The sequence below is a fragment of the Myotis lucifugus genome, unplaced genomic scaffold (genome assembly GCF_000147115.1).
Source record: "Myotis lucifugus unplaced genomic scaffold, Myoluc2.0 scaffold_36, whole genome shotgun sequence".
NCBI lineage: Eukaryota > Metazoa > Chordata > Mammalia > Chiroptera > Vespertilionidae > Myotis > Myotis lucifugus.
In genome coordinates, this window is record NW_005871084.1 from 6280113 (window position 1) to 6424291 (window position 144179).

Here is a 144179-nt window from a genome sequence, read left to right on the forward strand (position 1 = left end):
CTATACTGCCTATACAAATATTTTGTTAATTAATTTATTTATTTTATTATTATTATTTTTTAATCCTCACCTGAGGATATTTTTTTCCATTGCTTTTTAGAGAGGTTGGAAGGAACAGAGGAGGAAGAGAAAGAGAGAGAGAGAGAGAGAGAGAGAGAGAGAGAGAGAGAGAGAGAGAGAGAAACATTGATGTGAGAGAGACATGTACAACCCCTGGCCGGGGCCGGGGATCTAACCTGGAACCCAGGCACATGCCCTTGACTGGGAATTGAACCTGAGAGTCTTTGGTGCTTGGGTTGATGCTCTAACTGCTTAGCAACACTGGCCAAGGATCGTTCATTTATTTATCTCTAGCTTGTGGGGTTGTAGTTCTTTGTGTTTGCTATATACAAACACTTATGCAGGTATATGCATTGTGAATATTTTCCCCAAATTGCAGCTCACCTAGTTTCTTAATTGTGGCTTTTGATGAGACTTATAGAATTTTTCAAAGCCAAGTTTCTGGTAGTGAATTCCTTTTGACTTACTTGAGGAAATACTCCAAGTGGACAGACTAAAGTATTGAGACCTATACGAGGCTTGAAGTATCCATCTTTCTAATCCTTAGGGTTGCTTATTATGGTTGAAAGGCACTTTCTGTGCCTCCTGGAAAATAAAACAGTAACATAGCTGATTATTTTTCTTTTTTAAAAAAATATATTTTATTGATTTTTTACAAAGAGGAAGGGAGAGGGATAGAGAGTTTAGAAACATCGATGAGAGAGAAGCATCAATCAGGTGCCTCCTGCACACCCTCTACCAGGGATGTGCCCGCAACCAAGGAACATGCCCTTGCCTGGAATCGAACCCGGGACCCATAAGTCCGCAGGCCAACGCCCTATCCACTGAGCCAAACCAGTCAGGGCTGATTATTTTTCTTGAGTCTGTGCTTCACACTCCATTTTGTTACAACTGGGTATTTGTCAGATGCTAACTAAGAACAAAGTTTTCTAAATGTTTTTTTCAAAACTCTTGATTTTCACATGGCATGACTTCTTTTGAAGCAATTGCTATCTGCAATGGAAAATAAGAGTTATAGGGATTCATTGAAAAAAGTCCCACCATTTTGAAAACATCCTATCAAAAAATGGATGTTTTGCAAGCTGGTTGTGGGGAAGCCCAGGAGGTACAAACCATAGCAAAATTACTTGTTGGAATATCATTCTCACTTTATATTACTGATCATGTGTGGATCCTCCTCAACTGCAGTCAGTGAGGAAGCCTTTGGTGTGTTCTTGACCAGGCTACCCTCCAATTTTCCAAATGGCCAATTCCAAACCTTCATCTCTTGCCTTACCCCAACCTGAACTGCATCACTTTTTCTTCCTCTCAATAAAAAGATAGCCAGTTTAGTGTAACACATGGTTATTGAGTGCTTACCACATGTCGGCATTTAGCAAAACATAGTCCCTGTCCATGAGGAATTAACAGTCTAGACAAAATTTTTAACAGCTATATGTGCAAATTTATTTAAATGCGTATTCATCCTTCTCTGCTCTTGTGTTTGGGAAGGGCCATATATCATTGTGTAAAGTTGGTACTTCCTCCCTTACCCCTTACACCTCTTGAATAACTTTCCCCACCGATTGTTCTCTCTCTTTCCTCTAACAACCACCACTTGGTGGTCATTTTAGTTTGCCCTTCATTACAAAAATTTAGTAGCCAGCTTCACATCAAGCTGCTTTGTGAACCTTTCTTAATTCTGTATCTAATTCAAACAAATGTCAGTAAATATATATATTTACCACAGTCTCTCAAGAAAATGCCAAATAGGTGGGGCTGCCCGATAAAACACAGAGCACTATTTACACAATGTCTTAGGACACCATTTATGCAATGTCTGCTAAGATCACTTATACCCTCCTAGTTCTCCAAGTTACCTCCAGGTTTTTCTCTCCCTTAACTTCTGATGAAAGCCAGCAAGTACAGGTGGGGCTAGTGGTGACCTGGGCGAGCTGAGGGAGTAGCTGGGGGCAGAAATCCAGCCTGCACTCCACTCTCCAGCCCACGCTCACTGTCCTAGGCTATGAGACCCAGAAAAGAACACTTCTTACCTCACTCAAATCCTGAAAAATTTTGAGAGAAAGTGAATTCGGGAGGATGGAGAACAAAATATTTATGACAGATAAAAAGACAGGTTGAAACAAGATTAGATATGAGCCTAAAATGGGTTTTCTAATTCTGGTTCTTAGAGTTAGACATACATCCAACCTAGTCACGGAAATTACTGGAATCTCAATGGAGGGTGCTGCCCTGGAAAACCTAGGGCAGAAAGAATAGACCGGAATGGGCACTTTCTTAGGACAGCTAGCACCTACCTCAGGAAACTGGAGGGAAGCTCCTCTCCCAGAACCACCAGCAGGCTATGGCATAGATGAAATGTGTTGGCCACCTCTTCTGAGCCACTTCAAATTCTGCCACCCCACCTCCTAATCTAGCTGCTAGCAAGACTACCGGTTCTGCACAAGATCTAAATAATTTTGTGCATTTCAACTTGACAGCACCTCCCCTCACATCTCATTTCCAGCTCCAGAGCTTTTCTGATGCCTTGGTGTGGGTTGCACATGCTTGGTACCCATACAAGTGCAACCTGAGTTCATAGGTCAATGGGATGAAAGCCAATGGGCTGAAAGCCAAGAGACAAAGGCTTCCCTCATTCTTCTACTGAGAAGGCAGTTTCAAGATACTTTTTATAAGGTTCTTCTGAAGGTCTATGGCAGTGGTCGGCAAACCGTGGCTCGCGAGCCACATGCGCCTCTTTGGCCCCTTGAGTGTGGCTCTTCCACAAAATACCACATGCGGGCGTGCACGTACAGTGCGATTGAAACTTTGTGGCCCATGCGCAGAAGTTGGTTTCGGAAAGGAGATAGATGAAACAAGTATACAAGACGAGTGTGGATGGGAGATTTGGAAGGGGTCGACTTCAGCGAATGTACCTCAATCAGATTGAGGATGTTTTTAGCAAAGGCCAGCTTAGGAGTACCCTAATTAAGTTAATAACAATGTACCTACCTATATAGTTTAAGTTTAAAAAATTTGGCTCTCAAAAAAATTTCAGTTGTTGTACTGTTGATATTTGGCTCTGTTGACTAATGAGTTTGCTGACCACTGCCCTAGCTGGTTAGGCTCAGTGGATAGAACATCTGCCTGCGTACTGAAGGGTCCCATGTTCAATTCTGGCCAAGGGCACATGCCTGGGTTGTGGGCTCAATCTCCAATAGGGGGCGTGCAGGAGGCAGCTGATCAATGATTCTCATCATTGATGTTTCTATTTCTCTCTCTCCCTCTCCCTTCCTCTCTGAAGTCAATAAAAATATATTTTAAAAAAATGAGCCCAAGAGCTTCCCCTCTGATAAGGAAAATAACAAGAGTACAGTAGACCAAGGATGAAAAAGACCTCCTTTGATCAGCCCTTCTTAGTTAGCAAGGAAGCTAAGAAAATCAGTCCTTTTTTAATTAGACCTCAAGGGAGATGAAAACAAGATGAAGAAGTGCAGGATTGGCCTTACGCATTGATATGAGGTTTCCAAGCCATGGAAACCTCTGGCTGGAATTGGCTCACATCAAAAAAACCCTTGCTCTGAGCACAGAAAGACTGGACAGATTCTGGACTCCTTTTAGTTCTATGGTTGGTTGCATACAGGTATTTTTATGTGCAAAGTGGCTATTAGGGCCATCATTTTAAATCTAACTTTTCTAGTTCTCATGTCTAGTAGAGTGGTTTCCTTGTGTCCAGGGATGACACCTTGCATGCTGAGGAAGAAGAGAGACGTCACTGGCCATGAAGGGCTTTTTTTTATAACCTCAGTGCAGTGCACTCAGCCATCAGAGCTTACCTTTGGGCAGTGGAATCAACCCAGGAGGATGGGCTGTGGGTAATGTGGACAAGAATGGTTTGGTAAGCTGGGCTTGTCACATAGTGCTGATTCTGGCTACTGTATACTGCAGACATTTTTTTTTTTGTCTCCAGCTTTCATCCCTACCCCTAATCTATAATCTCTTTTACACAGTCTTGAATCATACTTCTGAACTCACTTTAAGTACGGTTGGCTTGTTGCTTCTACCAAGCTTTTAAACTGAAACCACAGAATAACTCCGGCTGGAGCTCATTCTTCTGTTCTTTTTATGGGACAGGAATTACCTGCCAGCAGATTGCTGAAGCTCCACGTAAAAACCTATGCTCCATGGAGGAGGGCACAAAAGATCTAGGGACGAATGTGTTTGGGCCAGGAAGCGTCCATCACGGCCAGAATCTTTCCCATTGAGTAGCTCTGTGCCTGCAAGTGGACATGGGCAATCCCTGGGATGTGGAATATGGCACTGCCAACTTGAATGTGTACACATTATTCTTTTTAGACAGCTGGCTTATTTTCTTGAATAGAGGTTAGCTTGCCAATGTTTCCCCTTTAGCAGAGCAGAGAATGTTCAAGAACTGGGTGCTTCTCCAGAAAACACTGGCCATCCTGAGAATCTCAGGGACTCAAAGCCGCTCTGATGACATTTAAGGAGCCTTCCTCTGAGGGCTGAACTTACCTCCCAGCAAGTGTAGAGCTGAATCACTAAGGACACAAATGGAAAGGGAGGGGCAAAAAGTGAAGGCTTTATATTTCCTCTTCAGGGACGCAGCTCCAATCTCACCTACCAAACTGTCCACTTCACCACCAGAAAGCAACAAAGGTAAAGAGCTCCAGCTGTGCTTGTTGTCAAAGGGGAACAGATCAGAGTAGCAAAATATGGCATTTGGACAGGGTTGTAGTGAACCAAATGAGGGGCAGCTTATTCTTTAAGCAAGTGTGGCTTTTGCTGACACCTTATCATACCTGTATATCCTAGTGTTAATTTGATTAAAATTTCTTCCTTCCATAGATGTTTAGTGAGTGGCTAGCCAGGACTGGTCTAGATAGTGAAATAAAGCATAAAAAACAAAGTCTTTGTTTTAATGGAGGTTGTACTCTAAAGGAAGGGGGTTTCAGGACAATAAATACATGTATAATATATAACATACTCTATAATATATTCATGTATATATAGTTTATTTATGTTTATATAAATATATATAATATATGGCAAATAAATAAGTACACTATGCATATATAATACATAGGGCAAATAAGTAAAACTGTGCATATATATGTATACACTATTGTAATGGACTGAAAGATAACTGGAGAAATGTGGCCAGTGAAAGCCTTATTGATGGTGTTATCTGAGCAGAGAGAGAAATGAACTGCTGGAGTGAGCCATTTGGATAATTTTGGGAAGAGCATCCCAGCAGAGGAATAGAACATGCAAAAGCCTTGAGGTGGAATCTGCAGGGCATTGATATGACTAGAACAGAGGGAGCTGGTGGGGAAGCTGGTAGCAGATGAGACTGAGAGTTGTAGGGGCCAGATCATGAAGGAGTCTGGCCTCTGCTCTGAAAGAAAGGGAAGCCACTAGGGTTTTTGAGCAAAGGCCATAAGCAGTTCTGCCGTTAGTACATAACCAACTGGTATTTAAAAACATCACTCTATCTTCTCTAGAAAATATAATGGAGGTGGGTCAGGACTAAAGTAGGAAAATGAATTGGGAGAGTACATCATCCATGAGGGGGATGATGATAGCTTTCACCAGGGTGGTAGCTGGAGAGTGTGAAAAATGGGTAGATGGTGAGTATTTCTGAAGACGGAGAAAATGGGATTTTTTGATAGATGGAATGTTATGTGAATGAGAAAGTGTTTAAGGATGATCCCACAGTTTTTAGTCTGAGCAAATGAAGAAATTGAACTGCCATTTACAAAGATCAAGATAGCTGCTAGGGGTGTATGCTGGAGAGAGGTTCAGGAAGTCACGAGTTTGCTGTTGGACATGTTAAATTTGAGATTCATATTAGACACTCAAGTAGAGATGTTGAGTAGGTAGTTAGATATATGAATCTGGAATTCAAGGGCAATATAAGTTTGGTAGCTAAAAGCATATCAGTGACAATTAACGCTGGAAATTGGGTGAGATCACCTGTCTGAGTGTAAACAGAGGAGAGGACTAAGATTTGAGATTCTGCAAATGAGACCAAGAAGGACTGGCCCAGTGAGGCAGGTGGTGAACCAAGAAAAAACAATGACCTAGAGGTTAAAGGAAGAAAGTGTTTGATGCCAATGGAGGTTTTTGGAGAATGACACCTCCCCAAGGGCAAGAACTGTACTCAATAAGTTTTGTATCTACAACCCCTTTTAGTTAGGATTGCTCAATAAGTGTTTATGGGACTGAATAAAATAAACCCTTCCTTCCTGACAAAACATTGTCTTTAGATAACACATATTCCAGAATTATATTTTTCTCTCAGATTTTCTTCTTCCAGTCCTCCAATTTCATTGACATCGTGGCTGCGGCCCACGGCGAGGGCTTTGGGCACCTTCTCATGGCATGACCTATTTGCTAGTATTGCATTACTTTCATGGAGGAAATGAGCAGAGAAGTTTGCCTGAGTTTGTCTTATTGATTCTCACCTTGTTTGTTCATGAATGACCAGGATGCAAGTGTTCTCACCTTGTGACAGTGAACAGTCTAGTGGGAAAGTACCTCATTTAGCTGAGTCTATGTAGCTCAAGAATTTTTCTGTACAAATTCCAGGGTGGGGAGTGTTGTTAAACATGAAAATTCAGAGCACAAAGATCTAATTCCTTCTGCTCTTTTGCTCCAGAACAATCAGATCACTTTTAGATGTGCACAAATGATAGCTTTGAAGTATTGGTTGAAAAGAACAGTAAATCTTCTATTCATTAGAATCTAAAACTACTGTGAATTCCCCTCTCTAGCATTTTCTAATTTCTGAAGCAGTGTGCTCGGGCTCTTTAATTCCTGAAATGTAATAACTAAACTCCACGTATTATCTATATCTGAAAGTAATATTCTGAGCTGTTTTTTTTCTGTTCTCAGGTAGTGCTGGTCATAAAATGGATTCCCTCAGCACAGCAAACATTGAATTTTGCCTTGATGTGTTCAAAGAGCTGAACAATAACCATGTGGAAGATAATATCTTCTTTTCCCCACTGAGTTTGCTTTATGCTCTGAGTATGATCCTCCTTGGTGCCAGAGGAAACAGTGCAGAACAGATGGAAAAGGTATGGAATGCACCAAAGATGTCCCCAGAGTCTGGAAGTTTTACCTGTGCCCCCTATGGGTCAGCCAAATTACTTATATCTTTACACCAAGAAAACTGCCATCTTGTGAAAAAACACACTTGGGCAAATCATATTTCTTAAAAGTGGATAATGAGCCGAAACTGGTTTGGCTCAGTGGATAGAGCATCGGCCTGCAGACTGAAAGGTCCCAGGTTTGATTCTGGTCAAGGGCATGTACCTTGGTTGTGGGCATATCCCCAGCAGGAGATGTGCAGGAGGCAGCTGATCGATGTTTCTCTCTCATCGATGTTTCTAACTCTCTATCTCTCTCCCTTCCTCTCTGTAAAAAATCAATAAAATATATTTTAAAAAAAGGTGGATAATGACTTAAATAATGTAATACATTATCCTATATAATAAAGAGGTAATATGCAAATTAACCCTCATGCCCTCACAAGATGGCTGCCTACGACCAGGCTGGCAGGGGGGACGACCAAAGACTGAACAGCAGGCTGCGTGGGGCGACCAGACCGGCAGCGGTCTATGAGGGACCACCAGGCCATCAGGGGGGGCAGTTAGGGGCGACCAGGCTAGCAGGGGGGGCAGTTAGGAGCAACCAGGCCAGCACACAGAGGCAGTGAGGGGTGATCAGACCAGCAGGGGAGGGGGGGGCAGTTAGGGCAACCAGGCAGGCAGGCAGGTGAGTGATTAGGAGTCAGCAGTCCAGGATTGTGAGAGGGATGTCTGACTGTCGGTTTAGGCCTGATCCCCAAGATCAGGCCTAAACTGGCAGTTGGACATCTCCCGAGGGGTCCTGGATTGGAGAGGGTACAGGCTGGGCTGAGGAGACCATCCTTTCCCATGCACAAATTTCGTGCACCGGGCCTCTAGTAATATAATAATGCCATACATGTAATACAGTCTCTTCCTCACCATGGGTGGTTTCACACATACATTCCCACAATTACTTTTAGAGTTCATCCTTTCAATGATTTAAACATAACAGAAAGCACATATACAATACTATTCTTGCCCTCTAGAAGTTTAATTTATAATACAATTTAATGTCACTTTAAGAATTATTGAGTTTTTAAAAAATTCTTTAATGTATTTGAATGTCATAATAACCCTGTGTGGCAAGTAGCTATTGTTATCCCTATTTCATAGTTGGGGAAACTGAGGCTAAGAGACAAAGGGTGACTTTTCAGGTTACCTAGGCTGAGGGTGACTTTTCAGGTTACCTAGGCTGAGGGTGACTTTTCAGGTTACCTAGGCTGAGGGTGACTTTTCAGGCTAAGAGAGAAAGGGTGACTTTTCAGGTTACCTAGGCTGAGGGTGACTTTTCAGGTTACACAGGCTGATATACAGTGGTTTTTCATTACGTATGTAGTTTATTGATGTGAAAATCCTAGAAGAATGTCATTCAACAACTTCCAGGATACTTGCACATTCCATTATTATTTGTCTTTTATTTCTTTATTCCATATTTTGATGCGCTTTCATGATTTATTTTTGCATTTAAAATAGGTATTGTGCTGGAAAACCATGTAATGTTTTACGTGGCCCTGGATGGGTTCTGTCACAGTGAATAGTGTGAGAAAGGAAGGAGAGGGGAGAAGGGTCTAGTGAATGATAACTCAATCCCTGGACTCTCACAGACAATGGTCCCAGGCATGTCACTTAATCTTTCTTTGGCTCAATTTCTCTCACAAAAAATGGGGATAATAGCATCTACTCATAAAGTTGCTGGGAGAGTTAAGTAAGATATGTAAAAGCTTATAAATATAACATTTTTAAATGTTATATTTAGGACTTGGAATATAACATCTTTAAATGTTAGCTATTGCATTGGTCTTTATCTGAAATGGAAAAACAGGTACTTGTAACTGTTAATCTTTATAGACTATATGCTGCTTTTGATGCCAATTGATTCTTCTTTCATTTTCTAGGTGCTTCACTTTAATCATATTGCAGAATCATTAAAGCCAGAGTTTAAGGACTCAGCTAAGGTATGACTGCTGAGCTGTCAAGCACTCTTTGTGAGAGCACCAAGAGATAATGGTGCAGGGGTTGAGTAGCAGAGCCCCTTTTTTTTCCTTAAGGAGGCTTACAATGTCCTCCTTGGTGACCTCCTTCAATCTTCCTTATACTTGCTAGCCTACAGAGTTAACATAATGATGACGACAATAATAAAATCCCCAGATTTTATCATGTGACTTACTGTCATCAAACTTTTCTGTTCTTTTACAAACTGTGTGCATGTTGAGCCTGCCATGTGCAGTGTTACATTTTTCAGACTAGTGAGGGGATTGAGGCTTTGTCACATAATTATACACCAGGAAAACAGGGCCCGATGCTGCCCAGCCCACCTGTTCTTAATTCCTTTCAGTAAGAAAATTTCTTTAGAAATGAAATGTATACAAAACTCCCACATGACAATAGTTGTGTGTTGATTGTGACCGACAGAAAGCATATAAATGGGTATAGATTCACAGAATACTTGTCTCACAGAGCCTAATTTATTGTTAGGCAAACTTTACTTTAGGGAATATAGGCATAACCCTTCTACTGTCCATGAATTCCAATGCATCAAAGCTGCATGCTTAACCAGATTCCTCCTATGAGGGACAGATGGGCATGGAAGGTCAGTTCAGGGAGGAGCTGAAGAGATCTATTAAGTGGTCACAGAAACGGAGATATTGAAAGGAGTGTGAGAGAAAACAGAAATGATTCTATAGGTACAAAGGCAGAAAAAATGCACAGAAAACTTGGATTATTGCCCTGAATATCCAATTAGGATCTCTTTATATATGATAACTTCAAGTTTTGAATTAAAACGTTGGGGCTGGAAGTACATGTGCTTTTGCAATAGCTTTCAGTTCTGCACACAATCTGTAACCAGAGTCACAGAGAGCTGAGATTATTGTGCCAGAGGAAATTAGAGAAGAAAAATGCTTTCAAGTCTCTTTGTTGTTTTCATGTTATTTATAACTCTTCTATAAATCAAGTAATTTAATCTAGCAACTTAATACTATATTCTTTGTTTACTGTGCTTTAGTGCAGCCAAACTGGAAGGATTCACTCAGAGTTTGGAGCCCTATTCTCTCAAATCAACCAGCCAGACTCTAACTATACCCTCAGAATCGCTAACAGACTCTACGGGACACAGACAATGGCATTCTATCAGGTAAGTCAACAACTTTCTTTGGCATCCTCTGAATTTCACACCATAAGATAAATCACAAATGAAAAGAGTCACATTTATCTTTAAGAGATTAAATGTGAACCCTGTTAGAGTTTCAATGAAATGGTTTCACCAATCCCCCATTTAAGGTTATGAAATATAACATAAAAACATTACTTATGCAATATCACCAAAGTTGTCCAAGAACCAATGTTAGGGATGAAGCACAAAATAAAGCAGGTAAGAATTAACCCTTATGGACCAGAAAAAAACACCAAAAATCCATTTCTCATCTCTTCTTCAAAGGTCCTAAAAGGCAGAGTATCAAGAATTAGTGGAAAGTACACTGGACTGGGAGCCAAGAGATCTGAGTTCTGTTCTCCTTTAGACATATGACTTTGAGCAAGTCACTTCTACCTTTAAAATGAGAGGATTAGATCAAGCATTTTTTTTTCTTTTGCTACAAAATTCTAACACTATTTATGCCATTTCCCAATAGCATTGGAATATGGAGTTTTATTGAGTATTTACTATGTGTCAATCACTCTACTACATACATTATAGACATTATCCTATCTAATAAGACTATCTAATAAAAGGGTAATATGCAAATTAACCATCACTCTGTTACAAAGATGGCAGTGCCCATAGCCACAAGATGGTGGCGCCCAGTCCTCTCAGCTCTGCCGGAGTCCCCCAATACCAGGGGGGTGGCTGCTAAGAGTGGGCAGTGTGAGCGGCCTGGCGGAATGCTTGCTTTGTCACCCTGGCCATGGAGGGCCTCTGGGCAGTGGGCATGGAGCGGTGGGGAGGTGGGGAGAAACACTTGCATTGTCGCCTCGGTGACAAGGCAAGCGTTCCGTGCCTGGCTGTGGATGGGCCTCTGGGCTGCAGAGAGCCTCTGGGCAGCCAGTGCAGAGCGGCCAGGCCCCACAGAGAGCTACTGGCACACGGAATTGTGTGCAGGGCTACTAGTCTTATATAATTCTTACATAGTCCTAAGATGCAGGTACAAAATTGTCATTAATACCACAATTGTGAAGCAAATAATAAAAAGTCAAGTTGAGAAAGGTCAAAGAGATAATTAAGTGGCAAAGCTGGAATTTGATCCCTGTCCAAATCCATATTCCTGTTTTTCATTGCTACGTCATCCTGCTGTGATTGAGCTGATCTGCTGGCTTCAGTGTCTTAGCTTTTGTTTGACCAGTGTGATTTTATATAAAGTTGAAAAAAATGTCAATGTCTACATCAGAGAATATTATTATTAATTTTACTTGTGGTGGCTCATGAGGAGGTTGAAATATACCATATAGAGACCTAACCTTTTGTTAGACCTTAAACAAGGAAACCATTTAACCATTCCAGTTCTCAGTTTTCCTATGTGGAACATTAGAACAGTCACTCCCATTTGTTTGTGTCCTTTGAAGAGGAAATTGGAGGGATAGAGTGAAAAGGTAGGCACTCTACCACAATTTGTCATTTTGCTTTGAACATTTTAAAGCTAAGAATGCCCATGAGATGACAGAGGTAGCAACCAAAACTTCCTGAACATTTCTTTGGGAAAGTTCTTTGATTTGACTAAATGTCTCTGTATGGATTCTGCTTCCTTTCCAACATATATGCACGAACTGCTTTTGTCTGTTATAATTTTACAATACATCGAACTGGAAGTATTTGTTTTCCTTACATTATTTTTGTGTTCTTATGCAGTTATCCTTTCTTTTACAGCAATATTTAAGTTGTTCTGAGAAACTGTATCAAGCCAGGCTTCAAGCTGTTGATTTTCAAAAGTCTACGGAAGAAACCAGGAAAACTATTAATGCTTGGGTTGCAAGCAAAACTAATGGTAAGGATAAGTCACATTTATGTCTACAAACTTAATTTGTGCTGGTAAACTCCCTGAGGCAGTGTTAATGAGGAAGCAGGGTGAGGTCCAGAAACAGACACAACAAATTAACTGTGGAGGAAGTAGGGGAATATTTTGGAAAATCTCTTTTAGCCATTGTCCTCAATGATCTAGCTAAGTGACTCTGAGAATGAAAAGAACACTGTTTCTACATTAGAGAGATGTTGTCATACATTCTGCCAGTAAGTTTAATTAAATTTAAATCTACCTTTCCCAATTTTAAAACAAACCCTATATGTATTGTTAAATATTTCTTTTTTAAAAACGGAACATTAAATGTTCATGTCAGAGATGTGTTCATTTCTTTTAAAAAATCTATTTAAGGAAAAATTTAAAGAAAAAAGAGGAACTAGAAGGAATCCTTATTCATCCATCACTCAGCTGCAATACTTATTACTTAAGCCAATATTATTTAAGATAGCCATGCCCTTTACCCACCACCTCTTTCAGATTGTTTGGGAGCTAATCCCAATATCTTTTTTCTCTCTATATGTTTCAGTTTGTGCCTGTCAAAAATATAAGCTTTTAAAAAATATGAACACTATACCATTATTACACCTAGAAAATTAAAAAAATCATTTAAAATTAACAAATATTTAGTGAGCTTTTGTATTCCCCCAGTTGCCTCTTTTTTTTTGTTTGAATCAGAACCCAAATAATGTTTGCACATTGCAATTGGTTAATATGTTCCTTAGAGCTTGAGTTTTTAAATAAACTTTTTGATTGAAATATATGTATATTTAGAAAAGTATATACATGATGTGTTTGCTGCTCAGTGAATTATCACTATGATGAATACTCTGGTGTACCACCATCCAGGTCAGGAAAACAAAATATTAGTTACTGGGAAGGGCACTCCAGGGTCACCCTCGTGTCTTCTCCCAGAAACTAACCCACCCCGTTCCCAGACCTTAAGACTTCTCTGACTTTTATTGCTAATATATTTGTATCTATTATATCATTTAACAGCAGTGACCTCTCAAAAGTATCTTGTCAATTGATGGATGTCATTCAAATTCAGTAATAGGTAACCAGATTAAAATATGTATCAATTCAGGTCTTTGTACTATTAGAAAATGCATGGAAAATTCTACACATTTTTTTAGACATGTTAATTTACTTAGAACAGTAGAGGAAAATATGTTTTATCTCACATGCCAACTCTGATCTACTGCTAGTGGCTGCCTGGGAACTCTGTGGTGAGAAAGAGTCTGAGACTTAAACTAAGGTTACCTGAAAAAGCCCGCAATGGAGTCACTAGGATGTTAAGAATGGTAGGGATTTTTGTTTGTTTAGTTTAGTGTTCTAGCCTCAGTTTATTGCTCTCGTGCCTAGAACAGTGCCTGGCACATAGAAGTCTCTTAAAATATTTTTAGCATAAATGAACAGATTGATTATTGTCATCTGCCATGGGTGTGCATTAGGGATCCACATGCTGGGTATTTATTTATACACATATCACTTAATGGTAGCTATTGTGACTATTTAACTATTATCGATAAGTTTAAATCCAAATCCATTATCTATTCTTTTTCTTATTACAAGGAAAAATTACAAACCTCTTCGGAAAGGGCACAATCGACCCTTCTTCTGTGATGGTCCTGGTGAATGCCATATATTTCAAAGGACAATGGCAAAATAAATTTCAGGAAAGAGAGACGATTAAAACCCCTTTTCAGCTAAGTGAGGTACGTGTTTCATTTTCAGACCGATGATAAATTTTGGAGACTACAATAATTTTTATAGGCAGCTTAGGAAGTTTTAGTGGAAATACTCTTCTAGATCTCTGTAGGTACCTTTAACTGTGTAGTCTATGAATTTTATTTTCATTTTTCCCTATGAAGTGACCATAACCTTTCTCACAGGCACCTGAATGGAGCCTTCAGACACTGAGGTGTCCTGGAAGAGGAGAAAGCCTGTTCTCTTCCGGCTGTTCTCCAGATATGCTGTGGCTATTTGCTCTAGTGGCACAACACAACTATTATTTTTCTCCTAAAAATATCCAATTGAATTAAAAAGGAAATGATCCTATGATACCATTTTCCTATATAACTCATTTTATCGGGAAACCCTGGCTTTTTTTGGGGGGGGGAAACATCTATATTATTGTTTTTATTACTATATTCATTATTCAAACAATTTGGCTCTCACTAGGACTTATTTTGGGATACAGAATCATAACCTTTTTATAAGAAAGTAATAAGTGTGTATTTTGTAGTTGATATTTTACCCACGCATTTAGTGTGTTAGTGCAGATATTTGTCGTGCAAGAAAAATCAGTGCACATGCATGTGCACACACGTTTAGCTATTGTCTAATTGCAATCTTTCAAAAACATAGGGTAAGAGCGTAATTGTGGAAATGATGTATCAAGTGGGAAGGTTTAAATTGGCCGTCATAAAGGAGCCGCAGATGCAAGTGCTTGAGCTGCCCTACGTGCAGGACAAACTAAGCATGATCATCCTGCTTCCCATGGGCACGGTGACTCTAGAACAGGTATGTTATAGGAATGCTGACAGCAGAAAAAGCACATGTGCACTTGCACCACACACACACAGACACACACACTCCCCCCACATGGTGTGTATCCCACAATATCAGTGCAGCCAGCACTAATTGGATCACGAGCTGGTTTAGCAGCATTGCCCCAGGGACTGTGAGAGGAAAGGGGGGATTCCTGGCCCCTGCCTTCAGGATAATGGACTTAGGGAAAACAACCTAGTGTTATATTTAAAAAAACATCTGGTATCAGAAGGGCCATGCTATACACACAGACACACATGTATTGATCAGTTGACACTGGGGAAACACCTTCATAATGAAATGATAATGCAGGTTGGGCTCCCAGTCCGTGGACATCTAATGAAGTCATCTTCCTCTCAGGAGCAGTACTGCTGATCCAAAAGTCACATGCTATTGTGGGCCAACCACCATGTTTAGCGTCTTGGTTTTGTGGAGGAATGAGAGCCACAGCCACTGAGAAGAGGTCAGGGTGGTGGAGCGAGTTTGAATCTGTCCCCCTCTCCCTGGCTGCCGTCAGAGCTGCCTGGCACAGAGCAGGCAAGACACTGCTATAGAGAGACCACAGCTCCTCCCAGCCTTGCTGGGACCGTCCAGTGCTCTGCCAGCATGTTTGTTGCTTAGGAGACCAGTTGAGCTTCTGGGCTCTTGCAGTAGCTCACATACACACATGGGGCTGTTCTAACCAGAGCAAAGAGCACCTACAAAGGCCTTAGAGGTATGAGACAGCGAGATGACTTTGTGTCATCAAGTTGTGGTAACTTGGATCAGGGCACAAAAAGACAGAACGAAAAGATAGAAAGCGAAACCACTGACCTGATATTGTCAGGATGGTGAGGTGACCCAAAAGTCTTCAACTCTTGCAGAAGAATGATGGGGTTTGATATGCTAGTGTGGAGCTGTGGGGAGGCCTGTAGAGAGTTTCAAATGTCCAAGGACAGAAGTGTGAAGAGTTTACAAAAACATCTGGAACTGGATGGAGAATAAGTCAGGGTTGTGAGGCTTCTTTGGGAAATCTGAGCAGGGATTTGGGAGTTGACTTGCTAAGTGTAGGCACCCAGAGGTCAGCTTCAAGAGTGGGGCAGGAGGAGATTAAAGTGGAGTGGAACAAGAGGTCCCCATTTCACAGAAGCCAAATAACAAACAACTTCATAATGGAGATTGCTATGAAATGTTTCAGATATGAGAACCAAGAAGAAGTACTTGAGTTCTTCCAGGAAATGAGAACACAATTGCTGAGGCATTAGAGAGAGTTTAGGTAAAGCGGACACACTGAGGGAATGAATTAACGCACATTGGATAAGTTTAATTATAAAATATCTATGAGAAGTAGACAATAGAAAATGGAAGATGTGGATGAATGCAGGATTCTTTTCTCTTTCAGATAAAACTTGAGCACAGTTTAAAGGTAGAAAAGAAGTCAGTGGAATTGAGTAGTTCACTCTGAGAATTACAAAACAAGCAGCAATGAATGCAGAGGTGTGTGCTTGGCTTGTGTGGGTCCATCTGTGTTTTGTCTCTTAGATAGAGAAGCGGCTGAACGCGAAGATGTTTCACAAGTGGACCAGCTCCTCCAACATGATAGAAAGGAACGTCGAAGTCCATTTGCCCCGATTCAAACTGGAGATCAAGTATGAGCTGAATTCCCTGCTAAAATCCCTCGGGATGACAGATATCTTCCACCAGAGTAAAGCTGATCTGTCTGGAATGTCACCAGCTAAGGGCCTGTATGTATCAAAGGTCATCCACAAGTCATATGTGGATGTCAACGAAGAGGGCACGGAGGCAGCAGTGGCCACTGGGGACAACTTCGTCATGAAAAGACTCCCCATCCGAGCTCAGTTCATGGCGAACCATCCTTTCCTGTTCTTCATAAGGCATACTGGCACCAACACCATTCTCTTCTGTGGCAAGCTTGCCTCTCCCTAAGCAAATGGGGTTGAGCAAGGCTCAGAGTCACAGAGGAGGTGCAGGGATAAGCCCATGACTCAGAGCAGTTCCCACCTATCACACCTTTGTGCCTCAGTTTGCTTGTCTGAAAATGGGTTGAGGATCTCTCCCAACTTATTCCATGAGTTTCTGAACCCTAAGATTATGATAACCATGGAAGAAGGTATATTTACAGAAAATGCTTTTCTGGCTCTCTTATCTTTGGGGCCTCATTTTAGTACTGTCTGGTGACATAATCAAGTCATTGAGGGAAATTTTAAAGAATTACATTTTCTTGACTTGTGTATATCAGTGAGTTCTTGAATAAGTGACCACTCCACCTCTAGAAAACCAATCAAAGGGTTCCCACTTTGGTTGGATTTTAAAATATTGACATTTTCCTTGCATGTGTTAATGTAACATCCTGAATTTTAGTTCAAACTTCTGTATTGACTATAATAAATACATGAAATGTCTTTGAAGCCATTTTAGTGGAATTTTTGGCCAAATTTTTGTCAGACCCTAAATGGAGTAATAGACTCTTTTGATCTCTCTCCACTAGTGGCACGTGTTTCCTTTGTGTCAATAGAGAAAGCAGAGCTCAGTGAGGCATTCAGCTCAGCATGGCCAGACCCCCAAAGACACATATATCTCCAGCCAAACACCAGATTTACTACCCCAAACTAATAACTTTAAAAGATTCTTGTCCTTTCATTATTCATTTCCTGAAGAAATATTTTAAGTACCTACTAAGTTCCAGCACCATGTTAAGCCAGTCTTTGTCTTCATAAGCTAATATGAAGAGAAGGCAGAGAAGGCAGACTGTAGAATAGTAATGACAATGGGTGATGGCTGCTGTGAGAAGACTTTTCTCAATAAAAACAAGCCATGAAGATGGAGTGATGTGGTGGGAGGGGGGATTCCTTTAAGTGATGACCCCTGAGAGGCATTTCAGGGAGTGAGGGCTCTTTTCTGAGGAAAGCGACTTGATCAGATTCACATTCTAGAAAGATCACTTGGGTTTCCAAATGGCCATCTTCATGATGGGAAAGAGGCATTATAAACTACATGGATTAAATCACAGAAGAACATTTTCCATGTCAATAATCACTGTTGTAGGACTGGGCCATTTTGCAACCGGCTCATGGTTTATGTTGGTTACACGTAGATAGATAGCATCGTTGACAATTTAGGTGTGACAGTGAAAGGCGCCACTGGAATGCTTAATTGGGTGATGGAATTGTCCAGTAATATGGACATGAGTCAGAGTCAGCCACAACAGCTCTGACATTTATGCCAAGAATTCCCCAGTCTAGTCCCCAATCACCTTCAGCACATGTTGAAAAGATCCTTTGTTAAGACGTAATAAAGCTGTTGGCTGACATTTACCAGACTGGGATTTGGCAGGGTTTCCGAATTCCATATGCAATCTACAGATTTATTTTTTTAAATACTGCTTTCTGTTAATTAAATCTTTATATGACTCTGTATACCCTGTGTCTCTCAGACTACATGAAACTTTGTATTGGATCTCACTCAATATTGTGGGTCCTTCAGAGTCTCATGCCTCACTTCCCTAGCTCCCCAAATCCTGTCTGGGATTCCACACTTTTCCCAATTCATGGTTGCCTTAGTGTGGAATCTACTCCCTCCCCTCTAGTGCTACAGAGCAGTGGGGAAGCCTATGACTTCACCAACAGGTCCACAGAGATGCCACCACCTGTTGGTGCTACGTCCAGAACTGCATTAGGCCAAGACTCCCTGAGTTCCTGGAGCTGCTGTTCCTGCCCAAAGGGTCCCATGGATTTGAGTGGGGAGGCGTTTCAGTGCTCGAAGTGGAAGCTGGGATAGGAAAACTCTCCCATCCATGGAGATTGGCTATCCCATCCCATAGTTTCCAAGCAGGTCTCCGGCCTTGTTCAAGGAGAGGCTACTCGAACTGTCCCATGGAGGCTTTTCTCCCTGGGATTTAGGCTCAAGCACACAGGTGGGTGGGCTGCTTGCACAGTTGCCCTTTGCCTCCAAATGTGAACCACCGTCCTTGGGTCATGGACACCCTGAATTTCCTCCTGAGCACAAACTCTTTCTAGGATGCAAATAGGTTCCTGTGAGCTTCCTCAACACCTCCTCATGCATGTCATACCACCTGAATTTCTGCATTACTCTTCCCTGTTTTACTTTTCTCATTAGCACTTATTGCTCTCATTACATATTTTATTTATTTATTTTGTGTATGGAGAATCTCTTCCCATTATTATGTGAACTTGTTGAGGTCAGGATTAAAAAAAAAACTTGTTGTGTGTTGTTGTCCTAGTGCAGTGGTCGGCAAAGTCATTAGTCAACAGAGCCAAATATCAACAGTACAATGATTGAAATTTCTTTTGAGAGCCAAATTTTTTAAACTTAAACTATATAGGTAGGTACATTGTTATTAACTTAATTGGGGTACTCCTAAGGCTTAGGAAGAGCCACACTCAAAGGGCCAAAGAGCCGCGTGTGGCTCGAGAGCCGCAGTTTGCCAACCACGGTCCTCGTGCAAACAATGCCTGGAGCATAGTAGTCAATAAATATGGGTTGAATGAATTAAGGAATTCATCCCTTTAATGCTTCAATGTTTTGAGTGCCTACTATGTTCTAGAGTTGGAAAGTGAAGATCATTGGTTTAAATAAGATAGGCTTGCCTGGCCGGCATGGCTCAGTGGTTGAGCGTTGACTTATGAACCAGGAGTTCTCGGTTTGATTCCTGGTCAGGGCACATGCCCGGTTGTGGGCTCCATCCCCAGTGTGGGGAGTGTAGGAGGCAACTGGACAGTGATTCTCTCTCATCACGGATGCTTCTATCTCTCTCTCCCTCTCCATTCCTCTCTGAAATCAATAAAAATATATTTAAAAAATAATTAAATCAGATAGGCTTAAGATAACGCCATGAACTTGACCAACGGTAGAGTTCAGCAGACAATTCTAATAGGATGGTCTATAAAAAATGGTCCCAGGCTGCACTGTGGACAAATGTTTTGTTTCTGCATGGTCTTTTCTGATAAAGGAGATGAAAGAGTCTGTATACTCTCACATACCTCAGATGGCTTAAGGTACACCTTGTGTTGAGCTGGGTTCCCCAGAACATCGAAGTTACAGTTTAGGAGAGTCAATGACCACTGTGATCAGCTGACTCACTGCAACAATTGTCACAAGTGCCAGGGGAATTTCAGCCTGTCTAACTGAGTGAAAGGTGTTGCTAACAGGGAGCTGAGCTGTTTAGTGGTTGCTGATTTGTTAGGACACCATTCCAGTCAAGTAAAATTGCTAGGGATGGTCAAAAGTTAAACCTCATTGCATTAAATAATGTAACCGATTTGGCCAGTTATTCAGCTAAATTTTATGCAGCTTTTACACTCAAGGTAACCCTGTGTGTCAATTGGTGTGTCGTGAGCTTCTCCTAGTGGGTGAGACAATAACATGAGATGTATATAAGATGTATCTGTGCTGTGGGAAGACATCCATGAAAACTACCATTTCATGAGGATAACATCAATAAAAACTACCATTTATTGAAGTATTATTACATGCCAGGAACCATTTTAAGTATTTTATCAATTTTATCCCCATAACTGTATGTGATGTCACCTGGTCACTCCGACTTAGAGTGTCAGTAACATGTCTAATGTCACACTGTTAGTTGCAGAGCCAAGATTTGAGTCCATGCTTTACCCTCTGCGCTATTGCTACATGCTACTCAATACCTTTGTGGACTTTGGAGGAGAGGTTAGAGTGTCAATTTAGAGACTGCTTCTGCCACAGCTCCTCTTAAAATCCTGTAATCCCTAGTTTTTAGCTGACTCATTAATTTAGAGCAGCGGTTCTCAATCTGTGGGTCGAGACCCCTTTGGGGGTCAAACGACCTTTCACAGGGGTCACCTAAGACCATCGGAAAACACATATATAATTACATATTGTTTTTGTGATTAATCACTATGCTTTAATTATGTTCAATTTGTAACAATGAAAATAGATCCTGCATATCAGATATTTACATTACAATTCATAACAGTAGCAAAATCACAGTTATGAAGTAGCAACGAAAATAATTTTATGGTTGGGGGTCACCACAACATGAGGAACTGTATTGAAGGGTCGTGGCATTAGGAAGGTTGAGAACCACTGATTTAGAGGTTGTAGATATATTGTTGTAGTTCCCCATCCCATCACTAGATGGCAGGCTTGCTGGCAGAGGGAACAAAGGGTGGGGTAGATATCTGGTATGTAATTTGTAAATCTCATCAGGAATCTTGGTAAAATAGTTCATAGGCTATTTCAATCAGACATTATAATATTTATTAAATTTATACTTATTAAATTTATTTCACTTTGTATTTAACAGCTCAATTTTTCCTTTTTATTTGTTCAATATTTGCAAAGGAAGTATAAATCAGATAGTGGGGAATTTGGCTCATTCATGACTATGTCTAGAACAGTTTCTAGCCTATACTAGGGACTCAAAAAATATTTGATAATTCCTTTTCTTTCTTTCATGTTTTAAGCACCTAATTCCAAAAATTTCTTTTATTTTGAACAAATTTTGGTCTTACAGAAAAGTTGCAAACATAGTAAAAACTCATTTTATATCTCTCAACCCATTTCTGGTAATGTTAACATCTTACATAACCATAGTACAGCTATCAGGAATAAAAAATATAACATTGACATAGTCTTATTAATTAAACTACAAACTTTTTTTGAATTTTATCCATTCCCTGCCCCCCCCCCCCCCAAGTCCTCTTTCTGTTCTGGGATCAGACCCAGGGATTCATGTTGCATTTAGTTATTATTTATACTTAGTCTATCAAAGTCCCTTGGTCTTCCCTAGTGTTCGTGACCTTGAAAGTTTTGAAGAGTATCTATCTATTATTTTATAGGATGTCCATTGATCTGGATTTGTGTGATGCATTCCAGTTGGAGGGAGATGGTGCACTTTGGGAAGAAAACCAGAAGAATAATGCTGTGTCCTTCTCAGTTCACCATATTAGTGACGTTTACCTTGATCACTTGGATAATTTAGTGATTGCTAGGTTTCCCCACTGTCAGGTTACCTTTTTATCCCTTTTTAGTTAATAAATACCTTGAGGAGATTTTTTAAGATTATGCAAATCCTGTATCTCCTCCAACTTTCGTCCACAAACTTTAGCATATATTGTACATCCATCACCTGTTGACCATTTTCAGATAAATTCTTTTTACAGGTGTGTAATTATATCCCTCAGCTGGGCATCTCTTCAAATATTTTTAAAGTGAGAAGCTATGTTCTATAAAAATATTGGAAGAAAATATCAACAATTGATATTGGATCTAGCCTCTTAAATCCATTGAAAATATAAAAAGACTTTGCTGTTTATAAAAATTTACCCAGGGGTATAATCATTAGAAATTGGTGATCATAAAGGAAAAAACTCATTACTAATTCTTCTCTAAACTCTAATCTTGTTAAAATTATGCCAATATCTTTCCAGAAATTTTTCTATGTATGTGTGTGTGTGTGTGTGTGTGTGTGTGTGTGTATTAGAGGCCCAGTGCACAAATTTGTGCACAGGTGGGGTCCCTCAGCCTGGCTGGCAATCGGGGCCGATTGGGGCATCTCGCCCAGTTCAGATCGGGGCCGGCTGGCTGGGAGTGGGGCGGTGTAGGGGCCACGGGAGGTTCCTATCAGGGTAATTGGGGCTGGCTGGCCTGTGGGGGGGGGGGGTTGCCATGGGAGGTTGGCCAGCTGGAGGGGAAGGGCCGTGGGATGTTGGCTATGGGAGCGCACTGAGCACCAGGGGGCACTCCTGCATTGAGCATCTGTCCCCTGGTGGTCAGTGCACATCATAGCAACTGGTCGACTGGTTGTTTGGGTCGTTCCGGTCATTTGGTCGTGTGTGTGTGTGTGTGTGTGTGTGTGTGTATTTTTTTTTTTTGAAAAAGATCATATTGCATATACCATGTTACACTTCATTTTTTTGTACTTAATATATTTTGGAAATATTTCTGTCTATTAACATTCTCTACAAAATCATTCTTTTTTAAAAAAACATTTTTTAAAACGTATTTTTATTGATTTCAAAGAGGAAGGGAGAGGGAGAGAGAGAGAGAGAAACATCAATGATGAGAGAGAATCATTGATTGGCTGCCTCCTGCATGCCCCCTTCTGGGGATCGAGCCCACAACCCAGGCATGTGCCCTTGACCTGAATCGAACCTGGGACCCTTCAGTCCATAGGCCGACACTCTCTCCACTGAGCCAAACCAGCTAGGGCTACAAAATCATTCTTAAGAGCAGCACAATATTCATTTACAGGATGCAGAAGGATTTATATAAATAATTTATTATAATATATTTTTTCCAGTTTGTTTACTTTAAAAATTTAAATGTATCAGATGATCATTTAAGATAATAGTTGAGGGGTTACTTTCCCCCTTGATTCCTCACATCCACCTTCCAGACTTTCTATGCACCCACCTTCATGAGAAAAGACTATATATGTAGGACAAAGACATTGCTCAGATTTCTCAATAGATTTTCTAGACAATAGCCATGAATGTCAAACTTTCACTTGCATATACCTGAATTTGAAAGAGGCTAGGCACTTTGAATTTGCAGAATGTGGCACTAAATATGCAGTGGGAACCATGAGAGGAGCAGAATCTGTGGTTAATTTGGTACACATTTTGATGGAGTATGTGTTTAGAGGACTAAAACAGCTTCACCATAGACTTAAGATCAGCTTTAGTAGACACTGCCAAAGACTATTATCCCAAAGTGGGTTTTCCAATGTAAACTTCCACCAGCAATGCATGAGAATTTCCTGTTCAAATCTTTTGCACACATTTCTATTGGGTTGTCTTTCCTTTTATTACTGATTTGTAAGACTACTTCATTCATTCAGGACGACAGATCTTTGTCACAAATATTTATTGCAAATATTTTCTACCATTTGGTGGCTTGCCTTTTCTCTCGCTTGAAAGTGTCTCTTTGATGACCAGAAGTTCTTAATTTTAATGAAGTCAATTTACTGATCTTTTTAACCCATGCTTTCTGTGACCTGTTCAAGAAAATTTTGTCTACACCAAGTTAACAAAGATATTCTATCTTCTAGAAATTTTGGTGCTAGTTTTCCATAAGACCTGCAATTCACCTAGAATTTGTTTTTGCACATGCTGTGAAGTATGGTTTAAACTTCATTTTTAAAGAAAAGTATGGATATTCAGTTGGTCCAGAGGCATTTGTTGAAAGACACCTTTCTCCTCCTCCTCTTCTACTTAATGGTATTTTTGTTTTAAGTGAAGATCAAATTGGTTTATCTGTTTGTCTATCCTTGCACTCCTATCATTCTCTTAATTACTATAGCTTTAGAATTTGTCACCTGCTAATGTGAGGTTGCAATTTTGTTTTTATACTTCAAGATTGTCCTCTTTATTTTAATGTAAATCTTAGAATCAGCCTGTCATTTTACAAATACATACAAATAAAAGAACTTTGTTTAGAATAACAAAAACAAATCTATGGAAAAATTTGAGGGACTTGACATATTTACAATATTTAGTTTTTCAACGCATAGACATGATATATCCTGCTATTTAAGTTTTATTTTACTTCTCTCAATTATATTCTTCAATCTTCTATTAAGAGATCTTGCACATGCTTTGGTTTTTTGATCCCTTTATAGATACTGTCGATATTTCTATTAGCTAAGTTAGCAGTGCAAATGTCAGGGCAGAAGATGAGATTCAGAGTCATGGACAGGTCTGGTGGGGAGAACTCATTTCTGTGCAGTCATGTCTGTTTTGATGTTTGTTTGAGTTTGTCTTGATGTGTTGGTTGTTTTCCAAAGCCTTGAGGTTGGTTCAGGATGGATGCTCTGTGGCCAGGCATCCAATACATTTTTGACGAAGCCACTTTGGGAATTCACTCTTCTAAAACGTTGCCAATGATGTATATCTTGGTATAACTTCTAGTACCTTTTGTTTTCAACACCATTTGTTGTCAGGCAACTACTGACTCTAAAGAGATGGATTGCCATCTCAGGAAATCCCCCCTTTAGGGGCTTCCTGCTCTTATATTTAAATGAATTTCTAGGTCACATGCTGTCACCAATCTGCAGCGACAGAGAATAATAGAAAGCCACTCTGGGCTGGTCTTGCTGCCTCATCATTTTCCCTCTACTTTTGTCCTCTTTTTTCATGTCTAGGTGTAGAGTGTAGGACAGTGATGGTGAACCTTTTGAGCTCGGCGTGTCAGCATTTTGAAAAACCCTAACTTATCTCTGGTGCCGTGTCACATATAGAAATTTTTTGATATTTGCAACCATAGTAAAACAAAGATTTATATTTTTGATATTTATTTTACATATTTAAATGCCATTTAACAAAGAAAACTCAACCAAAAAAATGAGTTCGCGTATCACCTCTGACACGCATGTCATAGGTTCACCATCACTGGTGTAGGAACTCCATCACTTACTGCCTCAAGGTCACTGCTCATGTGATTGATGGATATTTGCAAGTGAATTATTAGTAGTTAAGTTTTCAGGGAGGCAAAAGTTACATGTGGATATTTGAGTACATTGCTTCAGTTCCCCTAATCCCTTCAATGTTCAAGGGTCAACTATATACACTAAGTGCTTTATACATGTTACCTATGACCCTTTCAATCATAACTTCACTAAAATTCTCTGCATTTTTTTAAATCAGGAAAGCAAGGCATAGAGAGGCTGAACAGCTTGCCGAAGGTCACCCAGGTACAAGATGAGAAGCTGGAGTTTTCCCACTACACCACACCTTCTGAGTTCTGCCAGCAAAAGTGCACTTTCTGGAAGACCCATCCTGATGTTTGGTTCGGAGTAGATGGTCTCTGCTGCGTATGTGTGGGCTGTCAGCCTTTCCCCAGAGTTGCGCATTGCCATGTGTTATTGACAAAACCATCCCTATGTTGCAAGCTTATCATGAGATCTGGACTTGAGTCACTTCATCTTTCAGGGACACCATTTGAACCCTAGATAATGACTGTCCTGGGAGTGGATAAAACCCAGGCATTGGACCTCTGTCCTGGGTGGAGGACAGGATTGGCTAAGTTCTTTACCTGTTTCTTGGCTCATCTTGACTCTGGCTCACTCTCATGTTTACCTTTTCCCTATGTTCTATGCTGCTAGCTCTGATTCCTGACTCTTAACCTATAATTTTCCCTACGTCCAGGTACATACAGTGTAGATAAGAATGTGAAAGGAGAGTCTGTTGAATTTTGGGTTTGCTTCTTCATGAATGAGTAGTTGGATGAATAACATGCACCATGGCCCTGCTCTCTGTTTCCAGCTGAGTAGGGAGATGCCATGAGCCTTCCTGAGCTTGACAAGGAAGCCCATCTGACATTTCTTCTCTGATTTTCCTCTGAGAACAGTCTGGGAGAGGGGAGGGACTTCTCACAAATTATTGTCACTGCTGCAGCTACTGTTGCTGTTACCAACCTCTCCCTTGGGGTTGAGCCAATGGGACATCTGGGACATTTTCCATGAACCTTGGCAGAGGTGAGATGGGAGGGGTGAGGAGTCTCAGGAGAGAGGAGGCAGGAGGAACTGGAGCCAGCAGTGAAGGCCTCCGAAGTGCAGTGGGAGGAGGTAAGTGGCATTCTTACACATGCTGGGTAATTCTTATGCATTCTAGGCTTCTAAGTTTATCAGGCTCCTTAAAATTAATGGACAGTCCCTGGAGCTCTCTGTGGGAGCATTCATCTGCCTCCAATTACAGCTTTTCCTCTAACTGCATGGCTACAACCCCCACCTTTCCTTCAGCCTCTGCACCTCTTTCTAGCTCTTGGGTGAGGAAAGGCAGGATCTTGACAGTAAGACATCCCCTTGCTTGGTAAAACCATAGCTTTCTGCACTTCCTTGAAGGTATCATAAGCTCCCCTATCCAATATCTGTTCTCTACACAGTTGTTGTAGAGTGATCTTTGAGATCACAGGAGGGCAGCATTTATAATGTTTGCCAATATGTTGGATATAGGGAAACCAGCATTATTTTTACCTTATGTGAAATATGCCTACTGACTGCTGAACAAATCCTGCTTCTTATAAAAGATAACTTGCACTGAATATATTTAATGCTTATGTCTGGGATTTCTATCCCAGGGAGTCACAGCAGTGCTGAATAAACATATGTGAATGAATGAAATGAATGAATATTTACAAGCTAATATTTTCTATTTTTTACAGCAAATGATCTAGAACCCTAGTGACAAGTTACATGTCAATTCCTAAGCCAAGAACAAAAGCTAGAGACAACAATGTAATGATTATAATAGTTCCCCCAAAAGTCTGCTGGCAGGAGATACTCCCTATTGACTATATTTCCATTATTATCAATGATATTTGGCAACTTTAGTAGCAATGGTGAGAGGCCTGAGTTTGTTGTCATTGTTTTTAGTAATATTAGGCAATTTTGAGTACTTAGTAAGCGTATTCAGAATCGAAGGTTCTCTAAAAAATGCAAAGCAGTGTATAGCTGAGCTTTGGGAAATCTCCGTGCTGTAACTGTATTTTTCTACACTGATTTATAGCCTGGATATCTCTGCTTGTGTTTTTGTACTAATAACAGTGAACTAGAGAGTGGGCTTCTAATGAGACCCTCTCATAAGGTGTGACAGAGGAGAGGGAGGAGAACTATTTCTATTTGTGGGGCCCTAATATCTGTGGTGATTAGGAGAAAAATGGTAACAACAGGAGACCTTGTGTTTAATCACAGTTTTATCTGGAAGATTTTGATCCAGGCTGTTCAATGCTAACACATGAGTAGAGAAGGTTCTATTTATTCCGATAAGAAAAATCACATTGATTCGTCTGAAGGGATTATGTAAAACGATTCTGAAAGGTTTTCTTAGAAAAAGGTGTAAAGTCTCCCATTTGTCTGAAATGTGCGTTAGAGATGTGCGTAGGGTGGAATGAAAAACGAAGTTTCACCGCAGGGAAGTGTGCTGTTTTATTCATGATTAATGAGTGAAGACCGAGTGTCTGGGTTTGCTGCCTAGCAAACAAGGATTTGCTCACTTATTCTGTGAGAACTGATCAGATTGTGTTCCTGTCTGAACTTGGTTGTGTTGCCACAGGTGATGCTGACGAGAAAACCAGTAAAGAGATAACAGCTTCACAAATGACATATTGCAGGCACCAGCCCTGTGGTCTTAGATGATTCTCCGAGGAGAAAAGACAGTTGTCAGGGTTAATGCTGGCCGTTGGGCAGTAAGAGAGAAACCAGTGCCCTAGCTGGTTGGTGCACAGAATGTCAGCCTGCGGACTGAAGGGTGTCGGGTTCAGTTCCAGTCAAGGGCACATGCCTGGGTTGCGGGCTCCATCCCCAGTAGGGGGCATGCAGGAGGCTGCCGATCAATAATTGTCTCTCATCATAGATGTTTCTATTTCTCTTTCCCTCTCCCTTCCTGTCTGAAATCAATAAAAAAATATTTTTTAAGAGAGAGACCGAGCGAGGACAATGGCAGTCCTGTGAATCTCTACTCCTGAGCCCTCCCTCCAGCCCAGTCCACCTCCCTGAATTGTGCCCTTCTTTCTGCCAGAGAAGTTTGAGCATCATCTCTACTCAAAAGCTTTCTGTAACCCCTCCACTTTCCTAAAGTACTTTCTGAGCATCTTCAGCCATCACAGTCATCACATTGTAGTGACAGTAGTCCAATGTTCTAATGTAACTTTTAGGTCATGGATTCCTGGGGATGGTGTGTGGAAAATGTCTTAATTTCTGAGTGCCCTTGGTGTTTAAACTAAGGTGTTGGATTGAAGGTGCTGTTTCAGGCCATAGTTAGAAGCTTTCAGTTTTTTCCCTACTTCTTCTGAAATAATGAACGCCCCCCCCCTTTTTTTACTGCCTCTTTCCTTCTCATTTTTTTCACTTGTTTTCAAATTTTCCTTTCCTATGAGAAGTGATGAGAAATTTTTGGATTGTAGGATTCATGGATAGGGATGAAAATTAAGGATAAAATGAGAATGATCCTAGATTCTTTCTACTGGTCCCTTTGGTATATAATTAGCCTGTTTTAATGGCCAACACTGGAGTTTGCAGGTGAGCTAAGAAAAACTCACTTGCAATAACAGCACTTTGAAAGGTGAGTAAGAGAGGCAAACAATGCTCAATAGATCTGCATTTTGAAAAACTTTTACAATCCTTATTCGATTATTGGAAAGAATTGCATCACTTCACAAATAAAAAAGCATCAGTTTCTCTCTATAAGGTCATTATAATGGCTTACCAATATGTTATTACCTATTACCCAAGGTGGACACAAATAGTAACAGTATTTAGTGAGATAAATGTTATCAATTTACACATGAACCTTTGAAGTTGAAAAGCAAAGGGATGCTTTTTTTTTTAAACATCAGTACCTAGGGATGTTATGTAATGGGAGTGCACCATAAGGGATGTAAAGTACAGACAGACATATTTTCTCATGCATGTTGGTACCTGCTTCAGTCTCAAGTATGAACTCCACTGTGTAGTAGGTCCCATAAAACCATTATGCTGTGGGTGTGTGGGATGTTTCAGCAAGCTGGTTAGGAATGCATATTTGTTTAAATTAATTTTTAGAGAGAAAGGAAGGAGAGAGAGAGAGAGAGAGAGAGAGAGAGAGAGAGAGAGAGAAACATTGATTGGTTGTCTGCCTCCCATAGGTGACATGACTGGGGATCGAACCCACAACGTTTTGGTGCACAGGAGGATGCTCCAACTAACTGAGCCACCCAGCCAGGGCAGGAATCCATTGTGTGTGTGTGTGTGTGTGTGTGTGTGTGTGTGTGTGTGTGTGTAGCATATCGTGAGTAGTTTGTCCCAAGATTCACCTGCAGAACCCACGGAGGAATCCAGTGACATCACTGAGATATAACTAAGCTCATCTGCTGGTCTGTTAAGGGTATTCTGAGCCACACAGCCATTCATTCTTCCATGATGTAGTGGGGCCTGGCTTCCTCTCTGTCCCATTTGGAGTCAGGGTGGAGGATAATGAAAGGTTCCTGCCTCCACCTGGACATTTCTTGAGGAGCTGGGAAGGACATTCTGTGAAATTAGAATGCATTGATTATTTAGGCCAGTTAGGCCTGGCACTGTATTTTCCTCCCAGAGTCCTGTCCTATATTCTAGATTTCGCTGGCAGAGTCCAAGGGGAACGTGTGTGTGTGTGTGTGTGTGTGTGTGTGTGTGTGTGTATGAAAGAGAGATTGAGAGAGAGAGAGAGAGAGAGAGAGAGAGAGAAGAAAAACTTACAAGGACCCTTATTTCTTTGTAGCTGTGCCTAGTGAATTACAAGCCTTCTTTTTCTCAAATTCTCTACCTCTTCCCACATTAGTATGCATCACCATTTTGAAAGTTTCTACCCAACAATGTCATCCCAGTAAATTTAATAAAAAAGTAAAATAAATAAAATTCAAGATGTACTAAATTATATTAAAGAAGAGTTAGTGATCTTGCTTATCTAGGAAATACAGTTAGTCACCTGCAACATGAAAATTTAGATTCTGATTCTAATAAAATGAGAGTGATTTGGCTCTCTGGGAATACTCATTTTTTTTCTTCCACAATTGATTATTTTCAAATCCTGATTTCCTTCTTATTTCATTACCTAGCTTTTCTCTTTTCTTATTTTTTTCCCCTTCTGACTTTTTGATTTCTCTTTTCCTTGCCTTTGACCACCAGCTCTGTTGGTCACTTGAAGGACCACCATGTCCAATACCAACTTATCTGATTCGCTGGCCAATACCAACTTAGCTGATGGTTCTAAATTTCTCTGCTCCCTCTGTTCAGTGATCAATGAACTCTATTTCTTGGTTGTTCAGACATCACATCACCCCTGTGGCACATTTCATGCTGCCTTGTAATTGCTTATAAACTGTCCCCTAGCTCAAACTAAGGGCCCATTGAATGAAGAAACTGCATCTTCCTTAATGTAGTATCCCTCCAGTATGGCACAGGACCCAGCACTTCGTCAACCTTGGTAAGAGTCTGTTGAATCAGTGAATGGATGAATGTTGAATTGATGAGTGGAGAAAAGATGGATCTGAATGGACAACTTTCTTAAAATAAGTTTTATTATAGTCAACACTCTTCTTTGGCTTTGTTCACAATGCCAAAATGTCCATGGAATTTCCCTCTGAAATAAGACTGTGATGTTTTCCTCTTCTCTCTTGTGACATAGTTTTTGTATCCTAATTCAGATGTCATCTGCCCAAGATATGCCTCTATTATTGATTCTGACTTCTAGAATGTTATGTACATCAGTGTGTATATATCAGGTCTAGAAGACATGGCGGCTTCCTCCTTAAGAAGAAATCATATATGCTAAGGATCTCAGCTTCAGGCCATTCATGTGCCAAGGATCTGATTTGCATGGTTTTCCTTGGCATGGCTTTGAACTGCGTATTGTGGCTGTCTCAGCCAGTGCACCTGGCAGTAAGCACATGCAAGCAAAAATCCACCTTGTTCTACAGTAGATCAAATATCAAAGAGGAGGTTTTTTTTCTTATAATGACATTTTAATTTCAAATGTCATATTGATTTAATTGGATTAATATATATCTATGGAATATAATTTATTGTATCAACATTTTATAAATTTAACTTTAACACAAAGTTGATGGAATTCAGCTAACTCAACATGGGACATGTCATTTCTCAGAATACTCACCAACAAAAGGAGGTCCTTTTGTCCCCTTTAATCTCTGCAATTTCATTTATTGAAGAACTATTTTCAATACTAGAACTACTAGATAGAGGCTACCTTAGTGGCATAAAAAGATACAGACATTGTCTTCATGAAGCCTAGAGTGTAAAGAACAGACAACCATTCAATAGGTAAGTATATACAAGTAAGGTCATATTCATGTGTACTAGGGAGTAAGGGTTAAATACATATTTTTGGGGAATATAATTCAACACATTATAGGAGTTAGGAGGGAGGAAACCGTTGCAACAGTTGAAAGTTGATAAATGGACAGTTCTGTGATGTGGTTTGGAGGAGGAATCAGTAGCATTTGGCAATGGATTGCATAAATATGGGGGAAATGGAGAAGTCAAAGACCACTCTCAAATTTCATATTTGAACAGCCTGGGCAGTGTGGTTCAGTGGATGACCCATGAACTAGAAGGTCACGGTTCAATTCCTGGTCAAGGCACATGCCTGGAGTTGCGGGCTCGATCCCCAGTGTGTGTGTGTGTGTGTGTGTGTGTGTGTGTGCAGGAGGCCAATCAATAATTCTCTCTCATCATTGATGTTTCTATCTCTCTCTCCTTCTCCCTTCCTCTCTCTGAAATCAATACAAAAACATATTTTTAAAAATGTATACTTGGACAATTGGGCTGATGGAAGTTCCATTTAGTGATATGGGGAAGTCTGGAGAGAAAGAGCAGGTTTAGGGAAAGATCATGAGGGCAAATGTGAAGGCGAGAAGTTGAAGATGTTCTTGAAATATCAAGTAGGTGTTGGAATATAGAATTAAAGGAGATATTAGATTTGGAGATACAAATTTGGGAGTCCTTAGGGGTGGGTGGTCTTGGAAGTGATGGGAAGAGTGAGAACTCATAGAGTAAGAGTGAGGAGAGTAAAGGGACCAATATTTAGAGCATAAAGGGAACAGGAAAAGCCAGCAAGGAGACTACGAGGACATGGTATAAGCTCTGTCTGACTTTTATCCACCTCAGAGGAAAATATCTGTGGACATTGGCAAGTGCAGGAAACTAAGTGTCAGAATGCCAGAGTTTTGTTGATACACCTAACCTGGTCTGTGGTTTTGAGCATTTTTTCCTCTTTACAACTAAGTGCTATGATCACTGAGACTTTTCAAATAGGCATGTCAAATACGGGTTTTATTAATCTTTGCCTTTTCATATACAAAAAAGAGTTATTTCATGTGATGACATATTTCACTACATTCAGCATAACACATTCTAGATTGATATTTATTTCTCAGTTATCATGTATTTGGTCAAAACAAGAGTTATATAAATACAACAAGAGGGTATTTTTAATTAAACATTGAATTACACTTTTACCTATAACAAGCAAATTCACATCTTGTGAATGAACAGGTTGATGAGATTTGTTGGAGGTTAGGTCATATCCTTATTTTTAAATAGCATCAGAAAAACAATGGAGCGGGAGGATCCAGCAATTGTGGTCTAGTGTTAAAATTATTACATCACCTTGGGGTTTGGGTGAATTGTGGTTAGTCACAGACTCACTTTATAATTGTTTGCGAAAAGGAGTGAAATTATGGATCAAAATCCTGCTTTAGAAAGAGACTGAGCAACCTAACCAATAATGCATAAACTTCTACTTTTCATTCTCAAAGTGTCAACATAATTTTTTTCTGAGATTCTTCACAGAGTTGTTGAAAATTTGTCACCTTCATTCAGCTTTGTGCTTCAAAATTTCCTGCTACTAATTCATTTTTAAACAAATGTAAATAGCATTCTAACAAGTAGAATAAATTGAGACATCTCTCAGAAAGAAATTTCCTCACTAGAATAAACTGTTCTATAGGGTTTCTGTTGTTACTACTTAAAAATTTAAACATTTTTCAACCTAAAATGATGCTATGGTTGCGCTGGTCTAACTTTTAATATTTAAAAAATTGGAAAAGAATCCATTTTAAATTTGTGAAGGTGTCTAAAATAAGCTTTTATTATCCTACTGGAGGCCCAGTGCATGAAAATTCATGCACTGGAGGGGGGGTCCCTCAGCTCGGCCTGCCCCCTCTCACAGTCTGGGAGCCCTCAGGGGCAGGAGGCGACCTGGCAATCAGGGGAAGGCAACGCCTCATCACACCTCTGCTGCTACCACTGCCAGTAGCGCAAGCCTCAGCCAGCCCTGGTTACCTAAGCCTCGGGTGGCCCTGGGCTGCTGGGCAACCACCATCTGAGGCTTGCCTGCACCTCGGGCCGGCCCTGGGTGGCTGGGGGTCTGAGGAGACTGGGGGACTCTGGAGGCAGGCGCCCTGGTGGGGCTGAGGGAACTGGGTGCTGCCATCTTGTGGCTGTGGGCTCTGCCATCTTTGAGGGTGTGCCAGTCAATTAGCATATTCCCTTCTTATTGGCTCTGGGCACCGCCATCTTTGGGATGGTGTGAGGGTCAATTAGCATATTCCTTCTTTATTAGATAGGATATAATAAAAGCCTAATATGCAAATTGTCCCCACGGGTGGGAGTTCGACCTACTGGGAGTTAGATGTGCGCTGACCACCAAGGGGCAGCATGGAATATGGCAGGCGGGTGCAAAGGGAGGCCCGGCTGGCAGCTGGCAGCCGGCAGCCAGCAGCTGGCAGCCGCTGAGGACCCTACCCAGCATGAATTTCGTGCACTGGGCCTCTAGTTTTAAAATAATCCTGGTGCAGTCATAGTCAGAAGCTAAATTCATCCAATGCTTGACCTAAAGAATGATTCCTAGTCAAAATATAAGTACCTGATGTTAAGGTGTTTTGGGAATATAAAGCATTTATGAAGAATATTTTAAAAAACAGAAAGTCAGGGAAGAAGACTAAGGGCTAACAAACCATAACCTAGGTGAGTTGCGAGTTTGGTTGAGTGGGGTAGAGATTACTGACTGTAGGCAAAAATTACTGTAGCTATTTTTCTTTGTTAAAGATTATAACCTTTGAATATATACTCACTAACATACTAAATTAAAGACTAATTTTTGATGGCTTAAATCCTAACGTCTCACCATGCCATGCTTTGGAAATTCCATGACTTGGGAGCATATTCCAGGCCATGGAAGCCAGAAAAGAACAAGTTTGACCTGTGTTTCTAAATGGGTCACTGTAGAGAATTGCATTACAATACAATTACAATTGAGTAGTACTTCCTAAGTTATGAAAACAGAAACTCTGCATGCCATTTATATGCTCAGAGCCAAACTGAAGGCAGGGCCCAGAGTGAAACTTATGCAGCTCTCAGTGTAAAAGAGGGTTTCCCCCAAGACTCAAACTCTGTGAGGCCTGGCTGACTGGATAGGCTTAGGTGAATTTTTCTCAATTACTTACAGCCTTGGTTACCTAATCTGAGAAGCAGCTACGTCTCTATTCTTTTCTAGCTTGTATGTTGCAAGTCTTGTATCTTTGAGGTTTGAAAGCCAAATTTGTCTTCTCTCTGATTCATATTCAAGTAAATATTGAGTGATTGAATGGTTTGGCCCTTTCTTGAAGTCAGGTCTGTGCTTATTTGAGTCTGGCTGTCCCTGTTCAGTGTCTACATCTCCTGTACACAGTTTCCTGCTCCTCCCAGGCCACTGATTGCGTTGTCCTGAGGAACCAGATCCTAGTATTACTTCCAAGAGGTGCTGTACTAGAGCACCAAGGCTATTCTCCTTAAAGTGACATGTGACCCAGTATGCTTTTAAAATCACAGCAATTAATGTCACTCTGTACTGGGATCTTTTTCTTGAAGAATAAGTCTAAAATTCCTGTGGAAAATTAAATAAATCAAAATAATCAAGAATGTTTTGAAAACAAGAAGCAATTAAAAAAATCTTTATTGTTGAAAGCATTACATCGGTCCTCCTTTTCCCTCCATTAACCTCTTCCACTCCTGTCCCCACACCCTGGCCCTAAGATTGTCTGTGTCCACGGGTTATGCATAGATGCATAGAAGTTCATTGGTTAATCTCTTCCCACTCACCTTCCCCTGCCTTCCCTCTGAGGTTCAACAGTCTGCTCAAGAAGAAGCAAGTTTGAGGGCCTTGTTCTATCAAATGCTGAAATATAGTATTATTAAACAGTTTTAATTAATAAAAAAGTGGACAGATTGATGGAACAGAATATAGCTCAGAAATTTACATGGTTAAAATTGAACTTGTGATGAATGGGAATCGTACACATTTGGGGGAAAGAGTTTAAAGAAATAATAGTAGAATAATTAATTATTGTTATAATTAGATATATAGATTTTCACTTCATAGCAAAAAATTATACAAGGAAACAAAACTGAAACCAACCAAACTAGTAGAAGACATGGGTAATCAGGTACTGAATCTCAGAGAAGTTCTAAACATAAGAGCAGAAGAAATAATATATTTTTAAGTACAAAGAAATATAAAATAGGAGTGAGGAGGGAGAAGAGTGACTAGGTGGAGCACAGAGGACATTCAGGTCAGTGAAACCATTCTGTATGATACTATATTGGTGGATACATGTCACCTGTTTGTCCAAACCCCTAGAATGTACAACACCAAGAGTGAATCCTAATGGAAACTCTGGACTGTGGGTGATAATGATGTGTCAGTGGAGGTTCATTAGTTGTAACAAATGTATCACTCTGGTGGGTGACATTGATTATGTGAAGGCTAATGCATGTAAGGAGCAGGGAGTATTGGGGAAATCTCCTTACTTCCTGCTCAATTTTGCTGTGAACCTAAAACTGCTCTAAGAAATAAAGTTTATTTAAAACTAAACAATTATTCTGTGAGCTGCCTGTTCATGTCTTTTTTACATTTTTTTCTATTAACTTTTTGGTATGCTGTGCTCCTCATGCTTAAGAGTTTTTATACATATTAGAGACATAAAACTTCGTGGTATGTGTTATGAATACTAGTATTTTCCCCAGTTTGGCTTGGTTTTGGTATTTTCTGACATATAAGTTTTAATTTTTATTTTGTAGTCAAATTTATCAGTCTTGTCTTTTCTTTTTCTGGATTTTAAGTCATAGTTAGAAAGCCTTTTCCACAACAGTTAAAGAGGAATTGACTTATATATATTTATTCTAGTACATCTATGGTTTTATTTGATCCCTAATTCATTTGGAGTTTATTACTAGGTATGGGATGAGATGTAGATACCATTTTATCTTTTTCAGAGTTGTTTATTTAAATATCCTTTTTTATCCTATTGATTTGAGATGTTGCCTTTATCACATTCTAACTTTCCATAGGTATTTGACTATAACTCTGGACTTTCTACTGATTTTTGTAGATTAACTTTATACCTGTTACTTCACTAGATTCTTTTATCATTTGACTTGCTTTTTAAAGATATATTTTTTTATTGATTTCAGAGAAGAAGGGAGAGGGAGAGAGATATAGAAACATCAATGATGAGAGAGAATCATTGATGGGTTGCCTCCTGCATGCCCCACACTGGGAATGAAGCCCGCGACCCAGACATGTGCCCTGAACGGAAATTGAACCTTGACCTCCTGGTTCATAGGTCAAAATGTTCAAACGCTAAGCCATTCTTATCATTAATTATGTATGGTTTCCCACGTATACTCTTACAACATCTATAAATAATTTGACTTATTTTTTGGCCCACTCTTATTCTTTGGTTGACTTGCTAATTTAGTCAGTGTGATGCTCAGTAGTAGCAGAGATAGTAGGCATCTTTTTTTTTTCTTAAATGTTTTTAAAATGTTCTTATTATGAATGGGTATAGGATTGTGTCAATGGCTTTTTCATCCTATGTTGAGATAATCATATAAAGCAGTTCCTACTTCCTATGTGAAAAAGCACAAGCTTTCTGAGTCCTATTTTTTTCGTATTGTAAAATGGGACATTTAGACTTAAATGAGCTCTAAATTTCCTTTCGCTGATTATATGCCTATCTATTCATAAAGAAAGAGTGGATTTATGTTTATCTCCCAAGTCACTGAATTTCTAGAATTAATTAACAATTATGTTGAGATTTAAAAATAACACTGCAAGTAGAAGAATATAGATAGAATGTAGTTTTAAAGCAGTCATTGAGAACCAGAACAATGATTTTAAAGGATAAGAAAGTAAAAGCTTATGGGAAAAAATAAATACATTGTTTACATTTAACTTTGCCACTGGAACTGTTCAAGGGTAAAACTCAATAAATCTGGAGATTCAAAATATTTGCTTTTCAAGATGAGGTAAAAAAAAATAGTTCAGGAAGTCAAATGGGACCAATTATGGCATTTATTTGGGAAGTAGAAATTCTGTGTTGGAAAAGGAACTCTAATTTGCTTAAGAAATTAGAATTGGATTTCTTTTAGAAAACCTCCTGCCTGTGTGTTCATAAATATCATAAAACTGAAAGAGTTCAAATAAAAAAAGGTCACGAATAGGCAATAGTGATGACTAAATCTTTTGGGAATTTGCCATTCATTATTCTGTTGTGATCATGATATTGTGATAAAATGACATGGCACAAATAAGTGAAACCACTCAGACCTCCAGTATTTCAAATTCTGATGGGAAGAGATCTTAGAAAGTTCCAAAGATTGTGTTCATTTAAATGTCCAAGGGAAATACTGTATAATAGTATCTATAGCCAACTGAAAGCTAAGTTTATTCATTTCAAACATAAAAGAGAAGAAGAAAGTGGAGAAGGTAGAAAGAGAAGAGAGGGTAAATATTTACATGTAAATAACAGATGTAGACTAATTGAATTCTTTTGTGCTCTGCTCATAGTGAAACAACAAAGAATACCTCAAGAAGTAAAAATAGACCTAACATTCAAAGCATTTACAATGAATTAACCATGACACAACATGCAATTAAGTCATGGAACTCGCTACTACAGGATTTTATTCAAATAGATAACTTAGATTAGAATGATTAGATATGGTAAATACAGTTTATAACAAAATATCAGTTTCTGCAGTTCAGAACAAATAAAACACCAAACACACAAATAAAACACAGTGACTTTAGCTTTCAGGGAATATTTGAATATATTTTAGGATGTGAAGGAAATTTCTCTTGACTAATGTCTTATTGCTATTTTATTGATGGATTTTAATAATTATCCCCCGCCCCAATAGTGCTCCTGAATGAAAGGCAGAAGTGATATAGTATGAAATTCATTGCTTTTCAAAGAGGAAGGTCAAGAAGTAGCCATAAATGTATTATAACAATTAATTCCCCATCTCAATTGTGCAAAGAGAAACTTCAGGGGAGAAAGGTGAAAAAAATTTTATGTCAATGAATACAAGACAGTCTGGTGTAGTGAGAAGAATAAGAATTTTAGAGGCCTGAAGATCTTCATTCCAACTTCCCTAAACTTCTCTCACCTTTGCTTCTGCCTCTTCACACCCTTGTTATGTCTTTAAATGTAGTAATTTCCCAAGGAGTCTTCCCAATGAGTTCTTCTTACTCTGGACTCTGTGACTGAGAATCTCATTCATGGTTTTAATTATAACCTGTGTGTAAAAGGCACCCAAATTAGTATCTCTATCACCAACCACTTTTATATATGGACCTGAATTTCCAGCTACTTTTCCAACTGGATATCATATGGGCATCTCAAACTCAATATATCCAAAGCAGAGCTTATTATTTCTTCTCCCACTGTCATTCATAGTCCTACTCCAGAATTTTCTGTCTCTGTTAATGACATCCTCATTCATCCAGGCAACAGAACCTGAAGTGCCACCACCCTTTGCCATTGCCTTACTAAGTATTTGCTAGCTATTTCCAGAACACATCATGTACATAAATTCCCACAAGTTTTTACTCATGCTATTCTCCCTGGCATGCTTCTCATCTTTATTTTCCAAGTTCCAGATAAAATGCTTGCTCATTGGTGAGACCCACTTCCAATGAATTATGCCTTCATCCATGCTTTCATTGGTTTCCCTTCCTGTCATAACAGTTATTCTACTCTAGGTCATTTTATTCATTCAATAACATTTATTAAGGCTGATATTATCATAAACATGAGGGAAGAAAGAGAAATAAGTCTTGGTTTCTTGCCTGAAGGAGTCTTCTGGTATCTAGAATATAGACAACATATAGATTTACAATGGTGGGCATCCCCATGTTAAACTTGATTAAATATTTTTGAACCTTCAAAAAATGAAAAAAATGTTGTTCAGGTAGCTGGAGAACCACCACAAATAAAAACTTTCTGAGATGGGCAGTCATGACATCAAAGCTATGTGGCAAAACTCCCCTTTCCTGTGGAGTTAGTATGAGAATGATTGTGAGAAAGCAGCGTTTGCATCACAGACACTGGGGTTTCCCCTAATTACTTACTAAATTACTCCCTACATAGGTAGGACATACACAGTTTGAAGCAGAAAATTCTTTGGGTCCAAATAGAACATTTTTGTTTTATTTCCCGGCCTTCTGTTGGGAAAAGTGAATATTTTTATTCACTTTATACCATACCTTTAAAGAGAAAATATGGCTAGTGGTTTCAGATGAAACCTTCATATAAACTGTTAAAGATGGAAAATTCATTAATAGGAAAGAAAATAGGTTGTATGTTGGTTCAGTAGCTCCTCAAAGTGCCTATTTGTAATTGTTCACTTAATTGAGGCAAGGACCTATAAGAACAATGCTTATGCATGGGCATCTGTGGGTATAGTGGGTGAATGAAGAAACACAGAAGAATCTCTGTTATTCACCTGGTCCAAGGATAAGCCTCAGCCAAGGAAACTGTGGGGATGATAAGCTCTGGAAGATGTAGGTGCAGTAAGCATCTCTGCTAGATCCTGCCAATAAGGTGTAAGAGTGAGGAAGCAACCTCCTTCTGATCTCTTAATGCAACCAAATGAAGGTGCTGACCCCTACCTGGGTGTCTGTAAGGGCACCAGGAAGTAGTATTCTTAGCAGGGACACTGGTGCTCTCTCAATGAGTACCAGAAACAGTGACAAAGGTGAGGAATCCTAAAAAATCCCGGAGATTGAGGATGTTGATGAGAATACCTGAACAGAGGAGAAATAAGGAAGACCTATGTGATGGCTATAGGTGATGAGCAAACTTCATAGCAAGCTTCAATTCTGGGTAAATAAGTGAGGACAAGAGACAGCCAAATTTAGGTTATTAAAATTCATGTGACCTTATCTGTACTCTGGAACTGGTAAGGCCCATGGAAATTTGGGTTATCACTGTACGGCAAGGGAGAAGAATGTATATGACATGCTAGTTCCCATGGCTGAGTTTCCTTCTCAGACTTATGTCACTTTGGGATTGGTTAGTTGGGAGTAAACACAGTAGTAGGAGGGTTGTCTGGATTAAAGTGGGGGAGAAAACAATGGCGAGAAGAGCTTTAATTATGGCTGACTGGTAATTCCAGGACGATTAGCCATTTTGTATGTCACTCAGGTATCTTGCCTTTTACCTACTAGCCATTTCACCACTTGGAAGTCCTTTATCCCTACAATAGGTAGATAATAGAAAGGATGTGGCTTTAAAATATTTTCATTCATTCTAGTCAATGATCACTATAATCAGAATACAGAGAACAGAAAAATTGATTTGTAAGCATATATTTTTCATATTAACACCAATCTTCTCCATCAGAAAATTTACTGCAATCACTAAATCAGATTAATTTTTAGGCATTATTTGTGACTTCATTTTCCTCTGTTATATTACTCATAAACCATCATGAAAGTAAGCAATAGCTGCTCTATTTGATTTTGGAGAAGCTCCAGGATACCCTTCATCCTGGAAAAGAGGCAAAACTAGATGAAATTGAGAAGCAACTCTAAGATGATGGTCCCTGCAGATTCCAATAGGTTTTCAAAATAGAGGACCCAGTCATCTGGGTAAGCACTGGCTATGATTTAGAAAACATTCATCCAGAAGAACCGGGCTTGCTGTTCCTCCTGTGCATAGCAGATGCAGGTGGGTGCAACTTCTAGCTCAACGATGTGATCCTGGTGCCAAGACTGGCATGCATTCCTCTCTGTGGCATGTTCTAATGGCAAAGGTCCTAACCTACCTCTGCCTAGACCTGACCACTTTTCAAAGGGAAAACCCACTTCAGTAAACCCTGGCTTATACTATAGCAGGGAGGGTCTGAGTGTTGCACATGTGACTTTCCATTGCTAGGTCAGAAGGGTGGAGAAGAGGCTGGCAGGGTAACAAGAATGAACTAACACCCCAAGTTTCAGCTCCTATCTGAAGCTGCTCACTGCAGGTAAGCGTCCAGGTGAGATTACTAACCTGACAAATAGGTCTCTGGAAAATTCCAAGCTAGAGAAAACTGGGAAGAAGAGAGAATCGGGGAAGGATGGAGAATAATACAAAGAGAAGCCACAGCCGAAATAGTTTGGGGTCCAGATGAACATCTGAGTTTGAGGAATGATGAAAATATTGTATTAAATCCAATTTTAGGTCTCTATGCCAAAAGTCTTTACACAGGATAGGGTTGGAAGAAGTCAGACGACAAGAGCTCAATGACACATTGCGATAACATTGCACACTAAACTCCCAGAGTCACTGCTATCTTGCTTTAGTCAAGTGATGCTTCCTCTCACAAGCAGAGGTATGTGCTGGCACAGGCTGATAAACACTGTGGACCCTGACATTCATTGGTTTGCCTACATTAAAGCCATCGACATTGGAAGAACAGAGACGGGCAAGTTATCTCTTAACTCTGATTCGAACGCAAACTGAATGAACCTCATAGTGACCTCCTTAGATATTAGTTTGAAACCTGGTGCAAAGGCTAAATGTTGATAAGCTTCTTTAGGGACAGCACTTATTCTGACACAGGGAAACCATCCAAGAAGCTAGGCCTACACATCAACAAACAGGGGCTTGGGCAGGGTGTAGATTGTACCTAAGGACAGCCTTTAAAACCCAATTCTAAGGATTTTAGAAAAAGTATCAGTTTCGAGGTGCTTTCTGGGTTTCATGAGATGGTAGTTCATCAGACTACCACCCACTTCTTCATTGTCACCTTCTTAAGTGTATGGGGAAAACGTTTACCTGTGAGCAAGAACGGACCACGTTGGGGAAGGAGATCCGATTTTCATCATTGTTTCTACCAGATGCAGTGTGCACACATTATTGATTTGCATATTCAAATAGGCTGCTCCTATCTCTGCTGCCTTAGGTGAGAGATAAGCTCATTACTGAATCTGGAGAAAAAGAGAAAATGGCCAGTGATCACATTCAAAGCCTGAAATCTCTCCAGGTGGCTCCTCTGGAGGAATTGCTCTTCTGGGGAGGCAGCCTGTGTCACCACCAGGAATTCTTGTTAGGTTTAGAGTTGCCAGAGGGAGTACCGTGAGCGCTGGTTTCTGTCACGTGTCATGTCTGTCAGTCTTCCTGGTTTTATTTGGCACTTTTTTTGGGGGGCATTTTTTCTTTACTTCACTGCTACTCTGCTTATCCTTGGCTCAGGGTCCCAGCCCATCCTCCATCAACACCTGCTCTCAGGAGATCTATTACTAGTTACATACAAGCGCTGTGATCCTGTCTCTGAGGTATCTTATTTCTTTATATTTTTTGATAGACTTTTAGAAATTATAAAATACAACTTGGACACATCAAAGTGCATTCAATAGGGGCCTGCAGCTTAACAAATATAACATTGCCAGCTCTTTCCCCCATCCTTTTAGCAATAAAATTCTCCCTTCCCATTAGAGGCAAGTAGAGGCAATCATGTCCTTAACTAGCCTGCCCATCCATGTAAGCATCTTTAAAAATACAATTTTGCTTGGCTTGATCTTTTCATAGAGGGGACCCTGCTGTGTATTATTTTGTTCCTGACTTGGTTCCTAAGCCTGACTTCTAACTGTAGCGTGGGACCCCACATATCTCCTTTCATAGTGATTTCGAGTATCAGTGAGCAGATCTGGACATATTTTGGGGTGTCAGGAATACATTCAGTGTGTCTCAAGACATGAGAATGGAATGACCGTGTGATGACATGGAGCATAGATTTGGGGTGCCCCAGGTAAGCGATGGTCTGGGGAAAGCCCTGGAAACTGTGGCAGACAGGAGGGAACCATCCCAGTGGGAATTTCACCAAGACTGGAAGGTTTCCAGGATGTGGGACTTTTGGTGCTGAAACCAGGAAAGTCTCAGGCAAATGGGGTCATGTTCGTCACCTTGTCCTTCCCTCCACATATCAACCTCCATGCTGTCAGCCATTGCCTCTCCCTGCTCTTGACTCTGAGCTTTCACTCACAATTGTCCTCTACTCCCAAAAGCTCTCCCAACTCCTGTAATGAAAATCCTTCTGATGAAGTCAGTGTATTATCTGCCTCAGATGGATGGAACTATCACACTGAGGGGTAGTAGCAGTAAAACCCAGATTCTGGGAGGTAAATGCTATAAAAATGACTGAAATGATCCAACTTTGTATGTTGTAGGGTAATAACATGTAATATAATACAAATGCTGGCTAAGTGGGCATGGAGGGCAGGTGGGAAGGATGAAAACCATTGAAGGTCAATCCTGTACCAAACGCCATGCTGGTGATTATGTACTTACATGCACATGCACATGTATGAAATATGTACAAAGATGCATTTAAAATGAAAACATAATATAATTGATATAATTTATTTGAATTCTTATTTTCTGGATGAGAAAATGGGGTCTCTGAGAAATGAAGTTACTTGCTCCAGGTCACACAGCTACTAGAGCTGCTGAGTTGGGATTTGACCTCCACCTAGTATTTTATCCTTCATCTATGCCAAGCTTATATATTATCTAAGGAGTGAGGAGTCCAAATGAGACCGAAAAGCTTATGTAAAACAGCAGCTACCTCCCCTCCCCCTCCCCTTCTGTCTCCTACTTAACAGGAGCAGCAACTTTCAATTGCCTTTTTTTTAAAAAAAAACAACCCAAAACAAAACAAAACAACTTTATTGAAATATGATTGATTCATAGCGATGGTTTCAAGGATGTACGTATACTTATCTCCAATCTCAATTACTTTTAATGCTGCTTCTTGTATCTTCCTCCAGGAACCTAAATAACATGCCAATGCTGGCCTTTTAGGCTTTTCACATTTAGACACTCGCTACAGACCTCTTTTCATGGAAAGACCATTGCCTCTTGGATGCTCTGTTCCCCACACTCCCACCCCACAGTCTTCTACTAATACCCCTACAGAGATATATCAGAAGTTTGCTCAATAAAACATATTTAAATCATTACAATGAAGAGAATATTATCCACAGATGAACTATAAAGGGTGGTATGATATACATTTCACAGTGTAATCTTTGTTTTCTTTGGAGTTATTATCATTTTTCTTGTTTTTTTTTTTTTTGGTTTTGTTTTTTGCTTGTTTGGTGTTCACTAATGTATTCCTTCTGATGGGGGTAGATAGCTCTCCAAACACATGTCCCTCTGATAGAATATTCACCTTAGAGAACTTCAAATGGTAAGGGTATTCTATTTTAGCATTAAAGCATACAGTTAAAGGTAGGGGTGTCCTAGCTGGTTTGGCTCAGTAGATAGAGTGATGGCCTGCGGACTGAAGGGTCCTGGGTTTGATTCTGGTCAATGGCACATGCCTGGGTTGTGGGCTCAATTCCCAGTGTGGGGCATGTAGGAGGCAGCCGAACAATGATTCCCTTTCATCATTGATGTTTCTATCTCTCTCCCTCTCCCTTCCTCTCTGAAATCTATAAAAATATATTGAAAAAATAAAGTTAGGGTGGGCAAATGCGTGTAGAAATAATGTGTAAGATAAAGTCCGAAACACTATGTAAAGTAAAACCTTTCTCTCCTGAAACAGCTCACTTAACTCCCTCAAATCCAGCAATCTCCAATTCCCCAGGCAGAGCTGCGCTTTCCCCCCAACCCCACCTCCTCCAGCACTTTGCTCTCTTCATTCCCCTAGGACTGATGCTTCTCTGTGACAGTTACATTTAGCTATGTTAGCCTAGGAAACCTTGAAGGTGAGGCTCTGCCATATTCCTCATTAGGCACCAGAGTTGGAGGACGAGGAGGAATTGAACAAACAATAACTAAAATCAGCTCTTGAATTTGAAAAGCATACCTTTCCACATATAAAAATACCAGTTGTACCACAATGCATGAATATCTACACATACAGTAGGAAAGTAATATGTGATATTAATATCAAATTAAGTAAAATTTCATGCTGAAATTTGGTTCATTACAAAATATCTATTTTGACTACTTTGAAAGGGATCTGTAGCTAATACTCTACCCACTTCTTTTAATTTGCTCCATAAAGGGCCTGAACACAAGTCCATCTTAATGACATTATTTAAAACTACCATGGTCATCACAAAAGGAAGTAGGGAGTGTCTGAGTCAGAGGCTTTATATTTCACAGTCGTGCACAGAACTCTTTCAGACTCACCCAACCAGCTGCTAACTTCCTCTATGAAGAGAGTAAGGTAAATATTTCTGAAGCCCATAACTTAAAAGTCTTTGCAGACACTGTTGAGTGAGAGAGAGGCGAAAGAGAGCAGTGAATGAATCATGCTCCTTCTCTGTATCTGAGAGTCTAAACTCATCTAATGATATCCAAATTGTTGCCTGGTCATGTTCTCAACTTCTCTATCTCATGGCTTTGTCTATGGCTGACTTTCTGTGGTGTCCTGGGAGCACGGTGTGCAGGGGATCAGGCCAGCTGAACACTTCATGTTCCACTCTTCGAATGATAAATAGCATTTTGGGAATTATGTACAAAGCTAGACTCTATATTTCCAATGTTCTTAGTTAAGGCATTGTAGGTTGAAATATACTGATTTTTGAAATTAGAATTGAACTCTGTTTTAATTGCATAGCAAAGTGCACATCTGATTAGGGATTCGTCAATATTTGAAACCACATTTTTAATATTAATGGAAAGATTAGAAAATATTTGTGTAAAGGAATAACTCTATTTATAGCACTTAACTTATATGGGAATGATAAAAATTAAACATGCTAAATAGTAATTATTCATTTTTTTCTCCAATCTGTGTATTTGGTTTGGTAAATACAGGAGTTTTATTCTCTTAGTAATATTCCATGAAATATGATTACTTTTCCTTTTACAGACAAAATTATTCTAAGATTAGATAATATTTTGATCAAACATTTAAGGCACATAATTGATCAATTAAGTATAGTAAGCTTGGGTACATGAAATATTATCATTGTAAGTTCATGTTTTATTGAATGTGGTTTGTCTCTGTTTTTTTCTTATGCTTTATTTAACAATTACTTCTCTTTCTTTTTATTTGATTTTTAAAAATGCTTTAGTGAGTACATACTTATTCTTTTGTGTTGACAATAGGAAGAAAGGGATAAAGCATTTCTTGGATTGAAACATATCATAAGTAAGCAAATAGGCTTCAGGCTTCTGTGGACTTCTAGGTCCTCAAGTCTGATGTTTGGGATTGAAAACATGAGTTGTATTAGCTTGAAAATTATAAATTAACTACATATCAATATATTAAGCTAAAGTATTTATGTAAGGAACATAAGAATTCGATATACTTGCAGTAAAATATAAAGTTAATAAAAAGCCAAGTTCTTACCATATGAAAATAATTTTCCTTCATTGCTATGTCCTGACAATGGCATATGAGGTAGTATCATACGATATCTTTTCTGTAGCTTAACATTATTTATTTTTCTTTTCACTTTTCTTTAGTTAGTTAACTAGGACCCAAGTCATCAGGTACTTGTTGATGGCTTGTTGAATTTTGCTGTATTTTTTTTCAAAGAGTTGGTGTGAAAAGAAATTATAGGAGAAAGGAAAAATCAGTTTTGGTACCATGTTAACATTTATTATCTGTCCCCTGATGGAAACCTAGGTGTAAAACAATTAAGTCAGCCTTGAACATAGTTCTCTGTTTGCCAACGAGATTCCAACTTTATGTCAGATGAGAAGAAAAGTATCTTGCTTTCATTTCTGGAACCTACAGTGAACCAAATAAAGCTTATCACATCAATTATATGACGTGAACATACGTTTTGGTATTTATTTTCAACATGTATGCACAAGATTGCTTAAAGATGTACTATCTAGTGCCATTTATCATTTTAAAAGCTATTGCTTGAGAATTGATAATGGTCTAAGAATGTCTTGGTTCATATGTCTCTGTAATGATTATTTTTCTAGTATGGTTTCTTTGCCATAAAACTTACCTAAGTGATTTAAAAAAATGTACTTGATACCTGAATCCACATATTTCTGTGTAGTTTCTTCTTTGTTATGTATGTTTTGTGAAAAGTTACCAGAATGACTAAAAGGTTAGAAACTGAAAATTTGTGATTATTGCATAGAAAGTAATTTAAGGAATGATTTGAAAGAGTTTTTTTTTCGCCCCAGAAGGTAAAATAGTAAAACATAAATTTCTGAAGAAACAAGATAAGTTGGAGCCTGAGCAAAGAAAAAAGTACTGGAAAATGTGTTTTTGTGCTTTGGAATATGGTAGTACCAAGTAGCTTCCAGACCCCATTGGACCAAGCAGTCAGGTCCCCTAACAGGGTCATTTAAAAATCTTTCAGGTCTTATTTTAAAGATGCTAGTCCATATTATACCAAATATATTAAAATATACCCACAATTCTCTCTTAAATATAATTTTCACTGTAAATAGTTTAAAAGGATTATTATGACTTTGCATTTAATGTTAGTTTCCTAAGAGTCATTTATTTCATTCTAGAGACCTGGTGCACGAAAATTTGTGCGCTGGCAGGGTCCCTCAGCCCGGCTTGCCCCCTCTCACAGTCCGGGAGCCCTCAGGTGATGTCCTACTGTCCCTGTGGGGAGCAGGCCTAAGCCACAGTCTGGTCTCCCTCTGTGGAGGCAACCAGCCGATCAGGGAAGGCGCTGCCCCCAACACCCCGCTGCTCCTGCCACTGCCAGCCATGGCAGCTTCAAGGCCTGAGCCCTGGGCCTCGCAGCCACCGGGGCTCAAGACTGCCTGAGCCCACGGCTGCCTGAGCCCTGGTCCTCACACCCGCTGTGGCTTTGTCCGGATGGACATCCGAATGGAAGTCCAGAAGACGCCTGCCCTAATTAGCATATTACCCTTTTATTAGTATAGATACTATGATTTTCAGCAAGCAACATGAAGTCTTAGAAATTGTTTCAAGATAATCTAGCTCAGAATTTCTCCCCAAAATTAAAGAAATTTTTATGACTATTAAACTTAATATAAAAATCAACTTATGCTTCAAATTAGTGTATTTACTTATATGCTCATTAATTTTAATTTTACCATTTTTTATATTTTAGAAACAATACTTATATTTCAGATACAAAATATGATTTTGAGTACCTGAAAAGTTTGGGGACTTTAGACACTATCAATATTGCTCACTGGATTCAATGTGAAATTAGTTAAATATTTTTCAGGTAACTATTAAAAGAACATAGGTGTTCTTTCTTAGAGTAAAATTTGTGTGGAGTGTGATTTTCTCACCCTGTATTCCTGTGGTTATAATTATAGAGTTGACAGGTGCTGAATTTGACCTTGAAAGACAGTCTCCTTTATGGCCTTGTGCCTTGGTGATGTCTCAGGGCTTGAAATTCCAACTGGAAGAATATGGGGTTCTCAAACACGCTGGAAATCTCCAATTTGTTGGTTTTCAGGACAGAACAGATTGTTAGCATTTTCTAGAGAATAAGGAATGTAGCAGCTTTGCAGGCATTTTATAGAGAAGTTTCTCAATTTTATTTTTAAACTCAAGCTCCCATTTGGTAAAATAGAAATTGAAAACTTATGTTAATGTCATTTTTAATTTTAAAAGGCATTACATTTTTGTGGCTTCAACAAAGTCAGTCAGATGATAATTTTAGAATATTCTTGTTTCAAACCACTTGTATGTCCCTCCTTCTGACCTTCTTTTGTTTCCACCCCATTCCCTGACTCTTCACTCCAAATGCCCTGATGTTATGGTGTGGTCCTCTTATAGGTGTAAACGTAGAACACATGTTTTCTGTCCTGTCAATTGATCATCTCATTGAATATGATGAAACTAAAAAGCTCAGAGAAGTTAGACTTGACCCAGGTCACATAACTATTAGCAACATTGTTGGAATTAGGACTGAGTCCCTTAAGGGTCCCCGTCTCTTGGGAACTGCCACACCATCAGATGTGATATCACAGAATATACAAGGGGGATAATGAAAGTATTCATGTTAATTCATACAGTCTGGGACAACTTCTGCTGTGGCGGTGGAGAAAGTATGTAAAGAAATACCAAAACAGTTTCCTGAAGAATTCCATTGTGGGGACAGTAACAACATTATCAAGAATTCAGATAATGCCATTTTCATCCTGGATTCTACATTTGCTATTATACCTTAGGTTCTCTAGTAAGAGATAGAACTCCGTGTTGGAAAGTCTTATGAATGTTTGTGATACATAAAATGGTAATTACATTTCCATTCCCCAAATAAGCAGAAAATAATAAATAGACTTATAGGAGCAAGGGATGCATAATATTTGAAATTAGGATGGTCCTAAAGAAAGTTAGGATGTATGATTATTCTAAGAATGTGTATGCAGACCATGATGGAGGCAATGGGTAAGGAAATTCTGTTAAATCTCTAGGACTATAGCCCCTTTAATAGACTGTCTAATGTTGTATTATTTATTTTACTGAAAACAGCTTAGAAATCTGGGGTGATTTTAGAATAGGCCCATGCATGTGTCTGCTTAAGACTTTAAAATGCAGGGGGGGGGTGTTGAGTGGGAATGATGGACGGGGCTATAGGGGGATAAATGGTGATGGATGGAGACTTGACTTGGGGGTGGTGAACACACAATACAGCGTACAGATGATGTGTTGTAAAACTGTGCACCTGAAACTTGTATAATATTGTTAACCAGTGTCACCCCAATAAATTCAATAAAAATGAAAATATCAGAGGCCACTGGATAGAAATGCCACATCAAGGAGAAATAGGAATATGTCCTAGATAAGAATATGAGACTATGGGCAGAAATACAGAAGCATTGCACTAGAGAATATCAATGTGAAAAAAAAGAGTGTATCATAATATGGTTGCCAGAAGAGAGGGTTTTAGAGTGTTGGCAGCAAGAATACCGGACCAAAGGAACTTTTTTGTTGTTGTTCTAAGTTATTTGATGGTTACATCCAAAGCTGAAGAAATGAAGCTTTTAAAAAGTAAAAGGATATACAACCCATTATATTCACAAAAATACACTTGGAACTCATTTTGTTTCCTTATTCTTCTCCAGGCGACACTTCATTTCATGATGGCCTCCCTTGCTGCAGTAAATGCAGAATTTTGTTTCAATCTATTCCGAGAGATGGATAACAACCAAGGAAGTGGAAATGTCTTCTTTTCCTCTCTGAGCATCTTCACTGCCCTGGCCGTGGTCCGCTTGGGTGCACGAGGTGACGGTGCTGCTCAGATGGATAAGGTCAGTCTCAGTTGTGGTTTCTGCAATGAATCTTTAGGGCAACTTGTCCCCCATCCCCCTACCCCCCAAATATTTGATTGCAATGGTCCCAGCTAAGTGAGGACATATCAATGAGCCTCTCTCCAGGTGTGAGGAATGCACACAGCTCGCAGCCCTTGTTTGTCAGCTGGGAGATAGCAAGAATGTTTCCAAAACTGCAGTGTTGGGTTTTTTGTTGTTGTTGTTTTGTTTTTTTCTTAGAACATGTTCTCAAAGTGTGTTTCCCAGCCCAGTGGTGTCACTTAGAGGACTTGTTAGAAATGCAAATGCCACTGAAGTAGAAACCATGGGGATGGATCCCAGCAGTCTGTGTTAAACAAGCTCCCTAGGTGCACACAAAAGTTTGGGAATCACTGCTTGAGTAGATATGGGTGAGAAAGAAAAGCTCCAAGGAGATAGCAATGAAGTCCTAGTTGAAATGCTAGTGACCTGGGCACAAAGAACATAATAGGGCATTCCAGGTAATAACAGCCTCCCTGAATGGTCATCACATTGTCACTACCACCTTTAGAAAGTGCGTATTAACTCACTCTCGTATGCTGCCCTGAGCCAGGCTGCACAGGGAAGTGACATGGTCATGGTTTCCCACACTTTGTCAACGAAATTTAGTAGCAGGAGAGACACCAGGCTACATGTGGAAGCCATTGCCACTCCTTTCATTCACCAATTCCGCCCATTATGGCATCCATCTATATGTCTCTTCTAAGTACTACCATGGACCAAAGTCTTTTTTCTTTTGATGGTCAAATGGTCACAGTTGGGCCAGTACAAATCCTTTTAAACTATTTTTAAAATAAGTTCTTCCAGATGATTCTGAAATATCTTTGCTTACTGACAACGAGATTTCCTAGACTTGTCTTTAATTTTCTTGGCTCAAAGAAAGGCCAGCTAATCTCTGCAAAGCTTGGTCCTTTTACTAGATAATAGTATTAAAGCCCAGAATCAGTCTAAGTGAGGTTTCATGGAGTTAAGGTGGCCTGGAAGCTGCTTGCCATTTGAGTGAAAGAACCAAAAAAAGTATATTGATTTACAAAGTCATGTGTTCAGTTTCATATTCTTTTATTTAGCTATATTATAACTGTATTTTCTTTTTTAAAAAAATATATTTTATTGATTTTTTTACAGAGAGGAAGGGAGAGGGATAGAGAGTTAGAAACATCGATGAGAGAGAAACATCGATCAGCTGCCTCCTGCACACCCTGTACTGGGGATGTGCCGGCAACCAAGGTACATGCCCTTGACCTGAATCAAACCTGGGACCCTTCAGTCTCCAGGCCGACGCTCTATCCACTGAGCCAAAACCGGTTAGGGCATAACTGTATTTTCTTGTTTTAATATTAAAAAATCTATTTCCTTTTTTTGGAGCTTCTTGCCCCTCTCATCTCTCATATAACATTTCCATTGAAGTATAGTAGGTCATAATTTTTTATCCTAAATCATGTCTTCATATTACAATATCATTTAAAAGTTATACAAATTTAAATTTTCTAAAACAAAATTGTGTTTTACCAAAAACATTATAAAAATAATTACTATAATATATTCTTTAGTCTACCACTTCTGTGGAAAGATATAATAGTTTTGTAATTTGGCATGAAAATACAGGTAGAAGTCATTGGGATATAGGTGACTCATAGTATCTTTTTTTTTTTTTTTACCCTCAATCCTAATATCCTGAAATCTCTTACATTGTATAGGTTCATAATTTTCCCTTTTGCCATCATCTGAGTATATTTGTTACCAGTTATTTAAAAATAGAAATTCTGATTTTCTTACATAGGGACACTAGGGTATTTAAAAATATAGGACTCCTAGCATTTCAAATTATGGTAAATATGCCCGTTGAAATTTTATTTAATATTGAACACATTTAAATATTGTTAGTATTATTATTCATCTTTAGCTATAGTGGTTTTATTATTGGACCTGTAATTTCTTAGAATTCTGAAAAATATGGAAACAGATATGTACTGCCTTAATATCATATCAGTCTACTTTACTAAAAACGAATTATAAATGTCAGAAAAAACAACCAAATTAGTCTCAAACTGGAGTAAAATCCTATATAATAAAAGGGTAATATGCAAATTGACCCTAACAGCAGAACGACTGGGAATGACTGGTCACTATGACACACACTGACCACCAGGGGGCAGACGCTCAATGCAGGAGCAGCCCCTGGTGGTCAGTGCACTCCCACAGGGGGAGTTCTGCTCAGCCACAAGCCAGGCTGACGACTGCCAGTACAGCGGTGGTGGTGGGAGCCTCTCCTGCCTCCTCAGCAGCACTAAGGATGTCCAACTTCAGCTTAGGCCTGCTCCCCACTGGCAAGTGGACATCCCCCGAGGGCTCCTAGGCTGCCAGAGGGATGTCTGACTGCCAGCTTAGGCCCAATCCCCTGGGGAGTGGGCCTAAGCCAGCAGGTGGTCATCCCCCGAGGGGTCCCAGACTGCTAGAGGGCACAGGCCAGGCTGAGGGACCCCCCCGAGTGCACAAATTTTTGTGCACCGGGCCTCTAGTTAGAAATAATTAAAGAATAATATTAAATATTGATGCTATTAAAGCTTTTCTCAAAAGTAAAGAAGAATGATTTCTGGAGATTCATATACTTTTTATATTGTCTGGGTTCCACAAAGTTAGCTCAGAAAAGACATTGGGATCATTGAGTCCTGACACTTTATGATGCTCTTTTATTTTTCTAGTACATTCATTTACTTCCATTTGCCAATCTATCCAATAATGACGTTAGGACCTTTTTTTTTTTTTTAAAGAAAACTACAGAACATTTAAAAAAGTTAGTCTGACTTTAGGAGGAATTTTGGCCAAAAAGTAAGAGCTTTTATTTCTCCTTGCTAGGCTTCACATTAATTACTAGGTTCTTTTCATGATGGAGTAAGTAAAATGTTTAAAACTGAGGGACAGACATCATTCAAAAGGTTTTTCCACAAAGGCATTTATATTTTCCTCAAGATTACACATTAATAACTATGACTTCAAATGCTTTCTCCCCCTCCTATTGCTTAAATATTTCTCCTTAAGCTGTTTTGAACCTCCCACCCCCAGACCACCTCTTAGGGAGGAAAGACACATAAGGGACCAGCTAAGTTCAAGCTTGGGGGACACACTGGCCATTGCTTCTCTTCCTCTCTATCCTATGCTGAGGTGATTTATGGTGATAGCTTCTCTTTGCAACCTTTTCGTTTTCATTTTGGGGACACTGACAGGTAAACTTCATCTACTTTCTTATATAAATGTTACATTGCAGAATGAAAAAAATGATAATGACATAATCCAACTTATAAAGACTCATGCTTTTATTTCCTCTCCTTGTAACAAAAAATTAAATGATTCCATGGAAATGGAAGGTCTTCATTGAACCTTCTTCTCTTAGACAAGTTACTAGCTCCATGTTCACCAATGGAGGAGTCATAATCACAATGAAGTTGACCCAAATGTTGTGAAGCAGAATTGTTTAAGGACCTTCACAACTCTTATCACTTGGAAAGAGATAACTGTAATATTCTTGTTTTTAAAAAAATTAAATTCTTTATTGTTGAAAAGATTACATATATCTCCTTTTCCCCCCATTGACCTCTCCCCACCTGCTCCTGCCCCTCAGCACATGCCCTCACCCACCTACTGTCTGTGACCATTGGTTATGCTTATATGCTTGCATACAAGTCCTTCGGTTGATCTCTTACCACACCCCCTCCCTCCCCACAGTATACTTTAAGGCATTGAAAATCTTTGTGTTTGGCCAAAGCAAAATGAGAAAGGGGGCTGATGTTCTTCATGCTCTATAACATCATAAAATTAGAGGGGAAATGACACTCAGACTGCAAATACATCACTGGTGAATTATAAATTGACTAATAATTTGTATAAATCTGCCTTGTTGATTTTGCCTTATTTCTCATTCCATCTCATATTATTATTCAAGATTAAGAGGATTTAGCAATGAGTCTCTCTCTCTCTCTCTCTCTCCCTCTCTCTCTCTCTCTCTCTCTCTCTCTCTCTCACACACACACACACACACACAACCAATGAAGTCTCCATACCTTATTTTATTTCCCCAGGTCCCTTCTTGTTCAGCCTGACCTGCTAACTGTTTTCCTTGTCCCTGTTTGCAGGTACTTCACACCAATACCATGTCAGGACATGGAAACTCTCCTAATACTCAGGTAAAGACAATGTTTTCTTTTAGGAAAACAGACTCTAAATCTAAGTTTAGAAAAATTCCTGTCTCACTGACACATTTAATTATGCTCCCTGTCCTTTTAAGCAAAAGAACATGTTTCACTCAGATTTCCATATTATGAATATTTCAAATATGATTTTTTATAATATCTTTGTTGATTATTAATTTACCAATATGTTTTACTTGTGTATTGGCCAGATTTGGGCAAGGTAGTGTGGAACTAAATGTGTTACTTTTTTTTTTTTTTATATTTTTTATTTTTCGCTTAAAGTATTACAAAGGGTATTACATAAGTGTCCTTTTTTTCCCCCCCGCCCTAAATGTGTTACTTTTATCTTTGATATTCACAGCCAACTTACATTGGTAAAATGAATTATTAAGTGAACATAGTAGGCAAATTCATTATCTTCTGTTAATAATTTTATTCTAAGGTTAGTCGTTTACTTTAGTAAATCCTTTAATTCACTTTAATCACAGACACTACTGTGAGGAAGGGTAAGAAATTGTAGGTTTATGTGGCATTATTTGATGCTTTTATAGTGCCATTATTTTTCAATTATTTTATTGTACAATATACATGGTTTATATCCTAAAGAGTATGCATATCTTTTCAGTCCAATACTATATTTTAATTAATCTTTTTAATAACAGCCAGGACTCCAATTTCAACTGAAAAGAATTCTCTCTGATATAAACACATTCCACAAGGAATACGAACTCAGCATTGCCAGTGGTCTCTTTGCAGAAAAAATGTTTGACTTTCATGAGGTAAGTTCAGCCTCCTATCTTAGAAGGCTATTTTCATTCTGGATCTGAGTCTTATTCAATCCAGCATCTGAATAAAGGCTTGCATCTTTCTACTCAGCCATACAAAGGTGTTTTCTTTCTTGTCACTACTAATTATGTTCCCAGGTGTATTCAAAATATCATCACCTGCTTTCAAAGTACAACTTTACTTCACACGAGTGATCCACATATTCAGGGTCACTAGATGGACAGGCTCCCAAACCAAAGAGAACATGTCCCTTGGATGTGATGTGGACCTGTCATTGGGGTGGGAAAGCAGAGAGCCTACTTAGGGTTGTCCTTGGGCAGCAGGGGAAAAGTCTGTCATTTTTCCCTCTGGGCTTTGCGTCTACTGGCATAGTTTTGCATCTCCAGTGTTGAATTCACCTCCTTTTTTCTCAGCCATGCCTTTCATTTCTCCTTAAAGGACTGACTTACTTATCTTTTCAGTAAAATAATTTATAAAAAAGAGTTCCTGGTAGTAGAGATGAGACCGCCATTGGCAGAGGAGCAGTTAAGACTTGACACAGAGGTGGGTGGGGGGTAGGTTTTCTTGAGGTCAGCAGACTAAATTTTAATATTACTATTTGGTGTTTGTATTATCAATTTATTCATCCTAGTGTCTTCTCATCCAAATACCAATGGGATAAGAATTCACTCTATATATTTCTATGCTCAGCCCATACTCTAGAACCATCATTGCTGTGACACCCAGAAGCTGGTTAGTGCTATTCAAGCAGACACAGTGGCCATGTTTCTCTGGGCATGTTTGTTCTCCCTTTTAATTTTCTAGTTCTGAGACAACTATAAAACTGCACCTCTGTGACAACTCTGGACTAATTCCTACTTGCATCTTCCCAGCTCTCTGTGTTCCACCCAACCATTACTGTGTTCTCTGCCTGTCACCCACTCACATTCTTTGCTCTTTTCCAGCACCACTCCCAAATCCTTTGCCAGCCTGCCAATTATGAAGCATTAGGCCACATTGTTTTTCAATCTTATCCAAAGAATCCTAGACAAGTGTTCCAGGGGCCGCCCTGTATGTTCAGCCCACATTTTATGTCTCTATTCACACACAAACTGCTGTGTCCCTGAAGGACTGCCAACTCTCTTCAATTGGAAGTTGACATGTCTATCATGCTACTATTTATAGTAGGCTCCCATGTTCCCTTTTCTGGCCCTCAGTGTGTGTATAGAGCAAGGCACCTAGAAGCACAGTAAAGGTGAGAGCTGATCAAGAACTTGGAAAAATGGAGACATTGAAAGTCTGCTCGTGATTTGGTAACATGAAGATGATGACATTGTGACATTTATAGAGCAATTGATTCTTACAAATCAAAAGCTATGCACTTGATCTTCATTAAATGTATAGGAAACTGAAGGTTAGCATGTAGAATTCACCCAGTTGGTTTTACTGCAACAAGGGCTCTTCCCACCATAACTTAATGACCATCAGATATTTTCAAAATCAAGAGATGAGTAACAGTCTAAGCATCATGATACCACAATGGAACTTTGAACGATGAAAGCTATTTATTCTTCAATTTTAAAAAAGAGAGAACACTCTTTTATTGGTCACAGGATGAGGAAATCTCAGTTCCCCCTTCATTCATAGGAACTCACACAATAAAAAATCTTTAATTCAACAATTCAACCAGGTGATTGCATCAACACAGACCACAGAGAAGAATATCACCCAGGCCACTGATTGAAGAAGACAGTCCTTGATGAGACGAAGCGAGAACCATAGTCTATAAGAAGACAAGGAGAATCAGAGGAACACTCTTTCCCAATCTGAAACCCTGCAGTACTATATGTAATCAAGGGGCCTCCCAAATAACTGAATCCCATATTCATTTTTTTAAAGGCATTTAAAGGTAGAATGAGGAGTGCCAGGTTAAGGGTCAGGTTTACCTGAGTCCTAACTCTGTCACTTTTTTGCTTTTTGTCCTTCAATAATCAGTTGATATGTCTAAACCTCAGTTTTCTGGTTGATATAATGAAGGAATTATACTTAATAGTCTCTATGGCTCTCAAATTTCATGGTTGAGCTTGTAATTTTGAATCTATAATATGCATTGAAAATGGAAATTGTGCATAGTATTTTTGTGGCAGCTAAACTAAAGTGTTACTAATGTACCATCTTCATTCAATATGCAACAACCATTTCCTGAGCTCTGACAAAGTGCAAAGAATCATTCAAGATATAGAGAGGATGCAGAAATAACTACAGGATTCAATGTTGAGTTAACATTTAAAAATCAATAAATGTAATTCACTACATTGGGCGATTAAAGGTGAAAGAACTTGACACCAATTCAATAGATGTAGAAAATAAAATTCTCACAAACTAGAAAATAAATTTTCTACATAAAATGTTTTTGGTAAAATTCCAAATATTTTTGCCTTAATGCCAAGAACACGACAAGAACGTTTTTTGTAACATTTCCATAAACATTTTATTGGAGTCATAACCAATACAAACATTGAAGTAGAAGTAACAGACAGAAAGAAAAAGAAGTAAAATTGATTTGGATTGGGAAGGAGGAAATAAAATCATCATTGTTCACAGATAAGAACTGTGTAAAAAATCTAAAAGATTTTAGAAATCAGTTATTAGATTTAATAGTGAATTTAGCAAGTTTAGAATACAAATTAAGTTGCACTTCTCTTTTATTTATAATTTAAAAATAAAATAAAAAATAACATCTATATTAAATACCTGGGAATAAATCTAATGAAAGATGTCCACAAATAAAAAAGTTGATAAGAGAAAGAAGGATTTAGAAACAAAGGATAGATTTTGTTTATGCATAGAACACTCAATATTATAAAGATGTCTATTTATAGATTCAAAGCAATTGATTTTGGATAAACTTAAGATCTGATTTTAAAATTTACATGGAAATGCAAAGAATTAAGAAAAAAGTTAACTGTGAAGAAAGGAAATAAAAACACCCAGAGGATTTACATTACTGGAAATTAAGGCTTAAAAGCTACAATAATTAAGATTTTCTGGCATTTTTGCAAAGATAGACAGTTGACCAGTGGAACACAGTAGAGAATCCTGAAACAGATGCATAGAGACCCTGGATTTATGATAAGTGTGACTCTGCAGAGCAATTCTAAGGGATGATATTTGTAATAAATGGCATTGTAATAAATGCCATAACAAAAAATGTATCTTATCACCTATCCATATACAAAAGAATCAATTCCAGGTGGATCATAGATATAAATGTAAATGTGAAAAATCAAAATATTTAGTAGATAAATATAGATTATTCTTAAGACCTTGGATAAGCAAATATTTTTTAATCTTTGTTTTGGGATATATAAAGTACTAATCATATAGGATAAAGCAGACAGGATAGATGGCATTAGAATTAAGAATTTGTTTTCATTAAAGGACATCATATAGAGAGTAAAATGGCAAGCCACAGTGACAGAACGTATTTGCAATACATATAAGAATAAAAAAACTGAGATCCAAATCCAAAAACTCCTACAAAACAATAAGAAAAACACAAACAGCCCAGTAGAAAATCTTGAACTGACATTTTATAAAAGAACATATTTAAATGGCCAATAAACATATGGACAGACAGTCAATCCTCAATAGTTTTATTCTTTGTTATTTGTGTTTCATGTATTCTTGTAGGGACATAAGCAGCAGGGCTTGAAGGAGATTGGCAACACATACTAGCTGGACTACTCAAAAATTATATGTATCACACACACACACACACACATATTTTTGGTGACCCAAAGCTTTTCTAGAATTTCCCAAAAGTGTTGATGCTGTGCAGTCGTCAAATCATCAAGCCAGGGATTGGTTCTTAAAACTATTCTAGCTAGTTTCAAAATAGATGGATGGATAAATGGATTGATGGATGGATTAATCAGAAGATGGAAAGAGCCTTATTTATGGAAATTACACATAAAGCCTTCTTTATAGAGGTAATATTATCCTGCAGTCAGATAGTGGATAAATAACCAATCCTCATTATTAGGGTTGAAAATCCTATAAAATTTATCAGGATATGTCTTGACAATACATATGACTTGTAATGAATCTTATTTTCCCTATTTATGAAAATACTAGAGGCCTGATGCATGAATTTGTGCACGGATGGGATCCGGCCTGCCCACCCTGATGGGGGCCAATCAGGGGCTGGGCCGGCTGGGCGGGGAGGGGCTGTGGGCGGTTGGCCTGCCCCACCCCCTATGGGGGGGTGAGCATGGGTGGGGCCGGTGGGGTGGCCAGGAGGTTGGCTGGCTGGTTCCACCCCCGATCGGGCCAGTTGGCCGGCCACAGAGGGTGTTATAGTGACGGGTCGTTCCAGCCATTCTGGTCGTTCTGGCGTTCCAATTGCTGGCTTTTTATATACATAGATTTCCCTGAAAATGTACATGTGTGTATTTGTTGTATTGTTGGTGTGTTGATAAATTAGATTGCTATGATTTATATTTACTAAAAACAACAAATATTTCTTGAGCACCTATTATGTGCAAGACAATGTGCCAGGGACTGGGAACACAATAATAACTAAGGCATATATTGTCCTGACTTTACCGAATTTACTCTCTTGTGAGGGGCTCGGGAAATCTCATATGTAAGTAAGATGGGTATGATAACAGGGACTATTGGAGGACATAGGAAGGTTCAGGGAATACTGCTATCAAGGAAGGGCATCTATGCTTGAAACTAGAAAATGCATAAGACATAACCACGAGAACTAGGGGACATTCCAGGCAGAATGAATGTTGTTCAAAGGCCTCCAGGGAGACAGGACACATGGCACTTCTGAGAGCTTCCTGTAGTTGAGTCTGGCTAGGGAGCAGAGTGTGAAGGGGACAGTGGCTAGAAATAGGGAAGTGGGTGCAGATCAGCAGAGCCTTGCAGGCCAGATCCAGAGATTTGGGCTTTATCTTAAGTGCAGGAAGTAGACTTGACATGTTTTCAGTAGGATGGGGGTGATATCAGCGAGGGAGACAAGTTTGGAGGCTCTTGAAGTATTTATGATGATAAAGCAGCGGTAAAGGCAAGGAGGTGGGCATTAGCCATACTCTCTGTTAGTCCCCTCAATACATTTCAGATAAATATAAGTTTATCAGTCAGCATGAGTTCTCCAGCTCCTCTTCTAGCTATATTTCTATATTTCTAGCTGCATTTCACTATCTTTGAGGCAGGAACAAATCCTTGAGTAGGGTAGTAAAAATAAAGAGACAAATTCAAGAATATATTTCTTATATGCTTAGTTGGTGGTGATTTGGAAATATAAGAACTGTATATTACTTACAGAACTGTATATTATTTGTATTTATAGGAATATATTAGGTGTGCTGAAAAATTATACAATGCCAAAGTGGAACGAGTTGACTTTACAAATGCTGTAGAAGATGCCAGATATAAAATTAATAGCTGGATTAGAAATGAGACACATGGTGAGTGCAATGCTCAATTTTTCCACAGGTCAGTTATATGTGAATGTTGAGAACTGTCAACATTACAATTGGGAGTCTTTTGTACACAGAAGGCACTGCTTTTCCTGACCCAAAGCAATGATGGTTGTTATTTAAAATTGCTTTAGTATTTGTCTGTAATGTGGTGTTGAGCAATCTGAATAATTTGAATGTTTTATGCTTTTAAGAAGTCTTGGCTATTGCATGATCTCATTTGATTGGAAAATAATCTTGTGAGACCAATAAATTTTATTATGGCCATTTCATAAATTAGTTATAAGTTAAGGTAATTTACTCTGTTATCCTCAATATCTTATGCCTGGCTAGTGAACAAGATTAAGAGCAGTTTATAGGACATTGTTTAATGACCACAACATATTTGATTCTAATGATCAACCTAGCATCTTACTGTTCCTTCTTGGGCTGAAGGGTCTTATTAAAATTATGACATCCTACTGTCTAAGAAATATATTTCATATCATTGTTTTTTCTAAGGGTTTCATACTTTATCTTTAATTTAAACATTATTTTTATTTATCAAAATAGTATATGGGGCACAGGTAGTGCCTTCAAGAAAAAGTACATCTCTTTATAGGTAAGTCTCTTTCACAATTTAACACAGAATCACAGCTAATGTTCTGTACAAAGCAAATAAGGACATTTATTCCTTGTTGTTTTGTTAATTGACTGACTCCAAAGCCAGCCATTTCATTACCTAATGCTTTGCTTTGTTTTATACTTTGAACAATATACATGTATTTGTTGAGGCTGGCTCTGTGTTAGAAATACGAGACATGCGATTTGTACTGTTAAATGCAAACATTCAACAACATACAATTAGTCCAGCAAACAAGAATACAGTGTCTCAATATTCTTTTTGTCATAATTCATCATTACATCAGTAGAGGGTGACTTTGACCATGAGCTACCACATGTTTCAAATATACTATTCATACATCAAGAGAAACTACACAATTACTTTTTTAATAACTGAGTGAGCTTCTATTTACTATTTAGCATTTAAAGGTATGAGATTACTAATACTTTTCTCAATTTTGACCATTTGTTTATTTCTGTTCTTTCCTTTTCCATGCAAAAATACATATATCATTATTCTCATTTTGATAAGCATATGAACTCAATGTCACTTGGGGGAACACTTCAAATACTGCCAATGTTATAACAAAACCACGTAGGTTCTATCGCTCCCCATCCTCCACACACTACCAGAGCCATCCTTTTGAAAGACAAATCTGATTCATCAAAACCATTCCCTTTCTTGTCTTCCAAGGAGTAGTGAACAAGAATTCTCCACTGCCTTCAGGATAATCCAAAATTCTTAGCAGACATTGAAGGCTCTCCATTATCTGGCCCCGGCCTCCAACGTCTCCAGCTTTACTCTTCCTATGGCATCAGAATGTGTTAGGGTTGCCCCAAACACACTGCTCTCCCAGGCTTCCATGTCTGAATAAAAAGTCCTGGCTTTATGGAAGTTCTCCCAGTCCACACCTTGCCCTCACCTCAGCAGGCCACCGAGCCAGAGACCAGTGCCTCTAGCCTGTGACCCAGCACACTGCGCATGTAGCTATGACACCAGGGGCCTTTGTTGTGTTGGCTGTTGCCTTCTCTGTTCTGGACTGTGAGCCCAATGAGGATATGGACTGTCTTTCACTGTTGTGATTCAAGTATCCAGAGCTAAATGCAAAAATCTGGTTAATGTGGAATGAAGGAAGGAGTTCACTCTTTTGCTGGAACGGGTAAAAATTACACTTAGATGTTGTGGCCTGGTCAATTCAATAAAGGCATTTTGGTGCCTGTGAATAGGGAGGGGATCCGGGAATTGTCTTCCTGGGTCAGAATCCTCTTGCTAGTATTTCTTGTTGTGTGACTCTGTACAAATTACTTAACCTCTCTCTGCCCAAGTCTCTTTGATAATTGCAGTCCCGCTTCACAGGGATTTTGTGAGGATTAAACTAAATACTGCACATACAGCATTTAAAAAAATGCTTGACAGAGTAATTGCTCATAGATTATTACAATAACTATGTGATAAGAAAAATATGCTTATCTCATCTTAATTTTTTTAAAAAAAACTTACATTAAAAAATTGACATTATTTTCTCAATTTATTTCTCCAAAGGCAAGATCAAGGACATCATTAGTGAAGGTAGCATCAGTTCATCGGCAGTCATGGTGCTGGTGAACGCTGTGTACTTCAAAGGCAAGTGGGAGTCGGCCTTTACCAAGAGTGACACCATGCGCTGCCATTTCAAATCTCCCAAGGTATGGGGATCTGTTTAACTTAGGAAGTATTTTGCTGATAGTATTTCTTAACAGCAATTGTGGTGTTTACCTAGACAGAGGCTGGGCTCAGCAGTTCTTCACTCATTTTCGACAGTGTTAACAATATTATACAGTCAAGTACTTATAAGATAAACTTTCTATTTTCCTGCTAATGCAGGTTATAGAATACAACTGGAGGTGCTCTGTAAATTGATATTTCTTAAAATATATTTGAAATTGAGAAAAGGAAAGACATATGAATTTATTTGAAGGCATTCCAGTAGGGGGCCTGTAAGAAGAAAATACGACTAAAGTCTAGGTTTTATTTTTCATGATTCTAACTGCAGGGTGCACAGAATTATTTAATATCAATGATTTTCCATGAGTTAAGGCAAATATGTGTTTCATTTTATAAAACATAAAATTGTGTTTAATAAAGTTATGAATTTCCAAATATTGGTTATATCTGTTCCTTAATTTAATTCTCTTTGATTTAAAACAACCTTCTAAAATACGTATTCTTAAAAAAAAATTAAACCAATTTGTACATAATAACCTTAGTAGAAACATCAAAGGCCTTGGAGTCAGAAATACCACATCGGGGTCCCCACCTCGACTCATGGAAGCTGCCTTGTCTTAGCAAGTTAACCATTGCAGAGCTCCTCACAAGTGAAATACAGTGATTCCATAAAGCTCCTCTAATTTCCCTTTCAATCACCCAGTCTATTAAGCTGAGGTAGATAAATTCAGATTTAACTTTTAAACTTAGTTTTATTTTTCAAGCGGAAAATGCAATTGAAATGTTCTTTCTACATTTCCCCACATCAGAAGTTTAAGACACAGGAGAGCTGAATGCTGGTAGAAATGAGAGGTCACTGGATGAGCGAGGAAGTGGGTAATAAAAGGCTACCTAGGCAGAGTGGAACCACAGGTAGGGCAGGAGGAAGGCATTTGGGAGATGTTTGAGAGGCAGGAGAAGTCACAAGAACAGAATAGGAAGGTAATAGGTTGACCTTCTGGCTTATCTCGGTGACTGCCCTTTGCATGGAGTGCAGCCAGCCCTGCCTTGTGTCCCTGACTACAGGGTCCTAAGACAACCTTGAGAAGCAAGTTTACAATGCAAGTGTCTCCATGGGAACAAAGAGAGGGGCACAGAAATATTTTGAAATTTGTATGTGAAAACATAATAATGCAATCAATCCTAATAAGAATGCAGCTGTCTCTACAGACATTATCTGCATAATTGAATAGGAAGAATATTAGGCAGCACTAGAATTTTAGGAACCGCTGGCATGTTAACAGAGTTTGGTGTGAGCTTTTGTTCCCCACTTTCCTCCAGCACCTCCCACGTAGACTGTATTGATTAATTTCCTTCAGTGAAGACACTGTGTGCCTGTCCTCTGCACTGCTTGTGGGTTTTTGCTCCTAAAGAAGTTTTTACTTACATAAGTGTTAACATGTAATAACTGTTTAAAATAATCTTCCTGCCGATTGCATGTCCCTTATAATATAGTTATGATATAGAGCATCTAACAGACTATGGAATCTATATCACTGACATCAGTTTTGGTGAAGTGACCTCTTTGCTAAAAAGTCTTGTTTCAGTCTTTCTCCAGCATAACTCAGCTGTGTGATCCTTGCCCTGGCACGGAAATATGATATTATGGCTGTAACATCCAGCCCCCATTTGCACCAGGCTCAGTTCGGCTGATCTGTTTCAGTAGGCAGGTGCCTTTTCCGCTTTACCGTTTCAGGTGTGTTCTTTATGAGGGTCAAACTTTCAGTCAAAATGGACATCCTTTCCAGAGGGAGAAGGACCTTTTCTTTCAGCACAAATCATTATCTATCCTCCTCCCATAGAATTTCCTGTACTAAAGCGAGATATGACAGGCAAGATGACAACTTTGTAGAATCACAATATCATTTAAGAAAAAGGTGGTTTATGACACCTCTACAGTGTTTCCAAACCTGCAAATTATATTCCTCAAGGTTAGACCTATTGTGTTAATCTGAGTGATGTATTTTACAAAAGTTAAATAATTTTTTTACAAGACCTCATTCTTAAATTGTGTAATTTTGATAGTACTAGGTTGCATCTTATTTCTGATGAGAGAAAAAAATCTATAGCAGTCATTTTTAATTATAATGCTATTTAATAATTGTTTATTACTTATTATATAGACATTTCAGATAAAACACTAAGTGCAAGGCAATGTCTCAAGTACTAGATATATTAATGGTCATAACCCTTACAACAATCCTTTGCCGTACAGACTATCATTATCCTCATTATTTAGAGGAGGAAATGGAGGCACAGGGAGGTGAAGTAACTCGCCCAAGGTCACACAGCTGGGGAGTTTTAAACTCAGGCAGTTAAAGTCTATGCTTTCACCACGAAGATGTGCACCAATGGTAACATGTGAGGGAAAACCTACAGGAGCAACTGAACAAAAACTGAAACATTTTTTTCTTTTGTACCTGGTCAATAAGTGAAACAGGTGGGCTCATTAAAATGTTTTTGTGACTTGACTTCCAGTGTCCTGGGAAAGCAGTTGCCATGATGTATCAAGAACGGATGTTCAATCTGTCTGTCATTCAGGACCCACCTATGCAAGTTCTTGAACTCAGATATCAGGGTGGCATAAACATGTACATCATGCTGCCTCAGAACGAAAACCTCTCCGACGTAAGTTACCACTCCCACTTCCACTGCTGGGGACGACTTTTAGGATGCTGGTACTTGTGTGTTCATTTATCAATTTTAAGGTTTCAGGTTGTTGGAATGCTAGAGATTTACCCACTTATTAATTTATTAATGATAGAAAAAGTAGCCTGGATAAAACAAGCAGTAGGTAACTCAAAAGATAGATTTATTTTTGTACTTATTGTCTGAGTTGTCTTTTTCTGTAATAGATTGCCCTAATGTGTGGATCATTAGGTGTCTAGTATTAATAACTAACTAAATCTACATAACTACATAATCCTACATTACCAAATAATAATGAGGAAGCTGGCTTTCCATTGGGCCAAATGAGAAAAACTAACCTAGGATAAAAAGTTATTACAGGTTAACTTCAAACTGGATAATTTATAGAAAATTTAAATAAGACTAAATTTGCTTATAAATTTGGATTCTTGAGAAGAATACAGGTAAAGATGAATAACTGAAAATCTGTTTATGATTCCAGTGAGCCTGAATTTGAGAACAAATGTCCATATATGAGATCTGGAAACAACGTACATGAAAAATGTCCCAATTATAGACTGTAATCTTCCCATTATAGGTCTGGAATAAGCTATGACCAGTTCTCAGGAATTAGTGAATTTAATATGTGAGTCATTTGGGGTCAGCAAGGGTGTTGGAGAGAGATGTAAGCTCCTAGCTATATAACTAAGTTTCCTAGCTATGTCCTCGGGCACATCTCCCAACATGCTCTTGAGTTTCAGTCCTCCCATGTGTTGAGTAGGAGAGTTATTTAGGACCCAAGCCTCCCTGATAGCGTGGGTGACTGTGCTGGGAGATATTGACCCCCCAAGTCCTTGAGGCTGGAGCTCTATGCTCCTTGCCTTCGGTCCCCCCATGGTTCCTTCCATTGGTTTACTCCTGCAAGCTATGCAAATATCATTTTCTTTGCTGCCCATCCTGAGAAAATGGTCAGGCAACACTGACTTAAATGACTACTGAGCTCCTTTCTCCCTCTGATGATCTCTGATTCCCTCGTTCCTTCACCGGGCCATTGTTTCACTTTGGCTATATATGTTCATATGTAGTCAGAGAACAGAAATTCCCTGGAATACAATTAAGTCACACCTTGTCATAGCAGAGCAAATTAAGCATGTGATTTATGAAAGAGTGCTTGAACTATTTGTTTTAATCATTTCCTATTTCCAAAATCTCCAGGACCCATTCACATACTTACGCATAAATACAGTGTCTGGGAGAGGATAATTATGGAAAGCCATATATCTTTGTAGTTGTTTTTTAACCATGGGGTTCTAAATTGCCTTTTGAATATTCCTACAGATTGAAAAGCAACTGACCTTCAGAAATCTAATGAAATGGACCAGCCCAAGAAAAATGAGCCACCAGTACGTCAAGGTGTTTATTCCTCAGTTCAAGATAGAGAAGAAATATGAAATTAAACGTTATTTACAAGCCCTGGGGCTGAGAGATATCTTCGATGAAACCAGAGCTGATTTCTCTGGCATAGCTTCAGGAGGTCGTTTATCTTTGTCAAAACTGATGCACGATTCGTACATAGAAGTTAACGAGGACGGCACAGAGGCGGCGGCTGTCTCAGAAAACACCATTGTAGAAAAGCTACTCCCCGAGTCTACCGTGTTCAGGGCTGATCACCCATTCTTATTTGTCATCAGGAAGAATGACATCATCTTGTTTAGTGGCAAAGTCTCTTGCCCTTGACAATCCAATTGGTTTCTATTATGATAGTCCCATCGATATCATGTGAATAGATAAAATTTAATGGGAAGCATATGGAGCTCCCTTTAGTTTACTTTCTCTCACATTGGTCAGCAGATGACTTTGGTGACTTGACCTTTCTCTGACACCTGGTTCATTATCCCCATCTTGCTCTTAGCATTTCTACCTCCGTCTTCCCTACCCATTTATAATTTCATTGTCTTTCTACCCACACTCATTTCTACCAGTCTACTCCATAGCCACTTGCACACAGTTCTGGGCATGGCATCTGGGAATTGTGGACATGTGCTCCACTGGTAATGACAATGTAGAAGCCACCCTAGAGATCTTTTCTGAAACTCTATAGTGTCCCCGATAGTCTAGTTTTATTGTACATGGTCTAGAAAATAAGCCCGCCTGCTAGAAATAAGTGTGAGGGATCACTTTTCCTTGCTGACCTAAGAAGACATTAGAATTGACTTGAACATTGATGTGAAATCAGTCTCTAATCTAAAAGCGAAAAAAATATGGATTTGGGATTGGGGGCCAACCAAATTATTTCACGAATAACTTCAAGTGAATGAATGTCTTTTGGCTTTTCCTTGATAGACACTTAATATGTACATAGTTTTTTCAAATATTAAATACCTTTTAACTGTTGCCAGTTGTTATGTACAGTGTATTATTTCATATGCTGTATAGTTTACATGTGTTTTCTCTATTTATCAGAATAAAGAAAAACAACATAACTATACCAGTGTGATTGTTCTCCTATGACCAATTGTGAGACTGCCAGCAATATATTTTTTCTAGGCTGAACAAGCAAGCAATGAAAAAAAAAGAATGCTTTACAAATATCTATCTGATTTCGTTAAATGTTGTTAATGTATTACACATGAAAGTTACTTTTACATCTACTTACATAGGCCGATGAGCTAATTTTAAATATGAGGACTTAAATTCATAAGGGGGAAAGATTAGCACCTATGGATATTTATAATAGTTTATAGGTAGCTTTACACAACAGATGAAAAATAAATTGAGAATCAGTAGACCACGTTGAACTTTCTAGTAGCCTATAGCATGGCTCTATGATGCTTCATGCTAGACCTGGCAGATACTTGACTTTCAACAAATATTGTGGAATCCATGAATATGGCATGAATGAGTGAATATGACATAATTTTAAAGACGTAGAGTATCTCCTGACCAAAATAATTTGGTCATTAACCTGCCACACCTGAAATGACTATGATGTCGTTCAGAGACCTTTGCAAGGAATGAATTTAACTGGTACGCAGTGGTATGTGTTTTGGGAGAAATTGGGTTTTCTGATTAACTCCATTTCCAACGATTGCCATTCAAGTATAACATATTCCTAGACTCTGTCTTTAGAAGGACTTCAGTTCCCCATTTGTAGAATTAATTTGGGAGGCTGATAGTTTTCTTCTCAAGTCTGTGACTCTTCTTTGAGTTAAATCCATAATCCCTAGAAAGGAGGAGGAAAGATAAACATTATTGAATACTTTTTCTATTTAGAGGCTTTATTACCATCATCACATTTAACACTCACAACAACCTTGTTGTATCTGCTATTATCCCTATTTAATAACTAGGTTCAGAGAAGTCAAGTTAGTTACATATATGACAAAAGGCAAAGTTCATGTTAAAACTCAAGTGTGTCTGATTTAAAAGCTCTCTCTTATAAAGACCCATGGTGGGCCACTTCAACTAATTGTCTTTCATGTTTTTTGGATTACGTGGATCCAATTAGAATAATCTGCCATAGCCAGAGGAACGTTTTAGATTGTAGGGTGACCATGTGATTTACCAGGTAACAGATTTCCCAAACGGTTGGGCAAAAGGCAAGACGAAAAAAAGCAACCAATGGGTCAAGTGCCTTACAGACTCTGAGAAACAGGTCCTGGTCTGTACATTTATTTTTATTTTCTGTGAACTTGAACCCTACTTGGCCCCCAGTTTTTGCCTGCTCCCCACTCCATTCCTACTTATATGACAAAAGGCAATAGAAATATACTGATGTCTTAGAGGATTTTACTTCCATGTTGATGTGAACAGAGTGATGGCTTTTCAAGCAAGTGGGAACATTTCTGGTCCCTATAAAACATCAACCACACGCCAGCCAAATTATTTAAGTTTGCTCTTCTCTGTGTAGGAATTCTTTAGGCTGCTTTACTGGAACTGCACCCCTTGGCCCAGAGACATTGCAGCTGGGCTTCCGGATATTGGCAAGACATTCTATAAGTTAAGTTGTCAGGAGAAAGACTTACAACTTTTCTATTTATATTCTCACTACAACCCAGCAACTTCTAGTTTTCCTTTTCAGAAGCTCCTTTAGAAACCTCATTATATAGAGTCTCCCCTTTTAGACCTCCAGGATAAAGAAGGCCTTTTCTGAAGTACAGCTGTCCAGGGGCACAGCAAAGGGGCCCTCTGCATCCTCTTTAGGGTCATCCCTTCTTTTGTTGGGTCCCTCCCTTTTTTCCTCTCTGCTTTCTCTTTTGGGAAGAGTACTACTCCTTCTTTGTGTTGTCTCTGGGCTTGATTATCTAATGCCAGTTGCATACCCTGAGTGTGTGTGTGTGTGTGTGTGTGTGTGTGTGTGTGTGTGTGTTAATTTTGCAGTCATTCTGCATTTGTAGTTTTATCTGATGGCAATGATTCAGAGAAAGTTTGAAGTATTTTCCCCAGACACTTAAAATTTGAATAGTATCTCCACTTTTAAGTGAACTGGGGACACACTCCAGCTTATAACTAATTCAATACCTTTGCTCATGTCAAATTTAATTCAACTTGAAATTCACTGATATAATAACTATAATATTAACCACTGTTCTTAACTTGCTGGATTGGAAACTTGTATCAGGTGAATCATTTCCATGATGCTGCTTCAGTGTAATGAGATTGCTTCTCTATCTTTACTACTGCACAATTTAGATTTTTTAAAAAAATACATTTTATTGATTTTTTAGAGGAAGGGAGAGGGATAGAGAGTTAGAAACATCGATGAGAGAAACATCGATCAGCTGCCTCCTGCATGCCCCCGACTGGGGATGTGCCCGCAACCAAGGTACTTGCCCTTGACCGGAATTGAAAATGGGACCCTTCAGTCCACAGGCTGACGCTCTAGCCACTAAGCCAGGGGTGGGCAACCCCTGGCACGCGTGCCAAACATGGCACGCCAGTAACTTTTGCTAGCACGCGACACCCTCTCTTATAATCTTCCATTTACAATTTTTTTCTTAATGTCGACTTTTTTATTTTTCAGATAAATTCAGTGTAGGTACATCTTAGACAAATAAATATTTTTACATAACAAGTTATCTTAAAGACCATAGACATGAATTGACGAAAGCGGGGAAGAGCAATTTCTATGCCTCTGCCTTGACTCTCCCTGCCTTCCTAGATCCGACCAGTGTTTTGGTTTCATCCACATACGCTTGTGAATCTTGGTTCTTAGTGATGAATTTTGTTAAGTCTCGTAATAGGAGTAGCCTGACGGATGAAAGTAGTAGCTCGTGCATATCTCTGAAGGTCACAAAATATAAACCTGTTGTAAAAATCTCTGTCATCAGTGATGCAGCAGCGAAAGTCCCACTGATAATATCAAAAGCAGTCATAAAGTTTTCTGTCAGACTATCAGAGTACATGTATACATTAAAAAATAAATGTATTTTTCATCATCATATACTGTGTTTTTGTCGCTCAAATGAATTTTATTATTTCTTCAAGGTTCTTCACATACGTACACCTTAAGCGATATCAAGTAGGCGTAACATGTTCTCAAAAAATTAGGGTTGGCACGCAGAAGAATTTTGAGTCAGAGATTTTGCTGGTTTTGGCACGCACTCACAAAAAGTTTGCCCACCCCTGCACGAAGCCAAACCGGTTAGGGCACAATTTAGATTTTTAATAGCTTTAGACAGAACTGAACAAAAATTCTGTAATGTGTAACTACTGAAAAGTATTGGTAACATTGTACTATTAAACATTTACTAGTGGCCTGAGAGAGCTTTGCATTGAGTAACTTTGCATGTCCTATGCTACACAAGTGACGGAGTACACCCTAATAATACACTCCCAGAACTTGTTGCAAATAACTTTCATTGTCTCAGCTGATGTCTGAGTCACCATAGTTTCCAAATGAAGTACTGTCAGAAGCAGCCAACTGATACTGGTCAAGCCAAGGATGTCAAAGAAAGGTAAGGGGCAAGGGCAAGGGCAACTAAAATGGTGAAACATTTCAGTTGTGGATTTTTTTTATTTGAATGCTGGGGAGTTTTCTTTCTTTCTTTTTTATTATTCTTCACCTCAGGATATTTTTTTTTATTGGTTTTTAAGAGGGAAGGGAGAGAAGGAGAGAGAGAGAGAGAGAGAGAGAGAGAGAGAGAGAGAGAAATCATAGACTGGTTGCCTTCTCAGGAGCCCAGACCAGGAGTGGGAAGCAAACCCACAACCCAGGTAGTTGCCCTTGACTGGGAATTGAACCCACTTTGGTGCTCGGGCCATGCTCTAACCATTCAGATACACTGGCCAGGTTGGAATTTTTCTTATTATTAAGCTTTTGCATCCATCCCCCTGCTCAGCTATACAGGAAAAAAATAAAAAAGAAAACTGTGATTGGAGAAAATGGGACCCACATAGTTTTGGGAACTCTTTTCTATAAAAATGAAAGTCTAAGAAAAGAGGCTGAGTACTAAACCAGTGTATCTCTAATATAAACAACACAAACAAGTCTCCTCCCCAAGGCTCGCCTTGCCAGGGACATGTTTCTTGAGGGTGTGGCAGCCAGCTCTGCTGAAAGGAGCCTTTAGTCTCTGGATGGCAGCCTGCTCTTCCCAACAAGTAGAATCATGAAGCTTTAATGGGCCATGGTTTTTCATGTGGCGCCTCATTTAAAAAATGTGATTACTTTAAAAAAAGAGATGTTTAAATAGTTTTAGCATTTTTTTTAATAAGTAAATTTATAAAATGCCTGGATCTGTCCTCGAATGAACCCATGGATTATACTTTCTGAATTCTACATTGGGTTATGTTATCGGTTACCTGATCAGGTGCCATTAGTAATATTTTTTTCTCCTCTAACATCAGACTACTGAAACTTTTTGCTAGACTTGCACTTCAGTAATGCTTAGATAATGTGGGCTTCAATTTCATCTTTACATTCATTGTTTTACTCTTCTGCCTTCTCCCTGCAAACCATCCATCCTTCACCCCTCACAGCACCCAGTCATACTCTCGCTCTCCAGCTATTCGTCTGCCCTTCTTCACTCTTCCATTTTTATTCTTTTAGCTAGGTTTATACTCTGCTTTTCTTTCAGGGTCTACTAGAATATCAAATATTTCCTTATAGACCTACCCCCTTATAGTATCATTGAGAAATATTACTCAATGATACTAAACTATGCCAAACATTAGGTAAGAATATTTTCTTTCCACTATAATGTATTAGAGCATCACTTTAATCACAAAATCACTGCTGAATATCTAAGTAGTTTGACATCTTTGATTAATATATTTTGTTTTAAACAGCATAGGATCCATTTGATACACAGAAACACACTGCAATCAGCATTTGATTGCAATTGCTATTTCCTGAAAACGGGGCTAGATAAGAATGTTGCATACAGGACATACCAAGAGTCACATACTCTAACCACCACCCACAAATACACTACATCTTTTAACACCCAAAGACAGAAATTGTAAATAGAAATAGAATTCTGTGAATTTCACCTGCTTGATGTAGACAAATAAAAACAAAACAGAAGAAAAATATCTCCACTGAGAGAGAGAGAGAGAGAGAGAGAGAGAGAGAGAATCTGTGTAAGACAGAAAAGAATATATTCAAAAAACAATCATTAAGAAAAGCAATAAAGAAAACATATATTTATATACCATTTAGAATGACCCTTAATAAATACTGATTTTTGAAGATAAATGTTTTTTTTAATTTTACTTTAAAAATTTTAATATTATTTTTGAATAAATATTAGATTTATATGATTCTTACCAAAAAAGGTACAAAAGGATGTATAGGGAAAAACCTCATTCTCACTAAGTCCCCAGCACCTCAGCTGTGAGTTTCTTACATATATTTCCAGAGGCAGGTATATACAGCACATGTAATCAAATTTGCTTAGTTTTCACCTTCTCTTCCTCTTTAAAACAAATGTTAACTTTTCTTTTCTTGGCTTTATTCACTTAACAATGCATCTTAGAGCTTCTTTCATTAGCCATGATGTACAAATCATGTATGTTGAATCAATTTTAATGTGCATTTGTAACTTTGATATATATCACCAAATTGTTTTTCATAAGAATTATATAAATTTTTATTTTTTACATTCAATATTATTTTGTATTAGTTTTCTATGTACAGCATAGTGGTTAGACAATCATATAACTTTACAAAGTATCTCCCCTGATATTTCAAGTACCCACCTGGCAACATTCATAGTTATGACAATAGATAAATATGTATTTTAAAACTAACAATGGCTCTGGTAGTTAGCATGGATTAGAGAAAAATGCTTTTACTTCAAATAAAGAAAACATATTTCAAAAAGAGTCTGCAATGTGTGTGGTATACACACAGACAGGCAAAAGTGACTGCAGAGTTATATACAGGGTGGGGCAAAAGTAGGTTTACAGTTGTTTGTATGGAAAATAATACAACCATCGATAAATAATTGTACAAGAATAAACTCTGTGTTTTGAGTACTTACAACTATAAATCTACTTTTGCTGCCCCTATATTCATTAGCATGAATAATAGGTTAAAAAATCCATATTATATACTTGATAAAAAATATTTCATTTCTATTCATCAACATTTAAATGCTTACATGCCTCATATTGTATACAGCTTACCTGGTTCATTAATGTATAGCTACATATGGATTTATACATGAATCAATGGGAGTATTAGACAAATTAGCTCCCACCTGTTGTTTTAGCATCTGTAGGGAACATGGTGCCACCCAAAGTTGTCTCCACCTTCTACAGAGCAACAAGGATCCACAGTTGCTCAAGAAAGCTTTGCCTCCCTCACAGCCATCATTCCAGGGCGGAATGCCTGAGGCCTGTTCTATGCGCAACTTTGTTCTAGCAGATAAATGCTGGTTTATTGTGTCTTTATTTTAAGAAAAATATGGCACATGATGAAAGATAAAATTTGAAACAAAATATCTTATGAATTAATCTCTGTGATCTTGACATTGAAAAATTGAGGACAAGGAATGAGGAGAAGAAATATGCCAAAATAGCAAATAAATCATTATCACTAAGTTGAACACTTAAAATAAGCTCTACCTGGCACTGTCTTAGACCGAGACACGCAGATGTTCAAAGGATCAGGAGTAAACACCTGTAATTAATTATAAGGCAGTCATTAAAATTTCAGAAGAGATAATAAGGGATTTCTTTATGAAGAACAATATTGCTTGAAAAATGAACTGTAAATGTTTGCATAAGTTGCTGTTTGGAAACAAACATTCTACTTGGGAATTGTTTCTAAAACAAAGATCCATAAAACGCTATGGACTGTAACTTGTGCAATCTCACATTTTCCTTCCACCCCTCCACCCCTGTGACTGTTCTGCAGATTTTTGACAACCCATAACACATACTTCATCATCATCTTGATGAGTCATTTTAATATGGGCAATTAAAACAAAAATAAGAGGAATGGTATTTATTTGCCTCAAATTGTAATTAATAATTTTATCTGGGTCACGATTAGCTTAGGTCAGAGGCTGGCACTAGTATTTCTAAAACTGGGTAGGGCTTTTGATCTGTGAAGAAACAAAAGAAATAAAGAAGGCCAAAATGAGGCAAATGCCTTGAATTTATGCAGCTCTCCTAAGGAGTTAAAAACTCTGCAATGGCTCATATCTTCCTTTCTATGACACATGGTACTTTCTCTTTAAAGAAACAACCTAGCATGGCCAGTGTTGCTCAGTGGTTAAGCATTGACCTGTGTACCAAGACATCATTGGTTCGATCGATTCCCAGTCAGGACGCTTGCAGGGTTTCGGGCTCAATCCCCAGTAGGGGACGTGCAGAAGGCAGCCAATTGATGTTGATGCTTTTCTTTCATAGACATTTCTCTCCCTCTCCCTTCTTGTCTCTATAAATTCAATAAAAATATATTTTTAAAAAGAGAAAAAGAAACAGCCTAGTCATATGAATTTAATTTCAGAACTGGCCAGGGATCTTTATTTAAGTTATAACGTTCTTCTCATTATGTTATAACTCTATGTGAATTAAAAAATTATGAATTAATAAAGTGAGAAAGGATATTTAAAACCATATTAGTATCTTCTTTTGCATACAGTTTTTAGAGGTAAGTCAGAGAATTTATTATTTGTATGATTATTTTCCAACAAGCTCTAGTGGAATGTATAAATAAGATTCCATATACTCAATCCTATATAATAAAAGCCTAATATGCTAAGTGTTTGGTTGTCTGGTGGTCTGTTCAACCAATCAAAGCATAATATGCTAATGATATGCTAAGGCTGCTAAACAGCTCGCTATGATGTGCACTGACCACTGGGGGCAGACACTCAACACAGTAGCTGCCCTCTGGTGGTCAGTGCACTCCCACAGGGGGAGCACCATTCAGCCAGAAGCCAGGCTCATGGCTGGTGAGTGCAGCAGTGGTGGCGGGAGCCTCTTCCACCTCCGCGGCAGCGCTAAGGATGTCTGACTGCCGGCTTAGGCCCACGGGGAGCGGGGGGGAGGGCTGACCTAAGCTGGCAGTCAGACATCCCCTGAGGGCTCCCCTGAGGTCTCCTGGACTGTGAGAGGGCACAGGCCAGGCTGAGGGACACCCCCCTCACCGCCGCAAGTGCATGAATTTCGTGCACGGGACCTTTAGTCTTGTTATATTATTATACACTATTGTAACATATTACAAAATTATTTGAGATGTACATTATATGTATTATATTATTATAGTAATACTTTTTGTTAAGCTAGTTAGGGGATTGGGTGGGGCTATTCATGTGTAAAATCAAGAAGCAGTGGAGAAAACTCAGTAAAGTTTTTTCTCAAAACACTTTTCCATCAGGACTATACTAAGGCTGTCTATTCCCTTGTAATACTGATGGCCACTCCCACTTTAGCAGAGACCATCTCCTTTTTCAGTGTAAAAATTCATTTCAGTTGCAGCTTATATTCAAGTTTTAGAAAATATAGGGATTGGGATGAGAAAGAGATACTTTTCAGGTACATGCTTTATTCAACCCTAAATGCTATAGTCCTGTTTTCTTTAAAATATATTTTTTATTGATCTCAGAGAGAAAGGGAGAGGGAGAGAGAGACAGAAACATCAATGATGAGAGAGAACCATCGACCAGCTACCTCTTGCATGCCCCACACCGGGGAACGAGCCCACAACCTGGGGATGTGCTTTGACCAGGAATCGAACCATGACTTCCTTGGTTCATAGGCTGATGCTCAACCACTGAGCCATGCTGGCCAGGATGTATTCCTGTTTTTAATGATACCTTTCAAATATTTACCATGAACTTGGCAAAGAGCTTAAATTGATAAACCCATACTTAGCATAAATATATATGTAGGTTCTATGAGGAACAATTAGTAATATTAATTTCAGTAATTTCCGGGGGGAAGAGGAGGCAGAGGGGGAAATGTCAATATTGAATAAAATCATATGGAATTTTATTGTTGCCTTCATCTTTTGAAGTCTATCTCTGAATTTTAACAGGTTCACTTACTTCCAGGGGCTACAGGTGCCTGAATGTGGAGGTTCAAGAGCCCCATCAGCATTGAACCCATGCCTTCATCATGCACAGTATCTTCTGCTCTGAGTGCACCAGAAGCCATCTAACCAACATTACCAGTCATTCTGCTAAGAGATGCTTGTTTATACCTGTTGGGTGTCAGGCACAGCGCTATGTACTGGATGCACAGTGAGAACAAAACAGACCTGCTCCTGCCCTCATGGAGCTTACAAACATTTAAAAAGCACACACAGGAGTATGTATACAATTACCCATTTTGATGAGCACTATGAAGGGAAAATCTGGTGTGTGAGGAGAGAAACCGGGGGGGTGGGAGTCTTCTCAGGGTGAATTCTCAGAGAAGGCCTCTCCAAGAAAAATATAAGAATTAGATATGAAACCCAAATGTGGGTGGACATCAGAATTCTTCCTTGTACAGTGTGTGTTTACCTATTTACACTAATGTCTGCAAGTCAAAGCTAACGCTGAAAGGTTCTTCCTCACTTTGCCCCATTTCATATTTGTAGATCCCTTCTCCCACAGTGAAAAGACCTGGTTCCCCAAACCATTTTTACTCACTTCCTACGGTACATACCACAAAGAGTTTTAAGAATCAATGTAGAACCCTTTTTACCAGGTGGAAGATTACATAGCAAGTGACTTTCATGAGTTCTTACTGACCCCTAGTGTTTTCTTTGTTGCATCTGCAGTTTTCAAGCATCAGGTTTTCACAACCTCAACACTTGACATTCTGTGCCAGATGATTCTCTGTTGTAATGGGCTGTCCTGTGCATTAGTATATACAATCAGTATCCATGGCCTCTACCCACTGGATGTGAACAGCACAACTTCCTCCCTGAGTTGTCACCCTCAATAATGTCTCAGACATTGCTAACAATGCTCCCTGGGGGACAAAATCTTATTGAACTATATGCTGGGTTAAGGCCTGAAAAGCCTCGTTAAAATAAAAATGTAGTATCTTGCAGCAGTAATCAATTAAGTTTTGAGGCAACAAGACCAGGGTTTAAAGCCATGGCAATCTGGAGCCTTAGTTTGCCTCTCTAACGCTCTGCTTCTTCCCCAGTGAAAACCAAAACACTAGCACCAGCTTTGGAAAGTTTTTGTAAGGATTAATTTGATGGCATATATAACACACTTGGTACAATCCCAGGCACATAGTAGAACCTCAATAATTGATTTTGATGAAATTCTTCCAATTTACTTCTGGCAGAAAATAACTTGAATAACTGCCTGTTTTTGCCAAAGTGCTTCTGACTTAAAATCTTCATGGAACCAGGAGTTCCTAATTTAAGATCCCTTTTAGATTCCACTAACGCAGTGGTCGGCAAACTCATTAGTCAACAGAGCCAAATATCAACAGTACAACGATGGAAATTTCTTTTGAGAGCCAAATTTTTTAAACTTAAACTATATAGGTAGGTACATTGTTATAAACTTAATTAGGGTACTCCTAAGGCTTAGGAAGAGCCACACTCAAGGGGCCAAAGAGCCACATGTGGCTCGCAAGCCGCAGTTTGCCAACCACGGCACTAACGTGTTCTCCCATAAAGTGTTAACTGTCACTATCCTCACTCTAGAGCAATGGTTCTCAACCTTGGCTGCACATTAGAATCACGTGGGAATCTTTTTAAAATCCTGATTTCTGAGCCTCATCCTCCAGAAATTCTGTTTCTTTGTTACTAATGTTGTGGCCTCACCCCATAACAAAGAAACAGAATTTCCGGAGGATGAGGCTCAGAAATCAGGATTTTAAAAGGATTCCCAGGTGATTCTAATTTGCAGCCAAGGTTGAGAACCACTGCTCTAGAGGAATACATTTTTTGGAGGGGGGGCAGGTGGCTCTCATACTAAACCACATCAGTTTTTATTTGATGCAAATTAAATACAAATAGCCCTGGCCAGTATGGCTCAGTTGGCTGGAGCGTTGTCCCATGCACCCAAAGGTTGTGGGATTGATTCCTGTTCAGGGCACATACCTAGTCGTTCAATCCCCAGTCAGTGCATACATGGGAGGCCAATGATTGGTGTTTCTCACATTGATGCTTCTCTCTCTCTCTCTCTCTCTCTCAAATCAATTAAACACACACACACACACACACACACACACACACACACACACGCACACACACACACACCAGATTTCCCTCAATATGTCTTAAGGCTACTTCCCAGTGTGAAGATGATCCAGCTTTCTAAATTATTTTTCTGGAATGAGCCTGACCCCTAGAGGACAGGCATTGCATGCAAACCACCAAGAGCCAATGTCAACTGCAGAGTATCAAGGTGGTCAGACAAGGACTGGGGATGGCCTGGTGTGATTGTAGGATCTTAATTCTGAACCAACTAGCTTGAGCACAATTTCATCTCCTTTATCTCAAATATATACATTTTAAAATTATTGACATAAATACATATAATAAACTGCACATGATTAAAATGAACCATTTGGTCAATTTGCTAGTTGTATCCATATCAGCACAATCAAAACCCATTTCCATCACCTTCTAAAGCTCCCTCATTCCCTTTTGTAATCCACTCTGCCTTCATCCCCATCCTCGGACAACCACTGATCTGCCATCTGTCACTGTACAATGAGTTTGCATTTTCTAGAATTTTTATAAATGGAATGACACATCATGTAATCTTTTGAGCCCGGCTTCTTTCACTCAGCCCAGCGATTGTAAGAACAGCTGTGTGGCAGTGATTTGTTCCTTTTTATCGCTGAGTCATAGTACATTGTATAGACTTGAATGTGAGAGTTAAAACTTCTAGAAGAAAATATGGGAGAAAATGTTCGTGACCTTAGGGTAGGCAATGCTTTCTTAAAATGCCAAATGAAGAGAAGATAAGTGAAAAAAAGGTAATTGTATTTTATCAAAGTTAAAACATTTGCTCTTTGAAAGAAGCTATTAAGAAAACAAAAAGGCAAGATTGGGAGCAAGTACTTGTACACATATATCAGATGAATGACTCATATTCAAAGTAATAATGAACTCGAAGACAAAGATTCAAGTTTTAAAAACAGGCAAAACATTTGAGCAGACACTTCACAAAAGGAAATATACATGTGGCCAATGAACACATGAAAAAAGGCTGAGATTTTTCAAACCAGGAAAGTGATAAGTGTATATGGTATTTTCATGCCTCTGAAACTGGGTTAGATCTTACAATGGATGAACCTGCAATTGGTATGCTCCTTTTCATGTAAAGTTAGTATTTTTATTTGTAGAAGCTAATATTTATTTGGCAATGTCCTCAGAACGTTGCCTGCATTGTTTCATTTAATATTCACAAAACCCTGTGAAGGAGGTGCTATATTTAAACCTCTGTTCACTGTTGTTGTTGTTGTTGTTATTGTTATTATTAATTGAATCAAAACATGTATTACTAAAAAAAAACCAACACTGTCTTTGTATAAGCACAAAAATTGGCAAGGACAAATGAAGTGATAATTTAGTCCAACAGGGATGGACAAGGACTGTAGGTTTGAAGGAGGAAGGACGAGATTACAGGATGCCTGGAGGGTTCACAGAAGAAGCACTGGAATCAACATGCCAAGAATGAGGAGTTTGGGTACCTGAGGAATGATTCAGTACCATAAAAACAATTCAATTGAATCAAATTCACACAACATGTACTAAATCCCTGCGTTACTCAAAGCAAAGATGAATTACTTACTGTAAAGTCAGAGCTTAGAGAAGAAGACAGGTATGTACAGCACTACCTGCTGGAATTTGGGATGAAGGAACCAGATATGTATATATATATATACATATATATATATATACACACATATATATATACACACATATATATACATATATATACATATATATACATATATATACATATATATATATTTAAATGTAGAAAGGGAAATTTAAGAATTGCCAAAGCCAAAGGATGCCAAACAGCAAGGATAAAAAACTTGGACACGGAACCAGAAACTGGGAGTCTGGAAGGTATACATAAACATGTTTCAACAACTTGGAAGTAACTGGGTGGGGTGAGATCGGGAATAGAGAGTGGCAAATATTTGGCACGGCTGTTTGTGCTCATAGGTAAGTTTTATGACAGTACCATAAACTTTTCAATTAATATAATGTAAATTCTCATTTTAAACTGAATTTAATAATTAAGGATTTATTAAATTAAATGCATAATTAAGTTAATGAATTACTAATAAATAATCACAACCTCCCCACCTTACTTCCTTCTGTTCTCTTTGCTTCTATTATGTGGGGAGGTTTCTTGCTTCATCGGTGATCTCCATGCAGGAGACACTGAGTAATGCACAGAACACAGAGGAAATGAAAAGAAGCCAGGTGCTAAGTTAACCAACATACGGAGGTGAGGAGAGAGTCTGGATGAATTGTGGAGTGAGGGGATTCTGGATGAATGAGGGAGTGTGACAGTAGAGAGCAAGAGAGTGGGGGCAGAAGAGAAAGGCAAGAGTGACAGTGAGAAGCTGGGGGCAGGGCTGGTGTTGAGAGATTTGGAAAAGAACTGCAAAGGGATCTACAAGGTGGTGCTATGGGTGCCCAACTGGAAACCCTTCCATGTTCTTCCAAGGATGGCAGTAAAGGATGGAACTCCTTTTTGATTATTTCTGGTCAGTACTCTCTGGTCAAAATGCACCATAAGCCACACATTCCTGTTGGTGTCAAATGTAGAACTCTGGTGAGCTTTATCTGGGTGGAATCTTGGGGAGTGGGCATCCAGAAAGACTCAGGGACAGAAACATTTAGAAAAATAAAGATCAACTTTAGACTTCAGAAGGAAAAACTGTGCAAAATCAGCAAGGTTTCCCAATGGACGGTAATCCACTCGTGGTGAAGAATAACTTTCATGAATCCTTGCCTGTTCACAAGGCTCAGGACATAGCTTCAGATATCAAAACAGCAAAAATCAGAAATGCATTGGTTTCTGTTATGGAGTTTAGGTTTATTCCAAGTTTTATTATTTGAAAGACCATCACCAGTTCTGACCATGTTCTTAACGATCTCTGACTGCAATGCGTTTCTTTCCCCCTTTACTTTTGTTTTTAAACACGCCTATTTACATTATCCAAAAAACTCTAAATAAATTATCCAGCATCATCAAAACAGACTTCTGGCTATTTAACAAAACTATAAACAGTGATGTTAACAAGAGAACAAAACTCTGGCTAATAACAAAGCAATACCAATGCAAAATCAAACTACAAACATGTTAACATTTTCAGGATATTCTATCCAGAGTCCTTAGATTTAGCTCCGCAAGATTTTACAGAAAACTGACAGTTCACCAACGCTAGCATAGCTTCCACTTGCTTCTCTAACATATGCTTGGCCTCAGTCACCATTTTCTTCAGCTGACTCCATGCTGATATCTCAGTCACCTGTGTAGTAAAATGCCGCCGATGCAAAGATGTTGCTGATGCAAAACTAGTCCCCTGGATCAGGCTGTTTGGACGGTTGACCCTGACACTGAGTCCGCACCAGTCCCAGTCAAATCAGCCCCGTCCACGCTGGTGGAAGTCTGGTCCCTTCTCAGCTTCTTTCTTTAGCCGCTGCTACATGGAAACGAGCAGCCCTCGTTCCTGCAGAGCTGGAGACCTTCAACTCTTGAGTCTGGCGTCTCACACAGACCCAAAGTCCCAGGGAGCTATCAGGTCGCACATGCAAAGATAACCAAAGCCTAGAAACAATGCAACTGCTGCAAGAGCTTACAATCTAAAATAAAAGTTACTTTCTTAAACATCATCCACCACAGCCATCTTCTGCTTTACAGTGGCTTACCTTATTTTATATCCTCCTGTTTACTTCTTATTTTTTTTTACCGCTTGCTTCTTACTGCTTATTTTCTATTTCTACTGCTTATTTCTCTACCGCTTATTTCTACTTATTTCTCTATTTCTACAGCTTATTTCTACAGCTTATTTCTACCACTTATTTCTCTATTTCTACAGCTTATTTCTACCACTTATTTCTACTTATTTCTCTATTTCCTACCACTTATTTTCTAAAGTCTACCGCTTACTTTCTATTGCTTATGTCTACCACTTATTTCTCTATTTCTACCGCTTATTTCTACTTATTTCTTATTTCTACAACTTATTTCCTACCGCTTAGGTCTCTATTTCTACCACTTATTTCTGCCTATTTCTCTATTTCTACAGCTTATTTCTACCTTACCTATGTTTAGCTTAACAAAACCTAAGATAATTCTTATTTTCTACCGCTTATTTCTACCGCATTTTTGTTTTGTTTTGTTTTTTGGGATCCACTTCTTTTTATGCTTTTCTACCTTATTTCTTGTCCATTTTAACTTATTCTCTCCTTAAGAAATTTAAAAATGCTTCAATTAAGCATTGCCCCATGTTTTACACCGAGCTATTACCAAACCTCGGCTCCCTTCCTTACTTTTGCTTTTAGCCGTACTTTCTGCTTTTAGCCTTACTTTCTGCTTTTAGCCTTACTTTTAGTGATCCCCTTCCTGGGATCCTGAATTTCCCAAGTTTTACACTGAGCTAATATTACCACACTTCGGCTCCTTACCTTATTTTTGTTTTTTGACCTTCTTACTTTTGCTTTTTAAGCTTAACTTCTTATTTTCTTACTTTTGTTTTTTAAGCTTACTCTCTGCGCACGCCTTGGAGCCTCCTTTCACCTGACCACTTTTTAATTTCCCCGAACTCAGGCCTGTTCCGACGCCGCTTGTTACGGCCAAATGTGATCCTGGGGGGAGGGGGGGGGGTGAAAGGATTGAGAAAAGACACACTTCGGCCCCCTACCTTATTTTTGTTTTTTGGCCTTCTTATCTTACTTTTGCTTTTTAAGCTTACTCTCTATTTCTACCGCTTATTTCTACTTATTTCTTACTTCTACAGCTTATTTCTATCGCTTATTTTTTACAGCTTATTTCCTGAATTTCCCAAGTTTTACACCGAGCTCATATTACCACACTTCGGCTCCCTACCTTATTTTTGTTTTTTGGCCTTATCTCATTTTTGCTCTTTAAGCTTACTTTCTTTTTTCTTTTGAGCTTACCTTATGCGCCCGCCTTGGAGCCTTCTTTCACCTGACTACCTTTTTTAAATTCCCCCGAACTCAGGCCCTGTTCCTCATAAATCAGTCCCTGGTCGCAGAACTCAGTCCCTGGTCCTAGAACTCAGTCCCTGTTTGGGCGCCATTTGTGCCGCCAGCACGACCAAGGGTGATCCCGAGGGGGGGGGGGGGGTGAAAGAATTAAGGAAAGACAGACAACAGAATAATAGCTGGGTCTCGGTGGGACGCTGCCTCCCTGATGAGGAGACAACGACAGCGCCCACAAGCCGTGTCTTTATTTTATAGCAGATGCCACGAGGCAAAGTAGGGGTGTGATCACGTTGTTTACAGCATTCTCGTGAGTTTCAACCTCACTTAACTATATGCACCTGAACTCTATCACAAGGCACGTGGGGCCACATGTTTGGACCATAGGTTCAAGCTTACAACCATAGCTGTTGGCTATAATTGTGCTGGGAGGGCCCTGCCCTCCAGCTGGGACTTGCATGTGGCAATGAGAGGACCCTGTCCTTTCATTAGTCTGAGGCTTGAACCTGGCCAAAACACTGTAGCCGCGCCCCACATTTCTTGCTAAGAAAAGTGTTGGTTTTTATTTCCATGGTGTATTATAGAAGATGAAGAAATAATTATAAATGGACTAGAGCAGCGGTTCTCAACCTGTGGGTTGCGACCCCTTTGGCGGTCGAATGACCCTTTCACAGGGGTCGCCTAAGACCATCCTGCATATCATATATTTACATTAAGATTCATAACAGTAGCAACATTACAGTTATGAAGTAGCAACGAAAATAATTTTATGGTTGGGTCACAACATGAGGAACTGTATTTAAAGGGCCAGAAGGTTGAGAACCACTGGACTAGAGTGAGCCATTGCTACAATAAACCATTAAAAAGGGGAAAACTGTGAAGATTGACAAGGACAGACAGCAAGGCAAAATGTAGATCAGACTCCCTGCCACCCACATGTGTGGGAGAGTGTGGTCCATAAACATCTATTATTGATCTCACCCCTTTAAAGGCCAAAATAAGAGGCTTCAAACCTCTCCTCAGTGATAGAAATTATTACTTGAGCGAAACATTTGTTTTACCTTTTTATGTTCGTGTTTCTATTGTCAACTGCATCTAGAATTCTATTATTTTTGTATTGTGTCTGCAGAGGTCATGATACACAATCACTTTCTCTTCCATTTCCTATTATGCTCTGCAGTGATTTGGAGGAACCATAAAAATAGGATTTTGTGAATATTTTTTTCAAAATGTTTCATGTAAATTCATTGTCCTTAGAAGGATGGTGCTTCCCACCACATGCGTGTGTACTCAGCCTGCCTTACACAAATTTTGCAACAACCCGTGCACTGCTGGGTTGCCACATGACACAGCTGTGAGATGTGCTGCCATTACAAATGTGCAGGAAATGGGTTTTGGGTGTGGAGTGACCTTCCTGTCTTTCCTCATGATTAGAGAGATGTGTTCTTGGGGACGAGTGCTGGGTCAGCAGCTCAGTGTTGACGTGGCAATTACTAGGTGCTCTGGTGTTCTTTCCTGCAGCTGGGTGAAGGGTGGGTAAGAAGGGGCAGGGCCTGGCGTGCCAACATCTAAGAACTCAAGCCCAGATCTAAGTTAAAAAATTTGAGATTTGGGGACATCTGTTGCTGAGACTTCTACACCTCCTAGAGAGCCCCAAATAATAATTGGGTGGTTTAGAAGTGAGGGGGCACATGGGCCAACCCTGCCTAGGCAGGTATTCGGGGATGATGGGGTTCCAGTTCTTCATGACCACATAATCAGAAAGTCAGATAAAATTTTGAATCAACTGTATAAAGAAATTGGATTCAGTCACCCAATAAGTCATTCAGCTTGTCAAATGATAAAACAATATAGTAACAGGTTTGATGTCCTTTATTCAAGGGAAAACAGTCCATGGATTGGGGAGTTCAGGCCTCACAAGCAGTGAAACACTGTGCCTGAGAATCTGGGACAAGAGCGAGGTGCATAGAGCATTAGAAGAAGCAATGTGGGAACAGGGCAGGATGGACTCAGAAGTAGGAATTTCCTTGTAAGCCCAGCAGGTCCTATTTTCTAGGGTGAAGTGAGCTAGCTAAAGCTGTGGTAGAGGATCATGATGGGTGTAGGTTAGGTGTCCTTGACCTGTGTTTCCTGTAAGTGGAGGGTCATTTAGGTTTAGACTTGTGACGTGGGCCAGGCCACTGAGGTGCCTCTGTTTTGTGGGTTCTGATACATATGAATTAACTTTATCAAACTAAAATTGATGAAGTGTACACTGTGTGTCAGGAGTTCTGGGTGCTGAGAAACAGCAGCACACAATCTCTCACTGTGGAAGTCTTCTGCTGGAATGCCTCTCTTAGATTCTGTTAGAATCTAAAACCACTTTGGAGGAGGCCACCTGTTTTAGTTGAGTTCTCTCAACAGCAGACCTTAAGCTTAGGATTCACAGAGAAGTGATTAACTTAAGGAAGTGCCCCAGGGGAATGAGAAAGGGCATAGGGAAGGCAGGATGAGGAAGGAGAAGCCAAATGATGGTGGGTTTCAGGTGAAGTCTCAGACTCAGCCTGACCCTGTGGAAAGCTCTGGAGGGCAACACTTCTGAGTATGCACCACATCAGAACACAGGAGGTGGGCTCTTGTATTCCCACCTGAGCCAGCCATTGGCTATGGCCTCTTGTGGGAGGTGGAGAACTCCCAGGCACTTCCAGCTCTCATCACTGGAGACTTGGTTCTAGTGTAGAATGGAAATCCTCTGGATGTTGCAGATGCAATCCATTAGCAGCAAAGCATACAGAAGCTGGGGGATGGGCATGTAGGTGAGACACCAACAGTGTTCACTACACCCACCAGTGTGGAAGGTTGTAGACAAGATATAAAGAAAGAAAGAGCACCCAAAGTGTGGTCCTAATGGGGACCCATCACCAAGGAGCTTATTAGAAATGTGAAATCTCCAGGGTTCATTGAAGACCTAGTTCATCAGAATCTGAATATTAAGGTCTCCAGATTTCTTTGTGCATTAACTTCTAGGAAACCTGGCTCCAAAGCGTTAGAAAAGATGATTTACTAGCCTCCTAAACTGGCAGGACTAAGCATCAAGGTCAGACCTGCAATGTGGTGGATTTGGAAAGTTCTCAGCCTAAAGGTTCCCTGGCCTAGCAGCTGAAACCAGGGGAAACAGAATCATTTCCAGGTGAAAGCAGGGCAGTGCCCACTCAGTGTTCTATTTCGTTAGGCTTGCAGGTCCCAAGTTCCCGAACTCTGCAACGTAATTACTTCATCTGGAACCAACTTCAGTGTGGGTGTCAAAGGGTGGGAAGGGGTGGGGAGAGAGAGTCTGAGGAAGAAGTGGGTGTGAACATGGGAAAGAGCAAAATACAAAATAAGGCAAGATTTAGAGCTGCCCCCACAATTTAAGCTTGAAAGGCTTTTGGAAAAGCCACAGGTAAACCAGTTGACTCAGATATGCATCATTAAGGAGTCATGACCCAATTCATACATGAGAAGAAAACTCTGGGGTAAAATATGTTGGAGGTTTCTGCCCCAACAGTGCAAAAATATCTCTTTTACAACATTGAAAATTCCTGCCATCACAATGCAGTCAGTCAACTAACACAGAGGCAACTAATACAGAGGGCTGTTGTGAGAAATTTGGGGAGATATTTGGTTAAAAGTTAGCAATTACACAACTCATTTAACCTCAAATCCTTTCTAAGATCATATAAGAAAATAATGAAGTTCTTATTGTTGCTGCTGTTGTTTTATATAAAGGGAATCAAAGAGAATATAATAGTAATAACTTTTTGGAGAACATTAAGTCACTAGTACAGAAAAGTTAAATTATTGTACTCAGTACCATGATCTGCCAGTGTGTGAAAAAAGGAAGGCACACTCTCATATTAAGGCAATAAGCTTATGGGTGCAAAATGGAAATCACCAGGAAACATGATTAAAATAGTGTTGGAAGGATGATAAGAGCAAAAACCACTGAGTAATAACATACTGTGGGGAATATTCTTCCCTTTGACTCAGATCTCAGGTAAGCAAGAGTTTCAAAGGGATAGATTAAGCATCTAGAACCAAAAAGTAAGCCATCACAAGTCCAGACCTGATGGAAGTCTGAAATGCTCTGATCTGTGTATGATCTCATTAACCTGTTCATTTCAATGTCTACTACAGGGGTGGGCAACCCCTGGCACCCGTGCCAAACATGGCATGCCAGTAACTTTTGCTGGCACACAAAACCCTCTCTTATAATCTTCCATTTACAATTTTTTTCTTAATATCGACTTTTTTATTTTTCAGATAAATTCAGTGTAGGTTCATCTTAGATAAATAAATAATTTTACATAACAAGTTATCTTAAAGACCATAGACATGAATTGACGAGAGAGGGGAAGAGCAATTTCTATGCCTCTGCCTTAACTCTCCCTGCCTTCCTAGATCCGACCAGTTTTGGTTTCATCCACATACACTTGTGAATCTTGGTTCTTAGTGATGAATTTTGTTAAGTCTCATAATAGGAGTAGCCTGACAGATGAAAGTAGTAGCTCGTGCATATCTCTGAAGGTCACGAAATATAAACTTGATGTAAAATCTCTGTCATCAGTGATGCAGCAGCGAAAGTCCCACTGATAATATCAAAAGGAGTCATAAAGTTTTCTGTCGGACTATCAGTGTACATGTATACATTAAAAAATAAATGTATTTTTCATTATCATATACTGTGTTTTTTTCACTTGAATGAATTTTATTATTTCTTAAAGGTTCTTCACATACGTAGACCTTAAGAGATATGAAGTAGGCGTAACATGTTCTCAAAAAATTAGGGTTGGCACGCAGAAGAATTTTGAGTCAGAGATTTTGCTGGTTTTGGCACACACTCATAAAAAGGTTGCCCATCCCTGGTCTAGTACATAAATAATTTAAATTATTTCTTTCCCTGAAGCCAATATTCTTGCAAATTTTATGTAATCTACATGGTGCATGGTGTTTAGCAACATCATCAATGTCCCCCCCCCCCGCCCCACTAAAAGTTTTATTTGTTTCTGTTTGTAGTCAGGTATCCAAAACAAAACTTGGAAAATTGAGGAAAATTAAGTAGCTTTCTTCCCTTGTGTGTCCTCCTCCTGTGGCCTTAACCCTTACCTTCTTCTCTTAGCTCTTTGCTTCTTTTCTTAGTACTTGATACTTGTGCGCATCTTAGAAAATCTGTGATCTCAGCTCCTTTGACACCTCCGCCCAAGCCCTGGAGGAGAGGAGATATTTTCCCTTCGCTGCCTATTGCAGTTATCCAAGATCAAGGTTCCGGTTACTTTGCCTATGGAGTCCTCTCCCAGCACCTGCCCCTCAAGTTCCCCAAGCTCCTAGACCCAGAATTCCAACATTTGTGTCAGCTCTAGTTTATGGGATTCAACCTTAACTTCTCCCTATCCTGGAAGATAGTTGTCTTTCCTTATAGAGAGGGGGGAAGAGAAGGAAAGCCTAGTTTGGGGGTTATCTCAGTAGTGCTAGGGAGCATAAAAATTGGGATGCAAAAGTCTGTGTTCAGTTTAGGTAAAAAAAAAAAATAGGTAGGCAGCCCCAATGAGCACATATTATACTAAGAACAAAGGGAAATAGTTTCTGCTCTTAAGAAACTTAATGGAGAAAAATATGTAAAGATAAAACTTTAATACAATTTTCTAAGTACAGTAACAGGTAAAAGTTATAGTAATCATTAATGCTAACAACTTTGAGTACCTACTTTGTGCCAGATATTATGATAAAAGCTTATCCAGACTCTTGAATTTAATGCATGTAAAGAGGAAGGCAGGAGCCAAATCACTGATGGTCTTGGACTCATGTGAACCCAGTTAGCACTTCATCCTGTATTTCATGGGGACTCATTGAAGAATTTTAAGAAGAGTGATGACTAGGTCAGATTCACATAATAAATATATTAAGTTTATGGCTTAAGAGACAAGACACTAGAGACAGGGAGTACAGGCCAGAAGTGATGAAGACCAGAGCCAGAGTAATAGTTGTAGAGAAAAGTAATTCAAACCTGAAATTAGTGGAACTTGTTAAGTGATAAATATGAAAGTAGATAAAAAGAGGAGTCCAGGATGTTGCTCCTATTTTGACCAGTAGACAAATGGGAAGTAGATGAGGATAAACATGTCTGGGAAAATGATGGGGAGATGACTTGTCCAATATTGGACATGTTGAAACTGGAGTGGCCATGGGCAGTCAAGTGAGATGTCCACTACTAGCAGGCTAGATTTGGCAGTCCCAAGGTTGGGGGAGAGGTCAAGGCTGGAGATAGAGCGGTAGGAGCCATTCTTGTCTCCTCTCCTTTCCTCCTTCCCAGTCACTCACACATCATATTTCCATTTCCATATTCCTGTCCATGTATTCCATGAATTATGACTAATTAACAGGGGAATAACTGAGCAATAATCTCCCCTCCCTCCTCCTCATTTTACACAAGCCTAAATAAGGCTGTCATGATTTGAAGACAATGCAAATTCTTCTGTCCAATCCTGCGATAAAATGCACCACCAGCTTACCATTCCTCTAATTTTTCTTTGACATTTCCTTCCTAGAAATCAAGGGGTTCTCCCAGTCATTTTAGATGGGACCAATTCTGAAGTCTGTGTGTGAATCATGTGTATATTTTAGTAGTGAGTGTGGATTGGTCTCTGGTCTTTTATCTACTCTTAATGACAAAACAACAACACAGAAATCCTTAAAAGGGTAAAAGGAAGTAATTGACATCTAGATTTGGAATGTTTTATATGATGATGTGGTTTTATGTTCACCTTTTTAGTATGTTTCATGAAAGTTAACATTGAAATATGTTACTTTTAGTAGGCATACAGTATTGGCTGAGATGTGCTAGGAATATACTAGAGAAGAGAGTGGCTGAATTAAGACTTGTTAAGTACTACAATAATCCATTTATCCACACATAATCCAAGAATAATAGAAAGTTGGATGATGCTCCCATTGTGGTTACGAGTCCAATGTTATATCATTAGACTCATGAAGGAAATGTATCACTGCAAGCATAGAGTTTCACCTGGAGTGTATGAAGGGTGAATTCATGATTCACAATGCATTTTGAAGTTGTTCTGAAATGTCATTTCTCTTTGCGTGCTTTTGGCATGACAAGTTTTAGGATGGTGATCGGTGTTTTCAAGTGCTGACTCACAGAATACTGGGTATTTGTTCCCACAGTCTACCAACTGTGGCATCTATGTTGGGGTTATCACTTGGCAACAAGATAAATATCTGACTGAGGTATTAACACTCCCTAACAAAGCTTGTTTCATGTGCAAACTTTCTCACACTCATGGCTGGCCCAGGGCAATATCTTAAAGTAGGCGAGGTTTGCTTTCTGTTTCCCTGGATTCTGGGACCAACCCCTCTCTGGGGCCCAAGCCCACTCTCATTCTTCTGCTTATCCTCTTCTCACATGCTTAAACTGCTTCCTGGACCACTATGCCTCCACTCCATCAAAATCCTCTCTGCAGGAACTTAAATACATGTATTATTTTCCCAGAGTCATTAACATACCAAGTTTAATTGCTAATTATAAAAGACTAGAGGCCCGTTGCACGAATTTGTGCACCAGTGGGGTCCCTTGGCCTGGTCTTCGAAACTGGCTCTCCAACATCCCCTGAGGAGTCCTGGATTGCCAGAGGGCACAGGCCAGGCCGAGGGACCCCACTGGTGCACAAGATAGGGGCTGGGGAGGCACGTGGGAAGTTGGCCAGAGGTGGGGAAGAGACCCTGGGAGGGCTCCAGGGCTTGTCTGGCCCATCTCGCTCAGTCCCGATCAGCCAGACCCCAGCAGCAAGCTAACCTACCAATCAGACTGTCTTCCCCCTAGTGGTCAGTGCATGTCATAGCTAATGGTTGAGCATATCATTAGCATATTACACTTTGATTGGTTGAATGGACGACCAGACAACTGACATTTAGCATATTAGGCTTTTATTATATAGGATGTTTATACTCTGATAAAGATATTTTAGAAAGTATATTATGGAGGCTGTCTTAGTCAAAGGGACCCCAAATTCACACCATTGAGGTGACCACCTTCACATACATTTGGTCCTGCTCACAGCAACAGCTACTTAAATTTGTAGAGCAAACCATGCTACTTAAATACTACAGCTCATTAGTATTAGTGATTTTGTTATAAAAACAGTGTTTTAATATATTTAACTGAAAGTCATTAATAAGAAAAGATTATTATATGGAATTTTATGTCAAAACAAAACTTCCTTTTTGACCTACAATTACCAATATGTCATGCTTTGGATAATTTCAGTGGTGACATTACTGCTGATGTAGAGATGATACATTTTTAAAATTTGTATATTTGACATCTATCAGTAAAGTGAAGAGAATAGAAATATGTTGCTATATGCTGAGCATAAGTAAGTCATTTAGCAAACATTTAGTGAGCATTCATTATGAACCAAGAGCCTGTCCCAGTCATTGGGAAAGACTATTGTGGTTGTGGAACTCATGGTGCTTACCATTCAGAAGTGAGATAGACACTGAATAGTGAACTGTAAAGGCAATTCAATCATAGTTGGATAGGCATTTCAGAGAAAATGCACAGTGTATGCCATCTCCAAATTAGAATATTAGAACTTTATGAGTAAAGTTCTTTTTTTTAATTTGGGGTATTATTTCTGCTTTATGCATGATTTATTATAGTGCTCCTGGGAAGAGAACACCTCAATATAGATACTTAGATAAGGTATTTCCAATTTTAAAAGCAATGCCTATCTATTATGGAAAATGTGGGAAATTTTTTGAAGTATAAAGAAAATAATGGCAAATATCTATAAAGTTACCACCTTATCACCCAGCGATAACCACTACTTACATTTTGATGTATTTCCTTCAAGTCATATTTCTGCACATATTTTATTTATATAGTTGAGTCATACTGCATATATAATTTTATATCATATTTTCCACTTAAGATTACTTTGTACACATTTTTCTAGAAGATAAGAAAATGAGATTTAAAAAATATATTTTTTTATTGATTTCAGAGAGGAAGGGAGAGGGAGAGAGAGAGATAGAAACATCAATAATGAGAGAGGATCATTGATAGGCTGCTTCCTGCACGCCCCCTAGTGGGGACCAAACTGGCAACCCGGGCATGTGTCCTGACTGGGAATTGAACAGTGACCTCCTAGTTCATAGGTTGATGCTTAACCACTGAACCACACTGGCTGGGCAGGTAAAAGACATTTTATTTTACTACTAGAGGCCTGGTGCACAAAATTAATGCACTCAAGATGTTGGGGGGAGGGGGAGGTCCCTCAGCCCGGCCTGCACCCTCTCACGGTTCAGGAGCCCTCGGGGGATGTTAGACTGATGGCTTAGCGGGAGCCCGGCTTCTGGCTGAGCCATGCTCCCCCTGAGAAAGCACACTGACCACCAGAGGGAAGCTCCTGTGTTGAGCGGAATTGGGCTGAAACTGGCTCTCCAATATCCCCTGAGGGCTCCTGGATTTCGAAAGGGCACAGGCAAGGCCGAGGGAACCCACCAGTGCATTATTGAGGCTGGGGAGGGACACAGGAGGGCGTGTCCAGCAAAATCTCACTCATTACCTATTGGCTGGACTCTAGCAGCAAGCTAACCTACCAGTCAGAGCATCTTCCCCCTGGTGGTCAGTGCACGTCATAGCGAGCGGTTGAGCAGCCTTAGCATATCATTAGCATATTACACTTTGATTGGTTGAACAGACAACTGGACGACCAGACACTTAGCATTTTAGGCTTTTATTATATAGGATTCTCAACTTCCTTAGAAGTGATCTGCCCTAAAACTGTAGCATATACTATTTCAGGTCATTTGAGAGACCTTTATCCAGAGACTCTTTACAGTAGCTGGACTCTTTCTTCTAGTTGATTACTGATGAGTTATTGCCGTGATCTCCTAAGAGGTATCTCCACCCTTGGTTCCTCCTCTCCCAGCCTTTCCAGATTTTTCTTCTTAAAACACCACTTTTTATAAGACACTTCCCTTCTCCAGAGTTTGTAGTAGGTGGGTTTTGGACTAGATCTCAACTCAGTCTGAAATCACAGTCCCTCTGTAAGATACTATCGGTTCAGTTTCCTATCTCTTCCCTATAACACTGACTCTGCTCAGACAGCCACTCGATCTTTCCTTTTCACTTCTATAATTTCAGGGTCTTTTCCTTTCAATATTCATTTTACTTCACTTATCGCAACCCTTTTTTGGGGTCCTAACACACATTTCTCAATCTCTTCCCCTCTTTCCTATGGCACACACCATTGGTGCCACTCATTTGGGCTCCTAATCATATATTGTCTTTTACAGCTTTCTCCAATTGTTTGCCATGCAAACATCTTTTCTTCTGCTGAACTCATAAAATTTCTCTAATCTAGGCAGGAAGGCAACTCCTACCTCTGGCCACTAACCATGACTCAGTCATACCAGCTAACACTATGGAGCACTTGGTATATGAAAGATAATATGCTAAGTACTTAATAGACATTATCTCATCTATTCTTCACAAAAGTCTGTGTCATTTAAGAATAATTTGGCTGCAGGTGACAGAGGACCTAAGATGTCTAACAATGCCTAGACAATACAAACTTATTATTTCTTATCTCATGTAATGAGAACAAAACCTGGGGGTGGGTGGTTTCCATTTTGGCTTAGGAGTTCTCTGATGTCAGGGCTCTGGTTTGGCATCTCTTCAAATACCTCCCCCTTCCTCTATTGTCCCAATATGGCTGTAGCATCACAACTCAGACAACCATGCTCAAAGTCAGGTCAGAAGAGTAGGGAAGATTCTCTTTGCATGTATCTCTCTTATAGGGAAGGAAAATTTTCCCAAAACATTCCCCAGCAGACTTCGTCCACATCTCATTAACCATACCGGGTTATGCAGCCATCCCCTAGACCAGAAAATAGGTCTTCCTTTCTCAATATCAAGAAATCTCAAAATAATACTTAAACAAAATAAGGACGAAGGATAGCAAATATGGATTGTTTTTGTGTAGTCAATGAGTGGTCCCAGCCATATAGTATTATTAGAAAATTAAAGCTCAGAAAGGTTGAGAAATCAGTGCAGGTTTATACAACTAAAAAGTGGGGGGAGGGGGAGATTTCAAATAAAACTTTTCTGAGTCTCTCAGAGTCCACATCTTTGCTCATCACAGTTTAGGGCCCTTCTAAAGAGCTTTAACACCTTACTCAATTCATCAAAAAATATTTAGTAAGTCACCATTGATGCTCAGCACTGTTCTTGCTGCTGAAGGAGAAATAAGTATAGAATCTAGTTAGAGATAGAAGCCCAACTCAGATGAAACAACTAGAATACACAAGATTAATTAATTAATAATAACCATAAAAGTTACAGTTCTATGTAGCAGGAGTTCACTGAGGATTGTAGAAGTGAGACTGGATTTCATGAAAGTTATGAGGTGTAAGATTTGGATCAGCAGGCAGAAGGAAGGATGACATTCCCTTTGAGAAAGAGAGTTAGAGTGAAGGAAGGAGATAGAAAAAGTAGAGCCTGAAAAATGAGTGAAACAAAGTTCTAGGCACATTCACCAAGTGTGGTTAAGAAACAGTTGAATAGATTGGTCACATAGATATTGCCAGTGGGGACCCTCCAGGGGACTGAGATTGGTAAGGGAGAGAGACCTAGATTACCAAGCAATGGCAGAGAATTGACCGAGAACCAAGGGATATTAAAATTTGTAGGCAGCCATTGATTGTTCCTTTGGTCTAATAAAGGAACTGAATTGTTGAAGGATCATTGTTGGGGGTGGACTTCCAGCTCTTTTTCTTTTTGAACCTGAGCTCTTCCATCAATTGAACACTCAAATACAGTCATGCATCACATAATGAATGACATTTTGGTCAATGATGGACAGCATACACAATGTTGGTCCCATAAGATTATAAATGGAGCTAAAAACTCCCATTATCTAGGGATATTGGAGCCATTGTAAGGTCATTTCTCACATGTTTTGTTAATGATGGTGTAAACAAGCCTACTGCACTGCCAGTCATATAAAACTATAGCACACACAGTTATGTACAGTATACTTGATAATGGTAATAAACCACTATCTTACTGGTTTATGTACTTATTATACTATATTTTTATTGTTATTTTAAACTGTGCTCTTTATACTTAAAAAATAAAGTTTGGTATAAAACAGTGTGTCCTGTAACATAGCAGCAGCCTCATACATCCCATTTTTCTTGATTATATTATTTTCTCTTCTGCTTGATTTAATCCCATGTTGTTTTGCATAGGTTTGTAGCATAGAAGCAATAAGCTATGCCATATAACCGAGGTAGTAGGCTATACCATTTAGGTTTGTATAGTGTACTCTATGATGTTTGCACAACGATGAAATCACTTAAAGATGCATTTCTCAGAACTTATCTCTATCATTAAGAGGCACATGATTGTAATTTGGCTTTTGATTCCCAGACAAAGTTTCTGAAGAACACTCCTATGCCATTGTCCCTCTAACGATAATGAGGGGTTTGGGTTAAGTAGCCCCAGTCATTTTTTTAACTATTTATTTATTCGTAATTTTACTTTATCTTGTTGACATTATTTACAGATGTCCCCCAATTTCCCCTTCTCCCAACCCCTGCCCCACCCAGACTTTCACCACACTGTTTTCTGTGTCCATTGGTTATGTATATATGTATATGAGTTCTTTGATTAATCTCTTCCCGTCTCCCCCCCACCCCGCCTTCCTGTCTGAGATATGTCAGCTGTTCCATGCCTCCCACTCATTTTTGACCGGAAACTCACACTAGCAAGATGAGGTAAGGATAAATCTGGCTCTATGGCCCACAGCCAAACTGAGAAGGACGCACAAAGGACTCAAACCCACAGTCTTGGTTTCACTGACACCTCAGATTGTCCACCCGGCTCTCCCTGCACAGACATGGAGCTTCCCACGCCAGCAGAGAAGAAGCATGGTGCCTTTACTTCTCTTCATACTACCTCTTTTGGGACTTCTTGAACATAAAAGTAAAGAGAATAGAAGTGAATCCATCTTTACAATGTGTTGCAAACACTTTTCAATAAGCTCTAACAGCATGAATATCTTTGAACTCAAATTATATTTTCATGCATATCTTTTGTTTATTTTTGTTCTTCAAATTCCTTTGGTTGGGTCTAAAAAAAACTTGCAATTTTCTCAATCAAGTTTTTAACATCACAATTTCTAATCAACATCCATTATTTACCTACAGATAAAAATCATCTTAAATTATAAAATGGATTTCCACTGTTCAATAGATAAGATCTATGTTCTAAACAAGGTCATATGAAAAGAGCATTGGGTGTGGCTGGTGGCAGGAGATTAGAGTGGAACCCAGAATTATTTAGGAAATTATAGCTTGAGAAAAATGTAAGACTTTAAAATAGAGAATTTCTGAAAAAGGTAGTAGTTTTCTTTTTCTTCCCATGACCAAAGGATCCCTAAGTGGTTGCTAGAAGCAAAAGAAAGAATTCTATTGCCTTTATGTATTACAAAGAGCCCACAGGACAAACCTGTGGAAAGATAGAAGGGATATTGTTGGACTTAGTACTATCCTTCAATGCAGGTATAGAGAAAGACCCTTTAAACTGAGGCTGACAGGCTTTAGCTAATGTTAACAGGCATGTGTAGATATTGCCAAATCCATAAGTCTCTGAGTGACGTCATCCTCCCAACAAATTTCTGAAATGATGCCTTAGCAAACAAGCTCTTTCTGAGTAAAATGTTGAATCACTCAAAGGATACAGATTAGAAAGAGAGAGAGAAAAAAAATTGCTCTGTGGGAGGGGCCATGCTTTATAAAACCAGTCATCACCATGTCTGAACTCAAACAACTCTTGGAGGACCGTTTCCTGTCAGCCAGCACCTCAGAGAATAGCAAGGTATTTCCATGACTATCTCTATAAACTCTGGTTTCATTGTTTCTCTTCCCTCATTCTGGTGTTACTAATATAATGAAATTTAAAAGGTGGGATGTTTTTAGAGGATGAGTAAAAATTTAGTGGTGCTTTCTTGTTTAGTTGTTTAACTGAAAATATTTTAGTGCAAGATTTGAAATAAATTTATAGCCGTTCAGCACTCCCAATAATGAACTCAGCATCAGAAGCTCTTTTGTAGCATGGCTATGATAGTGTGTGTGTGTGTGTGTGTGTGTGTGTGTGTGTGTGTGTGTGTGTGTGTCTTGATCTTGAATCTCAGAAGCCAACAAATGCCTATGTAACATTAAGCAAACTAAAATGTACATTAAAGTTGTGATGTTAATTTTGTCGAGCAGGCTAGAATATGTATATTCTTTAGTAGCTAGTGTTTTGACACTGAATTTAATAAAAATAGCTAAGGTAATTAAAACATATTCATTTAAGCAATTGAAAGTAATTTACCAATTGTACATACATATTTAGAAAATTCAAAGATGACTGAGTTTTCATCTAAAATAATCAGAAATTAAGTAGTTTTCTGGGTTGGGTCAGCTCAATACCAGAATATATGTATTGAATTTAGTTCAATATTTAGTCAATTTAGTGAAAGGGAAAAATCTGCCAAACTTGTTGTTGAATTGACTGAAGTAATAGAGCAATAAATAATTTAGTACTCCACAAATAGGCAATTATTCACTATGAAAGTCATCAAATACCAGAAACTGTTTTTTATTTTGTTTGTGTGTATTTATTTTACCAATAAAATTTCAACTCTTTTTAAATGAGGGGGAATTTGGTCTTTTTGAACAGGAAATTTCCTTGGAATCATTATTTTCTTTGTTCTTGTGGATTTTTGTGGTCAACTTCAAACTATTTGCATTGTGTAGTCACAAAATTTTTTGTTTTAAATGCCACAGAAAGTTCAAATCTACCATCCAGAGCCAACATGAAGAGGGACTGTGGTAGTGGGGCACCTCCCGAGTTCTTCATGACCTGTGCCAAGTTTCAGTGGCACATTTGTCAACTTGTGTAGCAGGAACTGCCACAAACGTCATGGAGCCCCGCCCCACATATGCTTTCCATCATTCTTTTCAAGGATAATATTAAACATGAATTACGAGCATAACTTAGGAGCTAATGAAGTTGTATAACTTACTCTTGTTAAGAAATTCACAACAGGTGCTACCTGTTCTGGGCAATGGTGTTATTTGATGTCACTCTGTGACTTTAATTTACATTGTCTTAGAGCAGTGGTTCTCAACCTTGGCTGCACATTAGAATCACCTGGGAATCTTTTTAAAATCCTGATTTCTGGGCCTCATCCTCCGGAAATTCTGTTTCTTTGTTACTAATTTAGTTGTGGCCCCACCCCATAACAAAGAAACAGAATTTCCGGAGTAGGAGGCCCAGAAATCAGGATTTTAAAAAGATTCCCAGGTGATTCTAATGTGCAGCCAAGGTTGAGAACCACTGTCTTAGGCAGATTCTCACCCACCTAAATGTAAACCCTGGACTTGTCTCAGGGTCCCTGGACACTGTATATGTATGCCTTCAGAGATTTCTAAAACTATAAGCTTCTCAAGTCTCTTGTAGGAAAAGCCCCCATCTTGCAATCAGAAGGCTGAGATTTAGTTGAGGCTTTGAAACTGACTACCTGTGCAATCTACATCTTCATATTTTCATCTGTATAACAGGAATTACTATGCTTTTCTGGGGACAAAATTATGCAAATTAAACAAAACAACTCAGTTTGGTAGCTGCAATATAGACATATATTTTTTAATGTTAAATTCAGTTAATTGTACCTTATTTTACCAATAAAATTTCAACTCTTTTTAAAAGAGGTAAATGCATTGGGGATAATTTAATTTTGTCCTTATCTCCTTTTTTCCACCTGAAATCCTAACTTGGCATTACCAGCCCTCTCTGATAGTTTCTCTTGACACTTATATTTTCTTAGTGTCCAGGAGACCGACTAGGCAGGTTATTATAAAGAATTAGCTGGTTCTGATCACTTATTTGTTTTTCTTTTCACATGGGTTAAAGAAATATTTTGTTTATTAATTCTCAGTTCATTTCCAAAATATTGAGATATTTTACAAAAAAATCTACCCAATAAGATTATAAAGACACTTTAAAATTGGAAAACGGAAGAGGAAACACATTTCTGAGCCACTCAAGTTAATCTAATAGCCACTCAAGTTAATCTAATATCAGTGATGAAGCAAGAGAAAAAAATATAGTGACTACTTTTTACTTAAAAAGCCTTCTAGGAGCATTACAGACTTGCAAACTTCCTCTTCTTATTTCCTCTTTCTAGCATTTCTCAAGTGAAAAACTTGCCTAAACTCTTACACTGTAGAGTGAAGTTGAACAGCAGCAGGTGAGGCAGTGTGGGACATTGGATAGAGTGGGTTCTGAAGCAGACCTAGGCTTGAATCCCTGCACACTCACATACACACTGCGTGACCTTATACAAGTTAGTTAACCTCTCTGAGCATCAGGATGGAACCTATACTCTCAATGAAGATCATAGTATCCGCCTCATAGAGATCCTGTGAAGATAAAATGAGAAGAAGAGGTGAGGGAGTTTCAGAGACAAGCTTTACTTAATTTACTAGTTTGTCTTGATAACATACAATCAGGTGATGTTTCAAATGAGAAATGCTGATACAAAGTGCAATCACTTTCTTAAAAAGAAATGTTCATGACCCAAGTGTTCACATAAGACATGGATTAGGCAGAGAACCGAGTGCTGGCCCGGGTTGGGAAGCCCTGCTGAGTGAGCCTAGGCAAGAGCTGCAGGGCATGCCTCATCTTGGGGGCCTCCCAGCTCCTCCCCAGCTCTGGGAAACCACTTCCACAAGATGGTTTCCTGTGGAATGATGAGTGTCCATGTTGTTTGGTACACATATATTTTGGTAATTGTAGGGTGTGTTATAAGCCATTACAAAAGCATAACATGCAGCCAGAAAGAAGATCATTGGCCAGTACCCACAGATACTACCACACATCTGGGCGTGTCCAAGCATTTGGCTGCATGGGAAGGCTTTGGTCATGGAAGGTGTGTCTGTCATTTTTCTTCAGATGGTTGATCGGGTGTGTATGTTTCTGTGTGTGTGTGTGTGTGTGTGTGTGGTGTGTGTGTGTTTGTGTGTATGAGATATCCAGGATCATTCTTACAGTGCTACCTTCATTGAAAGTATAGGTTCCATCCTGATGCTCAGAGAGGTTATCTTGTATAAGGTCACACAGTTTGTATGGCATTGACTTCATTGCTAGCATGTGGCAGGAGAGGAAAGGAGCCTTCCCAGCACTCCCAATAATGAACTCACCATTGGAAGCTCTTTGTAGCAAGGCTGTGATAGGTGTGTGTGTGTGTGTGTGTGTGTGTGTGTGTGTGTAGGGGGCAGATATGAGTAGGACTATGAAAGCTCCAATCCTCAAACAATGAGTCTAAGCCACTTCCACAAGTAGGATATTTGAAAGAAGATTTACCATCTCAATGGGGGACAACATGAATATGTGTGCAGGTGGCATATGTTTGAATATGTGTGAATTTTCCTGTGTGTGTGGTGTGTATTTTCAGGTGTATCATAGAGGTTGAGAGCATGACCCTGGAGGTCACCCACCTGACTTCAATTCCTTGTCAAGTGACATTGGTTACTTTTCTTATCTTCTCTGTGCAGTAGTTTCTTCCTCTGTAAAAGAGGAATTAGGGTTTCCTTATAGGGTTTCAGTAAGTGCAAAATGGTTAGTACAGGTAAAATATTTAGAACAGACTCTCTTATATAGTAAGACACAGTAAATGCTACTTATTGTTATTGCTGTTATTATTATTATTATTATTATTATATGAAGTGTTACTACTCATCATAAGACTGTTCACTACATCTCAGGATTGGCTGCAAAATTTGCAGAAGCCAATGTAAAAGGGAAATGTAGAGCCCCTTGTTTAAAATTATTGAGAATTTCAAGATGGTAAAAGCACAGTTTTGCACCAAGTTTGGGGCCCATATGGTTGAATGGGTCACATAACCCTAATGCTATCCCTGCTCTACTTCTTGTTGTTCCATGAAGGCAGAACAGAGAGGAAGCCCCTACCATGTGCAGGGTACAGCCTGTACTACACCTCTGATGCCATCACCCAAAATGTTGTCTCATCTTTTAGAGCTGTGTTTTCTTCCTCACTTTCATTCTAGATTGAAACAATGGAAGACCTTTATGTGGCAAACACAATTTTTGCCATCAATTTCTTCAAGCATCTGGCAAATACAAGCACCACACAGAATCTCTTCTTCTCTCCATGGGGCATCTCATCCACCATGGTCATGGTCTACCTGGGTGCCAAAGGCAACACTGCAGACCAGATGGCAAAGGTAAGTTTCTGTTGAAGCTCTAAATACGGACTGAATGATTCCTGAACCAAATTGTAGAATTGCTCTGAGTGTGGGCTTGAGATATCTTGGCAATCTCAAGGTCAGCAATCATCACCTGCTATTACAACATTAGTTCCTTAGATTCAAATCTACACAATAGGCAAATCATGAACCATTGACTGTAGATAGCAGAAGGCATATAGGAGTTTCTTATATTGCAGGGCTGCAAGGATGAATACTGACAACATCTTACATTATAATATTCTAATGTTTGAAAGTGTTTTGCATTCTTTATATCTTTTTTGTGTTTGTTGCTTATTAATGGAATTAATTACTCTGAATAGTTTTAAGAGAGTGTCACAAAAAAGAAAAGAATGTCCCAGAGCCGTGGTCACCACACTCTTGGATATACAAGGAGAGCAATGTTGACTCAGCCATGTTATCAACCCCGTGAGATCATGTCAGCAAAATGTGGCCTGGCCTGATGGTCAGTCTTCAAAATCAAGATGGACAGGGTGTCCGGCAGCTGGTTTCATTCTTGAGTGAATGGACAAAGCTCAGTCAGGGGACCCTTTTACTGAGGCTTGGGCCTTAAAAATACAATGGACTGCTTCAACTGCACATTGCAATATTCCTATGGGATGAATTCAACACATTGAAAATTCACATGATCCTATTATCTCCTAGGTCAGTGACCCAGACGAGGTCATCCTATAATTAAAATTCTTTTACACGCACATGTACATGAACATTAACATTGAATGCTCTGGTTTCTCACAGGCATATATTGTGCTTTCAGTCACACCAAAATGCCGCTGGCTACCTTGGGGTTTCCCGTGAGAATTGCACCTGAGTGTGTATATATCCTTCCCGAGTACACGGTGACCCATTTAGAATGGGCCTTGTTTGAAGAGTGAGAGTGTTGGCCAATGTCCTCGCAGGAGGAAAGAGATAGCTGCAGCACTCCCTGTGTTTGTGGCAGTTTAAACATCAAGACTTACAACAAAACTCAGTTTGCTCAACTCTGATGCCAGCAACATTTTGCAACCCTCCTTCCTCTTTATTTTCTTTGTGTTGAAAAAATGAAGACTGTAAACTGCACAACTTTAGAACACATCAGGGTCTTAGTTTTTTAAAAGTAAAGAAATCACTAGCACTCTGAAGCAATATATTTTGAAGGCATATGCTACATAAAGCACTCTAAGTTGTTAAAATAAAACCATTGATTTTGATACCAAAAGAAAAGTAGCTTATGGGTTGCTCTGGGCACAAGACAGTTTCTCTGTACCTGGAAAGTGCTTGAGCACATGGGACTATGCCAAGATTTTAAATCATTTTTTTGTGTGTGTAATTCTGATGCATGTACAGGTTTTAAAATTCAAAAGCAAAGTTGGTTAATTCCCTACTTAAAAGCAAGAGGAGAAGCTCTTTGGCTTGGAGGAGGGAGCACAAACTTTGGGAACAACACCTATCTGTGTTTAAAATGGTGGCTTTGACAGTGTTTATGAAGGCATTGAAGCTCTCTGAGCCTAGAGACTAATGAGTAGTATATAGAGTAGTATAAAATACATCATACTGATTCCTGTGAGGGAAATTTAGGTTGACTGACACATATTACATATAAAAAGTATCTGTGTTTGTATCCCATACACAATGACAGGGAACTAGACATCGGGCCACGAAGAGGTACCTGTTGGCAATGGTTTAAAAGTTAAGTAATTTAGCAGGAAAATGTAATGTAATCATTCCCTCTAATTTCAATTGTAGGTGCTTCAGTTTAACAGTGTTGGAGTCCGTGAAGTGACCCCAGTGACCCCAGAGCATGACACCAGCTGTAAGCTCATGCAGCAGATGCAGGTCACTTATCCTGATGCTATTTTGAAGGTATATGACTCATTCATTCATATTTCTTTTGCACTTCATTTCTAAAATCTTCTTGTCTTAAAGTCATTACATTAAACTGAGAAGGAACTTAGTACAGATCCCCTCACTTCCAGAAAAAAAAAGACTCAGAATCTTTAAGTAAATATTCTAGGGTCTCACTGCTAAAAAAGGACAGAGCTAGAGCAGAATACAGACTTCCTGACTTCTAGGCCAAGACTCTTTCTAAATTATGTCACACCACCCTGCCTCTAGTTGGGTTTGTGTAATTTATTCTAAAACTATGGTTGAGAGACTCCTAGAATACACAAGCATGAATGCAGACTTCCAGAGGAGAAAGGATAAGGAGTGACAAATAGTTGAGGAATGAAGAAGGTCAGGTTCAATGACTTCATAAGAGGCCAATGACCTTTATATATTCCTCTATCTATCTATCTATCTATCTATCTATCTATCTATCATCTATCTATCTATCTATCTATCTATCTATCTATCTATCTATCTCAGGTAGTATGATCTTTTCTCAATACTCCATTCGTTAATTATCAGCTATCCAGGAACAGACACAGATGTGTTCCTATTGGTAACCAACTTCCATAATTACACTCCTGAGAAAGGTTATGTATCTCCCATAGTTTTCTGGCTGTTACAGAGGGAATTGAGGGCTAAAGGAGGTAGAGAGGGCCCATATATAGAGATCCAGCCAAGTCTCTGGAGACAGCTGTCAGTCACCTGTAAGTCTTCTGCTATGACTGAGTCCCATGTCCGTCATCCTGTTTACAAACTTTAAGTACAGTTCTATGACACAAGACTGAATATTGCATTGTGAGCCCATAACCCAAACTCAAATAATCTCTTGTAAAGTAACATCTGTAAAGTAACATTTTAATATAAAAATTCCTTAGAGACTTTAAGGTTTACTAAACTATAGAAGGAGCCTCACTTTCTTCTAGGATGCTGGTTATTTCATAGGTTAAATCCAATCTATGGGCAAAATAATGAAACAAGTAAAACATTATCTTATATGTTTTGCACCACATCCACATCAAAAGTATTTGCTCAGAGATTCCTCTTAAGTACCAGAAAAAAGTATATGTTAATGCAGTATTTTATTATTATATAGAAAAAATACCATTGCTTAAGAAAGATCTTACTTAGCAGTCCCATGTTATATAAAGAGGATCCCTCCTTTCTGTTCAAGGTACAAGCTGAAAACACAATCCATTCAGGCTTCCATGCTCTCATCTCTGCTATCAATGAGACCAAGGGGGGTTACATATTGGAAAGTGCCAATAAGCTGTTTGGGGAGAAGACTGCGCAATTCAAGGAAGTAAGTACAGCCTGTTATTCAAATGCAGGGACCTAAACCTGCAGTGAGGTCACTTTCAAAGCTGTTCTCTAGGATTCATGCTTTTAGGGAAAGTCAGAATTGCACAGGGCTCCCTAAGGCTCCCTAAGGCCTTGGCAGTGTCCCTGTGCTCCCCCTGTGGGTGCTTCTCTACCTGCTGCAAAAGTCCCACTTGCAGGGTAAGTCAGGAGGAACACAGCTGACTTCCAGAGTCACTGTCTGCAAGGTCCACCTCCTTCTTACTTGCTGTCTATAATGTGAACAATGCGGGAGGGCAAGTAGTGTTGGAACTGGAGTGTGGGGAAGGAGGTCCACTGAGTGCTTATAATCTGCACCATTTTCTTTGTCAGCAGCATCCCCCCATAGTCAACCTCTACCCCCAGTGCCCCCCAACCTCAGGTCCTCCAGTCTTGACAGGAAGCCCATAATTCACAATTGCACAAAGGCTTGTTTAGCATATAGTCTATGTAACCTCCTGTATTTTTCTGCTTTAAAGGAATACATCCGACTCTCTAAGAAATATTACTCTACAGAACCCCAGGAAGTTGACTTCTTAGAATGTGCAGAAGGAGCCAGAAAAAAGATTAATTTCTGGGTTGAGACTCAAACCAAAGGTAAAACCAAGGAAATATTTTCTATTCTTTCCACTTAGAAAATCGAATCTATTTCTTAAAACCATCCTTGAACTTAGTCTTTAATCCCTTAAAATTCATTCAACCCTAGTTATTTTGGTTAATGCAACCTTATTCTTATTTAGCTTAGTGGGTGTTTTAATTGAGGGCTACTAATAGAATACGTATGTTTAATACTCAAATAATTGGATTTTTGTTATTGCATTAGAATAGAATATGACAGAGGGCAGATGTTTTCAAATATAGAAAACATCAGGACTGAAATAATTGTGACACTCCATCCACTGTGGACAAAAACAACAACAAAAACAACAACAACAACAAACAAACAAAAAAAGGATTTTCTTAACTTCTCAGATTAAAACATCATTTCTAGCAATAATTGTGTGTCTTGATTGCTTAGCTACCATTACGGGGAAAAAACATGAACTAAGTGCTATAGAATTTAAAATATTTTTGTCTCTCTGAAAGTAGTTGATCTATTTATATTACTTCTCCATTTCCATTCTGGATTTTTAAACCACTGTTCTAAAACACTGACAAACTGCTGCCACAAAGGAGATGAGAAAAGTGAAGATTAAAGAACTGAAAGTAAAAATGAAGTGCAACATTAAAGACACATGAAAGTTATGCCTTTGGAGAACAGCATAAATTTTCTCTTTAAGCATTGTGCCAAATGGCTGTAAATGAGTATCAGTTGAATTGCCAAAATGCCAAGGAGTAATCGGGGCTGATTGTTTTTACCAAATTTTATAATAATTTGAGAGAATTTTCTGTTTCATTTGTCATGATCAAATACTAGTTTTGTCACATGCACCATAAAGTTAAATAAAACGTTAGTAGATTTCAATAGCAATCAAGAATTTTAATTGCCTGGGGAATGTATTGAGCGGAGATATTGAGCAGATATATTGAAGCTGGTCAGAATACAGTGACCTTTTTATTAGTCCTTTTTCTGTCAGTAGGACTGGAGGGGGGAGGACAGTGGAGACAGAATCCTGACTAGCTTACCAAGACTGTAGTCTTGAGAAGATTATTAACCTCTTTAACAATGGTGTTCTTTTGTGTAAAATGGCACTAATACTCACCTAATAGAGTAGTTGTGAGGATTAAATAAAATAATGTATTTAGTGGTTTAAATAATGCAGAGTAGGTATTCACTATAATGGGCTATTTCTTAAACAACTTTTTTAAAAAAGCTATCACGCTCAGATGTTTTCATTTCTGAGAACCTTCTCTGGCTCACTCTTTTACTTCCTTCTCTTTTTCGTCATAGTACTATGCATTATTTAGCTCTATTATAGAATTTATCACATATTTTTCAGAACTGATTTTGAATGTCACTTGCAATAATACTCTCAGCCCCACCAGGACATTTCCTCCTTGCTCAGCTCATGAATCTGCATTACTCCTTGTATAGGTCTAGTCTAAACTTCCAAAAAAATTGTCTTGAGTGAGTCAATGGGTCAAACCCATAGACTGTCTAGACCAGATCTAGCAGGAGCACTATGTGAAATAATGTGGAAAGACACTATTATCTTCCTTAAGAGACTATCTTTCACTTCCAACAGAATTAAATAACTTTATGCAACAGTAAAACTGAGAAAACAATATGAAAGGAAGTGAAAATATCCACTGCAATTTTGATAGTAATTCTAAATTTTAAACGCATTACTTCTTCATTTTCCCTTGAATTTTGAAAACCTTCTGAGGAATTTGCTCTGATTTTTACTTATGCTTTAAATAAATTGAGAGGAAAATTTGAGCTTGAAGATCAACATCTCTGTAGAGTTTGCCAAATATGTCTTCTGAGTTAAATGGAAACTCAAAAGATTCAAGAAATTATAGCAATTTCACAGTTTTTGATCATGAGACCTAAACAGACATCTTTTTTTCTTTATTTAATTTTAATTTTATTTTTTTGTAGGTAAAATTTCAAACTTGTTACCTGAAGGATCTGTAGATTCAGAGACCAGGATGGTCCTGGTCAATGCTGTCTACTTCAAAGGAAAATGGAAAACTCCATTTCAGAAGAAATTAACTGGGCTTTATCCTTTCCGTGTGAACTCGGTATGAGACAACAAGACAGATTTTCCTAACATGTATTGTAGGGTCTTAGACAAGACAGAGAAAGAAAAAATAAAGACCACTTGTTAATGTCACTACATGATGTGCTAGTTATAACTTATGGACATTGGATAGTTGATTAACTTGTTCTAGCTACTGAATACACTCAGTAATTTTATGAGGTCATATGAGTAATGATGAAAAACCATGGGATTTATACTTAAATCCTAGACTCAAATGTAGGCTCTATCACTTACTTATGTTCCATGAATTCCATTTTCTAATCAGCAAAACTTGGATAATAATATTGAACTCCAAAGGTTATTGTTAAGGAATCAATGAGATTTAGCAGAGTTCTTGGCCCATGATAGGTACTAAACAAATGTTTTAGTATTATTATTATTATTGTCCATAATGGGTGCAATCTTGAAAAAGGTAATAAGATCAGAATACTGTATACAAATAATTTATTTTGTTGATTTTTAAAAATATATTTCTTAAACACTAAAGCAGAACCCATTCTCTTTTATGTTAAATTGTAAGTCTCTTGACGTATTAGAATTAACTTTCATATTTTACTCTTTAATCACTTTAGACTCAGCGTAAATCTGTACGGATGATGTACTTGCATGAAAAACTGAACATTGGATACATAGAAGACCTAAAGGTTCAGATTCTAGAACTGCCATATGCTGGAGATGTCAGCATGTTCATGTTGCTTCCAGATGAAATTGCTAATGTGTCTACTGGCTTGGAGTTGGTAAGCCATTCCAACTTTAGTTGTTTTAGATTTCTGGGACTAAACTTGCTTTTTATGCTGAACACGTATACACCTTAGGAAATTGTGTGCAATTTTTTACATGAATATGTGAATTGGTTGATAGTAAGTGTGGCATGTCTCCAACTTTCATTCATTTTATGTCATACCTATTACCTTCTTACAAAAACTTTACCAATCTATTAAACTTTGATATCACCCACATTGTAGTAACGTTAAAGTCACTGATTTTTAACATTAGACTTAGAAGTTGTTTTCCTTCATTTCTAAGCACTCATTGTGTTTTTGTTTTTTAATTTTTGGATTTGTAGCTGGAAGGTGAAATAACTTATGACAATCTCAACAACTGGATCAGCAAAGACTCAATGGCAGAAGATGATGTTGAGGTGTACATCCCTCAGTTCAAATTAGAAGAACACTATGAACTCAAACCCATTCTGAGAAGCATGGGCATGAATGATGCCTTCGTCAAGGGCCAGGCCAATTTCTTAGGAATGTCAGAAGGAGATGAACTGTTTCTGTCTGAAGTATTTCATCAAGCCACTGTGGATGTCAATGAGGAGGGCACTGAAGCAACTTCTGGAACCGGGGCTATCATATCAGGGAGAACTGGCCATGGAGGCCCACAATTTGTGGCCGATCATCCTTTCCTCTTCTTTATAATGCACAAAACAACTAAGACCATTCTCTTTTTTGGCAGATTCGTCTCACCCTAAAGTTGGAAGTTTCTGTTTCTGTACAGAATTTTGTAGCATGAGGTATAAGCCTCAGAATTGCTATAAGTACCAAAAATGTAGGGACTTTTTCTATGTATTTCTGTGTTTCTGAACAATTTTCTACTGCACACTAAATGTAAATACAGAAATAACCAGACAACTGTCAAACATAACATTGCAACCCTATTAATTGGTTTCCTAAAATGGGATGATGTCGCATTTAGTTCTCCCTTATTCTTTGTTTATTTTATAGCATTAAGTTTTATTGCATTATTTATTATTTTATATAATTTTATTATTGTTAACTGTCCAATGTAGCTGATACAGTCACAGAAAACAGGTGATCGGTTATGTTTCTTTCTAAGGAAGTGCATTTATTTGTTTATGAGGAAAGATGAGTAGGTGTCTCTCCATCCCCTTCTATGATAAAAACCTAGAAGATAGCATTGAACAACAAGCAAATATATATCATGTGCATTTGTAACATTATATATCATGTAGATGTGACTGTAACGGATATAAGATTATAAATACACAATAAATAAATATGTTTCCACACAATCACTTGTTTGTTGCCATTTTATTAGATCTTTGGATCATGAGACCTGTTATAGTTTGATTCCCAGGACAGAATAAAGGAGCCACAGAGATAACCACCCCTTTTACACAGAGCCCCACTCTTGGGATTGAATGGAGTTGTGTGAAAAATGGTTTAGAGCTGCCTTTTCAGGCAGCAAAAGGTGTAGCAATTCAGAGGAATAGTCAGCATTCTTTGGACACTGGTGTTTAAACCTCAAGAACATCAGGAATAAATGCCAAATCCAGTGGTTCGTACATAGAATCAAGGTCACAGTCATTGATCTGAGAGTTCAAAGGAGTTAAGATGGGCTGGTGGCAGAGCAGAAGTGGAAAAACAAGAGACAATCTTTAAAAAATATTTTTATTGATTTCAGAGAGGAAGGGAGAGGGCGGAAGAGATAGAAACATCAATGATGAGAGAGAAAATTTGATCAGCTGCCTCCTGCATGCCCCACACTGGGGATTGCCCCACATTGGGGATTGAGCCTGCAACCTGGGTTTATTCCCTGACTGAGAATCGGACTGTGACCTCCTGGTTCATAGGCTGATGCTCAACCACTGAGTCACACCCATCAGGAGAGCTTCTTTTAAGGATGTTTGTTCCAAATAGCACTCAATGCTTTTAAGCGGGTCAGAGGTAGAATTTAACATAATTTAAGACCTAGGAACTAAGACATCTAAAGTTTGGAGGGTCTGAACTGGCTTGAGAGTCTGGCTACAGAAGTGTGTCTGGATGTTGGAAATGTAACCCAGGTTTCACTCTCCCTATGATGGAAGGAAGGCAGGGGTGGATGACCCATGGGGCATGGTGGCTAAATAGGCGGCCTCAGGACTTTGACTATATGCATCTAAATCCCAGTTCTAACACTTTTGAGTTGTCTAACCATGGATGAAGAATGGTGCTTTGCTATGCTTCTTTTCTTTCAGTGTAAACTATAGAAAATAATGCTTTTCTTATAAGGTTGCTATGATGTTTAAATGAAATCATGCATAACAAGCAATTAAAATAATTTTTGGCACATACAGTATTTAAAAATACTAGTGATTATGATTATTATCTTTGTAAGTAATAAACTATCTCTGGTTTTATTTACTTACTGTCAGGTGATCAAACAGAATCTCAGAAAATTATTCAGTCAAATAATTTTTAAGCCTTGAATTGTGTTTTACTTTCTCTAAGACATGAAAATTAGAAAATTAGAGGATCTTGCTTTGTGCATTCTCTTACTTTTAGATTCATTTGTCTATGTACTTCCATAATTTATTCAGCAAGGCAATAAGTATCAACTCTCTACACTGTTCTGAGTCTTAAGATATCCATATTGCACTGTCATTATTGAGTTAGGGTATGAGTGTAGAATTCTAAGTTCAAAGCACTTTTCAGCACTTTAGGGTATAATTTTACTATCTTCTGGCACCAAAGCTGCTGATGGGAAAGTTGAGGTCAAGATCATCCTTACTCCTTGTAGTTCTAGTAATTTTCTTTTTGTTCTTGGTAATGTTCTTGAAATTTTGTTGCATTGTGTACTTTTTAAAATGGGTTTTAAAAACTAATCTTTTTCATCATCAGCTTTATTACATCTGGAAACTTGTATCTTGCTTCAGTTCTTGGATACTCTCAGCCATTGCTATGAACTGAACGTTTGTGTCCTCCCCATCCCCATACATATGTTGAAACTCTAATTCTCAATGTAATGGTATTTAGAGGTAGGGCATTTGGGAGTTAGGATTAGGTTAGGTCATGAGGGTGAAGTCCTCATGATGTAATTAGTGCCCTTATAAGGAGATGAAGGGAACAGAGCTTCCTTTCTCCACCAGGTGAGGACACAGAGAGGAGACAACCATCTGTGAACCAAGAAGATAGCCCTAACCAAGAACTCACCCATGCCAGCATCCTGATCTCCAGGATCCAGAACAGTCAGAAACACTCTTGTTTAAGCCTTCCAGTCAATATTATTCTGTTACAGCAACACAAACTGAATAAGTCCCTCAATTGTCTCTGCCTCACTCTACCTACTTTCTTTTTCTGGACTCCTATTAGAATAACATTGATTCACCTGGAAATCTTCTACTTCTTTTCTTTCTTCCTTTCTTCCTTCCTTTCTTTCTTTCTTTCTTTCTTTCTTTCTTTCTTTCTTTCTTTCTTTCTTCTTTCTTTCTTTCTTTCTTCCTTATACCAAATGAATTTATGTTGTCTAAACATCCTATATAATAAAAGGCTAATATGCAAATTGTCCCCTTGGGAGTTTGATCGGGAGACCAGGAGTTTGACCGCTCACTATGATGTGTGCTGACTACCGGGGGGGGGGGGGGGCAGGGCAGAACATGGCAGGCGACCAGCTGTGGCGGGGCACTGAGGGAGCAAGGGAAGGAGGAGGCAGGGAGGTGGGGAACCTGATCATCCCTAATCCCTGGCCAAGCCTAGGGACCCTACCTGTGCACAAATTTCGTGCATAGGGCCTCTAGTCAAATATAAAAAGACTAGAACAAAAACTCTCCCTCCCACCCTCCTTCCCTATTCACTTAGTTCCTCTCCTTCAACCCCCCTAAAAATATCTGTACATATTGCTAAATATACATAGGGCAGGCCATAAATAGGAACAACAAAAAATAAAATCATGCTAATAATATTTTATTGTTAACTTAGGATACTAATAGCTCTTCTCCCACCCCGTAAACAGGCATCAGAATAATGCACAGCCATGTTGTTTTTTAATGTAGGTAATCTATTTGTAAGAATTTTAATCAAGAGGTAAGTGAGAAAGGAATCTGGTGAAGGTTTGGGGAAAATACGTAAAACTTAGCCTGTGACTTTAAAGAGATGAAACAATTTCCTGGCTGTTTCAGTCACATCTACATTGATACATTTAAAGGATGATAACTGGAGTGTCTTCATGCTGTCCTGAGAGACAGCGCAAGTCACTCACTGGTGGACTACTGTCTGTCATGATGGATAGTCCCTCTATCTAGAGCCTCCATACAATACTTGCAGCTAAGAATAGTCTGGAGGCATCCATGGATAATAATATCTGCTCAGCACAGGTCAGGCCGGCATCACAGAACTTCCTACCACAAGTCACACTCCGTAGTGAAATCCAGAGGAACATTCTGCTCTAGGTTCCACACCAACATTCAACTATCAAACTCTGAGCCAGTTTACCAGAGTATATGTGTGCCCCTAGGCAGAGAAAAATAAAAACCACATGCAGGAAAATGTGCCAAGTACATTATAAATAGGCTCCTCCTTTCCTTTCATCCTTTCTGGATTGTTCCTCCATTCCCACCGCTCCCTTCACTCTCTCCGGCATCCCCCCAAGCAATGCAGCTGTGATAGAAAATAAAACTATACCCTATTATCTTCCTTTCCAATAAATATGGTGGAGAAGTGAGGGGAACATTTATAAGGAGAAACAAAAGAGAACTAGAAACTGATGAAGCACCATCAGACTCAGTAACTGATCCAGACCCCTTGTGCCTGGGGCAGGGAGATGGACATCCCACTCATCATAGTTATTCTTGGGTTTCTACACCAACATAAATGGGAAGAGGTGCTATCGCAGTAAATACTTCACCAGTAATATTTTCATTTTATTGTCCATTGTTATCCCACTAATTTGAGTCTTTCTTTCTTTTTTTTTTTTCTTAAGAAGCACTGTAATTACTTCCATTTGGCAGATTAGAGAAGAGATTAAGTAAGGAAACTGTGAGTTACAATTTGTCAGAATTCAGGTCTCCACATGTGGACAGACATGGAAAATATGAGTAATTAAAGAATGCAGGCAAAACCTTGCTCATCTGTTTCTCTGTCTTTTGATTTGAGCTTCTGGCCACGATGAACCTGAAAGGAGGAGTGTACCGGCTTGTGAAAGTGAATCAAAGGGGTGGGGCTAAGAAGAGGGAGGTGTTACCGCTTTTTTAAGTTCCTACAGTTAAAAGTTACTTAACTCAGCCACAATTTCTTACTTTAGAAACGAATTTCCACTTCTGCTCCAGGGGAAGAAAACAAGGTATTGTAAATACTTCTTTGTTTAAAAAAGTTTATTTATGTTTTCCTTCTTTGTTGAAGTGCCTAGCTCAATAACAAATGATCAAGAGCCCCAGAAACAGAAATAGTATATAGAGCTCCATTCCCCGGGAATTCTGTGCAAGACAGAGAGATTTAACCCCGAGCTGGATCAATGTTTCTACTGGAAAGAGGGCTAAGGGGGAGAGAGCATTCATTTCCAAAGAAGCTAGAAAAATAGTTTTATTAGGATTGTGAAACTATGAATGAAGTTTTTTTCAGTCACATTTCTGGATTTGCTACTTCTGTATCTGTCACCCTAGGCAGAGAAATAGAATCTTCTCAGAATAATTGAGCCCAAATCCTTCACTTGGCAACATGAATTTGATCCTAGTCATTAATGTGTGGAACTAATGGCTTGACTCTCTACACTCCTGCCTTGGCCACCATACCATTAGCCATTATCTTTCCCCTCTTTCCTCGAATAATATAAATCCTTCCTCTCCTCCCAACCTTATGCTAGGTGCTCATCATAAAACACCCCAAGCTTCTACTTCCTTTGGAAAACAGCATTAGGTGAATATAGACATGCTGGGGGGCTGAGAGATGTCATCTTCTGATATGCTCAACTCCATGAAGTAGATGAAAACATCATCAGGATCATGAGGAAGTAAAGGGACTTTGGACCTCCTCTTGTGGAAAAGGGCACGGGACTCCTTCCCATGCCATCCTCCTCCTCATCATTCCTCTTTTCACCCTCCTCTTGTCCATCTTCTTTCATAACCCACTTCCTTGATTTACCATTAAAATCTTAGTAACAATGAAATACAATGACAAAACAAAGTATATTCAGAATCCAGAGAACGGGATTGTAGTGATAACTCTGCTATGGGATCACTGTGCCTGCTGGTCGGCACATTTAACGTCTCTGGGCCTTAGTTTCCTAGCTGATAAAATGAGGCAATTGGATTAGAGGGACTCTGAAATTCTTTCCAATTCTGATATGCAAGAGTATGTGTATTTACAATGAGACATTCTGCTGAAAGACATAATCATTTTCCTATTTCCATAGTTCTCCCCTAAGCCCCTTTACAGATTGAGCAAAAGAGCATTTCATTCTAAAAAAAGGCACAATAGGCTTCTGATTTAGAGATTTATAGTCTTCTCTGAAAAAAAATGTACAACATTTATATGGACAAACTATTTCCTGTAAAATCGCATCCTGAAATTTCACTTCCTTCAGAAAACACATTCCACTGTTGAGTTAAACTTTACTAATGACTGGCTTAGCACTTCTGTAAATTTCTGTGAAAAAATTTTTTTCTGTTGTATATGAGCTAATATATATGGGCTACATATGATATATTAATAATGATATTAATGAGAGAATTCATGATGTGGGAGGTAACTGAATATTAGCTTTCCACAAGAAATTAGCTCTTTCATTGGAAAGAATTATTGTTTGTAGGAATTTGTTATAAGTAACTAAATTCTAGAATAACTAGTTAGAAAGATAAAAATCCCAGACCCTAAGATAGTATTTTCTCTTCTTCTCCCTTTATGTTGGGTATGGTTTGGCTAACCAGCCAAACATTTTCCATATGAATGTGATGCATGAGTTCTAAAAAGACAAAGTAGTATATAGGCAGCAAAAAAAGCATTATCTGAATAAATATCACCCTAAAGGAAAGAGAGAGGTTATTTCCAAGTTGGCATTGAATCTGATAAGAAACAAAATACTCACAGGAAAGTTTCTAATGTTTTATGAGGGTGTAGCATTACTATAAAACTCGACTTTTTTTTCTTTTCCTTTAATCAACAATGTCAGCCTAGGATTAGCATCAGCCTCTGGAATAGGCAGGAACTGGAACTAGGACATGATTTAGAGGCTTGGAAGCTGTTTTGTTAAGTACAAGACTGTGGCTAAGAGTAATTTCAATGGTATCATTTAATCCCAGTCATGATGAAACCAAGACTTTGCCTACACACGCCTCTCTCTTGATCCAACTATTTGACGAGGGAGAACTGGCTTTTCTCAAGTTCTCATTCTGGTTTCCTCAGAGGGTCCGGTGGTGTCAGTGGGAGACTAAGTTTTAGACAATATTTTAGGAGGTTCCAGGCCCAGGAATTTGATTTATTTTTAATCATTTAACAAGGTTGAGACATTATCTGATTATAAAGTGACAGTAAATTTAACTGGTATTTTTAAAAATAGAGACCCGGTTCGAAAAGACTTAAAATATTAGGGTAACTAAAGGTGATATTTAGAAGTTGAATATAATATCAAAAGTGAGAGAGAGAGAGAAATCCTGAGTTCCTTTGTTCAAGAAGACCAGTTTCAGAGGGTCAAAAGTGAGTGAGAATAAAGGCAAAAAAATCTTGGTTTCTCTATGTCTCGACAAGCATTTCCCATTAAATTGTGCATGATTTCAAGTTTAAGGAGTTAAAAACAAAACAAAACAAAACAAAAAAGGGTCGCTAGAGCCCAACAATGAACATGATGCACAAAGTATTCCTATGAATCCATTTTGTGCAAAGTGCGATTAATAGATGTGGGATGTATGAAGTAGCATAAGAAAATTTCGCTCTGGAGAAACTTACCCTGGAGTTGGAAAGATAGAACTAGCAGTGTGACAAATGTCAAGTACGTGGCCAGAGCTATGTTATGGGACCTGGTGGCAGACATGCTCCTGTTTACCCCAAAGGTCAGGAAAAGCTTTCAGGGGAAAAGAAGGTACTTGGACAGAGTTGGATTTTAATAAAGGAGGAGAAAAGGCATTCTAGGAAACAGGAATATCATATATAAAGTGGTAAATAAGGTTAAAAAATAAAAATATGGATGAAAGTGGGTGAGAAAAAGTACAAAGTTGAAGCGATGCATCCTTATTTCTCATGTTCTGTGCAAAGTCAGCAGTAGTGCAGTGTATTGAAAAGAGGCACTGGCTGAGAGGGGGCCTGGTTCCACTGCCACTTTCATCGTGACAGTCTCAACACGGAGCTGCTGACACACCAGAACCCAAATGTTCTCGGATGTACATCAGCACTAAAATTTGAAACAATTTTCTTAAACACCCTGGACTTCAGTTTTCCAATATGTAAACTAATAATGTTGGACTTAATATGCTTTTAAAGCCCATAAGTCCATTTAGGTCTTATGAATACAAATTGGATAATATATATTTGTGTCATTTCACTGAAGTATAGTTAAAAAGTAATATATAAGCTAACAAATTGTTTTTACAAAAGTGAAATGAATGGAAAAGATTATTAAAATTATTAACATGAATGGAAAGGATTATTAAAATTATTAACATGGTCTCTCTTTCTCTCCTTTTTTTTTTTTTTAGATTTTCCCAATGGATTCTCTAACAAAATCAATCAACCAATTTGCCCTGGAATTTAGCAAAAAGCTAGCTGAGTCTGCTGAGGGTAAAAATATTTTCTTTTCTCCTTGGGGCATCTCAACCTCCTTAGCCATGGTGTATTTGGGCACCAGATATACCACTGCATCCCAAATAGCCCAGGTGAGTGGCAAAGCTCAGTCTTGCCTTAAAACAAAATGTTTTCTTTACCTTTTATCTTCATTTTTCTTCCAAATTCCAGATAGCTCACACTTTATAACTATATCCTCCAAAACAAAAGTTGCACTTTAAAAAGTTTTCTAGCCTGGCCGGCGTGGCTCAGTGGTTGAGCATTGACCTATGAACCGGGAGGTCAAAGTTCAATTTTCGGTCAGGGCATATGCCCAAGTTGTGGGCTTGATTCCCAGTGTGGGGCGTGCAGGAGGCAGCTGATCAATGATTCTCTTTCCTCATTAATGTTTCTATCTCTCTCTCCCTCTCTCTTCCTCTCTGAAATAAATAAAAATATAGTTTAAAAAGTTTTATAGACCATAAAAAGAAGTCTGGGAAAGGAAGTTGATTTGCTAGGAAAACCATTTAAGAACCTGTATTCTCTAGCAAAATCATACATAGAGATGATGAGTTTATCAAGTTTGGTTCAACACCAAAAATTATTTTATTTGGATTATCAAGACATTTCAAGAAGTAATGGCTCAAACATTAAATAGTAGAATTAGTATGTTTTGAATTTCAGAAGGATTTTCTTGAAAACACAAATAGAAAAGTCAAGTGAATTCTGTTCTTTGTACCTTGGTTGTTTCCTTTTTCAATCCCTATTTGTTTTGATGAATTTAAAACGCCTATTTGGAGCATGAAAATGCAAAACAATATTATTGTATAAGCAATTACTGATTTGGAATAAGCATCCTCAAAACATAGTGTATATATGTGTGTATGTGTAAGCATAGATAAACAACATAATAAAATAGCCACATATATGTGTTTGCATGCATGTGTAAATTTATACATATATGTGTGTGTATTTTAAATAAAAATAAACCAAAAAAGAATAAATCCAGCCCTAAATCATACAACAGTGGAAAGACCAAATGACAGAATTTCCACACAAGAAGTTGTCTTCTGTGCCAAGTATGGACATGGGTATAGCCAGTAATTCTGGGTAAGACAGGCAGAATATATATTCTGTGAATTTAGGCTTAGGCTATCAGCTTTATTCTTGTAGTTCACAAGATACTATGGGGTTTAAAACAGCAACAACAGAATCCTGGTTAATAATTAATTATCAGAGGTTTAACCATTCAGCGATAGAATCAATCTAAGGTGAATTTCACTTTTGGTCTGTTTCATATAAATATATTGCTGGGTGTTTCTTGCCCTTGTTTTATTTCATATATATTTAAACATTAATAGCTTCAGTTTGCACCCCTTTTCCCTATGGCAAATGGTCCCTGTGCTGTCACTGTGTGTCAGCAGGAGCTTTGGTCAGACTTTGTTCCTCACTGTGAGCTGGGTCAGGATGTGGTAGATGGAATTATCGCTTTGTTTTTTTACTGTTGTACAATTCAGGGGGAACAAGGGTGCCCACATCCTTCCTATTAACCTGCAAATAAAACTCTGGGGTGTAAATAAAGAATGCATCCATATGTCAAGTGGTGATAGACAATGGGAACAAAAGCATTAACCTAGGAAAAACAATTAGAACCCTTGCATTTTCCAGATAATTGGGTGGTGACTTTTGCTCAAATTGCTAATTGGACTCAATTGAACACCTAGCCTTCTTTTCAAAGCAACCATAGATAAAAATGAAACTTGGGAAACAAGAGAATTTTACCTCTAAGGGCATTTCCAACATCATCCTAAATGTCCTATATAAAATATTAAAATAAAGAGCAACTTAAATCAGACTTTTAAAAATTTTATTTAAAAGCAACTCTTTTTTTAAAAAAAATGATTTCAGAGAGGAAGGGAGAGGGAGAGAGAGATAGAAACATCAATGATGAGAAAGAATCATTGACTGGCTGCCTTTGCATGCTCCATGCTGGGGATGGAGCTCACAACCCAGGCATGTGCCCTGACCAGGAATCGAACTGTGACCTCCTGGTTCATAGGTCCATGCTCAACCACTGAGCCATGCTGGCTGGGCTAAAAGCAACTCTTGACCTAGGGTACTAGTTCAGCTAACATACTGTTAAATCAAATCAGAACCCCCTTGGTTCATTAATTATATGTTCTGTAGCAATGTATTTATCAAGGTGTGTTTGATATGATTATTTCTCTGCAAAGTGCACTCAAATATTGTCTTTTTATTGAAATTACAGGTGCTTCAATTTAACAGAGATCAGGACATCAAATCTTATCCTGAAAGTGAAAAGAAAAGGAAAACGGTATATTTTATATTTTAATATCCATTTGCTGATAAGGAGGAAACCACTTTTAGCATCCGCATGTTAATGGCTAATTTAAGCAAACTTTACTGGGTAAATATTCTTAGAAACATATGTTAAAATTTTTTTTGTAACACAGAATGTCTACACTTTTTGGAAGGGTTATCTTTTTTAACCTTATCTCTTCTCCTCTTTTGCTTCTCTTTCAAAACTGCTCTACTTTCAAAATTATTCCTGCTTTTGCAAAGTAACTGTGAAGAAAACGATGCCCTCAATTATTTTTATGTTTTTGCCCTGATAACATTAGAGAAAACATTTATATATTTTATAATTAATTTCATCTTTTTGTTCACAATACACCAAATTATTTCATTTAGTTGTAGGATGTTCCTATATATACGATTCTTGTTCAGTGTTTTTATTAGACTAATCCCTTTTCTTTTAAAGGATTTCAACTTGGGGAAGGCTGAAGAAATACACTCCAATTTCCAAACACTCATCTCCGAAATCAACAATCCCAGTAATGCCTATGTACTTAAAACAGCCAATGGGATATATGCAGAAAAAACTTACCCATTTCTCAAAGTGAGTGCAAATATGTTATTTAAAGTTGATGGGAAAGAAAGAGCCATGTGAGATCAAACAATGAACTCTTTGTACATTTCTTTAGGGATCCCAGGGACAACCTTAATGTGGTCAACATTTCTGGTAAACAATCATTTAGACCAACCAATAAGTGTCTAGTTGTAAAGAAAACCAATAATAAGTCTCAAACCAGGTCTAGTGAGCAGATCTTTATCCAAAGTAGTAACATATAAATGTGGTTTATGTAATCTGTGTGCCAACATTTGCTTCATGGGAAATGGAATAAAATATGTAGAGTTTGGATGTAGGGTAAAACTGAAGGAGCAGAAGGTGATGTTGGACACAGGAATATGCCTGGAAACTGTGTAATGGAGAGAAAAGCTGACATTGGAATCAGACAAGTCATTTTCCATCATGACTTTAGAGATTATGGAAGATTCTTAACATGGAATAATATCAACTTTGTCCCTTCTTGAGTGGTTGGAATTCCATGGAGCAGGCCATGACTTCATCCTCAGTTCAGAATCAAAGGCTTCTCAGAGGGGTCTACCCAGGAGCCAGGGCAAGCATTTACTTGTCTCATATTTGTCCATTACATCTTTGGCACATCTTAGAAAGGAGCAGGAGGACAGAGGGGTCCAGTGGACAAAAAGCAAGGACATTGCGCAGGGTGGAGGGATAGCAGTAGAATCAATAAACCTATCTTGAGATTTCAAGCAGTAATGTCAGAGCTGTGGGTGGCAGACCTTCCTTCTATACCTGGAGTTTTTCATGGCTAGTCAGAGCCCAGAAAACTTTAAAGAGGAGGAGTATAGTCTTTGACCAAAACAGGAGTGGGAAAGAGAGAAGGGAGCAGTGTGTGTGTGTGTGTGTGTGCAATTGTTCTTCTATCTAGCTTTCTTCTATCTAGCTTTTTGATAACCTAAATAGACTTGATTTCTCAGTTTTGGAAAAACTCTACAAAGGAAATTTTACCTGTATCTTTCAGAAATATTTAGAAGACATGAAAGCATACTTTGGTGCAGAGCCACAGCTTGTGAACTTTTTGGGAGCTTCTGACCAAATCAGAAAGGAGATCAACTCTTGGGTTGAAAGCCAGACTGAGGGTAAGCTGTCACCAAGGTGCCCATCTGCATGCTCTCTCCAAGCATTGGTTTAAAAAAATATTTTTTATTGATTTCAGAGAGGAAGGAAGAGAGAGAGAAAGAGGGAGGGAGAGAGAGAGAGAGAGAGAGAGAGAGAGAGAGAGAGAGAGAGAAACATCCCACCATCCCACACTAGGGATGGAGCCCACAACCTAGGCATGTGCCCTTGATTGGAATCAAAACAGGGACCCTTCAGTCCACAGGCTGACACTCTATCCACTGAGCAAAAGAGGCTAGGGACAAGCATTGTTTATTGTTACACTGTCCACAGTGTTATTGAAATTAACTCTGATGCTTCATTTCATCTGCCTCCCCTGAAGGATCCCACACATAATAGCTCTAGTTTCAGCTTTGAATAAATAACATATAAAAGGCCCACTCATAGTTGTTATTCAGAAAATTAATGTTCATTGGAGTGAATTGAGGAAATTGGCAGCCCTAAATTCTCAGTTCCTTTTTCATGTAACTTTCAAAAGCCATGGTGAGGCAAAAATGACCATTATATTGAACTCATTCCTGATTTTGAGTCATCCAAAAGTTGACTCTTTTAGAATTAGAATTAGCCAGCATTTACTGGGTACTTGCACTGTTCCAGTTTACAAGAGGACCAAATAAGACTGTAGAAGGAACAGCCCATTGTAATATGCAACTCAAATTCACCATGGAAAAGGTAGGAGAATAGTAAGGGGTAGAAGAATAGTAAGGGACTGAACTAGATCTCTGGTCTTAAATCTTTAGCCCAGTGTCAAGTATGTTGTCTGGAAGACAGTTGGGAACCCTACACATAGGGAGGCTATGAGCAAATAAGTAATCTGCTACCTTTTCACCCAGAAAAGCCTTTTAGACCTGAGAGGAGACCTGTCATCAGATGCTGCATAGCTTTGTCCTTGTCATGCTTCCCCAGTGGGGTTGGCACACTCCAGGGGAATGATAACTGTCTAGATGACAGAGCTGTCCTGGAAATCTTCCTGTGATGACAAATGTGCCATACATCTGCGTTGCCCAATTTGATACGGTCACATGTTCTATCCACATGTGACCAGAGATGATTTGAAATGTGGCTAACTCAACAGAGGAACTGAATTTTTAAATTTTAGTTCATTTTAATTTACATTTAAGTAGACTTGTGTGTCTGGTGGCTACCATATTCAACAACACAGATGTTTTAGAAGAACTGAACAAATACTTTAAATTATGGAGGAAAGAGTAAACTTCAGATTATGGTCACTATATGGTCAAAATACACAATGGGCACACTTTGAAAAATCCTCTGTTGTCATAGCACTCATCCAGTAAGAGGTCCTCACAATTATGCCCGCCCTGGATGTGGTCAGTCTTTTAAGTCCCTGTTTCCCTAATTTCATGTCTACATTCCTACCGCTGGCCCTGTGGACTCTATTTCTTAGAAGTTGAACCTTCCAATGAGGGAGAAAGCTGAAATTTTTCTGTATGTTATTTTACACATTGGACACAAATATCTGCTATTTGGCAGCTATTCAACATCAGTTTAAGTAAAAAATTGATCAGCTATTCAGGAACTTTGACTTTGTTGCATCCTTATGGAGACATTGCTAGAAACTCTTTGGCATGCCTAAGTTCTATCTGAATCACTTGAAAGAAGCTTCTTTCCTTGGCCCTTCAAATAGGTCTTTTTCCAAATAGCCGCATGAACTACCGGAACACACGGCATTCAGAGTCAAATTCTCCAAGATAATACCAGTCATGTGTTGCTACAATTTTTTTCCTTATAGTCTATAAGCTCCTAAAATGTGAGGAATTGGGGAAGGTTATTGTGTGCATATTTGTAATCTCAAAATCTATCATGCGCTTGGCAAATAGGACCCTCTAGTGCAGCCGTGGGCAAACTACGGCCCACGGGCCGAATCCGGCCCGTTTGAAATGAATAAAACTAAAAAAAAAAAAGACCGTACCCTTTTATGTAATGATGTTTACTTTGAATTTATATTAGTTCACACAAACACTCCATCCATGCTTTTGTTCCGGCCCTCCGGTCCAGTTTAAGAACCCATTGTGGCCCTCGAGTCAAAAAGTTTGCCCACCCCTGCTCTAGTGTCACATTAATATGTGCCCAGCAGGACTTACCAGTAACCTGAATATCTGTGAAGCCTATGCCCTTCCCATTACCTAGACTAGAGCTACCAAGGATGTGTGCAATGAGCAAGCCAGTAGGTGGCACTTTAACTCTGAAGAGGATAGTAGAACATTTCTTAGAAGAGTCCACTTGCTCTGCATTACTTTGAAGTTGTCTGTAAATACATTTTGTACATCCTTTGTCAAATAAACTAACAACACGGCTGTGGATGCAAGAGGCTATGCTCCTTGAAAACGTATGAACCCAGAGAACAAGGCAATGAAACTTAAATCATCTGGATGTCAACTAACTTGAGATCAACCTGTGTAAACCTCAGTCCTCGATATGCTCTCTATTTGCATCTACAACTCTATCAAATGATAGAATAATTCACTTAGTATGACACAGAGCTTAAAGAACAACAACTTCTGTGCAAAAACCATATTTAAAAAATGACACATGACTCCCCAGGTTAAATCATCAACAATTTTTCAAATTAAGTTTAATATACTGTCTTTAATCAGATAAAAAACAAATATGAAAGTTTCAGGAAATTTTCACATCAGCATTGAAAACCAAATTTATATTTAATTTCTAAAACCTAAAGGTCTGTTTCATGGGGGGGATGTTTGTTTTGTTTTGTTTTGAGTAGACATGTTCAAGCCACACCTCAGAGCTAGTGGAATCTCTAGAAGTGCTGCCCTTAGAACTTTTAAATAAAGCTGCACAGTGTTTGGGAGATGCCCCTGTGAAGACTAGCGGTTGAGGGGTATGTTGGAGCCCATAGCAAAGGCTCACAAGAGCCAGTTTGCATCTCTTCAGGGGTTGGAGGATACAAACCCACAATGGTAGCATTCAAAAAAAAAATCTTTAACCTAAATATTATCTTTGAGGAAACATCAGACAAATTTGAACTAAGAATTGATGGACATTCATTTTTTAAAATATATTTTTATTGATTTTAGAGAGGAAGAGAGAGATAGAAACATCAATGATGAGAGGGAATCATTGATTGGCTGCCTCCTGCACTTCCCCTACTGGAGACCAAGCTTGCAATCTGGGCATGTGCCCTTGACTGGAATCGAACCCGGTACCCTTGAGTCTGCAGGTGGAGGCTCTGTACACTGAGCCAAACCGGCTAGGGCTGATGGACATTCTTATAAAACTTTTTCAAAACTATCAAGGTCATGGAAGACAGGTGTTGACTGAGAAACTCTCCCAGGTTAAACTTGGAGTGCGGGTGAATTTCCCGCCAAAATATAAGATGGCTCTGTCTTTTGGTTTTGTTCCATCCACCAAAAGGGTGGATTACAAACAAATATTTGGTAATACGCAGTTACAATCGGCCCGAGTTTACACGTTTCCCGCACTCCACCGCAAATCTATATGAACCGAGTTAAAGACGGCTCCCGCGGAGTACGCGCAATTCACGCGAGCCGACTTAACTCGTTTCCCACACTCCAAGTTAAAGAGGACTAACAACTAAGAGGAAATGACAACTAAGCACAGCTTGAGAACTTGGATCATTTTCTAGTCCAGAAAAAGAAGTTATTGGGACAACTGATAAAACTTGAATAAGATCTGTTCATAGTATTCTACCAAAGCTAACTTCCTGGCCTGGCCAGTGTGGCTCAGTGGTTGAGCATCAACCTATGAACCAGGAGGTCTCAGTTCTATGCCCGGTCAGGGCACATGCCTGGGTTAAGGGCTCAGTCTCTGGGAGGGGGCATGCAGGAGGCAGATGATCTATGATTCTCTCTCATCACTGATGTTTCTATCTCTCTCTCCCTCTCCCTTCCTCTCTGAAAACAATAAAAATATATTTTTAAAAAGGTGACTTCCTGGTTTGGATTATAATATTTCATAATCATCATTTTTGTAAGTGTGATATCATCGAGATCTAACTATACCATTTGAAATCTGTCCTTTTGCTCTTGTAGGAAAAATCCTGGATCTCCTACCTGATAATGCTGTAGATTCTGCAACCAGAATGGTCCTGGTGAATGCCCTTTACTTTAAAGGAACCTGGGAACATCAATTCTTAGTCCAAGACACCACAGAAAAGCCTTTCAGAATAAACAAGGTAGGAATAATTTAATAATCAGCATGGATTTTCACGTGGCATTGTAAAGGGGATCCTATTTTAAATTCACCCCTCTTTTTAAATATATATTCTTATAAAGTATGGCTTTTACTAGGGCACAGATGGCTAAAGTGAGCATTCCCAATTTCATCCCACCTTGAAATTTCCTTTTCTCTAAAAATAGACTCTTCACATATTTTATCACTCAGACCTTGCTACAAGTAAGCTAGAGAAAGAAGTTATATTTGTTTCCCAGGTGAGCAATACAGTGTGGTTAAGTGATTAAGTTAGAAGTCTACTAGAACCGAAAGTCTTCACTATTACTTCTGTTTTTGTTCTACTAAACCTATACTAGCTTCTACCAAAAAAAGAAACAAAAATTTTAAAAAATCACCTCTCTCATTAAGGTTTCTATTCATGCTAGGACATAACACACTTGTTTTTGTACTAGGAACCCACTACAGCAAAAATGGAAACAAACATAAGATGACAGGTATATCTCATAGAATCCAAGGGCCGGCAGGTGGCTGGAACTTGGACTTGCATGGAAACAAGGATCCAAATGTCATCAGGATTCATTCTCTACCTTTTCAACTGTTTCTCTCATCATTCTTCTCTCAAGCTGAGGTCTAACTTCCTCTTCTTCCCAGTTGGCAATGACCCACACACCTCTTCCATTCGCAAGACAGTATAATAGATCTCATTCCAAAATTCCTGGGAAAGGAACTGATTGGACAAAGTTTGCACAAGTTGTTTAGTCTGGGGTGGGACATCTCATACAAGCAGTGCTGCTGAGGACCTATTGCTGAAATCCTGTGGATGTATGCAATAAGCAGTTCCCAGTCAGTGGGATAATAATGGGGCAGGCTAACCAGAAATGAGCTAGATAGTCACCTTGGTATATTCAGCAGGAGTTTTCAGTTGCAAGTGAGAGGAAAGCCTTCCAAACTAGTTCCAGTAAAATGTGAATTGTGTTAGCATTGACTCATGTAAATAAGAGAAACTGACATGTCCTAGAGTGGCAACCCGGGAGTCTCAAAACATAATCTCACTTCTCTCTCTCTCTCCCTCTCTCTCTCTCTCTCTCTCTCTCTTTATTTGAGGAGGTGTCTGTTCAGATCTTTTGCCTATTTTTAAAATTGGGTTGTCTGCTTTATTACCACTGAGTTTTTAAGAGTTCTTTGTAAATTTTTCATACCAGTCCTTTATTGGGTGTGTTTTGTAAATATTTTCTCCTAGTCTATTGCTTATCTCTTCATTCTCTTAGTGAATTTCCATTTTTATGATACTGAAATGTTTGCCTTTGAAACACACCTTATTCAGTGTCTGAATCATTGGCACTTACATAGTTTGCATAAGATTATATACTCTTTTAAGTGTTTGATAGAATCAGCAACTATGATATATACATGTTGCCACAATAATGTTAGAGAATGAAACTCCATATCACCTGTTAATGATGCTATCCAGTAGAAGACATATTTCCAGAGAGCAAAGTCTGAGTAACTTTATTCAGTATTTAGCAGAGGATCACCAAATTAGCCCATGCCCAAGACTCCTGGGGACCAATGATGATAAAGAATGAAGGATTTGGTGGAACACCTCCTCAGTGACTTTGCTACTTATTTTCTATAGACTACAAGCAAACCAGTGCAAATGATGTCGATGAAAAAAAAGCTTCCCGTTTTTCACATAGAAAATCCACAAGCAATCGGCCTTCAACTCTACTATGAGAGCCGTGACCTCAGCCTGTTCATACTGCTGCCAGAAGACATCAGTGGGCTGGATCAGGTAAGACATCATCTGTCTGACATGAGGATGATTCTGGTGTTTACCCCCATGTAATATGGCCTCCCTGTCTCCTAACTTGTAGAGGAAGGCAACCAATACCATTTCAGCTTCACAAAACTCTGTAGGGATGATATGGCTATTCCTTAGAAAGTGTCAGTAATTGATAGACACCTGTAGCCTGGGGTATTCCCACAAACAGCAACATGAACAACAGATACAGATATTGTCAGTCACAAAGTTGTGTGGATTGATCGTTCAGGTCTTTCTTCTCCCTCTGGCAGGACCTACCTAATGGGAAATTATTATTTTTTTTGTTAATCCTCACCCGAGGGTATTTTTCCATTGATATTTTTTAGAGAGAGTGGAAGCCTCTCTATCTTACCTTGTAAGAAGAGTCACATTCTTACGAGATAAGCCTTTCTTTCTAAGAGTGCAGGTTCCTGAGGGAGAGACTGAGAGAGAGATACATTGATGTAAGAGAGACACATCCATTGGTTGCCTCCTGCACATGCTCTGACCAGGCCTGGGGATTGAGCCTCAACTGAGGTTACTAGCCCTTGATCAGAATCTTATCTGAGACCTTTCAGTCCATGGACTGAGGTTCTATCCACTGAGCCAAACTGGCTAGTATGGGAGATTAATTTTTTAATCACCTGCATTAAAGTAGCATTAGATGTACATTTTAAAACATTAAATTTACTTCCAAAAATTGTAAACACAGTTTTATCATGTAGACAGTCTTTCGAAGAAATAGTCTATATAAGTATCATCTTCAAGTATTATTTAAGTTGTTTGTCAGCCACATTTCTATTAAGCCTGATATAATTTTGGCCAGATGACATTTCTGAGTAGTTTGCATGTCTAAATTGAACATTGATTTCTCCGCACCAGATGGCCTGTCTTTCTTTGCACAATGCCTAATTTTTTATGTGTGCTAGACTTTTTATACTTAGAAGTTTCCATGGTCCTACTAGTATGTAGAAAAGAGTTCCCACTGTATCATAAAATTTTTGAAACTGGAGACGATGGTAAAAATAAGACCATGTGTGGACACTAAACCATGAGTCACATTCTTACAAGATAAGCCTTTCTTCCTAAGAGTGCAGGTTCCTGAACTTAAGATATTGTCACATTATTAATGTATGCCATTTGTAAGTATGTCATTGACAGCAAAACTTGGGTCTAGAAAACTCACAAAGTAACAAAAGCACATACTTTGAAACAAACAGGTTATTAAAAAAAACTAAAAAAATTTTTTCTCCACATACACATATGTATATATACATACATATATATTTATTATTTTAAAATTTATAACATAAAGAGGAGAAAAAGCACCCTCAAAATCACTATAAAAATAGTCATTACTCAGGGATAGATGGTGATGGAAGGAGACTTGATTTGGGGTGGTGAACACACAATACAATATACAGATGATGTATTATAGCATTGTATACCTGAAACCTATGTAAGTTTATTAACCAATGTTACTAATCAATTTTTAAAAGTCATTACTCTTAAGATTTGGGGATTTCCCTGGAGAGGGACAGAGAGTTAGAAACATCGATGAGAGAGATCGATCAGCTGCCTCCTGCACAACCCCCAGTAGGGATGTGCCCGCAACCAAGGTACATGCCCTTGACCGGAATCTAACCTGGGACCCTTGAGTCCGCAGGCCGACGCTCTATCAAACGGTCGGCACTAATCAATTTTTAAAAGTCATTACTCTTAGATTTGGGGATTTCCCTATCTTTTTTGGTTTTTCTTTCTTTCTTTGCATTGTTTATGGTTACTAAATTCATATTGTTGTGATTATAGACATCTTATTCTATCTCAGATTTTATGTTAAAAAATTATCTCCCATGTTAATAAAACTAATGGTTTTTGTTCCCTGACATACTTGTCCTATAGTATATGCTTTTGTGTAGACAACATGCAAATTATATTTATTTTTTATGATGGAGCTGGAGAGTATTATGCTAAGTGAAATAAGTCAGTCAGAGAAAGATACATATCACATGATCTTACTCATTTGTGGACTATAATGAACAACACAAACTGATGAACAAAAACAGATCTAGAAACAGAGAAGCATCGATCAGATGCTCAAACCTCAGAGGGAAGGTAGGGGAGGGTTGGGGTAAGGGGGAGAGATCAACCAAAGGACTTGTATGCATGCCTATAAGCATAAGCGATGGACGCAGACAACAGGGGGTGAGGATGAGGGCAAGACTGGGGACATGAGGGGACAATGGGGGGATAAAGACACATTTGTAATACCTTAATCAATAAAAAAACTAAAAAACACACTAATGGTTTTCGTGCCCTGACTTACAACTTGTCCTATAGTATATACTTTTGTGTAGACAACATGTAAATTATATCTATTTTTTATGTATCTGAGTGTATTTTTCATCTTTTGCATATTATCATAGAAGTACTTTCATTATGAATCAAGATAGAATTCTCTTCCATCCTGAGAACCATCAATCTGCAGAACAAAGATTCTGTAGGTCAACCATGTGAAGGATGTTGTGACCCAAAGAATTTCCATACGTGTGTGTTTTGTTACTGTGGTAATGGGAGTAATCATAATTCATCAATTATATAGAGATCTCACTCAACCAATATTTCCCACTCCACTTTGGAATTACTGACTTTTTCTCCCTTGGTTCCACACCTGCAGCTGGAAAAGGCCGCCACCTATGAAAAGTTGAGTGAGTGGACCAGCGCAGACATGATGGAGATGTATAATGTGAAGCTGCACCTTCCCAAGTTCAAGCTGGAAGAGTCTTATGATCTCAAGTCAGCCCTAAGCAGCATGGGGATGAGCGATGCCTTTAGCCAGAGCAAGGCTGATTTCTCAGGAATGTCCCCAGAGAAAAACCTATTTCTGTCCAATGTTTTCCACAAGTCCTTTGTGGAAATAAATGAAGAAGGTACCGAGGCTGCAGCTGGTAGTGGGAGTGAGGTGAGTTATCGAATTAAACTCCCAACCATTGAATTCAGTGCAGACCACCCATTCCTCTTCTTCATCAGGCACAACAAAACCAATACCATTCTCTTTTATGGGAGATTCTGCTCCCCCTAAGCCTGCTTCTTTCTCATCAAACAAAACAATGTGAAAAATACATCATAAGATGGAAAAACAATTATAATAAAAACTAGTTTGCAGTCTAGGTATTTTTCACATTTGAATATTAGCAAATAAATCTTGAAATAATGCATTCTAATGATACTGTCATATCTTTTTTTCAAATATTACTATAATATTTATTATATTTAAAAAATGACATCCAGGCCTCAGACTACAAAAGAGTAAAAATAAGAGAAGATATTATTTACAGCACGGGGAATCATAGCCAGCACAAGCATGAATTCCTTAATATTAAGAAACCTGGATACTGTCATATCTTTATGGCTAGAAAGAATGGCAAATTTTATTTCTACCACTAGACATTTTTTTTTAATGTGGCTTTTATTTACATTTCAGAACTACTATGCTATTCAACTGAACGCCTTATAATTCTTGAGCTGCCTGTCATGGTATTATCACTTATGTTTCACATGCATCATTTAATGAAGAAAAATCTTTATAAAGATGATATATTGATAAACAAGAATTTTTTAGAAGTATAATTTTGACAGTTCATAAATTACTACTGGAAAATTAAATCCCCCTTTTCTGTTATCTATTTAAAAATACTCTTGACATTAATGGAAAAGCTAGTGAAAGCCAAATGAAATTTGGAATTTACTTAGCAATGTACCAATACTGGCTTCTTAGTTTTCACAGATGTGGCTTGGTCATGTTAGATATTAGTGTCACCGGAAAGGGAGCAAGCTCTGAGCAGGGTTGGCCTGTAATGCGTGGGTTCTTGACTTTGTGCAGGAAAGATTTCACAGTCCAAGTCCAAGTAATTTTTAGAGTACATTTATTAAAGCTGGGAATATGAAGCTGAGAGGTCTCAGGGGAGAAGCACCAGGACAGAGCCTAGGTGAGTGCTTCGGCTCTCCAGAAACTGCTTACTGGTAGTCTCACCAGCTGTTATTCTACTTTTAGAGAAGATTGATTGTGTCACTCTAGATTGCTTGTTTGACTTTATTTAACAAATGGAAGAGTGGGTCAGACCTGAATATTATTATATAAATGAGTACAAGAAAATGTACTAAACAAATGACTATGTCTTAGCTATAAAGATGGAAAATTGTAATATATATGATATTTTATCATCTCTTTATGAAACACCTCATATTAAGTCGCAATGAAAGAAATCACTTGTGGGGATTTTCTGCCTGGCATTTTGCTTCCATAGGCCAGCTGTAGATTGCCCACACCTTCCTGTAAGGGCAGACAGCTTCTGTGAACTAGTTCTGATCTCTGGCAAATTTCTTTGCCACTGGCAGAAGGCACATTTCTGTGTCAGCCATACCTTCAAAGAAGTCTGAATCTCAGCCTTGGGGTATTAGGTTGCCTGTAGGTAAAGGTGCTCATTGTCTGTAAATGAGAAATCAACTTTTTTTTTTAAAGAATGTGGAGTGATCCTTTTGAGAACATCTATTTGTGTATTTTTTCCATCATTAGATGATTTTATTACTAAAAAAAATTAAAACTCTCATATATTTGCATTTAAACGTGGAAATACAATTTCAAAACTTCATAAAAATCTTCCAAACAGAAAACATTTGGTGGGCTTCAAACCGTAAAAATGTTAAAAATACAACATTTAGAAAAAATTAGCTTGCAGAAAGAACTGACTTTCAAGAGGATGAATGGTTTTTTACTAGTGAGATTTCAACTAGAAATATTTGCACAATTAGTATATGGATTGAAAAAAATCAAGTGTCAAGATTTAGTAAGTAAAACCAAAGATATTTTTATTCCATTTAAATCAACCCATTTCCCCAGCAGCCTTTCTTCCTGACAGCCATCAATGATGCAAGTTTAGAAATAAACTGAACTTAAAACCAGGTCTTCAAATTAACTCTATGTCAAAGCTTTAAACTAAAATGAAAACAAACACACATTTAATTACACTGGTCTCATTAAATTTTTAAATTTTTGTAAGCAGAAAAGAATGAGTATTTCTAATAAAATTTTTATTTCTTATTCGTTTTAATTTCTGTTTATGTGTTTTATAGTGTTCATCATATATTAATAGTTAACATATTAGTACACATAAGTTCATATAGGTACTGGGGATATATGCTCAACAATTGTTTTGATGGTGTACCCTACGCAGTTTGGAAACAAATGGCTTTAGGAACCATTTTTCACCTCTGGTTTTGCTTTTGGTTAATTTTCAAAAGCAAGTCTCAATGTCCGAACTTTTCTTGCATGCACACACTGAGCAGGAATTCTGCGTATGCTAACACGGGAAAAGGAACCAATCCCCCACTGGGTGTAGGACGGGACACGAGGCTCCCCCGCCAAGCCATCTGCACTCGGGCCTGGGCGGAGGGTGAGCGCGATGCTCAGGCTCCTCCCGGGCCCCAGCCTGGGGATGTGGGTCAGATGGTTCAGACCCGTGCAATCCGGCTGCTTTGAGTCATCGCCGGAAGCAAATCAGAGCGAACGGGAAGCATCTTCCAAGTTGGACTAGTAGCTGCAGAAGCAGGAGCAGCAGCCGCAGCAGAAACTTCCCAGGTACCGGGGCTGGGAGGCGCTCGGGTCCCAGGTTCCCACGCGGACCCCTCTGGCCTGGAGCTCGGGCGCAGGGCGGGAAGGAGGAAGGGAGGGAGGAAGACAGGCAGAGGGCAGGCGCTAGAGGGGGAAGGGGCGGAGACGACTAGGGGAAAGGTGGCGAGGGGTGACCCGGCGGGATTGCGACTGGACCGGGGTCGCCGTGGTCCCCGCCGCGCCCTTGGCTCCGCCACGCAGTCTGGTGCGCTACCGTGCGGTGCGTGTCCGCCTGGGCGGGGGGCGTGGGACCCGAGCGCTGCCGAGCGGCGACTGGGTTAGGGGGTGGTCCCGGGTGGGAGGGACACTGCGGCCTGCTGACGCCACTGCGTTGCCCTTTGCCAGCCGTGAACGAGTAGCCAGTGACCCAGAAGGGTGGGCGGAAACTTTGGGAGGTGAGTGGGAGGAGCCGCAGGGTGCAGCCGGAAAAGGGGAGTGCTAATTGCGCCCTGGCCTGGAATTTCTGTGCCTCCTGGGGCAAGTTCCGGGGTGCTGGGCGAGCCACCTCCCGCGCAGATGCCTGTCCCCTGACTGTCCCTCTGCGATCCAGCTTCTCTCTCTCTCTCTCTCTCTCTCTCCTTCCCTTACCCCCCCCCCCCGTTTCCTTCCTTCGTCCCTCCTTCCTTCCTTTCTTTTTCTATTTTTTTTTCAATTCTTTGTCCATTTTTCCTTTCTTTCATCTGTTCTTCATGGGCTTCTCTCTCTCAACCTGAAAAGGTGCGCCCTCACCTGTTGTCTTCTCCGCAGCAGCCGCAGTACTTAATGGAATGGAGTCCTCACTTCCCAGTCACTCAGCCTTGTAGCTCCAGCCCCTGCTCCCTCTCCTTGCTGAGGCTGCTTCAGGGCCAAACTGCCTCCAAATTCACTACCTGCCTGCCCCCTCCTCCCGCCTGCCTCCCAGCTTCCCTGTTCCCTCCTCCCCCCAGACGAGAGAGAGAGAGAGAGAGAGAGAGAGAGAGAGAGAGAGAGAGAGAGAGAGAAAGAGAAAGAGAGAGAGAGAGAGAGAGACTGAGAGACTGACTCGCAGAATCAGCTCAGAATCAGCTCTCCCAGAATGTCAGAATGTTCCCGATTGCTGGGTGGCAGTCCCTGCCCTCTTCCTCTTACTACCTGCAAACATTGGACATTCTCCAGAACTAGGTGACTTTCTTGTCTTCTGCCTCCACTGTACCTTTTGAGTGATATCATCCCATTTGCCTAGACCAGGGGTGGGCAAACTTTTTGACTCGAGGGCCACAATGGGTTCTTAAACTGGACCGGAGGGCCGGAACAAAAGCATGGATGGAGTGTTTGTGTGAACTAATATAAATTCAAAGTAAACATCATTACATAAAAGGGTACGGTCTTTTTTTTTTTTTAGTTTTATTCATTTCAAACGGGCCGGATCCACTGTACCTTTTGAGTGATATCATCCCATTTGCCTAGACTCTCCTGGAATCAGGATGCTGTGGTTCCCAAGCTCTCCCTCTAGGACCCTTGCTCACCTTATGTCACCTGCAAACACCCTGGCTGTCTGAGTTCTGTTCTGTTGGTGTGGTGTGTTCCACACATGTCACCTGGAATGTACACCTTCCCCATTCCGTGCTGGCTCCTCATATGAACTTCCTGTGGCCCCTGGCCACTCCTCAGCATAATTAGTTAGCAGTCTATTAGGAGATAAGCCGAGGCACATTAAAAATTCTAAGAGTTTATTTGAGCAAAAGATCAGTCTGAGTCTGGCCGCATCCAATCTAGCAGACAGAAAGGAGTTCCAAGAAGCTGTAGAAAATGAGAGGCTTTTGTAGGCAGAAGGGACCAGGACAAAGATTGGGCAAAAGGCCGGTGGGTTATTGCAGTTACTTTCCTTTAGGGACGGCAGGGGTCCACCAAGCAGATGACCTAACTAGTGCTGATCAGGTACCCTGATTGACTGCTTTAAGATTCCATTTCTGGGAGAGCTGAAACTGTAATTAAGTCTTGGTTTGGTGATGTGGGGCTTCACATAAGTGACTCCACTTTGGGTCTGTTGTCTTTTAAGAAGCTTCAGTGTAATCCTTCACCCCCGCCGCTCCCTGCCCTGATGTGATCAGTCCCCCAGCAGGGCAGTTCCATCTCCCACTCTCTAGTGCAGTGATGGCGAACCTTTTGAGCTCGGTGTGTCAGCATTTTGAAAAACCCTAACTTAACTCTGGTGCCGTGTCACATATAGAAATTTTTTGATCTTTGCAACCATAGTAAAACAAAGATTTATATTTTTGATATTTATTTTATATATTTAAATGCCATCTAACAAAGAAAAATCAACCAAAAAAATGAGTTCGCGTGTCACCTCTGACACGCGTGTCATAGGTTCGCCATCACTGCTAGTGCGTGAGCTTCCTCTGTATTCAGCTGTACTGATCAATGGCAGTGGTCCACCAGCTGGGTCCCCAGCCTTTTTTTCATGCTATAGGGTGAGCCACAGTATTTCTCTAAAATTCCAATATATTCCTGTAAAGCATTTGTTTAAAAACCATGCATGGCTTTCCAGCCAATAGCTCAAGTTCAGACTTTTAAACCTGGCACAAGGGGCCCATCCTGACTCACCACACCCTGTCCCTGTGAGGACACCACACAGACCCACTCCCTGGCCACACACAAACATATCCCCCTGCTACATTCTTTGCATCTGCCAATCCCACAGCCACAGCCTTAAAATTCACCTCCTCCTTTCACCAGCTTACAGAAACTTTTGCCCCACCTTGTAGGGCCAGCTCACCACTCATCTTCACCACAGGGGCTGCTAAAGTAAATTCATCCTGCTGTTCTGTGGCCTTCCATGGGTCTTTGTAAATTCTCCTGTTACAGGGCCCCTGGCTGGCTTGTAACCATGCATTTATGTCTGTGTGTCTCCCCTAGGGAGGGAGCTCGCAGGTGGGAATTATGACATTTATTGTTCATTTCCTTGCCCAAACCCAAATAAGGAAAGTTCTACTTAAATGCTCTTTGAACAAATTCACTTTGGGATGTGTGTATGAGGAAGGGGAGTGGAGCAGGGAGTTGGCAGGTGTTCAAAGCTCCCAGGAAGAGGAAGATGACACACTTGGTACCAGAAGGCTTGCTTTTGCGGCCAACTCGGCCACTCTTACTATGAGACCTTAATATGAGTCCTGACCTTGTCTGTTCACCTGTAAAGGGAAAACTAGTTTAATGCCAACTCATTTTAAATATATTTTATTGATTTTCTACAGATTTTATGACACAGTTGAATTGTGGCACTGGTACCCAAAGGTATTATTTTGTTTTATATTGAAATTAATTCCTTTTTAGACTCATTGGGCAAGGTTCATTTTGTTTAAAGTTCCAATCCTCTAACACAGCGGTTCTCAACCTGTGGGTCTCGACCCCTTTGGCGGTCGAACGACCCTTTCACAGGGGTCGCCTAAGACCATCCTGCATATCAGATATTTACATTACGATTCATAACAGTAGCAACATTATAGTTATGAAGTAGCAACGAAAATAATTTTATGGTTGGGTCACAATATGAGGAACTGTATTTAAAGGGCCAGGAGGTTGAGAACCACTGCTCTAACAGCTTTAGTGTACAAATGAGATTAGGAGTCAGCAGGTCTTGGAGAGTGTCCGAACCTCAGCAGAGGTCCTGTTGCTAAGGACGGGATCAGTTATGAGCTCTGGGATTTACTTGGTGAGTAAACCAGTGTATTAGTTACCTATTGATGCTGTAAAACCTTACCACAAGTTTGGTGCTTGAAAGCAACAAAAATTTATTATCAGACAGTTCTGGAGGTCAGAAGTCCAAAATAGGTCCTCTGAGTTACTGTTTTGTTTTCTTTTTCTGGAGGCCCAAGGAAAGAATCAGTTTCCTTGCCTTTTGCAGCCCTTAAAGGCTGCCTGCATTCCTTGGTTCCTGGGTTCTCATCATTCTGATCTTTGCATCCATCATCACATCTCTGACTTTGATCCTCCGGCCTTCCTCTTGTAAGGACCTTGTGATTACAGTGAGCCCACGTGGATCACCCAGTAGACTCTCCCCATCTTATTATTCCTAATTCAGTGGCATCGGCAAAGTCCCTCATGCCACATAAGATAATGTAGTCACAGATTGGGAAATTCAACGTGGATGTCTTTGGGGGTATGGTTATTCTACCGACCACACCTGGTGTCAGAGGGTTTGGCTGATGTGCTTCTGTGTTGTGTTTTTATGACACAGTTGAATTGTGGCACTGGTAGCCAAAGGTGTTAATTTGTTTTAATATTGAAATTAATTTCTTTTCAGATTCATTGGGCAAGATCCATTTTGGTATCATCCATCAACAGACCTTCCCTTGGTATCAACAGACCTTCCCTGATGGATGACTTTGGGGAAGCAAATGGCACTTTTGCCATCAACTTATTAAAAATGTTGGGTGAAGAAGACAACTCACAGAATGTGTTCTTATCTCCCCTGAGCATCTCCTCTGCCCTGGCCATGGTCTTCATGGGGGCCAAAGGAGACACTGCAACCCAGATGTCCCAGGTAGGTGTGCCTGCCACAAAGGAAGAACAATGCATGGTTTTTTCTCTGCTTCCACAGGGCTGGTCTTTTCATATCTATCCCAGCTGATGAAAGCCAGTGTGGCTGGTAGGTGGGAAGGGGGACACTTGCTGATGGACAAAGGGCAGACATAGGTAGAGCAGGTAAATTATATAGGACAGGGAATCTCCTCTTAGTGTTTATGGGAGAAATCAAGTCCCAGATTATTTTCTGTGGATAAAGCATCAATATGCTACAGCAAAATTCTATCTTTGAGAAGTAAGGTAAATTATAATTTTGTCCCATAAGAAGGCCAAAAATTTAAGCATTATTATATTTTAACTTTTGCTAACACATTTCAAATGGAAACGTAGCTATGTGAATGCACTTTCTGTCAGACAAGTTATTTCTAATGTATGATTGTGCACAAGTGGAGGAAGAATGCACACAGATGTGGACTTTTATTATCCAGAGTCACTTAGAAGGAATATATGATCGGACTGATCTGATGGGGCTTCTGTGTGACCTCAGCGACACTGAAGTAGAGGATGATACCTTAGGGAAGGAGTCCTTAACCTCTTTGTGTCTTAGTATCTTTGATCGTCTTGTGAAAGCGACCCAGAAAATTGCTTATGCTCGTCACTTTGCCACTCATGTCAGGGTGTACAGAAGTGTGTCCACTGTCCGAATCTCTCTCCGTGGTGGTTTCATCCAGTTCATGGGAGGACTGAGGCTTTGGGCTGGGGTGTTGGTTGGGCTGGAGAACCTCTGTAAAATTGCTGGTGAGACATTTTCATGTTTATTTCTGCTCATTCTTGAAATTTTCCCAGGTCAGGCTAAGCTAGATCCATTCCAGCCACCTATTTGTTGTGTTCTCTCTCCCTCCTGAGTTTTCACATCCTGCCTTCCTGCAAAACACGGCGGGGGGACGGAGGGGGGGGGGCAGTTTGCAATGGAGGCAGTTTTGGTGGTTATAACTGAGAGATACTGCTGCCATCTAGTGGGTGGAGGCCAGAAATGCTGCAACATATCCTGGATGTACAGGACAGCCCCAACAACAAAGAAACTGCTCCAAAATGTCAGTAGTCCGAGGTTGAGAAAGCCTGTGCTGACTGGTGAAAGCAAACTCATTTCCAGATAGGATCCGCTGTGATTTTCAGCATGGAGATTTGTTCGGAGGAGCAAAATGGCAATGTTAAAAGTCTGTGTTTTCTCTTACCAGGCACTTTGTCTGAACAAGGCTGGTGATGTCCACCAAGGTTTCCAGGCACTTCTCTCGGACATTAACAGATCTGACACCCAGTACTTGCTCAGAACTGCCAACAGACTCTTTGGAGAAAAGACGTGTGATTTCCTTCCGGTACGTAGTACTCACATATTTTATTTATTTATTTATTTATTTATTTATTTATTTATTTATTTATTATTATTTTTAATCCTCACCTGAAGACATGCTTTTATTGCTTTTAGAGAGAAAGGGAGAGGGAGGGAGGCAGAGAGAGAGAAACATTGATGTGAGAGTGAAACATCAATAGATAACCTCCACACAAGCCCTGATTGGTGATTGTACTTGAAACCTGGGTATGTGCCCTGACCAGGAGTCGAACCTGTGACCTTTAGTTGTACTGGACAAGGCTCCAACCAACTGAGCCACATGGGCCAGCGCAGTAGTACTCACACATTGATTAGCAAGAAATTGAAAATAAAATAGAAACTTCAGAGGAACTGAGATAAAGTATAATTCTACTGCGTTAAACATTTGCTTAGAATTTTACCTCTGTAATTATAATTTTGAATTTTATGATGCCTTCTGAATTATGCCCTTTTTAAATTGTTTCTTATATATTCCTCCTGAACTTTAATCTCAATATGTCCATCCTCTGACATCCAGACTCTTTTCCTCTTGATCTGAGTAGTTCTTATTGATTTCAGTGTATAATTCCAGAGTTCCCTTGTCCAGTGAAAAAAAACCTGCCATGATTCAGTAAGTGAGGTCCAAAAATGCTGCTATGTAATATGCAGAGAGATGCTATCTTGAGATTTGGGAAATGGTCAGGATGAGCCTGGCCATCTTATTGGCTGGCAGTTCCCAGGATTCTTCTGTAGGACTCACATACATCCCTGCTGGTGGCATTACCCCGTGGAGGTTGCCTGCACTGGGCATAAAAATCACTGGAGATGATTCTGGATCTTTCAGCTGGCTAGGTCTTCTAGGATAAGCATGATTTCAGGAATCTACTGGTTAAACAATGTTCACTTTGAACATCAGCCTAATCTTTGAATATTGTAATTGGGGAATATTGGGGACACAGGGAACCACCTGCCACCTTTCTCAGTTGCTGGGCTCTTCTCTCTACATCTTCTTTCTTCTGTAGAAGCTAAACTATTTGAGAACAGGAGATGGGCGGAGGATAGGCACCCTCCAGGCACATTATATCTGAGACCAAGTTTTTGTGAGGTGAGTTATCGTTGGGTTTTAATATATTGGGTACAGGGCCTCCCTGATTTGATCCCACCTTACATTTCAAGGTTCAGCCCCTGCCCCTGTGTTTTTTTCCTCTAATCCCTTACATACACACACACCATACACACACACACACACACACACACACACACACACACGCGCATGCTGGGGTTCTTGTCCCAGCATCAAGAAAGGTTCAGGAATCTGGAAAAGGCTGTGCGTAGATGGCATAGGAATCCAGAGACTAATAAAGAGTCTGGAGACGAGATATAATTTTGAAAGGCATTGGGGGTCAGAGGACCTTCAGCCAAAGGAACTGAAGAGTCCCTCCTTGTCTAGGACCCTTGCTTTTATTCACACAATTTGTCCTAAGGCAAGGTAGAGATAATACACTTCAAAGGGTAAGGTTTCAAAGGGTACAGAAGCATTGTCAGTTTGGGGAATAGCCTACGGCTGTTCAGGTGTTTGGCCAGTAGGAGGCAATAACACGTAGATTAAGATGCCCTTTAACTGTCTGGCAGCCACAATCAGTTTCCTATTCAGGTTTGGGGAAATGCCTTTAGCCATTCCCAACAGGTGACTACATGTGTGCCTCAACCCTGTTGAGTCCCCAAGTCTCATCAACCTTTTGATGAAACTTAAAATTATGACATGCTGGAATTGGTCTACGGCACACACACATACACACACACATCTAGGACAGTCACATTCCACTCCTGGGAGACCTGTAAGATTTCTTAATAATCTAGTTCTGCCATGGAGCCTCCCAATCACTCCACAGATATGTTTCAGACCCTGGGGCTGGTACCAGTGATGCAAAAGTGAATCAAGAAAGTTAGAGTGCTTGGCGGGGAGGGAGACAGAAAAATCAAACAGAAATCAATATGCAGTTTAAGTGCTTGATGGGCATTCATGATGGGTTCTTTGGTGCATGCCTGCTACCCTTCATGTTCTCAAGACATCTTATAACTATCTGTGTGTATGTCATCTCTCTCACAGACGGAGCCATCTCTGGTCTCATGCCATGTCTTCACCCTGGTGTCCAGCACCCAGTGGGTGGTTTGTGCATTTTTGTTAATTGCATGAATGCGTGTTAACATGCAGGATGAGCTGTGCAAGCAGTTAGGCTAGAAACATGTTCAGAAAAAACAGATGTGTTCCCACCGTGGGGACCTTTGCTGCATGGGGCTGGACTCGGTATCTTGTTCTTTCAGGCCTTTAAGGAATCCTGCCAGAAGTTCTATCAGGCCGAGCTGGAGGAGCTGTCCTTTGCTAAAGACACCGAGGAATGCAGAAAGCACATCAACGACTGGGTGGCAGAAAAGACTGAAGGTGAGAGATTTCATTTCCGTGCACTTGGGAAGCTGCGAAGGAACAGGAGGTGAGAGGGCCTGGGCTGTGACCTCCACAGTATTGCCACTGGCACCCTGTAACCAGCGCGCGCGCACGCGCGTGTGCGTGTGAGTGTGTGTGTGTGTGTGTCTGTGTGTGTGCTCGCTGTGATTTCAGGCCAGCCATGCAGTTCTGTGATTTTTCTTGGGCTTATCAGATCCCAAAGCGGTGATTTCAAATAAAAACTTAAACCAGGTGTAAGGGTCTCAGACGCCTTCCCCCCTGGACTCTACTAGAAAATACCAGAAAAATGCATCCTCATGGGGCCCTGTTTTTCTACTATCTGGGAGGAGCCTTGCCCCACTCTGAGGACAGGATGACATCTGATTTAGGTGGCAGCTCAGATAGGGCCACCTTTCATATTATCTCCCTGTGGTAATGGAACATCTCTGGTTTCATCCTTGGCCTGCTCCTTCTTTGTCTCGAGGCTGTGGCTAAGTTTTCTTTTAGAGGGTGACGTTTTCTGAGTTTGCTCCAGATTCAGGAACTACAGCCTATGCGGAGCCTGCAAAGTCCCCTGTCCAAACCACGTTCCGTCTCAGCAGATATAGTTCCACCAGTTCCTGATTAGAGTGCAGAGAAAAGGGACATGCTTTTAAGCACTCTAAATAGCTAACATGTAGAGACTTCCAGAACATGGGGACTTCAGTCACTCATTTCTACGCGTGCCCACCCAGCACTCATCATTCCATCCATTCAATCTTTGTGGCATCCCTGCTGTCTCAGGCAGCAGCAACGATCACGGTTATACTGAGAGCCCATAAAATAATGACTGTTGGAAGGGAAGAGCCTTTCATGTTTTCTTAGTAAGTCACTAGCGAAGCCAGAAGCTTTGTACCTCACCTTCCTTCACCTATTGCGTCCCCTCCACAGCTGTTCACACCTTTCCTTCCATCAGGCTGGCCACCCATGTTTTTTTTCCAGAATATTAGAGCTGGGGGGACTTTGGGGATCACCTTGTCCCTACTTTCATTGAACAACAAGTTGGGCTTCTTCATTGCATCTCCCTAATTCCTTTGCTCCATTCACCCTGTTCAGGAAGCCTGCTTTCTCCCATGATCGGGCTGCATTTCCCATTCTTTGGAAGGCTCTCCTCCCCTCAGCAAATAATTATCTGGCCTAAAATGTCAACAGTGGCATGGTTGAGAAATTATGGTGCCAAGGTTGAGTGGCTTATAATTAAAATCAAATCTCTTGGATTATTTTCTCAGCCCAGTCACTTGCCATCTAGTGACCTTAGCAAAAAAGTCAGGCAAATGCTCTGAACCTGAATTTCTACATCTGTCAATTGAAGGCAAAATGATAGTTGACCTGCCCTTTTCAGGATTGCTGCTTAAGGACAGACAGTACTCAGTGTGGGTGCCCAGCCCAAAGCATCATCGCCCCGAGTCATCAAGCAACCGAAAAGACAGGATTCCAGCCTGGCTGTCAACCAAGCCTCAGTGTTCTATGTCAAGGGGATTTTTGTAAAAGAATATTTATTCTCCCCCAAATAGAAATACATTTCTCTCCTGCTCTTTATAGGTAAGATTTCGGAGAT

The 144179-nt window shown here is 39.3% G+C and overlaps 5 protein-coding genes and 1 long non-coding RNA gene across 15 annotated transcripts in view; all 6 read left to right on the top strand.

Annotated features, from left to right (window-relative positions):
* The first annotated feature begins 4672 nt into the window (after positions 1 to 4672).
* SERPINB11 (serpin family B member 11) lies at positions 4673 to 17068 on the top strand. The gene is made up of 8 exons (XM_006087172.3): positions 4673 to 4716; positions 6955 to 7139; positions 9089 to 9148; positions 10198 to 10326; positions 12052 to 12169; positions 13775 to 13917; positions 14570 to 14725; positions 16274 to 17068. Exons 2-8 carry the CDS (start codon positions 6972 to 6974, stop codon positions 16676 to 16678), a joined length of 1179 nt encoding a protein of 392 aa, XP_006087234.1. The 5' UTR covers positions 4673 to 4716; positions 6955 to 6971; the 3' UTR covers positions 16679 to 17068.
* An 8774-nt stretch (positions 17069 to 25842) lies between these two features.
* SERPINB7 (serpin family B member 7) lies at positions 25843 to 68711 on the top strand. Of its 3 annotated transcripts, none has more exons than XM_006087173.3 (8): positions 25843 to 26318; positions 50582 to 50767; positions 54937 to 54987; positions 55656 to 55772; positions 61121 to 61238; positions 63397 to 63539; positions 66076 to 66225; positions 67564 to 67962. In XM_006087173.3, the coding sequence occupies exons 2-8, from the start codon at positions 50597 to 50599 to the stop codon at positions 67960 to 67962; spliced, it is 1149 nt and encodes a 382-aa protein (XP_006087235.2). In that variant the 5' UTR covers positions 25843 to 26318; positions 50582 to 50596. The 3 variants fall into 3 exon arrangements, with proteins under 3 accessions (XP_006087235.2, XP_014309929.1, XP_014309928.1); XM_014454443.2 differs by lacking the exon at positions 25843 to 26318 and adding an exon at positions 30671 to 30690 and having other exon boundaries at positions 67564 to 68711; XM_014454442.2 differs by lacking the exon at positions 25843 to 26318 and adding an exon at positions 45623 to 45770.
* A 3384-nt stretch (positions 68712 to 72095) lies between these two features.
* Positions 72096 to 78138, top strand: LOC106696921. The gene is made up of 2 exons (XR_001347912.2): positions 72096 to 72182; positions 77717 to 78138. It is a non-coding gene; the product is annotated as an uncharacterized LOC106696921 (long non-coding RNA).
* Positions 78139 to 98612: 20474 nt separating this feature from the next.
* SERPINB2 (serpin family B member 2) lies at positions 98613 to 111145 on the top strand. 3 transcript variants are annotated; one of them, XM_023752658.1, is made up of 9 exons: positions 98702 to 98747; positions 101104 to 101166; positions 102986 to 103162; positions 104930 to 105046; positions 106245 to 106373; positions 106888 to 107005; positions 108951 to 109093; positions 109686 to 109850; positions 110180 to 111145. In XM_023752658.1, the coding sequence occupies exons 3-9, from the start codon at positions 102995 to 102997 to the stop codon at positions 110582 to 110584; spliced, it is 1245 nt and encodes a 414-aa protein (XP_023608426.1). In that variant the 5' UTR covers positions 98702 to 98747; positions 101104 to 101166; positions 102986 to 102994; the 3' UTR covers positions 110585 to 111145. The 3 variants fall into 3 exon arrangements, with proteins under 3 accessions (XP_006087237.2, XP_023608427.1, XP_023608426.1); XM_006087175.3 differs by lacking the exon at positions 101104 to 101166 and having other exon boundaries at positions 98613 to 98747; XM_023752659.1 differs by lacking the exons at positions 101104 to 101166; positions 106245 to 106373 and having other exon boundaries at positions 98613 to 98747.
* Positions 111146 to 115017: 3872 nt separating this feature from the next.
* On the top strand, positions 115018 to 133160 carry SERPINB10 (serpin family B member 10). 4 transcript variants are annotated; one of them, XM_023752661.1, is made up of 9 exons: positions 115018 to 115170; positions 118514 to 118690; positions 120847 to 120912; positions 121360 to 121497; positions 122486 to 122603; positions 126675 to 126817; positions 128453 to 128608; positions 131295 to 131579; positions 132102 to 133160. In XM_023752661.1, the coding sequence occupies exons 2-9, from the start codon at positions 118523 to 118525 to the stop codon at positions 132132 to 132134; spliced, it is 1107 nt and encodes a 368-aa protein (XP_023608429.1). In that variant the 5' UTR covers positions 115018 to 115170; positions 118514 to 118522; the 3' UTR covers positions 132135 to 133160. The 4 variants fall into 4 exon arrangements, with proteins under 4 accessions (XP_023608429.1, XP_006087238.1, XP_023608428.1 ...); XM_023752660.1 differs by lacking the exon at positions 132102 to 133160 and adding an exon at positions 115690 to 115836 and having other exon boundaries at positions 115023 to 115170; positions 131295 to 131841; XM_014454446.2 differs by lacking the exon at positions 132102 to 133160 and adding an exon at positions 115690 to 115742 and having other exon boundaries at positions 115023 to 115170; positions 131295 to 131841.
* An 895-nt stretch (positions 133161 to 134055) lies between these two features.
* LOC102435308 (serpin B8) overlaps positions 134056 to 144179 on the top strand; it is a 14337-nt gene continuing 4213 nt past the window's right edge. For 2 of the 3 annotated variants that reach the window (XM_006087177.3, XM_023752662.1), the window contains exons 1-5: positions 134056 to 134255; positions 138547 to 138786; positions 140006 to 140143; positions 142462 to 142579; positions 144164 to 144179. The exon at positions 144164 to 144179 is cut by the window's right edge and continues 127 nt beyond it. In XM_006087177.3, coding sequence (XP_006087239.1) covers positions 138619 to 138786; positions 140006 to 140143; positions 142462 to 142579; positions 144164 to 144179 — 440 coding nt within the window. In that variant the 5' untranslated portion in view covers positions 134056 to 134255; positions 138547 to 138618. Of the gene's footprint in view, positions 134256 to 138546; positions 138787 to 140005; positions 140144 to 142461; positions 142629 to 144163 lie in introns of those variants that run through there. The other variant, XM_014454447.2, reaches the window with a different exon arrangement.

Bases quoted from the DNA above. Each gene is read 5' to 3' on its own strand.
- SERPINB11 (XM_006087172.3), top strand. From the start codon at position 6,972: ATGGATTCCCTCAGCACAGCAAACATTGAATTTTGCCTTGATGTGTTC. The intron at 7,140-9,088 runs GTATGGAATGCA...TTCATTTTCTAG, and splicing joins GTGCAGAACAGATGGAAAAG to GTGCTTCACTTTAATCATAT. The intron at 9,149-10,197 runs GTATGACTGCTG...ACTGTGCTTTAG, and splicing joins AGTTTAAGGACTCAGCTAAG to TGCAGCCAAACTGGAAGGAT.
- SERPINB2 (XM_006087175.3), top strand. From the start codon at position 98,682: ATGTCTGAACTCAAACAACTCTTGGAGGACCGTTTCCTGTCAGCCAGC. The intron at 107,006-108,950 runs GTAAAACCAAGG...ATTTTTTTGTAG, and splicing joins GGTTGAGACTCAAACCAAAG to GTAAAATTTCAAACTTGTTA. The intron at 109,851-110,179 runs GTAAGCCATTCC...TTGGATTTGTAG, and splicing joins TGTCTACTGGCTTGGAGTTG to CTGGAAGGTGAAATAACTTA.
- SERPINB7 (XM_006087173.3), top strand. From the start codon at position 50,597: ATGATGGCCTCCCTTGCTGCAGTAAATGCAGAATTTTGTTTCAATCTA. The intron at 63,540-66,075 runs GTATGGGGATCT...CTTGACTTCCAG, and splicing joins GCCATTTCAAATCTCCCAAG to TGTCCTGGGAAAGCAGTTGC. The intron at 66,226-67,563 runs GTAAGTTACCAC...ATATTCCTACAG, and splicing joins AGAACGAAAACCTCTCCGAC to ATTGAAAAGCAACTGACCTT.
- SERPINB10 (XM_006087176.3), top strand. From the start codon at position 118,523: ATGGATTCTCTAACAAAATCAATCAACCAATTTGCCCTGGAATTTAGC. The intron at 118,691-120,846 runs GTGAGTGGCAAA...TTGAAATTACAG, and splicing joins CTGCATCCCAAATAGCCCAG to GTGCTTCAATTTAACAGAGA. The intron at 121,498-122,485 runs GTGAGTGCAAAT...TGTATCTTTCAG, and splicing joins AAACTTACCCATTTCTCAAA to AAATATTTAGAAGACATGAA.